This window comes from Girardinichthys multiradiatus, chromosome 3 (assembly GCF_021462225.1).
Source record: "Girardinichthys multiradiatus isolate DD_20200921_A chromosome 3, DD_fGirMul_XY1, whole genome shotgun sequence".
In the NCBI taxonomy this organism is placed as follows: domain Eukaryota; kingdom Metazoa; phylum Chordata; class Actinopteri; order Cyprinodontiformes; family Goodeidae; genus Girardinichthys; species Girardinichthys multiradiatus.
The window spans coordinates 1,691,835-1,834,819 of record NC_061796.1 but is presented as its reverse complement, the minus strand read 5'-3'; the positions used below and the strand labels follow the sequence as shown (position 1 = coordinate 1,834,819).

The following is a 142,985-nucleotide window of genomic DNA, read 5'->3' as shown; positions in this document are numbered from 1 at the left end:
CAAAACTCTCTCTTCCTGCAGTGGCAAACAGAAGACGCAGAATAAAGCTGATTCTGTAAATAGACAAGACCAGAAGCAGGACTGACAAACAGACTAGAAACAGAAGCATATTTTTCATATCCTCTGCCATTTGTGGTCCATTTTCTGATATAGTAGAAAATAAATAAATGGACAGATGAAGGAATAAACAGAATATATAACGGACAAAAAACGGGTGGTTAAATGCATGGATGGATGAATCCCAGGCTGCACATATCAATAAATGGAATGATAAACACTAACAAGCTGCCCCCTGCTCAGTATTTTGTGGACTTGAAGTCCCAGGGTTCCTCTTGTTAAAATGAACCTTTTAGAGGTGCCTTGGAGTAAAAGCCTCTGTAGCTTTTTCAGTATGGCAAGACAGCAGTCCCTAAATGGAAAACCTTTAGACCTGATGTGATGAATGAAAACCAGATGGATCCTCTTAATAAAAAATACAAAGCCTACCGTTTTGAGCAACCTACTTTTAGAAATTCAGATGTTTATCATCTAGACAATGGGATAAGGAATAAAGCCTGGAAGAAGTAATTTTCCAAACTCTGGATTTTATTTTTCCATCTTCTCCATAAATTTCAGATTGTGTAGGAACCCTGTGGTGAGGAATAATGATAAACGTTAGAAAGGATAGTATTACCTCAGAGCAGGATGGCTGTCTGGAGTGTAGAATTGGTTCTTCATACACTTTTCTATAAGCGGTTGTCGAACCAAGAATTCCTGGGTTAACAAACTCTATAATGGCGTAGAACTCCTGCAGGTCATTTTGGACTGGCGTCCCTTGAAAATCAAAAAGGGAAACTTCACTCAAATCGTTGCAAGAAGTTGTTCTTATCAGAAAGTCTTCATTCAGACTCAAACAAGTGCGCACCTGTAAGTATGATTCTGCGATTACAGCTGAGGCTGCTGAGGGCGGAGGATGTCTTGATGCTGCTGTTCTTCAGTCTGTGACCCTCATCGCAAATTATGAGACCAAACTCCACTTTCTGGATCTAAAAATAAAAAGATAAAGGGAATAAATGGAAATGAAATTGGGAAAAGGTGATTTAATGATGCTTGAATAGTATGGGCAGATTTGTTGGAACCAGAAAGGTAACTATTAACCCTTTACCTTATAGTCAAGTTTACAACTGAGCGTTTAATCTTAATTGCTGTGAGGCATCTTCAACTTTTCAGCAATTTAGCCTATTTAAAGTAAACAATGCTACTGGCTAGTTTGGTATTTTTTTTTTTTTACCGTGTCCTGTCCGGCAGAGTATCACTCAGAATTGTTGTCTGAGTGCCAAGAAATTCCCCAACAGATTTACTTTCACAAGCAGAGCATCACAGCTAATGCTTTAAAGCTCTGCTTGATATTTATAAAATAAACTTTATTATAAACTTCTTTGGGAATATTTCAATTGTTATGGACACGGAGACTGAAGTGAAAATGAAAAAAGAAGCTCAAAAAAGAGAGAGATGGGGGAAAAAGGGGAGAAAAGGAGGAAAGTGGAGGAGAGAAAGAAGGATGAAGAGAATAAAAGATTACACCCTGCTTGCTTATACACCTGCAGCTGTTTTTTTTTTTTAACAAAATAGTACATGGTAATTCTGAATGTAAAATGTACTTAGTGAGAAGTGCAGCCCAATATAGAACATCTGTGTATCTGTCAACACCTGAAGCTTAACACCTGTGAGTATGGGTGTGGACGCGCTTTTGTATACAAGGTTTCTCCACAAAAATATGCAATAGAGAGTGTGAGGACCCACAGGCCTGCCCCATGGTCCCTGGACGGACACTGAGGAGATCCGAGCCACAGACATCTAAAGGCCCCCCAAAGCAGAGGAACCCCAGGAGAACCACTGCCGGGACTACCACAACCTCCCCAGGGAAGAGCAGTGTAGAGTCCCAGGGGAACCACCCAGCAGCGACAGTGCAGAGGCCCCAGGGAGCCGCAGCAACGAGCCCACAGGCCCCGCCGGCAGCCGTCCACGTCCGAGCAGATCCAGCCATGGACCCAGAGGCCCAAGACCCCGGGACACACCACCCCCCAAGCAGAGGCCCGACAGAGCCCAGGGGGCCAGGCCCCGGCAAGCAGCCACCGGCAGTGAGCCAGCACACACCAAAGCACCCGGCCCTGGACACCGAGAACCACGAGTACACCAGCGGGCAGAGAGTCCAACCATCGGCAGGCGGTGTGGAAGCTGATCCAGGAGAGGGAGCAGTCCAAGACCCAACCTGTCGCAAAAAAAAAAACACAGGCACACAGTCACAATCACCCACTCCCACCCTCACGCATTCACATAAAATCACTCACACCCAACGTAAGGATAAACAACATTGGACGTCATACACTCATTCACACTCCCCATGCATACTCTATACTCCCAGGTCCAGGTGCCGGTACCCCCTAGGGGCAACCAGCCCCCAGACCCAGGAGGTGGTCCCCTTCCCTCCTGGGGCAGAGGCAGGCAGACAGCGCCCAGACCCGGTTGACCCCGGCCCGGCTCCCGCCTCCCCGCCCCAAACCCAGTCCCCAACAACCCCCATCCACCTCCGGAGAGGGGGCTATGTACAAAAGAGGGGTCCACATGGCCCAAAGCAACCCGCCAACCGGAGCCGCCCCAGAACAGAGCAGTCCCGACCCCCCAACGAGCTCCGATCCCAACCCCATGAGTCTCCCACCCCAAGTGAACCCCAACAAGAACCTCCCCTCAGGGCCACCCCCAACAAGGACACCTATATTGAACACATCCCCCCGAACCCATACGCCACGAATCCCCACCCCCACAAGGGCAAACACCCACAGGTGAACTCCGCGGCCAAGAAGCCGATGAAGCCACACCCACACAGCGCAAGCTCCACACACAGCCCCGCTCTAAGAACCCCCGCCGCACCCCGCTCCCCCACCACATGGGTTTCAGTGGAGCTACACGGGCTTTACCCATTACAAATGCACAATGCACTTGTCCATCAGCATTACACTGCAACAGGTAGCTCACTGTTTCATATCCATTCTTGCTTGCATCACTGAAATGATGAAGCTGCAAACTCGTGGCTTGTCCAAAGTCCTGTGGTTTCAGACATCTGTTAACTCCAAACCGTTCAAGCTGATGAAGTCCTTCCAGACAGTTTTTCCACTTCTGGACCATATCATGTGGCAAAGGATCATACCAGCCAACATGTCTTCTGCTTAGATCTTGTAGAATCCCCTTTGCGACCAAGACAACTGGTGCCAAAAATCCAAGAGGATCGTAGATGGAACTTATGATGGACAGGACTCCTCGTCTCGTCAAAGGTCTATCTTTGAGGATGATCTTAAATTTCAGCAGGTCTGATTGTACATACCACTGTACTCCCAACACACGTTCCACAGGTAGATCATCATTATATCCAGGTTCTTCACCTCAATGGATCTTTCATGCTGTGGTATTGCAGTAAGAACACTGCGTCGGTTACTTATCCATTTGAGAAGTTGAAATCCACCTTTTCTGCACAAAGCAAAAAGTCCTTGATATAATGACACAGCTTCCTCTTCTGTACTCACAGAGACCAAACAGTCATCCACATAAAAGTTGTGAAGCACATCATCTATGACATTTGGCGTAAATAGCTGTTGATTGTCCTCTGCACACCTACTCAGTGCAAAACATGCACAGTTTGGAGACGATGTAGCGCCAAAAAGGTGTGCAACCATTCGGTACTCCACCAGATGCTGCTCATACTCTCCATTTGGCCACCAGAGTAATCTCAACAGATCAGAGTCAATTGGTGGTACTCGGACCTGATGAAACAGCCTCAATGTCCGCTGTGATAACAACAGGTTCCTTTCTAAATCTGGTGATGACACCAACCAATGAACTGGTGAGGTTTGGACCTTGTAAGAGTTCATTCAGTGTTTAAAGATTTTCCTCCAAATGTTGCACCACAATCAAACACGACTTATCTTTTTCTTATGAGGATGATATACTCCATGGTGTGGTATATACCAAACCCTCCCATCACAACATTTTCAACTGAGACTCTCTCAGCATAGCCCTTGGAAATTATATCATTCATGAAGTTGGTATAGTCAGAAAGAAATTGATGATTTTTGGTAAACTTCCTTCTGAGATTCAAAACACGCTGTTCAGCCACTTTCCTATTGTTGGGCATTTTCAAATCTTTGTGTCTCAGAGGTAAAGCAATAGTGTAATGTCCATCTTTCAACTTAATTGATTCTGTAACCAGCTCCATGAACTGATTATCTTCTCTGGAACATCCAGGTTGTTCATCTTGAGAACATTCAGGAAAATCGAGTCACAAGTTCTCAAGTTTTGATACAGAAATCTTGTTAACAGTAACAGTGGATTGTAGCTCTCTTGTGTCGACATCACAGTTTCCTCTAAGAGGTCCATTCACTGTGCATCCAAGAATCAACTGCGTAGGGGCGTCCATTTTGACTTCGGATGACATCCCATGGCTCCAGCGCTTTAGGCACATTGGTCCCAATGAACAAATCAACTCCTGAATTGATTTGTTATCTTCAAATTTTTCAGATGTGGCAATCTTTCGAGGTCTTCTTGTTGGGGGATGTTGCTGTAATGAACAGGCATGCTTCTCTGTGTGAATAAGTCAGGTAATTCACAAAAGATGTCTTCATTCAGCCCAGCAATCTCCACATTTGACACAATGTTGCTTCCAACCACCATTTCTTGACCCATCGTCCGTAAAAGAATGCTTGTATGTCTCCCAGTGAAATATAATCTATTCATTAGTTCTTCAGTACAGAAAGATGCAGAGCTTCCAGGATCTAAAAAAGCATATGTTATTATTGTCTTCTGGCTCTTTGTAGACTTCACTCTGACTGGTAAAATAGAGAGAGTACAGCTCACCGGCCCCAGTTAGACCACTGGATTGAGCAGAAATGGAGGCACTTCCACCTGTTGACTCCACTCCCTTCTTCTTATGGACTGGACCAGTTTCCTTTTCTTTGGAGAAGACATGAAACATGGTGGGATGTCTAAAGTTACACACTTTACAGTAATGTTGCCTTTTACAATCTTTGCTGATGTGCCCAGTGCATAAACAGCCAAAACATAACCCATTTTCTTTCAGAAATGTCAATTTCTCCTCATGTGTCCTCTTTTCCAGTAGAGGGCATGTGTCCAAGGAATGTCCAGCTCCACAAAATAAACAACTCCTTATAATAGCTGTCTTCTGTCCTTTTTTTACTTCAAGGTCAGCTTTCTTCTGCGTATCTCCAACAATAGTAGCAAAACTACTTCCTTTTATCTTTAATCGCTGCTGTGATTTATAAATTCCAACATCCTTCTTTGGTCTAGATAAAGAGTCTTGAACATCACCAAAAAGTGGATCACTGGCGATCATCACTTGCCTTTCTACAAACCGAACAATGTCACTGAAAGTTACTCTTCTTTTGAACTTCTCTTGTAAATCACACACATCATTTCTCCATCTGTCCCGCAGTTTAAAAGGCAGTTTTTGATGATTGTTTGCATATTGGCAGAAACATCCATCTCATGCATACAGCCATTGTTTTCCATCACATTACAGCATTCCCTGAGCAAAAAGCTGAATGCTTGTAAAGCCTTTACGTCTTCTGCTTGCGCAAAGCAGGCCATGACAAGACTTTATTCATGTATGCAGCAATTATCTTCAATGAACAACTAAAATGTTCTTGAAGTAAAGATTTAGCTGTAGCATATCCAGAATCACTAGGCATATGAACACAACTTCTTACTCGGTCATGAGGCTGACCTCTAGTGTACTGCTCCAAGAAGTATAAGCAATCTTTGGCAATGTGCGCCTTTGTTTCAATGCTGTGTTCAATCGCTGTCATGAATGTCTTGAATTGGAGTGGATCACCATCAAATATTGGTATGTCCCATTTTGGCAGAAAAAATAAATATTGTTGATTTACAAGCAAGCTTGTAATTTCATTCTGCCTTTCCAACACACTTAACAGTTGTTTATTTTCATCAGCTGACAATGAATTTTTATGATGTGATGGTTGTGGCTGTATTTGATGAAACATTTGTTGAGTCAGAACTTCAACTTGTGTTGTTTTTATCTTCACCTGGTCAGTCAATGTGTCTGGATTTTGTTTAACTTTTGTATCTTTAGGTCGTGCACCCAAATAAGAATAGGACTGAAAAGTTGGAGCTTTGTTATGACAGTCAGTTCCAGCTGCTGTAGGTACAAATGTATCTTCATCAACATTCAACATTTGAGATCTTTTATTTCCATGCTCAAAATATGAATTCATGCCATCAGACCTAATCTGTTCAGCACTAATTACTTGAGAACAGACAGAGCTCTGGAACACTTTAACTTTAGCCATCGAGGCTGCAATTTCAATCTCCAAATCCAGTTCTTCTTTCTTTCTCCTTAGCTGTTCTTTCTGCTCCTCTAAAGCGTGTTTTTGTTTCAACAGCTTGTGTTGTGCCTTTAATGCAGCCGTATCTGCTTCTGCTTTAACACGAGCTGAAGATGTAGAAGACAGAGGACGTAATTCTTGATAAACGACTTCCTCTAGACCTTTTGCTGTCAACATTAGAAACACTGTCACTTGGCTTAACATCATCCTCAACATCACCATTTTCATCACACTCTAAATGCTGAAAAACTAAAGGTGCATTAATCTCTTTATTCACACAGGGTTCAAAACTGGTCAATTGAACCTGATTTAAATCAGCTTCTTCACCTGTTTAAGCTGCATTGTTGAGTTGTCCTGCACCTGAAAGCCATGTTTCAACTTCTTGTATAAATTCAGAATTATATTTAAACAGGCTTGAAAACCAAGTGTTTTGTTTTTCTTGTTCTTCAACAGGACACAGTGGAATAACAGACTCATACAGCTGTTTTGCATTCTCAAGCAATAATTTTAAATCATCACAATGAGACTGAACACTCTCAAGATTTCCTTCATTTTTCATAAGCTCTTTAATAATGTTTATTTCTCCTTTGATTTTATGAACCCTTGATTTGAGATCCTTTTGAAGCTTCTCAACTTTATTTTGTAATGCTTTAACAGTTAATTTTGATCGCCTTTTTCTATCTTTACCGCTTACAACGTAACTTGATTTAGATCCAGCTGACTCCATTTTCCGTTGTTTGTCTTTAACAATTACTCTTCAGACAACGCGACTCAGTGCGTGTGTATTTGTCCATACAAATTGAGCTGCAGTGAAGGAATCTCATTCAAATAACTGATGACGCTGCGCTGCGCTCCATGCGCCATTACCGTTTCCAAACTGTTCCAAGCAGAAGCGAAGAATCCAGACTTGCCTTTCCAATAAGCCGCTCATTCAAATTGTCAGTTTCTGTTGACGATAACTGTGCGGCAAACTAACGATGTTGTAGAGGACCGCACTGGGTTAACTCGGTGAATTTCGACTGTCAGACGAGTGCTTCAAATACTCTCCAGGCCGCTTCTTGTATGTTGCAACCATCAATTTATTCTACTTTAATTGCCATACTTCTCTTTACAGGACTGACACATACTGACCAGGCAAAACCATACAACGGTGCCAACAATACAACGAGGTCATGTCACGGTCAACAGAAATTACGACCACCACCAGCGCACCCACTTCCTCATACATACAAAACCAGCGCGCCAGTATGGCTCCCATTCATACCTTAGTGACAGTCACGTCCACCTCGACACACCCACCACCCAAGTGTCAAAGCCATGTGCTCCTGCCACATCAATAATTACTTATTTTAATCACATGGCTCTTACAGTACAGATGGTGAAAAAAGAGCCAAGGAAGCAATCCAAAACCATTCAAGCTGAGCTCCAAGGTCAAGGTATTCTGTTGTATTTTATTCTTTAGACAAACAGAATGGTGGGTCTGGTTCCCTTACAGTGCCTGGCAGATTTGCTTTACAAAGTGAACAACCAGAGAATCAAAGACCCAGCGAGGCAGTCCTCACCGCCCCAAAATCATTGCATTAACACAATGCAACAACCCTCACCGGCCACAGGCAATAAACAGCCCCACCCACAGACAGCAACTGCCAACAGCACTGGCACTGGGTGCAACGCATTGAGCGGATTGGCGGCCCCCCAGAGGCCCAAGAGCAGCCCCCACACCAACTCCACTGAGCCCAACCCCCACGCCCAGGTTACCACTGGGAACAGTTTACAGGACACAGCCATTCCACTAAGATAGCCATGCTACCCAGCCAGGGTAGGCCAAACTCCCCAAAATCCACAGGCAGGATGCAGATCCCACCCATCCAAGCCATGCATCCATTTTGCACAATTCCACAATTAAGACAGTTACATTATTTTGTTTATTATCTAAAGCTACCCCCTGTAAGTAAATTCATATGTTAATAAGCTGCATGTTTAGCTGTGTGGCATGAGATGAATGTACTGTACCTGCTCCAGACACCGTAGCAGCATTTCATAGCTGATCACAAGAACACTATGAAGAGGAGATGCCAAAAACTCCTCGAACCTGTGGTCCTAAACAGATTACAAGAACATTAAGCGTTAGTACACTCGAGCCAATAATTGATGTTTATTGAATAAATTGATTAAAGCAGCAATGCTAGGTTGAATAGAAATTTGTAATCCATGATCACTGCTTTCAGTGACTGTTTTTGTAAGCAGTTGGACTCTTTAGTAGCGCTGAGCAGTTTCTTAAACCATTCATACACCACTAAATATGGAAGAATGACCTCAAATGTAATAAAGCATGTGATTTGCACACAAAACTGGCTTGCCATTCGACCATCTCCACGTACAGATACTCATCGAGTGGAAATACCACCATCAGTGTCACTTCGCTGTCATGGTCTCTGAAGTCTGAAACTAAAGTCCACACACCTGATCCACAGTGAAGACACTGATTCGTTCTCGCCCGAGCCACTTGGTAAACTCTGCTCTCCAGTTCTGCACGAGGCTGCCTGGAGTAACCACAAGGACGCGCTTCGCAACTGCTTTCCCACCATAAGGTCCCTGCTTAAGCAACGTCCAGCACAGCGTCACACTCTGCAGGGTCTTTCCAAGCCCCATTTCATCAGCCAGGATGGCGCCGTGACGACCTACGGCTCTAAAGCACATGATCCTTTAAATTTCCTGATAAGGGCAATGATTAATTTCACGGATTTCAGGAGGAGATTTATTAGGTATTTACATAAGGAACATCATTCCTACCTCATACCCATTATGCACTCATAGAGGAAGAGGATGCCCTCCCTCTGGTGGGGTCGCAGGTGCGTGGTCAGGTATGGATCAATTACCACATCGACCACAGGAAGACCTGACTTGTTATGAAGCCACTGGTGGTTAGAAGGTGGGCGAGGCATCACTAGTGCACCTATGAAAACAGGTTTTTAAAATGACAATCCCAAACTTCAAAGACTAAATATCCCCATCATACTTTTACTCATCTGCCTTGCATTTCAGTAGTGTACACAGAAAAGGTTAACTAAATAATGCTCCAGTATTATTTGTCTATACATAATATACATTATTTATGTATTCTCCACCATTTTTTACAAGTCAAAAATGTACACGGCATGGGTGTCTTAACTTATAAATCCCAGATGAACCACAAATATCACTGCAAAGAAATTTCTGTAAGCGCTACATAAATACAGCAATGACCCCATAAAACATCCTTATTATGGGGTCATTGCTGCATTCATGTAGCAGCCTGTCCAGTAGAACTGGTAAATATTCGCTCCCCTCAGCATGATAAGTGCTTGCATGCAGAAGATTGGCCCTATTATCTGATTTGTTCAGTCTATAATTATTTGACCACTTTGGGGCACTCAGGCTGTGCGACATGATGTTTCGCAAAATCCAATTATTATCTTCATTAGACCAACAACAAAATCATTTGGATATGTCACCATGTGTGGCTGTATGAGGAACTGTGTGACAGCAGTTTAAAGTTAATAACTTAACCTACATACCTGGAGCTAATGGGTTATAACGAGGTTTGCTGGTTTGTTCTCCTTGAGTTTTATTTTCTGGATGTCCTGCTCTGCCAAGCATTGTTGGGGGGCAGAAAGGTTTGGAGTTAAAGCGCCGAGAGGGAGAAGCAGCCTTTGTGAGCAACTCCACTTGATCTGTGTGAACCTCTTGGAAACAACGGCCTTTGGCAAAGTCCTCTGCAGAAATAATGCCCATCACCTCTATCTCCTTCCCTCCAATCATCAGGGTCTCTCCCTCAGACAGTGAGGCCAGCTCTGACACCTTGTAGCCACTACCTGGTACACAAACATGCTGTGAAGATCATATAAAGTGTATTGCAAAAATCTTCTTACCTTTATATTACTTATTTATGGCTTTCAAATATATGTAAGGTGGGGCATGCAAATGTATTAAGCCCCTTTACTGATACCAGTGTTCTTAAGGCTCACCCTTTCCAATATCCTTCCCCTCCATGTCTTTGAGTATGACTGTTCGCCCTTTAGTAACCAGCACAGCGTCACCCTCCCAGCGCTTATGTTTCTTCTTACTGGCTTTGCACCACACCACACTGAAGTAACGTACAGCGTCCTGTCCAGAGGCAGAGTCAGAGCCTGCAGCTCCAAAAACACAGTCCGAATCTACAGAGGGTTGAGGGGTTTGAGGAGACCCATGAGTCCACCGGGGGCTTCCATTTACTCCTACAAGACAGAGACAAAAAAAAAAAAAAAAAGTGGCTGAAAAACCCAACTAAGACGCAAACAAGCAAGACACCAATAGAGGGCACTGTTGCACCAATTCTTGAACTTGAACGAAAGCCAAAACAGCAGCAGTGATGCCCTGCTCTTAGAAAATTAGTTAGACATTCATTAAAAAGATAGCTTGGATTATCACTTTGTAATTAAGATCTATGGAAACATTATTTATTTAACAATAAAATGAATGACCAGTACATGATCAATGTCCTTTAATAGAAATCAGGGAAGATGAGAACAAACTTTTATACAAACATTACAGGACAACCAACATCAAATTCACATATATATATCTATAGATATATATCTATCTATAAATAGATAGATATCTATAGATAGATATCTATAGATAGATATATATCTATCTCTCTATATATATATATATATATATATATATATATATATATCTCCATCTCAGCACCCGGAGAGATTCCCCAACTTTCACATTTTGTTTTACTTATTTTCACCTTAAACCACCTAATCAGAACATGTTTCTCAATTGTGACACAATTATGATTTAGAAAACATTTTTAGACATGTTCTTTTAGTGACCCATTTTTTTAAAGCTGATATACAAAACTGTTCAGTTTTCCAAGAACTTAAAAAATAAACTGCTTTTATGTTTATTACTCCCTAATTCTTAAAATACCAGACGAACAGGGCAATTTTATACATTTTAAACTAATATGATTTGTCCAAACTGTCCTACCACTTACACTTATATTGTAAGAGCAATCCTAATAATCTTGGCTAATAAAGACTATCCTGACAAACCCACAGCTACATACCAGTTGCAGAGGAAAAAAGTATTTCACTTTGCGCAATCACAGCATGACAGAAAAGTCTTAATGTTCATCAGCGACGAGCATAAACAGTAACTGAGGCAGGATATCCTGCAAGAACAAAAGGATAACCACATACAGTAGGTATGTATGAGGCACTACGTTTCCAAAAGTAATTCATTTTCTGGAAATGCCCTCAAGCATCCATCTGATGTCACTGTTCATCAGAAGCACTTTAATCTCCATAGTGTCACATCCACTGTCACACACATACAGTGTCATGCAAAAGTATTCAGACCCAATTACATTTTTCCTATTTAGTCATGTTACAGCTTCAAGTTTAAGTGTAGTTTACTAGGATTTTATGGGATAGGCCAATTAAAAATGGACTGGATTTTCTTGAAGGTTATCAAAGTAAAGAGGTCGTCATACTTTCTTTCCTTTTTTGTGCTGGTCTGTCGCATAGAGTCCCAATAAAATACATAGAAGATAATGGAACTAGAAGAAGTCAAAGGGGTGCGAATATATTTGCAAACCACAGTATGTGCATGATGCTTCTTGTTATAGAGGAACTGGTAGCCCATGTCTCAGTCGGGCAGCCTTTAGTTTCTCCACTTTAATTCTGGCTCTCAAAAGCTCCTCCTCCAGTTCCTGCTTCCTCTTCAGACCCTCTCTCTTCTCCTCCAGGTACAGCGCGACCTTCCTGTGATTGGCCAACACCAGCTCATGCTCCTCCTTGGCCAGGTGCAGAGGACGAAACCTATCCGTCTCGTGGCGGGGGTAGATGTCATTTTGGTAGACGTCATGGCTTAAAGGCAGCGGCGAGGCAGAGAGGGCGATGTTAACGGAGGAGGAAGTGGGAGACAAGGATCCCTCGTAATTATGGGCACTGGCCAAGTCCTGCTCTCCGTCTTGCTCCTGAAATCCATCCAGCACTGGACCTGCGCGCGAGGTGACGACAGGGAGGTCTGGCGGTGGTTTTACATCCTCGTCAGGGTCTAGCTGGACCACCTCGTGAATAATACTTGGTACAGCTGCCGAATAATCCTGGAGTCCAGCCAGAGAGGAGCTGCTGCCAGGATGCTCTATGGGGGAATTGTGCTTGTTGTATATTAACCTACAAACAGCAAAGAGATGCAGATGAGTATTAAAAGAGAGCTAAAAACACTAATTATGATGTTTTAATACAGGTTTGATCTTTACTTTCTTACATGTAAATGTGAGACTTTAAGGCTTTATGTGTATGAGTTTGTCAAAGAGTCACGGTTCATTTAAACCTGATGAACATGCTGACAACTCCAGGAAAGGTCCTCTTTATTTCTGTTGAAATGTTGTCACTTGATAAATCTATTTTTAAATATGTGTGTAACAAAAAAAAGGGATAAATATATTAAGTAATAAAAATCCGCCTGGTCCCAAATTTTATTTGTCACAAACTCAAACATGACGTCTGCCTATAAATGTTTCAGTGTTTGTTGTTTCTCAATATTCTAAAAACAAAAATGTTTTACAAGTAATGTCATTTACCCACATTTATTTTGCTGAGGATATTGATAAATAAGTGATTAAATGGAAGAAATCAAAAGGTCTGTTATCTCCTAAATCTTATTAGTGATTCGGTGTTTCTGCAAATTCTGGATGTTGAGCATTTTTCCAGGTCAAATGAGATCATAAAATATTGTTTAATGTCTTGCAAATGAAAACATTTCATGAGAAAAAAATAAAAACAGAAGTAAATTAATCTTAGTGTTTTAAAGTTTCTTTGTCTTTTAATAAGTTCTACGCCGTTGCGATAGATGGGAGGATATGGGTCTGATTCTATGAAAGTGTTGCAAGCCCTGAGGTGTAGGTTTGACTGTACCTGCGCAGTGCTTGGTCCTTTTCGTGGATGGGCACATGGTGAAACAAGTGAGGTATCATCTCCATAATCCTCCTGGTCGGCTCAGAGATGCTCCCTCTGTACTCTGGCTGGGCGTGTCTCCGTTGCATCACTTCCTGCTTAGCTGACTCCTTCAGCCTCTTGTAGAGGGTCCTGAGGCCCTGGGCGGTGCGGTGGGGTCTGTCCCCTCCAAGAGCGTTGTACTGTTCGGCCACAGTGTCCCAGCACTTGTTCTTGTCCACGATGACGGCGTGCTTGTTGGTGTGCTCCTCCAAGATGCGGATGTGAGGGCGGACCAGCTTCAAGAGGTCCAGCTTCTCGGAGAGGGTGAAGTTAGAAGAGCGAGCTTTACCCACCATGCTGGACATGAACACAGAGTTGGAGGCCATCTTACAGCATAGCACACTGAGATGGACCAAATCAGGCCTAAAACTGTTTTCGTCTTTCTGAAACCAATCTCAGAGTTGTAGCTCCCCACTCTGCTTTGCTGTCTTTTTTCTTGGTCCCCGGTCACACACTGGCCTAACAGTCATTCATGTCTCATTTCCCTTCTCTTCTCCTCCAGATAAACCCTTGGCTTTGACTAACAAGTGCATGGATTCACACTCTGGTCCTGTGTTCTCTCACAGCTACGTTGCACAATAAAAACTGGCTGTGCTGCACACAATAAGAATCAGGCTTAACTAGGCCAGCCTCGTTTAGGCCCCCGCCTACCAGCGGAGGGCTTTGGATGAATTCCTCTCAGCTTAGGCTGACGTAGTTAAGCCGCTTAAGCCCAGCCCGACCTACTTACAGCTCGGTCTGTGTAAACCCCAAACCAAGCACAGCAGCATCACAGTCACACTTTCTGATCTGCTTTAAATAAAAATGACAGCAGATGCGGGGCTGTGTTTTCCACAGAGAGAGGGGGACGTGTTTTTAAACGCAACATTAGAGGCTGCTGCGGGGTTAGAGGGTCTGTTTATCTATAGAGAGGGAAGATTTGGAATAGTGCTGGCTTAACTACAGGGAGGGGGGAGGGGTGTGGGCGGACTGCGCATGCCCGGACAAGCAGCGCTCCAGCCCACAGCAGGCGCGCTCAAATCCACCAAAATACACACCTGTTCCACAAATCAAAGCGCGTGCAAAAAAAGTGCCGAGCAGGCGGGACCGCGCGTGCGCGCCGCGTGTGTTCAGCAGCGGAGATGCTCAAAGTAGTCCTAAACTGACCGCACCAACCCCGCTGCCCCTCAGCCTCCACCCATCCACGTTGATAAGCGCTATTGTTGTGGCTGATGAAGGCATCCACGGTGAACAGAACCAAACAAGGCGAATCCCGCCCGCCCTTACAGTAATGGATAAGGACTGTATCATAAGAAATACAAATAAGGCAGGGCTTTGTGCTAAATTTGGCATTGTTGGTGCAGACAGATGCCTCTAACGCGACAAACACTTCGATGCATTAATGTTAAATGAGAGGAAACCAGATTTAACAGCCTATGTGACTGGTATGTGAATTGTAGATATGCAGCCAAACACTGTTACCTGTTCACCATTTATATAAATGGTGAACAGGTAACATTTACAGATATTTCTTATCTTATGGTTCAAATAAATGTAATATTAAATAGGTCAGTCAGTTGGGACAATGTTAAGATTGAAAAGCGCCACTCTGATGAAAGTTGAACACTGTACATCAGAACATCTATCTGGACCTAAAACATTAGTATCGTATAATTTGAATGGTAGTACTCTTAATGTCTCTTGCATTTGTTTTGCATTCATTGATGTCAAAATATTGTATAGATTACTGTCTTCACACTGCATTGTGAGGGTTGTCAGAAAAGACTAAGTCAGTGTGATACTGTCAACAGAATATTGCAAACTCTTTCATTAATATCTTACATGCCTTTATTTGGAATACGAGTCTTAAATCCTCATCTGTTGTTTGTCGGATCAGAACCAACAGTCTCATATAGAGTTTACAATTATTTCTTTCAGAAACGGTGAAAATGAGTTTATGGTCTAGGGTTCCTACACATTGCTTATTTCAAAACACTACAATTAGAAGATTTTTTAAAGTATCAATACATAAATATACTATGAATCTATGGCAGATGGATGAATGGATGTTTTAGAAAATAGTAAAAGGAATACAGCCTAGAACACAAATATTTTTCCACACGCCATTTTCCTTTCACATACTGATCTAGATCTGGAAAATACTTGTGCTGGCTGCAAAGGAATTTTATGATTTGGATTTCCTAAAAGGTAACATTAGCAAACAAATGTCCACACACAACCTAACGAGTAAAATTAGTGAACCTTCAACATCACAAGCCTTCAGGATTTATCATGTTCTTCTTTTTTGACTCTGTGGTGGCATCAGCCATCTTCTATGGCAGCAGCTTATCTACAGCTGAGAGGAGGCGGTTAGATAGCACTGTGTCCTATGCTCCCTGGACACAGTGCAGGTAGTGGGAGACAGAACAACTCCTGAAAAAAATAACATCGCTGTTGGACAATGCCTCTCACCCCATTCATTAAGCTGTTGCAGAACTGGAGAGCTCCTTCAGTGACAGACTGCTGCATCCTAGGTGCACACAGAATCGTTATCACAGGTCCTTCTTCCCTGCAGCTGTTAGACCTTTTAAGCATCACTGCTTCCAACAGACTCAATAAGTGTTCACATCCCTGCTGTTGTTTGCACAGTTTGTCTGTTTTTATACGTAAATATATGTGCACATGTTGTACATTTTATCCTAGTCAGTTGCACATTTCTTTCAATCTGAGTACTGAAGATTTGAATAACTGCTGGTGTACCTGAATTTCCCCACAGACGCACAATAAAAGGTTATTTCTATGCTATTCTATTCTCTATGCACAAGAAGATAAAAACTAACCAAGGAGAATCAATTTGGTTGTAAATATAAAGTTAAAGGCTATAGCATTTCTAAGCATAAATGAGGATTGCAATTTATCTTCTTTTTTTAAAGCTTTTTTGTAAAAGAACCTTCTTTTCATGTTTTTTCCCCTAAATGTACATTCGTTTGCTGTTCTGCTCTTTTAGGGAGCTCATACCCAAGTAGAAACCATAAAATGGACTTTCTTAACTTTCTGTCGTATACACTGATCACAGGGCTGTACTTAAAGCAAAGATTTCATACTCCAACTCTCTCGAATTACCTCCACCTGCTCCTCCGGGGGGATTCTGGGAAACCCCACAGGTTGGATATGAGATAATCTCTCCAGAAAATCTAATGTTGCCTCATTGCCTCCACCTGGTGGGACATGTCTAATACGCCTCTAGGGCTGAAACAATTAATCATGGTTAATCAATTATTGAAATAATTGTCAACTAATTTAGTAATTAAATAATCAGTATCTGGAGTATACAAACTCTAAAACAAGCCATTTGTTGAAAGAACAACACACTCAGAGCAGTAATTAATGTGTACAAGAATATATACATTTTCCATTTAAAATTAAAATCCTTCTTTGTCTCTAAATCGATTAATCAAAAACATTGTCAACAGATTAGTCGATTAGCACAATAATCGTTAGTTGCAGCTTGGGTGTTATCTGTGCTGTACTTTGTACGCTGAACTCCTTGTGCAATTAAACAAGGACTGTGTATTTCCAAGAAGTCCAGCGTCTGTCGTTTCACTTTTAGTAAAGTGAATAATAGAATTATCTTCACAATAGTTAAACATGCTGGTAACATGCTTGCAGAAACCAGTTATTTAACATTTTTTCATTTGCTTCCTGATACATCACATACTAACAGCAGCAGCAAAAATATAGCTCAAAAAAGGACGGAAAACAGAAAACAATAAAACTGTAAACGTTTTAGTTAAATGAGTCTTTCTGGCGGTGAAATTCACTTCAATTCCAAATCTTTTTACTCTACGCATAAACTATCCTCATGCATCCATCCAAAACCATCCATTCTTAAAACATGAACATAAGGAATATGGTCAATTCTTCAGAGACTACAAACTGACAACATAAACATTTAAGTAACAGCAGCTATAAATATAAAAAGCAAATTTATGTGATTGTAAATATTAACTTAGATTTTGGTTTGCATCAATGTCAAACACCTAACAGAAAACTTCACGGATGGTTAAACAGCTTTGCTGTAATAAAGGCTTAATTGGTTGGGTGTTAATTAATTAAGCTTCCACAGAGCATCTCGTTTTACTTTTATGGCAATAATTCCCTACAAATACCATCATATGGCAATTTCCAAGCTAAATACTTTTCATCTGTTTTCAACATGCAAACGATTAAAAATAAACAAAACCCAAACTACTGCTATCAGTAAGAGTTGCCTCACCAGATAGATTTATGTCCTCTGCACAGTCTCCTGTAGAGTCTTCATATTTTGTCTCTTCCTCATTTTCTTTACTCTCTGTTGCACTGAGAACACGGGCCAGCGCCTTGGACAAACCTGGAGCAGTCTGGCCCGTTTGAGCCTGAACGCTGCAGGCAGTTTTATTCACAACTGGTGCCGAAAGACTTCTCTGGACCTGCGAGACATCAATCAAAGAAAAAGAAAATATTTGAAAATGTATTTATTAAATTAGGCGAGCAGAGACCTTACCTCAGACAACCTGTTGAGATAAACTTACCTTATCCAGAGCATTCCCCAAACCAAGGTTAGGGGCTAAAGGCTTTGATTCAGCTGCAGGATGTAAGCCAGATGCTCCTGGTGGCACAAACCGAGGTTTTTTCACAGCATTACCCAAAAGTTGACTGGGAGCTCCTGAGCGTCGCATTCTTCATGGGCCGATAAAAGGAAATAAAATGTCAGCCTAATGGTTTTGCTGAGAACAAGATTTAACTCAGTATTACTGCAATTTAACTCAACAGGCTTAGTAACTCATCCAGATATTTTACAAACCTCTGACAGAATGACAAAAAATAAATACAACTTTTTTTTTTTAAGATATTTTTTCAGCACTAGTGGCCTTTATCTTGACAGTAGGCAGGCAGGAAAGAGGGGTAGAGAGAGGGGGAGACATTCGACAAATGTCGCCGGGTCCAGGACTCAAGCCCGGGACAGCCGCTTCGAGGACTGTAGCCTCCGTATGTGGTCACGCGCTTAACCCCTACACCATCAGCGCCGCGCCCAAAAAATACAACTTATTGTCCATGAATCATTACATACCGAAGGGGAATGAATTATTTGATCCTTTGCTGAAGTTGTAATTTAGCTCACTTATAAAAAAATAAACAGTCTCTTGTTTCTAATGGTAGTTTTTCATAAGAGAGATAAAACTAATTACATCAAAACAAAAAATGTTTTTCAAATGTATATTAGATACATTTGTATTTAACCTCCAATACAAAAAATGACCTGACCAGTGATATGTAGTTTCATGTCCATAACCGTAACGTGCTCCGTCTCTAGTCACTTCTTTGCTCCCTTGGTGGCATTTTTGGGGTCATCACAATGCTGGAAGACCCATCCACAACCCACCTTCAGTGTTGCAGCTGAGGGAAGAAGGTTCTCATCCAAGACTTAATGTTACATGCTATCTTCTAAGAATGATAGGTCATCCTGCATTGTTGAGACAAAAACAGCCCCAAAGCATAATACTGCCACTGTCGATTTTGATAGTGGGGGTAGTGTTATTCAGGTCATCTTCAGCATTTCTCTCCCTTCCAACATGCCGGGTCGGCCGTATGCCAAAAAGGTCAATTTTGGTGGCATCCGACTAGAGTACCTCTCCCATAGTTTTCTCTGAGGAAATTGACATGTTCACTGTCAAACCTGGGACAATGTGACCTTCTTAGCAGGATTACAATTACTTACAGTGTAATATGTAAATACTGGTAATTTTAGTTACTGTGGTCCCAACTGATTTCAAATTATTAATAGACTCCTCCAGTGTAGTTGTGGGTTGATTGCTCACTTTTCCTATGATCATCCTCAACTCATTAAGCAAGATCCTGTTTCGAGCTCCAGACAGAGAGTGAGTTATGGTAATTTTATACATTTTCCATTTTCAACTAATGGAACGACCAGTTACCTTCTCACCAAGTTTTATGCTGTTGGTCCTATAGTCCATTCAATCCATGTCCATTTCTACTACCTTCTCTTTGAAAGCCCTTAAGAGCTTTTTGGACATGCACATGATGCTGGAAAAGTTAGTGTATTAGAAATGTATTTAGTGGGTAGATTTGCACACATGTCAAGGTGAAATCAGGAGTATCAGTGGTATCTAGAGCTCTGTGTTTTAAGGGATCAAATTCTTATTTATCTCAATAACACACAAATTAATTTTTTACTTTTATGCATATCGTTTCCCTTCCAGACTTTTAGGTGATATTTTGTCTCCCCTAATTAAAGTAAACCTTTATATTATTATATTATAACTTTCACTATATGAGGGCAAAGTTACAAAATGCCTTGGGGATCAAATAATCATGTCACCTTCTGTACTAACTCATATGATAAACTAAAACAAGTCAACTTCTCTAATACTAATTGCAATTCAATTTATTTTTCAAGTGATAATTTAATTTCTCCTATGACAAATACCCACAATGCCGGATATAAACACAGACCTGGAAGCCATCTTAAACCTTGTTAGACTGTGTAACTGATAATCTGATAAAGGTGATTTTATCAAATTGTCACCACATTTACTATCCTGTTAGTACTCAACTTTTGCATGATAAACAGTCTGCTTATTTGTACATTTCATGTAACAAAGCTAACAAGTAAAAACAAACATGATCCTTCTAATGAATGTAAAGCATTTTCCCCTGATGATATCAGCTAATATTAGGGATTTTTTTTTCAAACATTTATTGTGTTGATCATCTAAACTAACAAGGCCCTTCTGCTCTTTTAATGCATGTATACATTTATCATGAGAAGCTAACTACCATCCTGCTACATGAACCTGCTTATTTGGTGCGACAGGTTAGCAAACTAGCCAAAACGTTACGGAACAAGTTGCTGAAAGTGTTTAACAACGGAAGAAATATTATGTTAGTCAAGGTCTTATACATACCTGGACAAGGTGAACGTCACATTAAAACATCTAAGAGCATAAAATCAACCAGATTCACGTTAAAACTTTGGACTAACGTTTCCGTTTCTCCCGCTGAACGGCGCAAAGAATCTGATTGGTTTAACGCTTCCGGGAGGCGTGGTCAAAATGAGAAGGGTATGTTTGGTTTCAACGTCAGCACCGTTGCAATAGCGACCAGAGAGGGGAGGGAGGTTCGGAACCCTAGTGATGGGATTTGAACTATTTATGTTTAAAGGGATTACAAAACTATTTCCAAACTACTACTAAAAATGACATATTATCTCTTGATGATGTTTACGTTGTCATCCTTTGCCCATTTAACTGACTGAGTTATATACTTAAGTTATAGGTGGAGCCACAAGCCTCTTCCTCTGTCTGTGAAGTGGAAACTGAAAAGTACTATAGGCCATTTTACTATAGTTAACTGAAAAGAGCTAACATAGCAAGTTTATTTAAATATAATTTAAATATACAGACTGCAGTTTGCATGTTTTCCCTATGCATGTGTGGATTTTATCCAGCTTTCTCCAACTGTTCAAATACATGGATGTTTGGTTTTTTTGGTCATCTGAACTGCCTTAATGTGCATGTGTGTGTGCACGGTGTGTATTTCTGTGGACTGGTAATCTAAACAGGAATCCCACCTTTTTATTTATTTATTGCTGGTTTATTTATTACTTGCTGGTTCTTTCTTAACTCTAGTTGCCTGAGTGAACAAAGATCCATTTATAACAGAATTTACATTCAAAACCCCAGAGACATTAATTTGAAAGGCTTATTGGCAACAAGTACTTCTATGGATTTTTTGTTTGTTTGTTTTTGCTTGCTTTTTTAAAACTTCATATTTTGGTGAAATCCTGCAGAAGTTTATAATTTTAAGTACCCTGATTTTTAAACAACAATTAACATATTTAATAAGGAAATGTGCCTCTGGTAATTTACTTTAAAAAGAAAATGGCCCCAAAATCAATTTTGCTTAAGGACCACTTCAACCTTAGGCCCGCTCTGCTGTTGTTGATTGTTTTCTATCATTGATAGAAGCAATGCTGGTGCATTTTGTGCTTTCTCGATACAGTTTGTTTTAAATTTCTGATATATTTCAGTGATAATTGTACACGTTTATGTTTTTACACAATAACTCCATCACTTTCACTGCTTCACTACTGAGTCTAACTTACAAGACTTAAGGGGATGGGTGATCTCTGATCCCTGTTCTAGTGTGTTTTGTGTCATCTGATGTTGTGTGCTCTTTAATCCAATCAGGGAGGGAGAGAGTATAATCCATGTTAATCCTACATCCAGAGACAGAAAGAAGGAGAAAAACCTCGGGACGTGGCGGGTCATTACACAGAGACAGGACCAGCAATGATCTCTAATGGCTACGTCCCAACACAGCTTTAGTGCTTAGGCAGTAAGAGAGACGTCCTGCAGCAGTTTCTCTGTTCTTGACTGAGTGTTTCTGTTGCTGTAATTCTGTCTCATCAGATCATCTGATCTCATCTAACAGCTGCCTGGCTGTTGTCAGGGATACCTCCCCACAGAGACGCTCTCTCAAAAGGCAGGGGAGGGCTTTGGAAGAAAGGAGACCCTCACCTGGATCTGGATGGAGCAAAGAGAGGGTATGAAGGACAAAAGAAAGCAGAGAAAAGAGAAGATGGAAGGTTATCTGTGGAGGTGCATGTGAAAGAAGGAAAGAAGAAGGAAGAGTTGGACGAAGTTAAGATTAACCTTTCAGGTTTTTTTTTTTTTTCAGGTTTTTCAGGTTTCTATCCCCCGCTGATTTTGTTGTGCATAACCTGCGCAACCTTTGAAGTCGCAGGATGGGCTATGATCTGGAGAGGTTTGTGGGCTATGTTAATGAGGGTCTGCTCTGCTGTGTGTGTCGAGACGTGCTGGAGCGCCCCCTCCAGGCGCCATGTGAACATGCCTACTGCAGTGCCTGCATCAGCAGCTGGCTGCTCCATCACCACTCCTGTCCTGAAGACAGGCAGTCACTGGATGTGAGCAGTCTCAGACCACTGTACAGGTGGATCCTTGCACCCCATCCATCATTCCAAATCACTCACTGAGTTAAGACTGTTTAAATGCATCCATCATAGATGTAGGGCACATGTCTGAGAGGTTCTGTTTGTTTAATGGCAGGTACATGCGTAATGACCTGAACCGCCTGCAGATCCGCTGTGTGAACGCAGGGCAGGGATGCGAGGTGGTCTGCTCCCTGGAGAGCCTCCACACACACGAGGATGACTGCGAGTTTGCCTTCATTACCTGCTCTAACACAGGTAACAAATCCATATCCTGGCTGAGGCCAGGCATGTTAGGTGTTTTGTATTTTGACTTATGAGGTTTACTGTAAGGTTAAGTCGTTACCTTCATGAAAGCGGATGAAACAAAGGTAACGTGAAACCATTGGCTGGACAACAGGTGGCTCATCTGTTGTCATGGCTACATGTGTCACTGAACCCCCGAGAGACCACATGCAAAGTTTTTCCAGGGTCCATTTTAATTTAGGGTTAGAGTTAATGCATATAAGATCTGTCCTTTTTAACCCATCATGTTGCTGTGACGTTTCATTGTTAGGTGGGGAGTACATTTGCTACCGCTGTGGTACGTACAGTGATAAAAGTATGAACATGCAGTGTGATTTGTTTTGTGGTGCTATTAAAACTGTATCTGCATTTCTCCTGCTGTCTGGTTGCTGTGATTTCTGGGATGTTTGTTGATTTTAAAATTATTTAGCACAAGCTCTCTACTACTTAGATAGTTGAAAAAATGTTTGAACCCAGTGTTTAATTTAGAACTACAAATACAAAAAAAAAAAAAAATAAGATGTTGAAATAAAAAGATGTGCATGAATCGTTTTTTCCTACGTCAAAATATTTCTCCTGGTCTTGTTTGTTGAAAGATTTCAGATGTTCCTCTATCTTGTGGTTGCAGTTGTATGTTTCGCTTCTCTATGCTCGCAGTGTTTCAGTAAATGACAGATCTTTCTTCAACATGATGTTGAAGTGCATATCTAAGAAATGAAACATGTTTTGGATGCTCTATTTTCTCTCATTCAAATGTTTCTCAACTTTGTGGATCAATCTAGTTTTGAGCTTTGAAACGGTTGTATAAAACATTTCAGTCACTTGTTCCTGGTTATTTGGAATGAGCAGGCTCAAACGTCACCATGAGGTTTTAGTTGTAACATTTGATAATGTTTTGTTATTTCAATTTACAATGTTTGTGAGCAAAAGAATGAAATTGCGGATACAGGCATTCTAAATGAGTTTTTTCAGCTGGGCAGCTGGGCTCTCCCTTCGAGGGTGAGAAGTTCGTCTGTCCGGGAGTAGAGCTGCTGCTCCTGCTCATCGAGAAGAGCCAGTTGAGATGGTTTGGGCATCTGGCAAGGATGCCCCCTTGATGCAACCCTAGAGAGGTGTTCGACGCAAGTCCAACTGGGAGGAGACACTGAGGAAGACCCAGGACACGCTAGAGAGACTTTGTCTCTTGGTTGGCCTGGGAACGCCTTGGGGTTCCTCCTAGGAGAGCTGGAAGCAGAAGATAATGGTTGGATGGAAAATATTCGCAGTTGTGGTCAGACGTTTGGGACCATTGTCCTGTTCGAACAGCTAATGTTGTTCAAGTTTCTGATCCAAACTGTCATCCCCTGACAGAGGGAAATTGGTTAGGATGTTTAGGAACAACCAACTGCACACCAACAGTCCGACTGAAACTTGAAGCTACCTGCATGAACAAACCATGTTTTCTGGAGAAACTTATTATGGTCAGATTATAAACAAGATTGATCTATTTGGCCAGAATGACAAGAAGTAGTGGAGGAATCAAGTTGAGGCTTCCAAACCTAAGAACCATGTTCCAGCTGTCAAGCATGGTGGAGCCAGGATACTGAGGGGCCATTTTACTACCTGTGGTACTAGGGGATTGAACAAACTGATGGAATAATTAAGGAGGAAGACTACCTCCAGAGTCTTTAGTTCAACTCAGATCAAAAACTAGATGGTTCAAATGTTTATCCAACTGGGTATTCACCTAGAAAACACATTTTTGACCTTTCTGTGAATATTCTAGACTTGCCATTAAGTAATGAAGTAAAGCAGAGACTGACAAAGAGATACATCAAGATGTGACAGATTTCTGCTTTTTGTTAACTACTAGCAAACTAAGTTTAACTTTTACTTTTAAAACTAAGGAAAGCTGCAGATACAGGGGTTGGACAATGAAACACCTGTCATTTTAGTGTGGGAGGTTTCATGGCTAAATTGGACCAGCCTGGTAGCCAGTCTTCATTGATTGCACATTGTACCAGTAAGAGCAGAGTGTGAAGGTTCAATTAGCAGGGTAAGAGCACAGTTTTGCTCAAAATATTGAAATGCACACAACATTATGGGTGACATACCAGAGTTCAAAAGAGGACAAATTGTTGGTGCACGTCTTGCTGGCGCATCTGTGACCAAGACAGCAAGTCTTTGTGATGTATCAAGAGCCACGGTATCCAGGGTAATGTCAGCAAACCACCAAGAAGGACGAACCATATCCAACAGGATTAACTGTGGACGCAAGAGGAAGCTGTTTGAAAGGGATGTTCAGGTGCTAACCCGGATTGTATCCAAAAAACATAAAGCCACAGCTGCCCAAATCACAGCAGAATTAAATGTGCACCTCAACTCTCCTGTTTCCACCAGAACTGTCCGTCAGGAGCTCCACAGGGTCAATATACACGGCCGGACTGCTATAGCCAAACCTTTGGTCACTCATACCAATGCCAAACGTCGGTTTCAATGGTGCAAGGAGCGCAAATCTTGGGCTGTGGACAATGTGAAACATGTATTGTTCTCTGATGAGTCCACCTTTACTGTTTTCCCCACATCTGGGAGAGTTACGGTGTGGAGAAGCCCCAAAGAAGCGTACCACCCAGACTGTTGCATGCCCAGAGTGAAGTATGGGGGTGGATCAGTGATGGTTTGGGCTGCCATATCATGGCATTCCCTTGGCCCAATACTTGTGCTAGATGGGCACGTCACTGCCAAGTACTACCAAACCATTCTTGAGGACCATGTGCATCCAATGGTTCAAACATTGTATCCTGAAGGTGGTGCCGTGTATCAGGATGACAATGCACCAATACACACAGCAAGACTGGTGAAAGATTGGTTTGATGAACATGAAAGTGAAGTTGAACATCTCCCATGGCCTGCACAGTCACCAGATCTAAATATTATTGAGCCACTTTGGGGTGTCTTGGAGGAGCGAGTCAGGAAACGTTTTCCTCCACCAGTATCACGTAGTGACCTGACCACTATCCTGCAAGAAGAATGGCTTAAAATCCCTCTGACCACTGTGCAGGACTTGTATATGTAATTCCCAAGACAAATTAACGCTGTACTGGCCGCAAAAGGAGGCCCTACACCATACTAATAAATTATTGTGGTCTAAAACCAGGTGTTTCAGTTTCATTGTCCAACTCCTGTATGTCTTCATGCCACTGTGGATTAAGTGCTTCATGTGAGATTTCTGTGACTATCTCCTCTCAGGTTGCCCTGTGCAGGTAGAGAGGCGGGGCCTGGAGGCTCACCTGTCAGAATGCAACTTTCGCAGCAGAGAGTGTCCCAACGGCTGTGGTCACACTGTCCACTCCATAGATCAATCACAGCACAATTGTGTAGCAGAGCTGCGCATGGAGGTGGAGATGATGAGGTTTGTTCACAGGCCCTGAAAAAGTGTCCTAGCCCCTGAACTTTTCCACATTTGATCACATTACAACCACAAACATCAATGGTTTTTAATTCTATTGGGGTTCAGGTGATAGACCAACACAAACTGTTTGCAATGAAAAACACAAAAAGTGGTGACTTGTGTTCTGCCCTCTGGGTCAATAAGTCATTTGGGGTAGCCCTCTACCATGTTTGCATATCTAGTTTTGTTTCTATTTTAGTTGCAAAACAGCTTAAGCTCAATCCGATTGGATGGAGAGTCTTTGAGCATCAAATTTTAAATCATGCCACAGATTCACAATTAGATTTTGGTATGAACCTTGACTAGGTTGATCTAAAACATGATTATGCTTGGATCTAAACAGTGTTTGTAAGTTCGGGGTCGTTGTCCTGCTAGGTGAATCTCCATCTTGGTCTTAGGTTTTGCATGTAGCCCAAAATGTAAAATTTATTTTCTCCTTTGACCAGAGCACCTTCTTCCTCTTTTGCTAGGTTCCCTACATGCTGTGGGGAAATACTGTTGGTGTGCACGACAAGTTCAACGTTTTGGCAGACTGTCAACTCTTTACTGTTTTAAACTTCTGAAGTTTCTCTCTGAGCTGTCTGGTGTGCTCCTTGGTCTTCATGAAGCTGTTCTTTCACTGACAAATCTCCCCAGCTTTAGCAGTCCTTCTGATCTTGTCACATTTGTTCTCCCACAGGGCAGAGATGCTGTGCAAGGTGGAGGAGGTGAGACGAGAGATGGAGTCTCGGCTGGACTCCCAAAGGAGACACATGGTGCAGAAAGAGTCGCAGCTGAAGAACGAGGTGGAGGAGCTCAAGGTGATCTTTCATTGCCTTACAAGTGCTAAAGCAAACAGTAATTAAACTACATAGGCAGGCATTTAAAACTCCACTAGATGAGCTTGTTTTATTCTGAAAAATGAAGCTGATCTCATTATTTCCCATGCCCGTTGAGGTGCTCCTTTTTGGAGTGGAGAGATTTATTCTCGATTGTCAAACAGAAAATCACCAGATGTGTCAGAGGATTGTTTTTTTCGCAGGGTCAGTTATCCCGTGTGATGTGCGACATGCGGGCCCTGTTAGGAGCAGAGCGTCTCAGGAGACAGGAGCTGGCAGAAGTAGAGCTGGAAAAGAGAGAGCTGTTGGAGCTCCTCAGAGACATACAGCCAACCAGGAGTCAGCCTCCCGCTGAGCAGGCAGCCAGGGATCAGCCTGCAGGAGACCAGCAGATATTCAGCTGGGAAGCTAGCAAAGATCCACCCCGACACCAGCAGAGAGAGGCTTCGTTGCATACCTCCTGCCTGTCTCTGCACTCAGCTCAGGCTCCTTGTGCTGCAGGCCCACCTGCTTCACCTCAGCTTGGGGAGGGAGTCCGTAAGGGCGGCACCCGGAGTCTGACCCTGGACTGCATCAAGAAGAGCCGCGAGGTCACAGTCATCTGAATACAGCTGAAGATTACTGCATCTATTACATATATATAGCAAGTTCAAGCAATGATTTAGAAATCAAAATACAATCTTTGTATATTCAACATACTAGTTTTGATGAATTGTTCAATAAAAAAAACTATTTACTTCTCTGTTGATCATATGGTTCCTTTGTGTCTGTACGTCATTGCCTGCAGGGACTGATTTAAAGCAAAACATCCATAATGGGACATTATGAACTTATTGAATAATATTGAAAAAGATGATGCAGTTGTATTGTTTCGTTTTTTAAATATATTTACATAGGGGTGGCCACTTGTCTTTCCTCTGCTGTAATATAAGAGGCATCTAATCAGGGAGGGAGACGGTGTAATCCATGTTAATCCAGCCTTCAGACACAGGCATTTGAATTTGTATTCAATACTTTTCTATGTATTTAAAGAGGAAATCGGTCCAATACAGCTGAATGAAATGCAACCTTGCATAAACAAACCTGTGTTTGTGTATGTCAAGATCTCTGGTATGAAATAGGCTAATGGAAGAATGAATTAAACAAATGGCAGAGGGAAAACAATTATTTTTCTCTTCCTGTATTCTCTTTTCATACTCATTACCCTCTACCGCACTGTCCCAGCATTCTGTTGTCCAGTTTTCCATTCATCTTCAAATATCACTTTCATCTAAGCACAGATCCGTGTCCGCTTCTTTTTAGCCCACTATAACCTTGTTTCCTTGTCTTTAGTAATTAATGCATTCTTTTCCCTTTTCAATTTGTTTGCCAAAGCAGAATGTTTGGGAACAAACTTCTTTCATCAAATCTTTTGTCGACCAACTATCAGGATTTTATAAAAAGTTATTTATTCTTGTTTATGTTAAACAAATTCTAAAACAATTGAAATAATTGTGTCTGATCTATACTTTTTGTACAAAATGAAACAGATGAATGAAACAGATGAACATTCATGAACAAGTTTTCTTTTCTCCAAGGATGGACTTCAACATAATCTTTTCACACAGTTCTTACTGATTACTAATGCTTCTCACTGTTCTTTACTTCACAAGCTTGAAAGGGAAGGTAAATAAGTGCTTCTAAACAGCTTAACTGTTTAATTTTCTTCGCTGTTTTCATCAGTTTATCTGTTTTTACCTTTATTAAAAACACTCACTCCATTACGGCCACCTTTATTCTGTAACAAAACAGACAAAAAAAATGTCTCAAATATGTCAGGGTGACGCCATACCAAGACGTGGATACGGCAAACAGGAGTCCCGATTGGTCCGTTTGTAGCCCATGAGAGGCTGAAGTCACTGCCCAGGTGGGTTTACCTGGTGAAAGAGCGCACATGTCTGCCCCTCCCACCTCCACTGCCTCCCCCACCACTGAACTTGCTCCCCTGAGATCCCCTTCCTCCCCCTCCTGCGGCGCCGGCGCCTCCACCTCCACCAAGCCATGACAGTCCCGTGCCTCCCCTGCCTCGCGTGGCTCGATCCCGAATGGCCAGCCGATAAGCACCTGTTGGAGGAAACATAAAAGAACCCAGTTTTTATTCTTAGATCAATGTGGAGCAAAATATGGACTCAAGAAATTTACGTGCATTAAATTTAATTAAGGTATCAAAAAGTTTGTTTTTGTCTCAGCCGTTCAATTCAAAACATGATGCTCGTGTTACATAGATTCATTACACAGAGTAATATATTAAAAGTGTATATTTGTTTTGCTACATGCATGCTCAGTATGAGGGATTGCTGCAAAGTTAACGCCACTGTCTCTACATGCTCATCCAGGAGGAGTGAATGCTGCAAGTCAATGACTGGATGCAATCTGCTGGGTTTCTTTAGATAGAAAAACTTTTTATCCAATTTGAATAAATAACTGAATCTGACTGCACTGTTCAATGGTTAGGATTAATTGGAATGTATGAACCTGACTTTTGTGAAGTGCCTTGAGACAACATGTGTTGTGAATTGGAGCTATATAAACAAAACTGAATTGAATTGATAAACTGGATGATTCTGGCATACAGATAATAACCCAAAATTCAAAGTCTCAGAAAATTTGAATATTACATGAGACCAATAAAGAAGGACGTTATAAATACAGAATTATCCTTCTATTGGAAAGTAATTCCTCAGCAAGTCTTTGCACTCAATACTTGGTATGGGTCCCTTTTCCGTGATGCATAACTTACAGCATCAATGAGGCGTGGCATGCAGGTAATCAGCCTGCGGCAACTCTGAGGTTTTAGATTAGGCCAATCAGGCAGAGTGATGATTAAATCAGGTACTGGTACTTTTGGCAGGCCTACTGGAAAATGAAATCAAAATCTCTACAAAGCTTTTTAGCAGAAGGAAGCAGGAAACATAGTGTACCAACACCAGCAGATGACATGACACCCCAAATCATCACTGACTATGGAAACTTCACAATGAACTTCAAGCAAAGTGGATTCTGTGCATCTCCACTCTTCTTCTAAACTCCAGGATCTTGACTACCAAATGAAATGCAAACCTCTACTTTAATCCGAAAAGAGGACTTTGGACCACTGAGCAACAGTATGGTGATTTTTTGTCCTTAGTCCAGGTAAGACGCTTCTGACGTTGTCTCAGGGTCAGCGGTGAATTGACACGAGGAATGCGGCATTTCTAGATAATCCCACTAGATACGTCTGTTGGACCGACTTTGCCTCTCTCAAGGCGGTAGTGATCCTTGGCTTTCAACCATACTGTTTATCTGCTAGTTAATTTCCCATTAATATGCTTGCTTTTTGTGTCAGCTGGACAGCTGTCAAATAATTCATTTTCCTCATGATAATGTAGGCTATAACATGGCCAGAACAATCCTGCTTTAAAAATCCTCTACTGATATGGGGCTTATGTGTTTTTTTTAGAGTAGCACAATGTAAACGGTAATCATATTATCACTGTGGGCAATATCACAATTGCAAAAGCAAAGGATGCAAAGTTTGGTAGACTTTAGTGATGCATTAATGCTCTACAAGCTAATCTTATATTTAGCGAGCAGGGTGGACTGTCACCACCTGTAATGCCCACAACCTGACAGATTTTACTGACTAAGATGCAAAAGATTACTGAGAATGGTGGGTCGTAGGGATGATGGTAAAGGAAAAAGTAAATAAAATGGCTTTATCGCAATATGCAGCAAGAATATCGTAATTGCATGTTTTCCTTATATTGTTCAGCCCGAGTAATGTTCTCATTTTCTGAGAAAATCATCTAGGTTTTCATTACCTGAAATAAATGCTTGAAATATATTAGTTAAATGTGTTTAAATCTACATAAAAAATGATGATTACTGTTGGAATTGAATGACTGAGACATACTAACTTTTAGATGATATTCTAATTAACTGAGAGGCTCTTGTATGAGTTTGCTGTGGCAGTGAACATACTTGCAGGCAACTGTCGGGAGGGCAGAGGCCCTCGGGCGAAGTTGCTCTGACCTCCGCGGGGTTCGCTGTAGGTTCCTCTGTGGGTTACAGCAGGAACTTGGCCACTCCACGATGACCCGCGTCCTCCATCTCGCCGAGCATAGTTACCTGCAGGGCCAAAAATGGTTGTTTGTTACCCTCTACTGGCCAGCAAAGGAAGCACAACTGTCAGTGTTAAAAGATAAATGTGTCACCTGACAGCAGAACACCTTTAGGCTGTGGTGGAGTGAAAAAGCGAGTTTGGTTGTGAAAGGTCGCTCTGCCTCTGTTACCAGTGAACAATCCTCTGGTGGGGAGTTTGGGGGTGCTTTTTGGCAGCCGTTTCGGAGGCAGAATTCCAAGTGGGTTACCAATGTCTTTAAACTCTGCTGCCACAAAATCATCCACATGCATGCTGGGAGGGCGGGAAGTGTTCTGTTTGCGCAGGCGGAAAATATCATGGGGCCGGGCAACGTTCTGTCCGAACCCTCCTCGATTCCCCCGGCCCCGGGGCGCCGGCAGGATGTGTGCTCTTTTAGCAGGTTCAGTGTAGTCGGACTTGCCGCTGCAGAGACGAGCACAAAAAGACACCGAAAGCGTTGGGTTAAGCCTCCATTAAAGATGTTGAATCTGTAACAAAAGTAGCTACATTGGGAACGCACCTGGATGTAATGAACGTCTCATGTTTGTGTTTTCCCAGTCGGAAACCTTTGGGAGCCTTGGTGTGACCAGGAGAAGAAGGCTCAGATAGGAAGGAGCGCTCCAACTCAGCTTTTAGGTCCAGGTCTGGACAGCACTCCTGAGCCAAGCCTACTAGATCCACCTTCACCTGTAAACAGAGATGAATGTAACAAGATGTGACACATGTTTATGGTATGTCTGTCCCTCAAGATTAAAGATAAGAAAGTCAACAGCTGCAAAACAAATATTAGATGTGCTGGATTCTTTATTGTTGCACTGAGAGAGTCCAGTCATCAAAGTGCTTGTGCAAAATTGTTTCTGGTCAATAAAGGAAGGAAGGAATATAACTAAATGTTAAGAAAAAAATAAAATAAAAATCATTTGAACCAATGGTGGAGCTTTTCAAATCCACACTCACCATGTCCAGGTCTGTTTCTATGTCATCGGTTTGGAAAGGAGAAAACCACAGAGCCTTAAGTTGCTCATCCAGAGCTTCTGACAGAATAAACACCGTCCTGCAGAGGAAATCAAATGTGAGTTTTTATTGTTAAAGAAACTCATTTTCATCATGTTGCTGAAGTTAAAACTAGTTGGAATTTTCAATGCAGATAAACACACAGGTGTTAAAAATGACAAAAAAATATATAATAATCGAAGTTTATAACATTTTTAATACTGCCTTAAAGACCAACCTGTGATTAAACTGAGCTGCCAGCGTTTCAGGTGCGGGCAGGATGGGCTCAGTTTCTACTGCAGGATGGGTTTCTGTGGCTGATTCCAGCATCTGCCTTAGAACAACCACATTCTCCATCATGGTTTCCAGGGAATCGTCTTCTTTAGATAATTTCTAAACATAAGCAAGCAAGCAAAGTTGTACACTAAGGCAACATCAACCTTTATAAAGAAATATTTGTACGGCTGTGCATCCTAAATACCATCATTTGCTTCTCCAACGCTGTTAGTGGATGTGACTCTGGGTCCTCCCACTGCAGCAGAGACTTCATCTCTGAGCCTGACAGCAAGCGTGGAGCAACACAGGCAGGTTCCTCGCTGGACCCCTGGGCATCCTCTGCACTCTGGAAACAAATTAAAGCTCATAGTTCAGACCTATTACCACCTGGGACCAGCTGCAAAAAAGACAAAACACTCAAAAGCTTTTCCCTTTTATAAGACCAACTGATTGCGCCACATTGGAACAGTTTATTTTCTTTATGCCGACACCAAAAAAGAAGGGACCTTCCGGAAATGCTTTAAATCTAATTTAGCGAAACTCAAGTATAATGGATATATTAAGGTATTAAATATTAGGTTATGCCAATTAAAGAAAGGACATCTGCTGGTTTTAGCTTCTGTACTGCTTAGAAAATTATATTTTGGGTTTCTACAGATTCTTCTTTGTGTGCTTAATATTTCTGTCTTTAGCTAGTTGAGATTCTCTTTCCCTTTACTTTGCAACAGGCTTTCATAATGGTAATCTCTGTAACCACAGTAAGATTTTTCCATGGCTGCACCAAACAGTCCAGCACACGGCAGAAATCGTCCTCTTTGGGCGTAATTTGGGACAGATGCAGACCGGCGATGGGTATGTAAATACTTTCCAAGAAGCTTGCACATCTAGAAGGCCACCAGAGAGCATCGATTTATGGCACCATGAGTGGAAAAACCATGTTGCAGGCAGTTACCAAAGCATCCAACAGTCAGTCAAAAACTGTGGTCACCAGATACAGAGGATGCCACGATGTACGAATGAGACAGCATTACAGGTATGACAGTATTAGACACCGGTTATATGAGTATGTTTGAGTCCTGGTGGTTGTGTTAAATTGCCCGCCATGTCTGGCTCAATGATATCACGGTTACCTGATCCTGAAACCGCTGCGTAATGTGGGTACCTACACCACGTCGTGTCACGTTGAGAAGTTCGATAAACACGTTTGACAACTGAACAATATAACCACTTAGTTACATGCATATGCAAAATGCACCAAGTCCTCTGATTGCTGGTCATTCTGGCTAGTGAGTCTATAGCCCCTTTCAGATGGCTATCAACACTCAACCATGAACCCCACTTTAGGTATAATTTTTTTCATTTTCATCATTCATGTCGATCCAGCAAGATCATGGGGCTGCATGTGCTTCCAGAGCAGGCAGACTGGAACCAAAATCTGCAGCACTCAATCTGCAAAACATGTCAACATCCGTGTCGCAATTCTCATACAGGTGTTCCAAATGCATTCAATGCTTTAAAAACAAGCAGAGCTGTTGTGCAGCATCCTCATGTTATCTGCATGGGGTTTCTGCCAAGTAGCACATCTCTTAAATTAGATGGAGACAGGAGGATCATCAAGTGGCTCTGCTGTTTCTGCACTTGCAGATTGTCGTATTTGCTTTGTTTTATATCAATGTGTCACACCCATTCCCACCTAAATCTTTCAGCTCATGGTCGCAACAGGTCTGTGACCCCCTTCTGAAGTCCAAAGGTAGGTCAACTTTGACCCCCCGCTTCTCATCAAGCCCTTTCAGTTGATTGGATCAAAAGGAGTACATGAAGACTGCCGATTGAAAGTATAGTCTGGTGACCAGATGTTTCATTTGATTGGCTTGATGCCACCACTTATATTCTTTAGTGCTCTTTCTAGAAATGCCAGCTCTTTGCACCTTGAATCAATATGTATCTATTACTGGTCTGCATGTGTACAAGATTATGCCCAAACTAGACCATTCTATGCTTAGTGCTTGTCAGGGAGTGTGTTTGATTTGGGTTTAATATAATTCTCATTCTGTTATCTAAGTTGAATTTACCGTTGCTTCCGTGTTGAGGATTTGCCTGAGAAAGTCAAGCAGAGCTGAAATCAGATCAGTCGAGTCCTTGTTGAAGGAAACCACCAGCCTTTTTAACAGCGAGCACACCTCTAAGCCATGTTTCCTCAAAGTGCTAAAAGAAAGAAATTATATGTGAGGTCTCAAAATTAAAACAATGCCAGAGAATAGGTATAAAGTAAAACCAGAGGCATTTACACTTTGAGGTGGTAGATTCCATAGTCGTGCTCGGTGAAAAATGTCAATGTCCTGATGCAGGTGAGGAGGAGAGGGATGCTGGCCTCTTTATTTCCTAAAACCTCCAAGAGTGAATTACACACTGAAGACATCATTTCTCGGCCTGGAAGTGCATTAGCCAGCTGTTCAGCCTCTGACACACAGCTCTCACCAGGTGGAGGCACCACGAGAGAAATGTCCTGACACAAACAAGCGATGGATATTTGAAGGAAGTTTAACTTGAAGAAAACTAAATTGCCTGAGGAACTCCCCAGATCTTACCTGGTCACACAGTGACTGCAATATTGTCCCCACTAACACACTGCACTGTTGTTGTTGTAAGGAGTGACCAGCCGGGGGCACCAACAGAGACAGAAGCAACGGGAACAGGTCTGCCACCTGTTCGTCTCCAGAAACGGAGCCGGACAGCAGGTGAAGGGTCGAGCTCTTGCAAGCCCTCTGCGACACCAGAGTATCCAGCAAAGAAAGCAGACGCAGGACTTGGCCCCAGCAAACACTTTTCCCTTCTGCCCTGTAGATCAAAAATAGCAGATTTTGAACAAAATTCACAACAAAAAAATATCTCTGGAGGTCCTACTATACCTTGTCAACATATTAATAAACTTAACATGTTGCTATGTTGCAGCCACAAACTTTAATGCATTTAATATCAAAATCGTGACATGTAAGGAAAAGGATGCAATGTTTTCAAATGTTTTTTCAAATAAAAATCTGAAAAGTGTGGCTTGCATTTGTACGCAGCTCTTCCCAAATCAGAACTTTGTAGAACCAAATTTGCTGCAATTACAGCAGCATGTATTTTGGGGTATTTGCACACCATTGTTCATTGTTGTTTGAAATAAATCTCAAGCTCAGCCAGATTTGATGGAAAGCGTCTGAACAGCAAAATTTCAACTCTTGCCACAGACTTTAAACAGGATTTGGGACTGGGATCTAACTGGGCCATTCCAACTCAAGAGTTTGCTTAGATTTAAACTGTTCCATTGCAACTGGTCCTGCTGGAAGGTGAACCTCACCCCATTGTCAAGGTTTTTGCATGATCTAACAGATTTTCCTCAAGGGTGGCTCTGCATTTAGGTCCATCCATATTCCAAACAACTTTGATCAGCTTTTTTGTCCTTGCTAAAGAAAAGCCAAGCACACAGCATGATGCTGCCGCACCGATGTTTTACAGTGGGAATGGTGTGTTCAGGGTTATGTGCAGTTAGTTTTCCACTACACACAGCGTACAATAAGGTGATTTATGAAGCCCCTGGTTAACTAGATTTTTTTTGGATGCATCAGAGCAAATGAGGCTGAATACAAATCCATGACACATGTTTCAGATTTAAATTTGTGAAGACATTTATAGTTGTAATAAGCCCAGCTGCAGGTGTATGCAAGGCGCTGTATGTATGTGTTTTACTCACAGGTGCAGCTCCTCAGACAGCAGCTCCAACACGGTCTTCATGACGAGTGTGGCCATGGGTGAGGACAGTTCAGCCAGCTGGACGCAGACCCTCCTCAGCATGGTCAAGAGAGGCGGGCAGCTGGTGGAGCAAACACACCTCAGCACCTCAGAAAGGACCTTCCACTGAACCCGTATGTGCATGCTCCACAGTTTCCTTGTGTTTAAGGCTATAGCAACATCCTGGACTGATAACACCTGTGGAAATAAATATTGGGACGTCAGTTTGCATGTGAAGAGTCGCTGAGAGAAATGGGTGATGAAGAGGCCAGAGTGAGTCACCTGAGTGCTCTGCATTGGCAGAGGAAGAGGCAGGAGCTCAGACAGCAGCGTCAGGCCAGAGAACAAACCTTCAGGAGCTTTTAAAAGTGAGTTCAAGACTTCTTTTAGCATCAGGGACCATGTGTTACTGGCCAGAGTCTCTTCTGTGTGAGTGACCTGCAGACACAAAGACTCGTCTCACCAAACTGACTGACTGGATCTTGTGTGTCACCATGTGTTCAGGGTGAGTCACGAACCTCTTCACTGACGCCCTGCGTGAAGGTGAGCAGCACATCTACGATGAGTGCCTGCACTCTTGTCTCCTCCCCGTCCAGACGCCCCGAAGCCGGAATGGAGCACACCATCATGTGGAGCGTCACCAAAACATTGGCCACGCGAGTGTCCCTGAACTGAAAGGCCCCCCCGCCGAGGAGCTCTGTCAGCATGGTGCGCAGCAACCTGAGCGTGCTGATGCATATGCTGAGGATCATGCAGCGCTGCGGAGTTGGGCCCATGTGCCCGTGCATGCGCCATGGCTGCAGCAGCACGCCGCACAGCTTCTGGAGGACACGCACGCATGTGTCCAGACCCTCCCCGGAGAACAGCTGGACACCTGCAAGACTCCACTTCAGATCCCTCTGCTGACCTGGAGAACGGAGGTGGAAACGACAAGTAAGTTCCCTCTGATGACAAAAGACGCCAACAAAACATAACTGTGAGTAAATAAAGAGTTTCTATCTTTTACCCTCAATGGCAGGAGGCGGACAGGCGATGTGATAGAGTACTCTCAGAGCAGTGACCAGTCCCATTCCCTCGGTGTTTAACACATTTTCCACATTCTGACACCAAACAAACAGTTCATTTGTTAGAAATGAAACGTTTCTAATTAACTAACTAAAAAAAACAAAAACAGATTCTGAATTATTTGTTCAATTAGTGCAAACAAAAGAGTCAAATATTCAGCAAACATTCAAACGAACATTAGTGATGGAGCTACTGAGCATCGCGCCATCTTAAGGTTGCACTGAATTTTATTTTGGGGCATCAGAGAAAAGACAGCTTTAGACTTTTATTTTTAAAACCATTTAAAAATCATGTTTTCCTTCGCCTTCAACTTCATAATTATGCTCTACTTAGTGTTGCTTAGTCACAAAAAATCCCAACAAAATACCCCAATTTATCGCTGCAATCTGAAAAGGGTAAAGCAGCCTGAATGCCTTTGCAAGGAACTGTATCCTACAGACGAACTGCCTGCTTTCTCTATTGTGTACGTTTTACATTTAGGGGTCACCTTGACAGTTGTTGTAAACACTGAGAAGGGTTTGTGGCATTAGTGGCCTTTATTCAAAGTTGTCCGACAGGAAAAAGGTAAAGAAGTAGAAAAGACATGCAGCACAGATCCTGAGGTCTGCCTGCACGTCACTATAAATTAAAACCAAAAAAACAAAATTTTTAACTAAGGTGAAAACCATTACCTGCTTGATGTAGTTGATGAGAGCAGGAATGCTGCTAATCTCAAAGCGAAGTTTCTCCAGAGGCTCCAACCATTTACTGAGCTCTGCAGAAAGAAAAGGCAGAAACACAGACAGTCAAATCATGATAACGTTCTCCAACAGTAGATCATTGTAACAGTGGCGGTATTTACCCTGCAGCTTGGCATTGGTGTCATCTGCCTTGGCTACAGTGAGCAGCGGAGCAGCATATTGTTCCATCATTCGCAGCTCGTTAGACGTCTGCACCACCATTAATACCAACATGCATGCATAGTTATACGTCACTGCTTTACGAGATTTGGCCTCACTGAAAGGAACAAAGAAAAAACAAACGACTGAAATGAAACCTAAAAGGATTCACGGACTGTTAGAAATAACAGCAGAGATGCACCAATCAGGTTCTTCCAAGCCAATACTGACCTCCATGTTTATTTCTTGTCTGACCTCATGATTTCAACTATAACCGATTCCGATCTTTGTGAGGACTGTAACACAAGAGTGTCTTTTTATAGACCTCTTAGTTTCGAATGCAGCAAAAAAAAACAAACAAACAAAAAAAAACGCTAAGGAATTACAAGATCATCCTGATTTACATCTTAACTTTTATCTGATTTATTAAACACAAAAAAGTGAATCAGCGCAGATGTTGTTGGCTGATGTGTTTAAAGATCAAAATTGGTGAGAGTTTTAAGTTTTGATGCATTTGACTGGAGTTATTTTTTTTAGCATTTGATCATCCGATCACTGAGCTCAATTGAGGAAAAACGATGAGATTCCGATGTCCGGACAATTGATTGGTGCATCTCTAAAACAGAGACAGCTGTACCTTTGTCCCTCCTTGCTGTGATGCTGGAGCAGGGTCACCAGGCAGGACAGGTTGTTCTCCAGGCTGAAAACGTGAGTCACAGCGTTGCGACCAGTCTGCGTGAAAGTCATCAGGTAAAGGGCATGGAGCATGCCCAGCACGTCAGAGTTGTCCCCTTCTTCCAGGCCCGTCCCTCCATCCCCACCAGCGGCCACGTGGCTCATGAGTTCGGACACACCCTGGAGAGCGTGGAGCGCCTGCATCAGCCACACGCAAAAACCCTCTTCGCCGAAGCCAGGCCCTGCGAGAGCCCCCTCCCCTGCTGTTAGGGGATTCTCTTCGCCCTCAGATTCTGCCACCGATGCCAGGAGACGCAGCAGGAGGTTGGTGGGTGTGGCATGGGCCAGAAGGTAGAGCAGACCAGGCTGTGTTAATGACAGGAAGCGGAGGAGCTCTTTGACGGCTTGAGTGACCCCGATATGTCCGGCTGCGGCGGCCGCTGACAGCACCACAATTGTGCTCTCTAAGAAATGGCATGCGTGCATGTACCTGACAGAGGATGCAAACAAATAACACGGGTTCAGTTAATTCAGAAATCATCCTGAAGTTAAGCACTGGAAGGCTTTAGGTTTCTTGTATCAGTGTGTACCTATAAAGAGTTGGGTATGGGTTGTCCCTCTCTGGCGGTCCAGTTATTCTGGCTGTAGTTGGGAAAGCTTTACCAGGGGGCTGCACCATGCAGTGAGGGGCAGTCTCCAGCAGGTGATGAAGCTCTTCCAAAACCCCAGCAAGCCTTTCAAGCTCTGCCTCGCTGACAGGGGAGGAGATCAGTGATGGTTCCTCCTCCATGGGACTCTCAGCATCCTCCAACTCCTCCTGGTTATGATCAGAGTCAGTCACTATTACAGTGGGGAGAACAAGTATTTGATATGCTGCCAATGTTCTTACTGGCAAAGCATGTAGAAGTCTTTAATTTTTATCATAGGTACTCTTCAACTGTGAGTCAAGGAACCTATCAATCAATCGATCGAGGTGAGATCTTGCATGGAGCCCCAGACTGAGGGAGATTGATCATCATCTTGAACTTCTTCCACTTTCTTATAGTTGCTCCAACAGTTGTAGCCTTCTCACCGAGCTGCTTGGCTGGTTACCTGTAGTTAATCCCAGCCTTGTGCAGGTCTACTATTTTATGGTCTTGGCCATTGTGGAGAGGTTGGAGTTTGTTTGGAGTTTGTGGACAGGTGTCTTTTATACAGATAACCAGTTCAAACAACTGCAGTTAATACAGGTAATGAGTGGAGAACAGGAGGGCTACGTAAAGAACTAACTGGTTGGTTCCTGGTTGTTAGGTGATCAAATACGTATGTCATGCAATAAACCGAAAATAAATTACTTAAAAATCGCACAACGTGATTTATTGGATTTTTGTTTTAGATTCCATCACTCACATTTGAAGAGTACCTATGATAAAAATGAAAGACTTCTACATGCTATGCAAGTGGGAAAACCTGCAAAATCTGTAGTGTATCAAATACTTGTTTTCCCCACTGTATATCAAATTAAAACAAAACATGACCCTCTAGGTCATCCACAGATGGGACAGGATGAACATACAGCAGCTGAAGCTGATCCATAAAAACATAGAATTGTACAAATCTGATGGTGAAAATGTAAAATAGCTAGAAAATAATTGCATTTCTTGTGTATAATGCAGTGTGAAGGCTTTAAGCTGAAGGGATGTGCTCAGATTAGCTAAAAAAGTTGAAGTGACGCAGAAATCCTTATGGGGCTTAATTGTAAAAATGAGCAAAAACATGAAATCCTTACTACACAGCTCAAAAAATAAAGGGAACACACAAATAACACATCCTAAATCTGAATGAATGAAATATTCTCATTGAATTCTTTGTTCTGTACAAAGTTGAATGTGCTGACAACAAAATCACGCAAAAATCATCAATGGAAATCAAATTTATTAACCAATGGAGACCTTAATTTGGAGTCACACACAAAATTAAAGTGGAAAAACACTAGAGGCTGATCCAACTTTGATGTAATGTCCTTAAAACAAGTCAAAATGAGGCTCAGTATTGTGTGTGACCTCCACGTGCCTGTATGACCTCCCTACAACACCTGGACATGCTCCTGATGAGACGGCGGATGGTCTCCTGAGGGATCTCCTCCCAGACCTGGACTAAAGCATCCGCCAACTCCTGGACAATCTGTGGTGCAACGTGATGTTGGTGGATGGAGCGAGACATGATGTCCCAGATGTGCTCAATCAGATTCAGGTCTGGGGAACGGGCGGGACAGTCCATAGCTTCAATGTCTACATCTTGCAGGAACTGCTGACACACTCCAGCCACATGAGGTCTAGCATTGTCCTGCATTAGGAGGAACCCAGGGCCAACCGGACCAGCATAAGGTCTCACAAGAGGTCTGAGGATCTCATCTCGGTACCTAATGGCAGTTAGGCTACCTCTGGCGAGCACATGGAGGGCCGTGCGGCCCTCCAAAGAAATGCCACCCCACCCCACACCATTACTGACCCACTGCCAAACCGGTCATGCTGAAGGATGTTGCAGGCAGCAGATCGCTCTCCACGGCGTCTCCAGACTCTGTCACGTCTGTCACATGTGCTCAATGTGAACCTGGTTTCATCTGTGAAGAGCACAGGGCACCAGTGGCGAATTTGCCAATCCTGGTGTTCTCTGGCAAATGCCAAGCGTCCTGCACGGTGTTGGGCTGTGAGCACAACCCCCATTTGTGGACCTCGGGCCCTCATACCATCCTCATGGAGTTGGTTTCTAACCGTTTGTGCAGACACATGCACATTTGTGGCCTGCTGGAGGTCATTTTGCAGGGCTCTGGCAGTGCTCCTCCTGTTCCTCCTTGCACAAAGGTGGAGGTAGGGGTCCTGCTGCTGGGTTGTTGCCCTCCTACGGCCTCCTCCACATCTCCTGGTGTACTGGCCTGTCTCCTGGTAGCGCCTCCAGGCTCTGGACACTACGCTGACAGACACAGCAAACCTTCTTGCCACAGCTCGCATTGATGTGCCATCCTGGATGAGCTGCACTACCTGAGCCACTTGTGTGGGTTGTAGAGTCCGTCTCATGCTACCACGAGTGTGAAAGCAACACCAACATTCAAAAGTGACTAAAACATCAGCCAGAAATCATAGGTACTGAGAAGTGGTCTGTGGTCCCCACCTGCAGAACCACTCCTTTATTCAGTGTGTCTTGATAATCACCAAAGATTTCCCCCTGTTGTCTATTTCATTTGAACAACAGCTGTGAAATTGATTGTCAATCAGTGTTGCTTCCTAAGTGGACAGTTTGATTTCACAGAAGTTTGATTTACTTGGAGTTATGTTGTGTTCAAGTGTTCCCTTTATTTTTTTGAGCAGTGTAGAAACCTGCCAAAGAAGTTTAAATCTCAACAAAAACAAATATTTAAACTGCTTTGTTAGATATCAAGAAAATCTGAGCATGGATGAAATAAAGAACAAACACCTGGTGAACTGTAAAAACTGAGAAACTGGCTGAAAAAAGTCTTAGCATAAAGAAAAGCAGAAACAGAAATGGTAGTTGAGTGGGAGACCTTTAGGGGAAACTGAAAAAAACCTCTTTCTTACATTAAAACAGATCAATTGCTGGCAAACTACTTTAATCCTCCTCAGCTACCATTGATGATTAAAAATTTTGAATACCACAGACATATGGATTTATTGTCCTACTGTAAAAAATCTGGACACAGCAGCAAGTTTAAGAGAATGACTGCCTAGAAAATGATTTCTACATTAGATGCAGCAGAATGTTAAAATGTTTTAAGTGAATCTTTAGCCTGGCATTGCCCATGCTGATCTTTTCAGTTTAAACGAGTTAAATATTTGAAAAAGCATAAAAGTTATAAACAGGAGCAGTCATTCTCTAAAAGAGCTGAACAGTTAAAGCATATAGTATCCTACCATCTGAATTTTACAGCTTTATTGACAAATGATTTGTCAATGTCCATTCAGCTGGAAGGTTAAAGCCACGTTTCAAGAACAAATTAATTTCTACATGTGCACAAACTTCAAATCTGTTTCCCACAGACTAGAAATGAGTGTGTAGTTACCTGCTGTGGTTCACTCCATGCTGCAGCTGCATGTTGGAGGCTGACGAGTACCTCATACGTGTGGCTCTTCTGTAAAATGGCGTTGCCTGCATTTATTACCCGGACCGTCTCTTCACGCAGGAACAGCTGCACCAGACACTGTGAAGCAAATCAACTTTGATTTCAAAGTACATCTGCCAAATGCCATCATTTCTAGTCAGTTTTAGGCAATTTTTAAATATATAAACAATTACTGTCAATTTATAGCAGCAATCTCTACAGTGCAAACACTGACTGGATGGGTGGATGACAAATAGATGATGGATGGATGGATGGCTGGCTGGATGGTGACAAATAGGTGAAAGATGTCTGGAAATACATTTATTTCCCCAAACTCCATATTTCCTTTCCATACTTCCTTTTTTAGGAAGTATGGGAACCCTGATTGTTGGCTTAAACTTTTGTTTATTTAAAATGTGAAAAAATAATAACAAAAATGTTGCTTTCTGCTTTACTCTTCAGTTTGTTCAGCGGTAATAAATAAAAATGTTTCAAAAGTTGACTGAAACTACTCCAAAGATCCTGCTAACCTGATAGCCACTCTTCTCTGAATTCCCTGCATGTAGGAAAGCCTCAACTCCTGCAGGAGCACTGATGAGAGCATCCAAAGCTCTGAGGATACTCAGCTTCAGCGTGGAGGAGACGTGGTCAGCATGGAGCAGCTCCAACAGCACGTTCAGGGCACCTTCACGCAGCAGCTTTGCGAGACCCTGCGGACATTCCGCCAAGCAGGATGCCAGCTTCGCACCAGCTTTTAATTGTCTGAGGTTGAGTGCAATCGGCTGCGTGAGAGCAATCTCCATACTCAAAGCTTGGAGAGTCCACTGGACTAAAATGCGAACGGGTTCCTCAGCTTCTCCCTGTCCCTGTTTAATTAGATAAGCTAAACTTTTGTTTAGGAGACCAGGAGCTTCCTCCAGTGCAGTGACCCAACGAGCATCTCTGTCTTCACCAGTACCAGCCAGTAGTTCTTTTAGCTGAGCGACAGCCTCGGCCTCCTCTCCGCATGCTGCTCCCTCTGTTTCACCAGCATCTCTGGGCTCTTCTATACTGGTCTTTTCCAACTGAGTGTCAAAGCGAGTCTTGTAAGGCGGAGTGAAATAAACGAGCGGTTTGAGCTCTCGTTCGTACGGATCATACTGGACAGGAGGGACAGAAGCGAGATCCTCAGGTGTGTAGTCTATGTCGAAGGTGGGCAGCTTGAAGGTACCATTATCCAGGTCGTCCTCATCACTGGAAATCTGCTCATAACCATCATCACCTAGCAGGAGAGGAGCAAAGAAGGGCATTAAGTTCGACCAATCTGAGCAAAAATGTATTAAACGTTTTTACAAAATGAGAGGAAAATGAGTGAGAATGAGGAGGCCAGCAAATACTACTTTGTTCCTTACTAAACCACAGCTGCATTCATTCACAAAGCTATGTTCTGACGGCAGCATCGCTCCAGCATGCAGGGTTAGTTTCAGCATGCATGGTGTGACTAAGGCACATGCTCATAATTGGCTGTGAGGAAGCATCAGGAAGACTTCCAAGTGACTGCAGTCAAAGGTTAAATAAAAGCTTGATGCACCATCCAGCAGTTGCAGATGGACGCAGCATGCCTGAGCAAACACTCAAGTTGTTACTCAGTCCCAAACAGAACTTGTCCCCGTAGCCCCGCCGCAACGTCCGACAAACGTTCCCAGAGCCCAAAGGCTGGCAAAGCGGGGTTCCGGGCTGAGTGTTCATTTGGGATTGTGGATTCTCCCACTCTTACGCAAGAACTCCCCTACCTTCCTCCATCTCCTCCTCCTCGTCGTCCTCACCCTCATCTTCCTCCTCCTCCTCCTGCACGCTGCCCTCAGTCCGTGCTTCTTCCTCCTCCTGCTCTTCCTCTTCCTCCTCTGGTTCGCCGTCGGTGAAAGTCTCCTCAGCGGGCAGTGACCTTTCAGGCGACACGGCTTCTAGGTAGTCGTCACGGCCCTGGCTTGGTTCGTCTTTGACCACGCCCACTGCAGAATTAGCAGCACAAACCATAGTTTAGCTAAAGCATATATAATTGAGGATTTATCAAGGAACAAAATATGTAAAGCTCAGTGTAAGCAGTGTGATGTATACTATTATATTAGACTCATGCAAAAGAATTCTTAAGTGCTTTGTTTTGCATGTGTCCATATTAGAACACTTTTAATCAACATTTATAAAACTGTCAGTCAGTCATTTTCTACCACTTATTCCATAGTGGGTTGCGGGGTTCTGGTGCCTATCTCCAGCAGTCTATGGGCGAGAGGCAGGGTACACCCTGGACAGGTCGCCAGTCCATCACAGAGCAACACACAAACAACCACGCACACACTCATTTATACACCTAAGGGCAATTTAGAGTTACCAATTAACCTAACAGGCATGTCTTTGGACTGTGGGAGGAAGCCGGAGTACCCGGTGAGAACCCACGCATGCACGGGGAGAACATGCAAACTCCATGCAAAAGAAAGACCCCAGGCCGGGAATCGAACCCAGGACCTTCTTGCTGCAAGGCAACAGTGCTACCAACTGGGCCACCGTGCAGCCCATTTATAAAACTGATCCAGTAAAACTAATCTAACCTGCCATCGGGACTTGCTCCTCTTCATCATCATCTGGGGGTGGAGGTCCAGGTGGAGTACGAGGCCCTCTGGGAGCTGGTCTGGGTGGGCTGCCATTATATTGTTCATCTTTTTCCCACTCTTAAAAAAAACCACAAACATAGATATCAGAACATTTAGCTTGCAAAACCAAAACAAGTCAAAGAGAACTGCCTGCTGGCTAACTGAATGGTTTTCTATCAGTAAGCAGGAGCAAAGATCAGAGTTGTTGGTGGGTTAGCGGTGCCACCTTGTTTGACAATCCTCTTGAGCCCACTTGGTTGTTGCGGGGGAGGCGGTGGGGGTGGAGGAGGCGAACCGTGCTCAGGTCCATGCGGACGCTCGGCGGTGCCGTAGACCGCCAAGGTCAGGCTGGTGTACCAACCGCGGAGCACCAGCCCATCTGTGTTAACCTGCACACACAGCGCCAAGTCGTTATTCACAGATCAACATGAGAGACCATAAATCATGTGGGTTTAAACTGATCTGTCACCTTTCCACTGGGCCGAAAAACGATGGACTTATTTTCATCGTATTCCAAACTGCGGATAAAAAGCAAAACAGGGAAGATTGAAACAAGAAAATATAACATGCAGTCTAAAGAAAAAAACTTTATTTGCCATGGCATTCCTTCTATAATGTTCATACTCTTAGCACAAATTAACCTAAAATAATTCTGAAACATTTATCTGATAAGAAGGGGAAAAACCATACTGATTGAACAGCCTTCATACAGTATGTTCAAGTAGTCAGCTGGCCTCATTCTATAGACCTGACCAGCTGAAGCAAACCCAGATCATAACACACCCCCCACGGACTCTTATACTCAACATTCACTGTTATATTAAACCCAATTGGACCGTCATTTTGATTAAACCTGGAACCACAGGATCTTACTGCTCTAAAATAATCCTAATGCTCCCAAGCAAACCAAAAACCTATAATTATTTAAATGATATGGTGTTTTCTTCAGGCTGCACCACTGTCCATAGCCCTCATCATTTTTTCCTCAAAAATGTCAGTTCCCCACGGCCCTTCCAAGATTTCACTGTTCAACAAGTAGCCACTGACGCTGCTTAAGGTAGTAGCAGTTCTCTGACTGGAATAAATAATCCATTAATATGAAATGCTTAAGAGGAAATATAATCCTCTCAATACGACAGACTGGAGCAGGGAAACATCTTTGACTGGCAATAAAGTGCCCCTCAAAGACCAGAGATGACGAGCTCTGCTTTAGAGGACAATTTTGTGCAAATCCCGTGAAAAACGGTGGTAATTTCAATCAAGGTTATCATACCATGACTCTCACTCCCTCGTCATTACTTAAAACCAGTTTTTGGTTGAAGTGATCACAAAAGAGCAGCATTCCTGGAAGAAAAATCTTGTATATAGTTCACAATAATGGGAAGCATGAGTAGTAATTTGGCTAACAGAGATCCAAACCAAGTCATTATCCAAGAAATGTTTATTCAAAAATATCCTGGTCACATCTGTTCAAGATACTGGGAGGATATTTTCACAGCAGTTGAAGAGGTTAAGCCAAACCTGTCCTGATGTTCCCAGAACAGATAATAACATGGGTGTGTCTCAGTAAGCCTTACAGAAAAGGCAACTCTACGTACAAGTTTATGCTCTGGTGCTGCTGTGTACACCCTGATTACTCCGAGGCTAGAATAAAACTGCTAGACAAAAACATTCCATTTCACCTCTCACTTCCATGAAATCTATACATTTTTTGTGTCACTTTCAGATACAGTGTGGGCAGGCTTGGGTTTCTGGATAGACCAGTTAGCCAGCGCAGGAAACAAAGAGAGGGGAATAAGGAGGGGCGCACAACAGTCCTAAGAAAACCAGTCTCACATGCTGCTGTGACTGGTTCCACAGGTAGGACAGACTCTTCCACCTCAAGCTACCGGCAAAATGCAAATAATGAGCTTGAGACAGTTTAAAATGACAAAATGAGAGAAAGGTGGGTGGAAATTATACTGACCTGCCCAGTCTGTGGAAGGTGGGGCTGTTGGGCTTGGTGACATTGTTGAAGAACAACTCCAACTGAAAGGCATGAGGAGACGTCTCCCTGCAAATACAGTAATGAGATGGAGGACATGTTAACTTATCCCATCAGCAGTTACCATTGATTAAACAGACACTATTTAGGTGCATATTTAAACATCATGACATTTGACTTAATGGATTAACTATTTGTGAGGAAATAATAGTAATAATAGTAATAATAACAACAGCAACAACAACAACAACAACAATAATAGGCAGCTTTAATATGTTTATAAATTACATAATGAATAAAATAAATAAAGTAAAAAATGATGGCGTACAATTTGTGGCAAAGATGCTAGCCAAAATAGGAATTCTCTAAAATTACTTTCTGAAAACATTTAGAAAAATAAGTAGTTCTAAATATCCATATTAGAGTATATTGTTGAAAATACCCAACTCCACGTGTTAATGTTTCCACATTTTTGAGAATTTAGTCATTGGATTTGGTTATATTACATGTCAAACAGCTCAAAATTCAGCACCCATTCCATGTAGTTCAGGTGTCAAAATGACCTCTTTTTACAGGCACATCACAAACGTTCATACATCAAATATCTTCAAACTTCTCCACAGGGAATATTTTATTAGCAACAACAGGAAGGGTTGTCTACACAGAGGACAAACCAGGCTAATTTTTAAAATGCTTGCAGGTGAATGAACCATATGAAGACCTAACAGAGAAACTACATCTGCAGTGGGCAAGCACCAATACCTATTTTGGGAGCCTTGCAATATAACAAAAGGTTACATTACAACCTTATCTTTAATATAAAGTTTTAATATTTTTATTTTACAAAGAGGCACATGTACATGTCCTTTTGCTACATGTCTTTTGAGGCATGTCTCCACCAACTTTGCCAGATCTGCTTTGCAAAGTCTGGACTTTGACTAGACCATTGGAACACACAAATATGCATTGATTTGAACCATTCCATTGTAGCTTGGACATTATGTTTTAAGTCGTCCTGCTGTAATGCAGCCTCTATTGGATTTCCTTTCAGGATTGTATTTTATGTAGTTCCATCCATCTTCCTACTAACTTTAACTAACGTCTCTGTCTCTGGTTGCTAAAAGCATCCCTGCAACATGATACTGCCAACTCTGAGTTCCTTCTTCAGGATGATTTATTTGGAGTGATGTGAAGTGTTAGTTAAACATCACATACAGAGGTTTACAAATTGGGCTCTTAAAACATGACATGACCATGTGACGTCCCCCACTTGTGATGTCACCACCAAATTCCGCAGGATTATGTGTTCCGGGTGTTTTCAACCACAGACGGTGCTTTACATGTAGAACAAAAAGTTACATTTTTATCCAATCTAAGCACAGCAACCTCTTTAATGTGTTTTCTGTGGATTACATGGCTTGAAGCAATCTGCAAACTGGACTTCTGGTGGTTTTCTATCAAAAATTCAACAATGATGCCACTCTTTCATGGAGGCCAGATCAGTGCATAGCTGACTGTTGTACTGTTGACAGATTCACCCATCAAAGCTGTGGATCTTGGTAGCAACTCTTTTATAACACAGCCTTGTTTTTGAGCTTCTCTCTAACTTTAAACCTGAACTGGCTGAAGTGCTCCTTGATCTTCAGGGTTCTTTTTGTTCACTAATGTTCTCGAATAAACCTCTAAGGCGTTCTCAGTACAGCTAGATTTATACTGAGATTAAATTACACAAAGGTGTGCTAGGTTTGTCATGGATGACTTCTACAGACAAATGGTTGCAATTGATTTCATTTATCAGAGTGAAGGAAACTGAATACAAATTAATGCTACACTTTAAATATTTTATTAGAAAGAGACCATTAAAAAACACATTTTATTCCCCTTCCATTCACAGTTGTGCACTGCCTTTGTATCCGTCTATCTCATACATTCCTAATAAAATACATTCAAGTTTTTGGTTGTAACCTGACAAACGGGAAAGCGTTAAAGGAATTTAGCACTGTATATCTGATTAGACCACACACATTTAAAATAGCCAACAAAAGCATGTTGTGCAGCATCTGTGAATGCACTGCAGCTCTTACCCAAATGCTCTGTTGTCAGGTAAGTTACTGTGAGCTTTGATCCCCGGAGGAATGACCCGAACCTCTGTGATCAAGACCCCGCAAGGAAACCGCACCACGTCCACGTTGGTTAGCTGCAAAACACAGGATTGCAGTCATCCGCTGCATGTCAAAAACCACCAGTCATGTTCCTATATCATCTAATATAAAGACTGGTAGCTTTTCTTTATACTGTAGCAGTAGCCAGCAAACAAACTAGAGGCTATTGAGAAAAAAGTAAAGCTGCTGCCTGAAGTAAAGAGACTATTTACCACATATCACAGATAAGGGAAGTGTTTGACGCAACAGTTCCTAAAATAACGTGTGAACCGCGACATAAAGGCAGCCATTGTGACCGTTATATGTGCAACAAAACAAAACTGCTAATGTTAGCTAAGTTAGCATCGTTAGCGTAAAAGTTGAGCACCATTCCGCAAAAACACGCAAATGAAATCTGAGTTTTGAATGCGGGATATTCGGGAAGAATACAGGCTACGCTGAGATGTAATTGTCAGAAATACCTCAGCACTCTGATGCTTAAATGTATCGAGAAAAAGAAGCTCCGTTGAGGTGTCCCCCGCCATAGCTTCCTCACTTTTGGGGACTGGAAACGAAAAACTTCCGTCACAGTAAATACATCCGGTGCAAATCCGGTGTCACTAAATTTAAAATATAAATAATAAAAAATTATAATATTATAATTTTATTGGTGGTAAGAGTAAAAACTTTATAGCAAAATAATTCAAATATATTATTCAAACAATAATAATAATATGAATAATAGACAGTCATTGTTTTTATTATTATCATATTGCATAGTAATGTTATTGTAAAAAAATAATAATTATCATTGTTGTTATATTTACTTTTATTATTATTATTATCATCAGTAGAAGTAGTAGACTTACAAATATATTCTTCTTGCTATTATTGTTATAATCATTATTATGATTAATAGCAGCTAGTAGAAGAATAAAGTTGTTCTTAATATTTAATATCTCATTTGACCGAGAAGGGACTTTATTTGGGGGAAAGGGAGCTGTGCAATGGCATAAGAAGCTCCGTTGAGGTGGCATAAGATGAGTTATCTCATCTTATGCCATTGTTAAATGTATTTATTCATTATGTAGTAGCTAATGTGTATTTGTGAACATTAATTGGTTGTGGATTTTATGTCATCTCTGTTTCTTGCCTATTGTCTGACTGTGGATGAGTTTCATAGTTAAAATACATTTATATGAAAATGCTTTGTTGTTTAAACTCTTTATTAGCATTGAACTACTTTACTCTTTAGGCCGTGAAAGCTGAAATAGCAGTACTGAAAAATATTGTAGAGAATGACAGGAACATATTTCAACCCTCTTCTCTCTGCCACGTCCTAATCTCCACGGCACCTGAAAGTAGGCGGGGACAGCAGGTATGCAGTCACGTGGTCAGACAGGTAAGAATCGCTACAAAACCGTTGAGCGTTCAGCCATTATTCCGCGATGGTGACTGCGGAAGGCTCAAAGTGGGATCAAACTTTCCGGATTTACAAAGCTCACCTTTGCGCTCAGGTGTAACAGTAAAAGTCGTTTCTATACCTCCTTCCTATTTTAACCTCGAACCTCTCTCCTTGCTGTCCTTCAGTTCAGTGTAGTATTACCTTAGATTTTTATTTTAGGCTCGTTTGCGTTCAGATGACGGCGCAGGTAGACTACCTGGTGGTGGTTTTCACCACCACATCTGGAGCAAGCGGAGAGCTGCTGGGTTCTGACGAGAAGGAGCTGGTCCAGTTGGTCTGGCAGCTTGTCAATGTGAACAACAAAACGGTAAAAAAGCATTTTTACTATTTAGGTATTACTGTGGTTTAAGCAGAAAATCTAGTGAGTAGGAGAATACAGATAAACTACAACCACATCACGTTAAGTGGTAACAACTATTGAATAAAATGTCTGTTTTAATAGTTTTCTTTAATCACGTGCTGGATTCAAATCTAAAGCAGCAAATCTATTGTGGAGTTAAAATGTAAGGAGGTTAAAAATCTGGTATGCTTAGATAGAAATTCTGTTAAAAATTAGCAGGCTCCTGCCCACAAGAGTGATAATATCTATCTTGTGATATATTTAATGTATACAGTCATTTAGATCTGTGCTATTATTCCATCCCATATAGGTTTCTCTGTAAACTACTTTCTCTGGACTGACTTGTTTTATCTCTGAACCAGTTGGGCAGGGTGAATGAGCTTCTCATTAGGCCTGACCTCTCAGACTCCACGGGGGAAAAAACAGACGAAGATGTGCTGGTTGAATGCAAGGAGGACGAGACTGCCTCCGGAGCAGACTGCGTCTACACAGTGACAAGTCTTGACAGTGGTATAAACATGGTAAATATGTCTCCTGAGTCTCTAGATTCTACGTCAGTGATTGTTTGGCGTGAAATCTGGTTGGGAATCCAGTTTTCTCCAGTAAAGCGTCTCGTGATTTTTTCTTTTTCTATTTCAGTTCAATCTGCAGCTGACAAATGAGGTGAACAGTGAGGGTGCGGGTACGTCTTTGTGTTTGTGTACAGACGGGCAGCTCCACATCCGTCAAGTGATTCACCCTGAGGCCGCCAACAAGGTGAGCGAGCTGGGTTGGGCTGAATGCCTCCCTACTGCAGGAACCTCCAGCATTGTTCTCCATCAAATTACTCTGACACTGTCCATGACATATGCCCCTTGAACATACCAAACTACACCTGTGCACAGGCAAGAGAGGCTGACCGCATTCTGCCACATCTGTTACTCAAACAACAGTTGTGTAGAAGGCAGTGTGTTCAATGCTGGCCTGAGCAAACATGAAGGCGGTAAATGTAATAAAACACCAGCTGCTGATGGGCTGCTTGTTCACGTCCTTTTACTGAATTTCTTCCTCTTTATAGAACATCCTGGTCCCAGACTGTTTCTACTCCTTCTTCGACTTGCGGAAGGAGTTCAAGAGCCACTTCCCCTCCTCTGACCTCAAGGCTTTGAATGCACACGTCATGGCAGAACGTATCCTTTGTTGACATGTTGGTACTGTTCAATATAGGGCCAAAAAATGTTTGTCCACTTACAGACTTCTGGTGTGGTTGATTTTCTGTTACACCTAAATTTTTTTAAACATAAAACACATTTTAATAGAAAAGATAAAAGGAGCTAATACAAATTGTAGTTTTCTAGTGACGATTTTATTTATTAAGGGAAAAAAACTATCCAAAACAACATGCCTCCATTTCTAAATCTTAAACTACCTGTGTTCAATTATACTTTTAAGGTTCAGTTTTATTAGCCACACCCAGGCCTGACTATTGCCAGGCTTGTAGAATTAGCAAAGCAATTGAGCAAGACCTGTCTGACAGCATAAAGTAGGCAAAAATATCTCAAAAACCAAGTAATCATGTCCTGCTCTAAAGAGATTTACAGTCTGGAGAGGGTTACAATGTTTCTAAGGCTTGTGGACTGAACCACAGTGAAAGCCATTATCCACAAATGGAGAAAACATGGAACAGTGTGGCCAGCCACACTACATCCATAGACTTATCCAGGAGGTCAAAAAAGAACCTGGAAAAAAGTGATATGCTGCAGACCTCACTTCCCTTAGTTAAGATCAGTGTTCATGATAAAGACCAAAAATCTGCATTGCGTTTTCCAAATGCTAACATCAACCTGATGTTCCCCAAGACTTTTGGCAAAAGACAAAAGTGGAACTTTTTTGAAGGCTTGAGGCCCATTAAATTTGGTGTAAAGGTAACACAGCATGTCAGAAATAGAACTTCTAACCAACAGTTAAACATGGTGGTGGTAGTGTGATGGTATCGGGCAGCTTCAGCACCTGGATGCCAAAATTGTTGAAGGAGAATGTCCGAGCACATTGGGATTATGCAGGAGGACAATTTTCCAAAGCTCACCATCAGGTCAAGCTTTGCTAAAAAAAAAAACAGAATAAAAGTTTTGGAGTAGCTTAGTCAAAGTCTGAACATAAATCTGATTGAAATGCCATGGCGTGACCTCAGGCCTTTCATGCTCTAACACCCTCCACTTTGAATGATTTAAAACAATTTGGCAGTGAACAGTGGGACAAAATTTTTCCACAACATAAAAGAGTTATTGCCACTTATCACAATCGCTTGGCAGCTGTCAAGTTAGGGAGTAAAGACTTTTCCACACAGGACCAGGTTAGTTTGGATAGTATTTTTTTTTTTTACTTAAGAAATAAGGTCATCATTTGCAAACTTGCATTTTGTATTTCCTCAGGTTCTCTTTGATATTAACATCTGTTAGGTCTGAAACATGTAGGAGTGACAAAAAAAGAAACAGGAGGAACCTATAAGAGGGCAAATACTTTTTCATTGCACTGGAAGTATGTTTTGGATTTTGTTTTCTCCTTCTACAGGGTTAAAGCCAGGGTGTTGGCTGCATCGTAAGAGGTTTTGAAATGCAAATAAGGAAAGAATGGCAGCACTTTGCTGAGCTCTAGGAGAACAAGTGTGTGTTTAGTCAACAGAGCTAACCTCACACACCCAGTGGTATAGATAACCTGACATATCATTGCATAGAGAAATACTTTCTTTAACTGGATCCTCTTCAGCTCTTAACATACCTGTCGATGTGCCCACCGTGTGGGATCCCTCAGCCAATCAGGATCCGCTGGCGGTTCTGCCTCCGGAAGTAGCCGTGCAGCAGGTCCGGCTTATGACCAGCATTATTCTCACTTTGCTCTCTGAGCCATATTGTAAGTACAGCATATGAGGTTAAGGGAAAAACTGTAATGTCAACAAAACACATTGAGCAATACTGTATTAGTAGAAGAGAACTCAACTGTTAATTATGAGAATTGAAGCTTGGGCAGGGACCAAGTCAGGGACGATTTTAATGATGATGTTTTATCTCGTACCATAGGCATATCCCTTGAACTATTTCATATTTTGTACATGGCAAGGACAAACTTCAACTTATTTGGATTATATGTGGCAGACCAACACAAAGTAGCATATAACTGTGATGTGAAAGATGATGCATGGTTTATAATGCACAAATTCCCTTCAAGCCACCTAATTACTAAATGAAAAATGATGCATCTTTTCAAAATATTTTACAAATGAAATATCTGAAAGTGTGTTGTGCATTTGAATTCATCCCCTGAGTCAATGCCACCGTTCACTGCAACTGTAGCTGCAAATACCAAATACCATCACCACGTGTCACAATGATAATAATAATAATTTTCTCTAACAACTCTCTGAGGCTTTCACAGAAAGATGGATTTATGGTGAAATTAAATTACAAACGGAGGACTGTATTTATTAATGAAGTGACTTTGGAATTGGTTAGTCTATCACATAAAATGCCAGTACATGACAGAATATGTAAAAGTTTAGGGGCTGTGAATACTTTTGTGAGGCACTGTATGCTCAAAGTGTGAAGGTACCGTCTGGTTGTCTTCTTTCTTCTTTTTCTTTCGGCTTTTCCATTTCAGGGGTCACAATAGCAAGTCATCTGTCTCCATCTAAGCCTATCTTCTGGATCTTCTTCTCTCACACCCATTTTCTTCATGTTCTCTTTCACTCCATCCATCAGTCTTCTCTTTGGTCTTCCTCCAGGGCTCCTACCTGGCAGGTTCAGCCTCAACATCCTTCTACCAATATACTCACTATGCCTTCTCTATACATGTCCAAACCATCTCAGTCTAACCTCTCTGGCTATCTCCAGCACATCTAACTTGAGCTGTTCCTCTGATTTACTAATTGCTGATCCTGTTCATCCTTGTCACTCACAAAGAGAATTTCAAAATCTTCTCTGCTGCCTTTAGTTCTGCCTCTTCCTCAGTGCCAGTGTCTCTAAACTAACATTGTTGGTCTCACCACCATTTTGTACATCTTTCCTTTCATTCTCACTGATATTATTTTATCACACAACAGTCCTGACACTTTTCTCCACCCATTCCAACCTGCTCGAACACGTTTCTAAACCTATTTTCCACACTCCCCGTTGCAGCTTCCAGTTGGATCAACTGGATATATCAATCCATGTTTAAATGTAAAAAAGCTGATTTGTTGAAAAATGATTGAGATGTGTTTTGTATATCCCGGAAGATAATTCCATTGAATATTGAAATGTGTATAAAGAATCTGTTTGTATATGGAGTGATTTAGGATAGGAAGCAAGAAATGCACAGGTTTTACAATTTTGCACAGTTACAATAGTATATATTGGCTGTATTTGATTATTTGTTGCTTTCCCATTCCAGGTCACAGCTTTTCTAACCCAGAGAAAGTTAATGAGAGATTTGAAAGTGGCACTTGGTGAGTCAGAAAGTCTTTTTTTTTTCTTTTTTGTTTTCTAACATTAAAATCAACCTAGGCTGTTTTCTGCCAGGTTTTTCCTGAGTCTGTTTTTGTACCTATGTGTGTGCAGTAGTAAGAGGGAGAAGGTGTGTGACAATACAGTGATCAGAGCCAGGGGGTTGCCATGGCAGTCTTCTGACCAGGACATGGCTCGATTCTTCAAAGGCCTCAACATTGCCAAGTATGTTATAGATCTGGAGCACATACGTACAAGCTTTTTTTTTTTTTTTAGGATGATCTTTCATCACTCGCAGTCATGCAGCTGAGCTGCTGTTGACCTTATGTATGTTTAACTATCCCCATATTGTATCTTACAGAGGAGGGGCTGCTCTGTGTCTCAATGCTCAGGGGAGGAGAAATGGAGAAGCCCTTGTTCGTTTTGTCAGTGAAGAACACAGAGATTTGGCTCTGCAGAGACACAAACACCACATGGGAAGCAGATACATTGAGGTAACTGGTCTATAGGCACAGCATGAGAACCATAACCCCTTATTCAGTCATTATACATCTTTTTCCCATCTTAACCTTTAGTTACAAGCACTAAACACCCAACTTGTTCCATTTTAACAGGTTTATAAAGCAACAGGAGAAGACTTCCTGAAGATAGCAGGAGGTGAGGCACTCATTTGTTCATGTAACGTTTTTGTTCATATTTCTCTAAAGGATCATACTAGGAAAAATGTAATAAATAAAGTTGCAAAATTTTTTTTTGGATGGGATAACTAAAATATTAACAAACATTAAATGCATATATTTAGTCATAACAATTTAAAGGTTTGGCACAATATAAAATAGAAAATTTGATTATAAAATGAGGACATTTTTAACTAAAATTCCCTATTTGCTTAAATTATATATAATATTTTAGTATTTATTTAATAGTCCTGGGTAGCAGCTCATTGGGAATTTATCTTTTCTTTCAGCCTTACCAAAGTCAGTCTGTGGGTTGTTGTACAGTTAAACCGCAGTACCTCTAATTTAACCAATCGGCTGTATGAATCTATTTGTAACAGTTAATTAACTAATGATACACTAAAGCACAAGAAATATAAAAAAAATTGAAGTCACTCTATATTATAGGTATTACTGTATATGATTTTAGTATTAATACAACTTTAATTTTTTTTATTTTGTTTTCATATATATATATATATATATATATATATATATATTTTATCTGACATAATTATTTAAACTTTTACATATATAAATATTTATTTGAAAAATTATGTCTTTGCAGGATAGAGGCACTTTTAGACCTTGATGCTACATGACCACAAAATAATTAAATCCACTGAGAAATAATTATATGTGCAGTTACTAGTTAAATTCTAGCAAATCTTTCTTTTGCTATGGATTTGTGGTACTTTTGAATCTCCATGCGTGTGAAACCACACTGCCCTAGATGTGCAAAACCTAGATTAAATCACGGTACCTAATTTGTTGAAGCAGGCTTTGCAAGCTTTTTGCTGGCAAAAAGGCAGTGGTGCCACCAGAAGGGTGGTAGGTATGGGGTCAAGGGAGGCAGTGACCACCCCTATAAATTTGCTTACCTTTCCTGGCCAAACAGTCCTCCATTGCATATGTTTTATGCAGATCAATTAAAAACACACGAGATTGAGTTTAAAAGTTGGAAAATCTTTTTTTTTCATTGTTAGGCACTTAAGATTATCTGTCTACTCCTTTTAAATATGACAATAAGCATAATAAAACTCATGAATTTCTTTTATGGTTTTTGGGTTGGGTGCCAGCTCAAATATTAGCACTGGTTCCTATGCGGCCACCCCTTTGAAAACTTTCTGACTGCACTACTGCAAAGGGAAAAGAGTTTGGGTGAAGAAAATGCTGCTTTTGCTTGCTATATTTAAATATGAAATTGCATTCCTGCATATTTTCCTTATGTTGTAATAAAAGACTGGATTAATTTAATTTATGAGAACATATGATGGTCCTGCAGCTCTGGCAGGGTCCTGCATGTAGTCATAACTCACATTTTAGACAAACAAAGTTGAAATTATGCCCACATTTTAAAATGCCCTTTGGTAAATAGTAAACCAATGATTAACATTTCCAGAGCCAATAGGTGTGTTTTTTCCAATTGTTATTTAAGGGAAAACTTGTAATTTATAGACTGAACTGTCAGTTATGACTCAGCAATAACATTTGGATTTTAATGTTAATAACAGCTTTTAATAGAGCATCAAGTTAGTCAACATGATAAAAATCTTTATGGCTTTATTTCATTTGCACTACGGAGATTTCACTAGTTGAAGTTAACCCTTATGATTACACACTAGAAGAAATTTAAAATCACAAAGATGGTAAAGTCAAGTTTAGGTTCATCATTGCATGTTTTCCGTAACACTGCAGTCTAAAGGCCCAAGTGGCTCAGTGGTAGAGCAGGCGCACCATTTATGGAGTCGACAGTTCTTCACCTGGCTGTCCCAGGTTGGGTCATTTACTGTACTTCATGTCTACCCTTTCTCTCTCAGCCCCTCCTCCTGTTCAGCTACTGATAAATAAAAGCCACTATTGCCACAAAACCTTAAACATATTGCAGTCTACAAAGGAGAACATAATGTGTTCTCAGTTTGGCTAAATCTTCATCTTTATGTGTCCTATTAGGTACCTCAAACGAGGTGGCAATGTTCCTGTCCCGTGAGGACCAAATCATAGTGAGGATGCGAGGGCTTCCCTTCAACGCCACCCACGACGACGTGCTCAGATTTTTCTCACCAGAGGACGGTTTGAAAGAGACTTGTCCCATCAGTGGAGGGAAGGAAGGGATCCTGTTTGTCCGCTACCCAGACGGCCGACCAACAGGAGACGCCTTCGTTTTGTTTGCCTGTGAGGAACACGCTCAGTGTGCTCTGAGGAAACACAAGGAACTCTTGGGGAAGAGATACATTGAGTTGTTTAAAAGCACGGCAGCAGAGGTGCAACAGGTATGTCAGGATGTGTTGTAGAAATTTGTTTTGGCTATCCTAGCAGTTTAGACAAACAATATGGTGGGTCTGGTTGCCTTGTGGCATCAGAGGAAGATTTGCTCTCCTACAGGGTCCAATAAGGAAAAAACAGGATATTCCACAGTTACATATTTTACTTTATCAAATTAAAGACATAACAGACCATATTTGGTGAAGGTAGCTAATTGGACAATTAGAAAGATATAAAGATGATAAAGCTCAGAGTAAAAAATAGTTGGAGATTTATTCTTTATTCTTTACCCTTTCTGTGACAAGGAGAGTGTCTTTTTTTATTTTTTTATTTGTGTTAATGGATGCGGTTATCAGATATTGTAGCAATGTAAGGGCATATCATTTTTGCTCCTCTTGCTTTTTCTCAACCTTATGGTTGCAGACCTGCATAACAAGATGTAGACTTTTCTGTATCCTGTACTGCTGCTTTCATGAGGTACTAATGTTCATTTTCCTATCTCTCATGGCTGGTCCGCCTACAGTACATTAGCATATCTATGCAGAGGGCTTTTCTCTTGCAGCTAAATATATATGCAAGGCTGTGGAGCCTTTATCTGTCTTTTTCAGAAATGCAAACATGCTGGTGTCCTGTTGGCTGCAGACCAGCTCCTGTTTGACACTGCTGCATACTTAAACACAGCATTGCGTCGGCTTTCTTTGCCTCTCACCTACTGCCATGTAGATGTTTCATTGTTGAGTTTAAACTAATAACAGTAAGTTTAAGTTATTGTTTGAGTGTTTTATCTCAAAGCATCTCAGCCAAATAAGGAAATCCTAATCCAGAATGCCTTTCTCAAGTTGAGTATTTAATTTCAAATCATTTGTGTGTTTTAGGTGTTGAACCGGTACTCATCTGCCCCCCTGATCCCTGTGGCCCCAGCCCCCCTGGTGTCAGTGTTGCCCACGGTGTCTCTCCTGCCACCTCCTGGTGGTGTGAGGGACTGCCTCAGGCTGAGGGGGCTACCGTATACGGCAAATATAGAGGACATCCTCACCTTCTTGGGCGAGTTTACACAAGACATCAGACAACATGGCGTGCACATGGTGCTAAACCAGCAGGTACATGCAGCAACCATGCTGACACACCCTTGGCTCACATACTTTCTGGTATAAATTTACTAAATGATAGACTTACAAATATATTCTTCTTGCTATTATTGTTATAATCATTATTATGATTAATAGCAGCTAGTAGAAGAATAAAGTTGTTCTTAATATTTAATATCTCATTTGACCGAGAAGGGACTTTATTTGGGGGAAAGGGAGCTGTGCAATGGCATAAGAAGCTCCGTTGAGGTGGCATAAGATGAGTTATCTCATCTTATGCCATTGTTAAATGTATTTATTCATTATGTAGTAGCTAATGTGTATTTGTGAACATTAATTGGTTGTGGATTTTATGTCATTTCTGTTTCTTGCCTATTGTCTGACTGTGGATGAGTTTCATAGTTAAAATACATTTATATGAAAATGCTTTGTTGTTTAAACTCTTTATTAGCATTGAACTACTTTACTCTTTAGGCCGTGAAAGCTGAAATAGCAGTACTGAAAAATATTGTAGAGAATGACAGAAACATATTTCAGCCCTCTTCTCTCTGCCACGTCCTAATCTCCACGGCACCTGAAAGTAGGCGGGGACAGCATCTGTGACCAAGACAGCAAGTCTTTGTGATGTATCAAGAGCCCCGGTATCCAGGGTAATGTCAACAAAACACCAAGAAGGACGAACCACATCCAACAGGATTAACTGTGGACGCAAGAGGAAGCTGTCTGAAAGGGATGTTCGGGTGCTAACCCGGATTGTATCCAAAAAACATAAAACCACGTCTGCCCAAATCACAGCAGAATTAAATGTGCACCTCAACTCTCCTGTTTCCACCAGAACTGTCCGTCGGGAGCTCCACAGGGTCAATATACACGGCCGGGCTGCTATAGCCAAACCTTTGGTCACTCTTGCCAATGCCAAACACCGTTTTTAATGGTGCAAGGAGCGCAAATCTTGGGCTGTGGACAATGTGGAACATGTATTGTTCTCTGATGAGTCCATCTTTACTGTTTTTCCCACATCCGGGAGAGTTACGGTGTGGAGAAGCCCCAAAGAAGCGTACCACCCAGACTGTTGCATGCCCAGAGTGAAGCATCAGTGATGGTTTGGGCTGCCATATCATGGCATTCCCTTGGCCCAATACTTGTGCTAGATGGGCGCATCACTGCCAAGGACTACCGAACCATTGCTGAGGACCATGTGCATCCAATGGTTCAAACATTGTATCCTGAAGGCGGTGCCGTGTATCAGGATGACAATGCACCATTACACACAGCAAGACTGGTGAAAGTTTAGTTTGATGAACATGAAAGTGAAGTTGAACATCTCCCATGGCCTGCACAGTCACCAGATCTAGGCGAGTCAGGAAACCTTTTCCTCCACCAGTATCACATAATGACCTGGCCACTATCCTGCAAGAAGAATGGCTTAAAATCCCTCTGACCACTGTGCAGGACTTGTATATGTCATTCCCAAGACGAATTGACGCTGTATTGGCCGCAAAAGGAGGCCCTACACCATACTAATAAATTACTGTGGTCTTAAACCAGATGTTTTAGTTTCATTGTCCAACCCCTGTACATTAAAGGTGTTCTCCATTGTCTAATGACACATCGTTTTGAAAAGCCATTTATGAAAGCTGTAACTTCTTGCTTTTAGCACCCCTTAGTATTCAGCCTGCACTGATCTTTGTAAATGGCCTAAAACTTACCTCCTAATGAAATATGTTACCTTTTAAGTTAATAGGACTCTCCAGTTAGGAGGACAGCCATAAAAATCCATTCCAACAGTACTATCAAAATGGACCCAAAGCTTTAGAAATTCTATTAAAATAACAAAGTAGTCATCAAGTTCTCAAAACACTCTCAGATTACCAATATTGTGGCTTTTACAGTTCCATCTATCACCCCTATCACACTATATAAAAAACTTCAGAGGAAAAATAGTGTTTCTCCATAGTCCCTAGTACCTAGCATTAAAATGTAGTTACAACACTTACACATAGCAAGCTATGATGAAGTGTGCATGGTTTCATTGCAATGGTCAAGAGATGTGGAGATACAATATAGCATCAATGACAACGTTTTGAAAAAGTAGCCTTAGGAACTTCAAGATAGGTTGTCGTATTTGAAGAATTTAATTTATTCAATAAATATATTCTGAAAATGTGAGCTTAATAAAAACCAACACCCACTTAGCTCATTCAACATCATATTGACGGTGTTAGCCTAATTCCATTACACTGAATATATGTAAAAGATTTTGTGGAAATACTTTCAGGTTTTGCAAAATAATTCCCTGACACTGTTGTTCTCCCTAGTATTAGCTGTCGGTAAATTGGGTCCACTACGTCCAGATCATGTTTTCAGTCTGGGACATGAGTGCCATCTAAATAACTTTTAGCCAGCTAGCAATAAACAATTTTTTATGCATAGTGTTCTGAGTTTTTGAGACTTCAAAAATCATCTTGCGTTTTTCTATTTAGCTTCATCTCTAGATAAGAGATGTAAATGTCTAGAGCATTCAGGCTTAATCCCTGCAGTGAGATTTCATTTGAAAGTTTTGCATTTGTAGCATGTAGCATACAAACATTGACAGTATTGGGTGTGGTTTATCCTATCTGATGCAATCCATTGATTCTAGACATAAAGGTTTTGAAATTGTTATTTATGGTTCAGAATGTTCTGTGCCTCTGCGGGCTTGGACCCGTAAAGGTTAAAACTAAATGAAATGTATCCTATTTTGCCATATTGAAAAGTGGTTGTTAAGTGAGTCTGAATGTGAGTAAGTTTTGTGGAATATTAAGTCCTGCCCATATGGAGTAGGTATGCCCCGGTTCTGAACAGTGCATGTGTACTGGGATCAAGGGTGTGGAATTCAGTGTTCTACTGCATCAGGACATGTACGTGACTGTTGCTCTGTTGCTTTTTTCATACTTCAGAAGCAACTGACTACCTGGAAAATAAATTTTAAATGCTCTATGAGTGCCTCCAAGTCATCAAATAATTATTAGCCAAAATAATCATAAAGTAGGTCGAGCCCTCAGTTTCACTTTCAGTTTCAAACTTCTGGCATGCCTAGGTGATTGAAGTATCATTACTGCAGACAGTATAGTGTCGCAGGAGGTCAAGTAGTATTATCAGGTCACAGCTGTAATATCTGTGTCGCAGTTGTGATGAACCTATAAAGTGTCACACATGTGCATGGTGCATTCTTTGTTTTCTTTGTGGGAGGCTGAGTAAGTATTGAGCGAACATATGACAGTTTGGGAAAAAGCTATGCTTTTTTCTATTTGTGCAAAACCTCTTGGATCTGTAATTTCTTCTTTATGATAGAAACTTGAATAAGTTATCTCCTGGCTGAGTGATGACTTTCCTTAAACACACTTTCTGATATAAATGTTCCAAAATATTACCCTGATCCACTGTGTTTGCAGGGTCGTCCGTCGGGCGACTGCTTCATCCAGCTGACATCGGGGGAGCGGGCGGTCCAGGCCGCGCAGCGGCTCCACAAGCACGTGATGTCCAGCGAGCGCGGGGTGAACAGCCGCTACGTGGAAGTGTTCCCTTGTAGCACTGACGAGATGGGCCTGGTGCTGATGGGAGGCTCGCTCTCTCACACACACACACACACCAGGAGCAGGAGTGGGACGGGGCTCAGCCCACCGCCATGTAAGTCCAGACGTAAGTGCTGCTGGGAGCTGGGGGTGCTTCGGGACTGCTGGGTAGGTGGGCTCCTGCCGTGGTGGCAGAGTTGCTGGTTTTTCCTCCAATCTAGATCTGCGGGAGGATGGGGTAAAGTATTCAAACTCTGTGTGTGTGTATCAATGTGAGACTGATTCTTCTTTTTTTAATTTAGTATGATTACTACACCCATTTGCATGTAATGATAATACTGTTAATAATATGTTCTTTCGCTTTTCACTCTGATTGGATACTGTAGTGTAATATTTCAGTGGCATGTTTGTTATTCATTTCCAATTCCTTTATCTTACCACTGCTGAAGTGATTCACAAAGATCTGGAAGGCCTCGGAAAAGTGTAAGCAAAGCAATTACCAACAAGCGCAGAATACGGCCACATTGCTTACAGTTTTCTGATCTCATCAGATCGGTAGTGGTGGTTGTGGGATTTAGCCTAAACAGACAAGCACACATTAGGTGTGTGTGCACCTCCTGTGCTTGTCCAATCAGGAGCTGTGCGAGAGGTGGGCAGAGCTGGTGTGTAGATGTGCTTTGGTCTCAGTGTCTGTTCACAATTAAAACTGATTTAACAGCTGATGACTGACTGATTTACAGTGCAGATGATTATATGAGTAAAACTACATGCTGTGGTTGGAATGAGTTCAACTTATCATGACATACATGTTATTGTTTTCGTGCTCTGTTCAAATACAGACAGGCAAGTTCTGTCCAGAAATGAAAAATGATATATTAGAAATATATTACATACGTTACACAAGTGATATATTCCAAATGTTTTTTCTGCTAATTTTGATGGTTATGACTTTTAGCTAATGAAAACACAAACACAGTTTACACAGAACATAGTTCTGAAAATTTGAATATTACATAAAACCATCCATCAATCCATCCATCCACTGTCTTTCGCTTGTCGGACATTGGGTCGCAAGGGCAATAGGGTCCAGGAGGGAACCCTAGACATCCCTGTCTTGAGCGACATCCACCTGCTCATTCTGGGGGATCCTAAGGCATGCCCAGGCCACACGGGATACATATAGTCCCTCCAGGGAACCTCCAAAGGGAGGCACCCAGGAGGCACCCAAATGCATAGACCACCTCAACCAACTCCCTTTGATGCAAAAAAGCAGCGGCTCCACTTTGAGCTCCCCCCAGATGATGGTACTCTTGACTGTATCTCTAAGGCTGAGTCCAGTTACCATCTACAAGAAGCAAATTTTGGCTGCTTGCATCCGGGATCATGTTTTATGGGTCACGATCCTTATCTCATGACCATAGGTAAGGGTCGGAATGTAGACAGACCGGTAAATCAAGAGCTTTGCTTTTTGACTCCGCTCTTTCTTCATCACAACTGACTGGAGCAGCACTTGCATTACTGCAGATGAAGCCCCAGTCTGTCTTGTCCATCACTTGTGAACAAGGCACCAAGTTACTTATGCCTGTTTTTCGCTAGTTCCTACTTAACGCGGTTCGGTACAGCTCTACTTGCTTTCTAGGCTTCAGCTTACCGTCACACATTCTCTAGCTTGTAACCTTCAGTTTGGTACCACTCCATGGCTTCCTTTTCACTCCTGTAGTTATTCTGAATGCTTCGTCTTGCCGCCTGCAGCCTTCTCTGGCTCTCTTCTTTCACTCTGTGTCTAACACCAGCCATAGACTATGGTCCTCCATTGTTTTTCTCGTGTCACATACAAATCAAATCACATTAAGGGTTACAGACTGTGGAACCGCCTTGCTATTGACAATCCTGTCCACATTGAGATGGTACCCGATTGTAATGGAGAACAAACCAAACCGTGTAGAGTAGAACTGACTCAAGATGATCCACGCTGAGTAGGTACTAATGGAAAAGGGGCATCAAACTCCTCCGCTTGAGCCAGAGACAGACCCCCAATGCAGATGGGGCTGTCCACATTTTTCTGGTTGATATCCATAACCTCAGACTTAGAGGAGCTGACTCTCATCCCAGCTGCATCACACTCAGTAGCAAACTTCTCCCATGCATGCTGGAGGTCATGGCCTGAGGGAACCAACAGAATCACATCATCTGCAAAAAAGCAAAGATGAGATCCTGCAGTTCCCAAACTAGACACCCTCTTTTAAACAACTACACCTTGAGATCTTGTCCATGAACACCATATAAAACCAATAAAATTTAAATACATAAATTTTATGTTGTAGTCTATAAAGTTATAGGTCATTGACCCTTTCCACAAGGAGGGTAAGCCACAAAAGATCTTTGCTATGAAAGCTGGCTGGTCACAGAGTGCTAAATATTAAAGAAAGTTAAGTAGAAAATGTGGTAGAAAAAGGTCTATAAGCAAAAGCGATAACTGTAGCCTTCAGAAGTTTGTAAAGCAAAACTCGTTCCAGAATCAAGGGGAGATTCATAAGACGTAGACTGCACCTGAGTCATTTCTTCAAGAGTCATCCCACACAACAAACCCAGGACATTAACTACATCTGTCACACTCCATGTGTTAGGCCACTCCTGAACTACAGACAACATTAAAATTGTCTTACCTGGGATAAAGAGAAGAATGACTGTTAAACAGGAGTCCAAAGTCTTCTTTTCAGATGAAAGTACATTTTTCCATATCATATAAAATAAAGTTTACAGAGCCTGAAAGAAGAGTGAAAAGGCATACTACTTGACACCTGTCCACACGGCTAAAGGTACCAATTGCTGGTTTAATGACCAAGGTATCACTGTGATGGATTGACCTACAAACGGGCCTGACCTTAACCTCATAGAGAATCTATAGATTGCTGTCTAGAGGAAGATGAAAGACACCAGATCCAATAATAAAGATAAGCTGAAGGCTGCTAAAAAAGCAACCCGGGCTTTCTTAACACCTCAGCAGTGTCAGAGACTGGTCTCCTCCATGCCATGCTGTTGACTCAGTAATTCACACAACAAGAAGGTCAGCCAAGTATCAGGTGCATATATTGTACAGCACATGGATATGTACTTTCTTTGGTCTAATGCAATATTCATTTTTTCTGAGATGTTTGGATTTTCATTAGCTGTAAAGCATAATAATCCAAATGAACAGAAATAAAGGGTTAAAATACACCGATCTGTGTGTAATTAGTATGTAGATGTGTACTGTGCAGGAATCTCCTTATGTTAGTACAGGGAATACAGATTGTTCTATAAAATTATTTTATGAGGAAGTAGGATGACAGCAAACCTGCAAAGACTTGCAGTTTTCAGTTTTAATCCAATCAATAATGTTTCTGAAGGTTTAAATCGTGATAAATTCCAATGCTTTACATTATACAAATAAAGCTTTTATTCTCATATAGATGCATACTTATAGGTCTCACATGAACAGTAAAGACATCAGTGGTTATTGTTTGCATGAGCTTCACTCTCAACAATGACCAGACCTTACCACCATGACTCTTCCTACTTCCAGTGTTTGAGAGTTTTTATGTTTCCGTTTTGCTCCCTGTTCTTCTTTCTGTTTAGGTTTATCTCCTCCATCGTATTCCTTCACTCCGGTTCAACCTATCCTCCCTACGGAAGCTGCTGCAGCTGCTCTTTACCCTCCTATCGGGCAGATGTTGCTGGCTCCACGCCCCCTGCATCCAGGGCATCCTTACTACCCTGCATCGGCTCAGTTATACATGAACTACAGTGCCTACTACCCCAGGTAAAAAAAGAAGCAATGGTAAAGTAGACCGAAACATGTAGCATTCAGTGAAGCTAATTAGGATAATTTCCTAAATCTTGGAAACTTTTAGCCATAATTCTTCAAAATGCTTTCAGCTTTAAAGTTTATTAAAAAAAATTAGGACCCCCCCCCCCCCCCCCCCCCCCCCCCTTAAATATTCAGTTATTTCAAAAGAAATATTGCACATTTATGTCCAATCTTTTTCAATGCTTTAAAAGAAAGTAATTTAAATACAGATAAATCCAAAAAATTTCCCTTGTTTTACTTATTAAACAAAAAAACCAAATAAAAAACAAAACATGTGTTCTAACTAGGCAACCGTAAGTGTTACCCCTTTGACTGAAAAATCTTCAGAGCGGAGCTTCTTGTACCTATCTACCTATCTCTGAGGAAATCTCTTTACTTCATTTCTCACTTTCAGCTGACAGATGTTTGAGGGGTGTCTTACAAGTACAGTCCATTTTAAGTCACTCTACAGTGTCTCAGTGAGATGAAGATCTGGCCTGGTTTCTGTCCTCTTTTCTGGTGCTTAAAAATATTTATTTAATCCCACCGCTCCAGACAACATTGTTCCAGAGGTCCTGGTTTTTATTAACATTCTTACTGGCAAACTTCAGCCAGGCCTTCCTGTTTTTCTTGTGAAACTTGTGAAGTATCTTTCTGATTGTAGAGGCATGCACTGTCATATCAAAAGCTGCGAGATCCTGCTGTAGGGCCCTTGTAGGGCTTTATGAGACTTTATTTAGCATCTTGCTTTCAGTGTGAACTCGGTTGGAGCTCAGCATGTCTGCAGTTGTTTTCAATTTCCTTCATTTATAGACTATTTCTTACATTGTGGAGGCAGTCAGGAGCCCAGCAAGCTAAATATCTGAGGTTCCGCAGGACAAACCTCTATCAGCATGCTGAGTATTAATGTTCTCATCATTTGTGTACCTGATGAGATATGCTTAAGTGTGATTGTTCAGCAGGGACAGAAAACCTGGTCAGAGTTGATTTGGAGGAAGGATGAAACTAAATACAGAGCGATCCCTGAGGAAGACAAAACCTGTTAGAGGCTGCAAAGGACTTGAAACTGGAGTGAATGTTCAGATTATTAGATTTGCTTTAGTCACCAGAAATAAAGATGTTAATTGAATAAAAAACTGTTTGTATGGTTGAAATGTGTCTGGCCAAGGAGAATGACTGGGACAAGGGTGGTTAATAACTGAAGGATGTGTTATCAGGGAGCTTGGTAAACATAAAGTGACCTCTGTTTCTCCCTGGTCAGTCATAGAGAAAGCACTTAAAGATAACACCCAAGGTCCCTCCCAGTTTTATGCTTTTCTTCCTGTTGCGTACTGTGTGTGCCATATTTTCTAAGAATAAGCCAGATTATTTTGGAACATCTGCATGAAAGAGTATTAATTTCACATTTTTATTTCCCCAGTCCACCTGGCTCACCTACAACTTTGGGTTTCTTCCCGGCCCATTCCTCCATGTCCTCCCCCGGAGGGTTGTTGCGAATGCCAGGCCTGCCCTATAACGGCAGCGGAGTTAAAGACCTCATCAACACTGTGCAAGGATACCAGGTAAGTTCAGTTCTCTGAAAGCCTTACGCTTATGTTGCACATATGTATGCACACACGCTGCAGCTTCTGTTTTCACACACCTCTCTGCAGACACCAAGGGTTTTATTCAAATCTCCTGCTATTATGGGTGTGGACTGTTATGCATCCACTGCGGTTTGCCTAGAGGGTATCAAACTAGTTTATCCTGTCTACTCTCCCTCTTCGGTCACACATGCACTGCGGCTTGCTTTGACTTGAACTGGAGCGAGTCAAGTTGTGTTATGAACAATGTGCAGAATCTCCTGTATATTATTAAAAAAGTATGTGATTTCAGACCCTTATTCCTATTAGGCTAGGATCTATGGCTAAATGTGTCTATGTTATACCCCCCCTCCCTTTTATCACAACACAGTATGATCCAGAGGATGCTCTCATCCACGCTCATGGGGCCGTGCACGCTCACGACCCAGCTAGGATGTTGTTTACGCAGCCCAAAGAGTGGGTGTGTATTTAAGGTGTCTGAGGCAGGTGGCAGGTAAGGATTGGCTGAGGGCTTAGTTAGTGGGATTTACTTTAGACTCAGTCTTTAGAGACCGCTCGACTGGTCACTAAGGGTTTTTCTGGGCTCAGTATGCCAGTGATGTTTTCTCTACCAAAATTGAAGGGTTATAAGATATTTCTTGGATTTTATTTTCCCTTTAGATTTTGATGTGTCTTCCTTATTAAATAGTGTGCGGTGTCTTTCTGTCCTATTAAAAGTTCTTTATTCCATGCAGAGATGGTAAAAAGAGAGAACTGACTGTTCACTTATACCTCCTCTCCTCACTGGACCATCAAGCTCTGAATTCTTTTTATGCAACAAAACCAAAAGAGTCCAAGGATGAAGTGTGTTTGTCAGGAAAAAAGCTATTATCTCATTTTAATGCTGCTACAATTTCACACAGAGGAGTTCAAACAAATATTTCTCAACCAGTATGGTGTGTATTGGCTGTTGTGAATTACCATTGTGTGAATGGTTGAGTCAGGAGCTTTTAGCAGCTCAGCTCTGATTCACACTGTCCTACAGTCATATTAAAAACACATTGAAGGCCTCAAAATCAAAACCTGATCTCCCAGTGGCAAATAATAGCGTGCTGAGCTATTAGCATAATGGATGGGGCATTTTCGTACTGAAATGATTCATATCATTGACTTACAGCAGAAAACAAGTACTTCTGAGCTCCAGCAAGGCTTAGAGCTGTGATAATATTTGCAAAATGTGAGCTTTTTACATTATGAGCAGAGCTGGATCAAGATTAGATGGGGCCCTAAGATGAATTTGGTTTTCCATTTTCACACAGTTGTTGTCTTTGTTTTTTTTAGGTAGGTTGAGCGATTAAATACCATAGAGTGGCCCCTTAGAAATGACACGCCAGCACATCCGTCTTATTTCCAAGCTCATCTTGGAAAGCAATTCAAGTAAGAGTAAGGTTTGCGTACAGCTAATCATGATAAATTGTTTTTATGTCCCAAAAAATATGTTCAATTTATTATTAGTTTTGGTAATTACAGAGACAAAAAATGACCAATATCTGCAAACGAAAATAACCAATATGAAACACAAAGCCCTTAAAATGCACTTTAAACTAACCTCAGTTTATCTTGGTAAAAAACAAACAATTTAATTTCGATTTTTGTTTTATTGATTAAGTTTTTTTTAAATACGTTTTATATAATTTTATTAATTTACTATATAATATGAAACAAGAGCCTGTTCCTGCTAAGGCGCACAGTATTACAACAGACCACACAGCCCCACAGCTTGGCCTAAAACAATACAACTGTTCTGCAGCTTTTTGCATGTATTTCAACCAAAATGCACCTCAGCAATATGCAGTGTTGGCAAACAGCTGGATCTTCTTTGCCTGTGTTTTACACCTGCATTTTACTTGTGAGCCAACAATTAAGTTAACATCATATCACCAGATACATTTGACTTAACCCTCAGATGAGCCACCTTACATTATTTATTAAACAAATACCAGTACATAAAATGTGGACCTAAGTTTATTACTCTGACTTTCTCATTTAGTCTTGCAGTGATTCACTCACAGGTGTGCAGCAATTAAACACAAACTCTTTAGAGTCAAGAAGTAGGAGCTGATTTTAAATGTTTGTTTTTATATGAACCCAAAGAACACCATCACTTATTTAGATTAATTTGCAGGAATGATTAAATAGAGGCATTAATTTATAGCTGTCACCAAACTATGAAGATTTTCCTTTGTGTGAACCCAGTTAGCATTTGGTTTTTTGAATTAATTAATTAATTCAAATGCGTTTATGTTTATTATTTTAAATTTCATATTCAGAAACCCGGAGAACTCATTCTTAAGTAGCCTCAGTAAACATAAGTTGGGGGTTTGTGCCCCTGGTTGCCCTAAGCAGCAGCTTAGTTTGCTTATGCCTTGAACTGACTGTGATTAGAGGTGAAAATGAACTGTATTAAGTCTAGTAAATGATTTCCAAATCTATTGCGCTTTAAAGTTTGACCTGCATATTAACTATGAGGAAAGGGTTTAATGAACAGTCAGTTGATGGTGTGGTAGTGTACTAGTCTAGGTCTGGGTCACAAAAAGTGTAGCCCTCAGGCAGTTGAGGAGGTGGTGGGAAACATCTCGCACTGGTGGAAGGGCTCCTTTTTGTAGTTTGTTACTTACTCTAACTATAATTTATCTTTCTGTCTATTTCACACCTCTCCTCCTCTCCTTCCAGGGTCCTGTGGAGTCCGTTTCTCTGCTGAACAACAGTCTCATGGGTCAGACCAGCGGAGGGGAAACTCCTCTTATGACCCTTCCTCTCATTACAAAGCCTGGGGGCCAGTACCTGGATCTGACCCTGCTGTAGCATCGCACAAAAACAAAAGGCATGCGTATGTGACAAAGAGTTGTTAGTTTGTGATTTTTAAATAGTCTTTTAGAAATCTTATTTATATTGTTAGGTACAAAAATGTACGTATTTTATACCAAATTTACAGCAGTTTAGCCAAAAATAGCATTTGTTTTTATATTGCACATTATCTGTATGTTAAAAAGCTTTATAGAGATTTTTAACCTAAGTTAGTGTAATCATTTTATTTGCCAAACTAGAGAAGTATAATCTAGTAGCACCTGAGCTCAATCTTTTCTTCAAGCTTTTCTGTGAAGAGTGAAAGTGACTGTGTGAAAGAGATGTGAATGTGAATATTATGCATGAATATTGTAAATGTTTATAAGCATATTGAGACAGGTACACAGTGATTGTATTGGAAGCTGTAGTGCATGAAGAAGTTCTGTAGTAAAATGTAAGATGTTTACATAATGCTAAATACCAATGCACTGCTAACAAGTAGAAATTTAAAGAGAAATAAAGAAGCAGTATCTGCTGATGGCAACATTCGTTACAGTTTGTTCCGATCCAGAAAGTAACAAAGGCACAAGATTAAATGACAGCGTCGGGATTTTCATATAATGTTTGAAGTGAAACCTGCAAAACAATATCAAATGAACCTGGATGTCTCTCTGTATGCAGCATTCAGAAGATAGGTCACTGTGATGTATACATTATGTTCACATCAATAAATGCAAGACACATGTACATAAAGGTACATCTCAATAAATTAGAATATTATTTAAAAGGTAATTTAAATCAGTAATTTGGTTCATTGTATATTATATAGATTCATAACACACAGACTGATATATTTCAATTGTTTATTTCTGATCATTTTGAGTATTATGATTTACAGATAATGGAAACCTGAAATCTGGTTTCTCAGAAATCTTCAGTTTTGCCAAAAAGCAATAAGAAAACACAGAAATATTATGTTGCGTTATGATCTACACATGACAGTTTTCAAACTGTAATTTAGACTTTCCAAAAGGCAGGTAAGCCACAAAATATCATTGTTAAACAAGGTGGCAGAGTCTTGTATCAAGGCATCTTAATGTAATGCCGAGTGGAAGGAAAAACTGGTAGAAAGGGGTACACAACCAACAACTACAGCCTTAAAAAGATTGTGAAACAAAACCATTCAAGAGTTTGGGGCGGTATTCATAAGGTGTGTACTGTAGTTGGAGTCAGTGCTTCAAGAGCCACCACACACAGACGTATCAAGGACATGAGCTACAACTGTCATATTTGTGGTTTTTAAGCCACTCTTTTACCTGATTTACCAGAAAGATCTTACCTGGGCTATAGAAAAAAAGGACAGGACTGTTCCACAGTGGTCTAAATCCTCTTCTCAAATGAAAGTTAAAGAATTTGGCTATTCACAGAGCGCTGTGTCCAAGCATAATAAAGGAAAGCTTAGTGGAAGAAAAAACTGTGCAAAACGCTGCACAAGCAACAGAAAAGTGCAGCCTTGAGAGAACTGAGATGCAAACGATGCCCGCTGCATATACTGTACATGAACATTGTTTTCAAAGCTGACATTCTCAATTTAAAACGTTTTTCATATTTGATCTTACCCAATATGACGATGGATTTTGGGTTCTCAATAAGCCCATTAACATCAAATGATCAGTAAAAGACGGTTGAAATATGTCACTCTTGTATATGAGTTTCACCATTTGACTGAAATTACCGAAAAACATTTTTCCGATGGTATTCTGTTATATTGAGAGACACCTGTGTTATTCTTGTACACTTTGACAGAGTGCAATCTTCTGGATAACACATGCCATCTTGTTTCTAAACACTGTAGCTAAACTATGGTTGATTTTGTTCATAGAAATCTGATGCGCATTGAATCTTTAGTTTATGCAACAATAATTCAGTCCCAAAACCAAACATTAGTGACCTTATCAATATTGCCTTAGTGACCTACATACTGCAGTTGTTTTACCCACTACATATCCCCCTATGAGGGATCTCAACCAACAATGTCTCTCCTCCTTCACTGCATAGCATTCCATGGTTTTATTTTTGTAGGTTAAGCCTTTGTTTAGCCTCTTGGTTTCTGCTCCTTCAAAACAAGATTCTTGATACCTTAAACCCCAAAGTTTGCATTCCTCCAGATAATTGACTCAAAATAATGAATCTCAGGAGTTCATGGAGGTCCTTGTCCAATTTCATTACACCATGATCTTATTATCCAGTGTATTTTGTCTTTATTCCACCATATACTGTGACACTGTGGAATATGATTGAACAAAGAGCAGAAATCTGTTCACCATTATCTCTTTTAAGATGGTCATTTGTACAGTTTTTAGAAACATTGCTAACTGAAGGACATGTTTGACATGTGTCTTATACGTTTTGTCATTTGTGCCATGCAGAGTTGATGTTCAGAATCAATGTTTCTGTTTATGTGTCCAAAAGCAGGATGTCCTGCTTCAGACATGCTGAAAAAAACAAACAATAAACATAACATGGTAAATTTTCTGGCCTACATCTGCTTGATTTCAGCTTTTTTGGAGGGATTTGAAGTGGAGGAGCATAAACAGATTGTTACTCAAGGCGAAAGTGTGGGAACTCCCTTACAATGTCCTGAGTGATTATCTTTGAGTTTCTCCGCACATACATGCTGCAGCCAAAAAAAGCCATTGTCACTTAGACACACTGAACACATTGTTGTGAGAGGATGGTCTTTCTTCCTCTGGGTGGAAAGGTGGAGAATGAGAAGATCAGGAAGTGAGAAGAGACAAGGAAGGCAGAGGAAAAAAAGATCTCAGACCCCCTCAGGGCAGATTTGGTGTTGTGTAATTTAATCCTGGGTTCTCCACCCTGACTGATCCCTTTAAAAACACTCACTCATTCTGCCACTGAAAGAAAAGCACCATGCCAAAACCACCTTTTCATTATTATCTCTGCATCAAACTTCAAACTATCTACTTCTAAAATGATCACATCATTTTTATCAACAGACAGTTGGACTGAGAAACACTTTAACTGCACAAGTTTTCACACAATTAAATTGCTGTTAGGTCAAAGTCCAATTTTCTTTAAACAAAAGTCATCAGTGAGGATTAATAGTTATTGTATGTTCATTTCTTTTTAGTTTCTATTGAACATAAGCACCATCATAGCTAAAGTTTCAGAGCAATATCTGCAAAATGTGACTTAAGATGGCCTAAGAAATTTATTTTGAATTTGGTGCATCTTAAAAAAGTAATTTTTCAAAGAAAATATATTTAAAAAATTTGCTAGTTGCTTTTACATCCTGTTTAATATTTTTGGAAACATTAAAAGATTTTGGCCATAGCAGCCACTTTCACTCTGGTATATCTGTGGTGTGCAGTTGTATTCAGTATCCTTTTAATTTGTAAACCCAGTGCAACCAATTGCCTTTAGAAGCAACCTGATTAGTAAATAGACTCCACCTGTGTGTAATTGCATCTCAGCATAAATCCAGCTGTTCTGGGAAGGCCTCAGAAGTTGCTCCTTACCGGTTGGTGGCTGGCAATGCATCTTATTGTTGTTTGCCAACCGCCATTAATAACGAAGAAGAAGGCCTCACATTAGTGAACTAACAGCATCTTGAAGACCAGGGAACACAGCAGACAAGTCAGGGAGGAAGTTGTGGAGTCGTTTAAAGCAGAGTTTGGATATAAAACAACATCCTAAGTCTTGAAGATCACCAAGAATGCTAAATTTCCTATCACAAAATGGAAAGATTATTGTGTAACTGGAAACTTGCCAAGACGCGGCTGTATACCTAAACTGACTGGCTAGGCAAGAAGAGCATTATTTAGAGAAGCTGCCTAACTACCTGACTGAATTTGAATATGCTTTTGACTAACTTTGGAGGAGCTGCAGAGATCCACACCTCAGGTGACTGGACTTAAATCTTCAGTTTTTGTTAGATATTCAGATGTGACCTGGCTGATGGTATTTAGGCCATTATCCTGTTGCATAACCCAACTGTGCTTGGGGTTTAAGCTGTGCACTAGTCCATTCCTCAAGAGCTCCTTAGATGGTGTTCTGAGCTATTCTATGACCTCTTGGGTGAGCATTTTTGGAGAAATATTGGTAGGCCAGCCACCTCTAGGAAGGTTCACCACAGTTCTGTTTTCTCCAACATTGGGAAAGGATGTGCTGCTTTTTGAGATCTTTTCATCTACTTCATGTTGTCACAGTTTCTATTTAAGTTATTTCTTCATTCTATACATTAGAAAGGGTGTGGATAGCGAAACTGAACCAATAAATGTGGTTAGTGAAAATTAATTCATGATTTAATTAGTGTTTAAAGGAATTTTCCCTTAGGACAAAGATGTCTTTGTTTATTAATATTAGTTTGATCTGAAGCATTAAGGGGTGACAAAAAAACAGGAAATCTGTAAGAGAGTGAATGCAAGTTTTCACAGCGGTGTAAGTAGTTCACTTAAAAACCAAACACAGGTACAATTAACAGGATGACTCATCCTACCTCAACCTGAACACCATAGCGGCAGATGAATCAGTTTTCTTTAACACAACATTCCCTCACAGGGAGGGTGAGAACTAAAGAAAAACTAAGGCACAGGCATGCAGGGTGAGGCTGACCTGAATTCCCATGTCAGAGCAGAGGCCGAAGATGTTGAATAAAAATTGTCAAACGAATTAACCTGTATTAGGATCCAGCCGATGGCACAAGCAGCTCTATCAGAAAATCCACTGAATCACTTTGACAAATCAGACCAGAAATAAAGCAGTGGAGCAACAAGATTATCTTTATTTCCAAGAACATGCTCTCTTAGATCAGATTTGCATTTGTGCTGTGATGAAAATTGCATGTAGAAAAATAGCAGTGATTCATCTTCCTTAGGATAACCTGAAAAACAGGAGCAAAGCTGCAACGACATATTTGATTTGTCTCCTTCTAGTGGTCAGGCTGGAACAGTTGCACAGCTCTTGTCTGTTTAAACACATTCTGTTCAATATTTTTGAAGCGCAAATATTGCAAATGTTTTGGCATGTAAAAATGATTATATCACATAATAATTACAATGCAGAATTAAGCTTTTACAGAGCCTCCTTCATGAGCACAGTAATTACAATGTATTTACACTGGGCATAAATTGATTTGAAAGTAGCTTCATTGTAACAGTACATTTGAGTGCTTTAGTGCTTTAATAATTGTAAGTCTAGCATGGGTGCAATGATGGTTAAATAAACATAAAACCTAGATATAACCCCAAAACAAACAATATTATCACGTAGAGAAGAAAAACGAATGTATCATGCAGGCAGCACCAGCAGATTTGTATAGTTCATGATGAGGGAGTCCACATAACTCCTTTAATAGCTCAATAAATATAATCAAAACATTATTCTAAAACAGATAAGCAAATATAACAATTTACAGTTATTCAAATATATTTATATCTATATCTGTTAAATTTGCTTGCAAATATACAGATGCCAACTGAGACACTTTGGAACTTCGTTGAGTTTCTGTGTGTATATTTCTCGTCACAGGGTTCATTGGTAAAAATCTCAAAGTTCTGTCATCAGTAGGGCTCTTAGGATCTTCTCTCTGTCAAGCTTAATTTCCTCTCCACTACAGATACACAAACACAAGAAATTTGCATTAGAAGATAAGATAAACCGTGTAGGAAATATGCCTGTTTTGATTTATTGTGTTAATAATTTTTACCAAGCAAATATACTTTTACAATAGCGAGTGCCCAAGGTAAGGACCAAGCAATAAAATATATGCATCGTTTCAAATTAAATTTAGCTGAAGAGCATAAAAGCAAGTGTGATAGTGGGAGGATATTTAGTGAGGAGTACAGGATTCAGCAAATTTCACATGCACCAGCATATTTTCACAATATGGTTAAAGCATAGTTGCAACTTGAAAGCATATAGGAGGGAAAATGATTATATGGAGCTGTGTAAGTGGAAAACATGCTGAGAGTGGATACTCATGTTTATGATTGAACTACAAAAATTAAAGAATAATATTTTAAGATAGATTTTATTCAAGGGGTTTCCCTTGAAATAAACAAACTACCTATATGATGTTGTGATAGATAGATAGATAGATAGATAGATAGATAGATAGATAGATAGATAGATAGATAGATAGATAGATAGATAGATAGATAGATAGATAGATAGATAGATAGATAGATAGATAGATAGATAGATAGATAGATAGATAGATAGATAGATAGATAGATAGATAGATAGATAGATAGATAGATAGATAGATAGATAGATAGATAGATAGATAGATAGATAGATAGATAGATAGATAGATAGATATTATTTTTAATCTATTGGGGTTCCTTGCAAAAATTACCTTTGTGGTTATGAAACATTTTGCATTTTGTTTTACTTCTATTTTTTAAAACCAAACACTGATGGGGCAGTCTACTTTAGTTTTATTATTTGACCAAATTGCAATTTCTATTTGATGATTTCTTTATCACATTCCAGGGATAAAATCACACAAGTTACGATTTGTAATGACACAACAAAAGAAGATAAAAAAAACATATTTATTTTAATTTTAATAATGTTTTGAGTTAATTATTTCACTTCAAAGTCCTGTTGAGATAGGGAGGCCTGGAAAGTTGTCCTCCTCCAAAGGGAACATGGATAATAATGGTACTATTTAATGGTTTATTAGACAAACAGGTCTGCTAAATATTTTAATGTTAAACAGTGGTTTAATTTGTTTGGTTTTTAACTTAAACATTCTCTGGATGTAACGCATTACCGAACAATTTGACATTTTATTTAATTGCAAATGTCTGAAAACATACTATATGCTCAAATTAACTTTATAATAAGGTTTTAATGTGACAAAATGTGAAGGGGTAGCACTGTATCTGAGCTTTTTTTGCTACTTGGCTGTGGAGATCTCACATAACTTAATCCAAATGTTTAAAGTAATTTTCAAACTCATAATTACAATGTTAACAGTTGAAGTTACCATTATAGCTAAGATAGCATTAGAAAGGCATTCGATATTTTTTTATCCACAATATTATCAAAGCCAGTTAGTCTTTAATTTTCAGCATCAGATATGAATTTAGTAATCATATTAATATTTAATATATGTGTTGGTTCCAAACAACAGGAAGTCAAACTGTATCTTAGCAACTAGCTGCAATTAGCAACAGTTAGCTTGCTAAAGTGTTGAAAGGTTTTGTACTTCTACACACACGTATAGGCTATTTACTTTAATCAAATCTTTATTTTAGGAATAAAAATAGATTACAGAAAAGTAATTACTTCATATTATATATTCAGACCTAATATGTAGCTCAAGTTTAGAACATGCTACAAGCTAAAAGACAGAACATCTTAAACTAGTTGTCGAAGCAGAACCAATTGGGCACGAAACATTTTAACAGGGCTTTTATTTGAATTAAAACAGTTGAAATGTTTATGTGGACTGTACTTCATACAGAGCTGTAAAAAACATCTACAACTATATGTATTTATAACTTTTGTGTTTTTGCTTTTTTTTGTCATGCTTACATGTAGGTGACCAAACAAAAATCAAAAACATACATTTCACATCATCAAACTAATTTTAATACCAGACAAATATAGCCTGAGTAAATACAAAAAGCAGTTTTTAAACGATGATTTTATTTATTAAAGGAAAAAGGTTACCCAAACCAACCTGGCCCTGAAACTTGTGCGACCCTGGCACAAATGACTTCCATCAAGCGCTGTGCAATAACCGGCAATGAGTTGCTGTAGAAGAATTTTGGTCCGCATTTCATTACATGAATGGCCAGTTTATTTCCATTTATTTGACAAAGCCTGTTCAAAACCTTGTTTTTTTTCTTTTCAACCATTCAGAGGGGGACTTGCTGAAGTGCTTTGGATCATTATCCTACTGCATCACCCAAGTGCTTTTCGCCTTCAGGATTTTCTGACAGAAAGCAGAATTTAAGGTTCCATTTATAGCAGAACGTCTTCCAAGTATGAAAGAAGCAAAGTTACCCCAGACCATTACACCATCACCACCATGTTTATTTGTCCGTATGATGTTCTTTTTCTGGCATAGTGTGTTAATTCAGATGAAACAGAAAGCACATCTTTGAAAAAGTTTCACTTTGTCTCGTCAGTACAGAGAATATTTTCCCAAAAAATATTTTCTTGTGTATAATCAAGATGCTGAGACTGGGCTTTTTGTTCCTATTGGCGATTTCACATTGGAACTCAGTGGATTCATTTCAGGGTTTTTTTCTTATTGTTGAATCATGAACCTGAACTGAGGCAAGTGATACCTGCAGTACTTTAGATGTTGTTCTGCACTTTCTGAACAATTTTTGGAGACCGACCACTCCTGGGAAGGTTCACCCCTGTTCCATGTTTTTTTCATTTTGTGGCTCTCACTGTGGTTCACTGGAGTACTAAAGCCTCGGTAATGGTTTTGTAACACTCTCTACTGACTGACAGATGCCTGCGACCTTTAAGCCTACTTTATGCTGTCAAACAGGTTCTATTTAAGTCATTACTTGATTCTTCAGGTTTCGTTGTAGCTAATAGAATTGATTGGAGCTTTCCATAAATTTGGCCAACTTACTACAGGTCCTTCTCAAAAAATTAGCATATTGTGATAAAGTTCATTATTTTCCATAATGTCATGATGAAAATTTGACATTCATATATTTTAGATTCATTGCACACTAACTGAAATATTTCAGGTCTTTTATTGTCTTAATACAGATGATTTTGGCATACAGCTCATGAAAACCCAAAATTCCTATCTCACAAAATTAGCATATTATTAAAAGGGTCTCTAAACGAGCTATTAACCTAATCATCTGAATCAACGGGTTAACTCTAAACACCTGCAAAAGATTCCTGAGGCCTTTAAAACTCCCAGCCTGGTTTATCACTCAAAACCCCAATCATGGGTAAGACTGCCGACCTGACTGCTGTCCAGAAGGCCACTATTGACACCCTCAAGCAAGAGGGTAAGACACAGAAAGAAATTTCTGAACGAATAGGCTGTTCCCAGAGTGCTGTATCAAGGCACCTCAGTGGGAAGTCTGTGGGAAGGAAAAAGTGTGGCAGAAAACGCTGCACAACGAGAAGAGGTGACCGGACCCTGAGGAAGATTGTGGAGAAGGGCCGATTCCAGACCTTGGGGGACCTGCGGAAGCAGTGGACTGAGTCTGGAGTAGAAACATCCAGAGCCACCGTGCACAGGCGTGTGCAGGAAATGGGCTACAGGTGCCGCATTCCCCAGACCTGGGCTACAGAGAAGCAGCACTGGACTGTTGCTCAGTGGTCCAAAGTACTTTTTTCGGATGAAAGCAAATTCTGCATGTCATTCGGAAATCAAGGTGCCAGAGTCTGGAGGAAGACTGGGGAGAAGGAAATGCCAAAATGCCAGAAGTCCAGTGTCAAGTACCCACAGTCAGTGATGGTCTGGGGTGCCGTGTCAGCTGCTGGTGTTGGTCCACTGTGTTTTATCAAGGGCAGGGTCAATGCAGCTAGCTATCAGGAGATTTTGGAGCACTTCATGCTTCCATCTGCTGAAAAGCTTTATGGAGATGAAGATTTCATTTTTCAGCACGACCTGGCACCTGCTCACAGTGCCAACACCACTGGTAAATGGTTTACTGACCATGGTATCACTGTGCTCAATTGGCCTGCCAACTCTCCTGACCTGAACCCCATAGAGAATCTGTGGGATATTGTGAAGAGAACGTTGAGAGACTCAAGACCTGGATGAGCTAAAGGCCGCTATCGAAGCATCCTGGGCCTCCATAAGACCTCAGCAGTGCCACAGGCTGATTGCCTCCATGCCACGCTGCATTGAAGCAGTCATTTCTGCCAAAGGATTCCCGACCAAGTATTGAGTGCATAACTGTACATGATTATTTGAAGGTTGACGTTGTTTGTATTAAAAACACTTTTCTTTTATTGGTCGGATGAAATATGCTAATTTTGTGAGATAGGAATTTTGGGTTTTCATGAGCTGTATGCCAAAATCATCCGTATTAAGACAATAAAAGACCTGAAATATTTCAGTTAGTGTGCAATGAATCTAAAATTTTCATCATTACATTATAGAAAATAATGAACTTTGTCACAATATGCTAATTTTTTGAGAAGGACCTGTAAGTTTGGTCAACTCATGATTTAGCATAAGATCATCATCTTTTTAACATAAGACGACTCTTGTTTAGATTGCCTATATTGCCTATCTTGTATTTACTCAGGTTATTTTTGACTGATGTTAATGTTTCCGATGATCTGAAAGATTTCAGTGTGAAAAAGAACATGAACAGAAGAAATCTGAAAGGGGGTACTTTTTCACAACATTGCACATTAAAAATGCATGAATATGGCTGAAAATGTTACTTGTATACAGTACTGGTTTAAACATACTGAGGTGTGGATGTGTTACCTGTTGTTATGGGCAGTGAGGTAAGGGGCCAGGTGAGGCATGGAGCTACGGTAGTAAGAAGGGGAGGGGTGAGGGGAAGGCGAAGGAGAGCTACAACACGGACTACCCAGCTCCAGTGCTGGCATATTTTCCACCTAGAATACACATCAATGTATGCACAAGTACAAACACTCATCTGTTCACTCAAATACAATCAGAGACAGATGACTAACTCCCATAGGTGGACAGCAGGGAAGTGAAAGGATGTAATGATTCTTCTTAGGTTTTTAAGGGATACAATTGCAACTGGAAGCAGGGTTACCTGTGGGTAAATAGATGGTTGTATCTGTTTGTCCAAGGAACTGCTTGACCCTGACTTTCCTGTGCTCTGAGAGGAGATGGCTGCAAGTGCTTCTGGCAGATTATCTTCGTCTTCATGGTTGCTGTTGATGAACACATTGAGAGACGATGATGATTTACATGACTTACAGACTGTTCTCAACAAACTATTAGAGCCAGAAGGGTGTTTGCTTTACATAATATTTGAATGAGAAAATGATGCTAGCTGGTGATCAGTGGTGAGGTTTACTCACAAGCTGAACTGTCGGACCAGGCGTTTTCTCCGGTTGGAGCTCGGGTTGCCTTTAGTCTGCAGCTTCTCTGGTGTTAAACTGCGATTCTGCCTGCGGGGTGTCTTTTCAGCTGTCAAACTGGACGCTGCTGAGTCTTGGGATGAACTCTGATACCTGGAGAGCAGAGCGATGGCACAAGAACTTAAATTGTAGCCTTAAAAACGATGTACAAACATAGGAAGCATCGGGCGAGATACTAACCTGTCACTGCTGGTCTCATTTGAGCTTTTAGCTCTGGGTGTAAAGAGGGGGTCCTTTTTTATTGTGCATGAGAGAAGAAATAATAATGTGGGTTAAACTGCTAAGTGCACAATGTTGAGGCTAGATGTTTAAAAAGATGTTAGATCTGTTACCTTGAAGGCTGCCTCCATCTGGGCTTTGAGGATATTACATTTGAGGTGATCAGGGAGCGTCACGGGAGAAGCAGGAGGGTGAAGAGACTTTTCAGAAAGTTGCTTCTCTTCTCCCTGCCAGTAGAAGGAGAAACATGATGAGACCATAGAGATGTCAAACGCTGGAGTACATTATGTTGAAATACTGTATGTCTGTCCCACCTTGTTGTCGATGTTTATGTGGAGCGAAGGCCAGGGAAGACACTCGCTGTCCGTCTCCAGAGCCTTGAGCAGGGACTGAGAGATGTCCATACCATCTGCGGGGCAAGGAGGAGCTCGACCTTCTGACACACAAAACGTTTAATCAGTAAAACACACCAGAACAGATTGAGTTACTTCCGACTTATGCACTACTTTGTCTTGGTTGTATCACATAAAATCCCAATAAAACATATATAAAATTGCTGTTGTAATGTGACAAAATGTGAAAACGTTCAAGAGGTGTAAATAATTTAGCAGTACACTGTAGTAGGTTGTCTCCAAAACATGAAAGTTAGCAACTCCTACACGGCAAAAGCTCAAGAATCACACGTGTTCTTTTTATTGCATTATATGAACTAAAACATGTATTTAACTGGCTTACATGTAGAGTAACATGTTTAAAAGCAGCACCATAAAAAAAAAAAAAAAGGGAACGCCAAGCCGAGTCACTTGAAAGATTTGTCTCTACAGACGGAGGGTACTCACTGTTCTTGGTATGTGTGTGGCAGAGCATGGCTTGGCTGTGCGTGTGGCGGCGGTGACGATGGTGGGTCTTGCCAGAATATGAATTTTCATTCTCTGATGAGCTGTACTGATGGTCTGAAGCAGAACTGCTCAGCGGGAAGCTGAGGATGACACATGCAATCACAACAACACCCTGAACAACATGCCTCCTAAAAAGTTTGAACTGGAAAAGTGGAAATATATCTTTATCATGTTAACTGTAATCATCCTCCGTTCATTATTCAGTAGCTTTAGAGCACAACATTTCAAAACTGATTAAAAAATAAAAACAAAAAGATTACAAAATGTTATATGATTGCAGAGTGATACAGTCATTAGCACTGATGCCTCCAACAGTCCAAAAATATGCATGTTAGGTTATTTAGAGATGCTAAATTGCCCCAAGATGTGAGCCACCATAACCCTGCACCGTGGGTATGAAAAACAGATGGATACACATTTATTAAACCAATGATGTATGACGTCATTACAGTTTTGAGGCTGTGCAAAATGTTTTATATCAGCCCAAATTTCTCTATTATTTGCCTCCAAGGATCCAGACTTTCGTGGGATCTACTAAACGCCTGCCGTTCAATATTTGTTCAGACTCTGTTTGGACTTTGAAGATTTGCAACTTGTGCTTCAGAATAAGGAAGGTTGATAAATTATGGGCAAAATCAGAAGTGTCACGCTTTCAGAAAATAGTTCTTTGGTAATCACTTTATTATCTATTTGAACTGAACCAAAAATGAGAGCTGAGGGTTAAAATCTGATCGGAATGACCTGGCTAAGTTTACACATGACAAAATATGAAAGGTCATTTATTCATTTATACATACAAAAAGATTGTAATTATATGTATATAACTTCAGTAATAATCAAAAATATCAGTCAGTACATTTACTTTCAAGATATTTAACATTTTATGTTATTAAAATGTTTTAAAATTCACTAACTGAGATAGGTTTCTTTAAATTAAGCTGATTTCACAAATTATTACCATACACCAATCACCCCCAACCTTCAGACCCCCTGCCTGAACTAAGGATCTCAGAGGAAGATGTAAATAGGATCTTTCAGCACCTGAAAACAAGGAAGGCCTCAGGACCTGATAATGTTTCCCCATTGTGGCAGAGAGCCTGCGCTGACAAACTGGCACCCATCTTCACTGAGATCTTCAACAAGTCACTGGAGCTGTCTGAGGTTCCCTCCTGCTTCAAACGGTCCACCATTATCCCAGTATCCAAGAAACTCACCACCACAGGATTAAATGACTACAGGCCTGTCGCTCTGACGTCTGTGGTCATGAAATCCTTTGAGTGACTGGTGTTGAAGCACCCGAAGGACATCACAGGACCTCCTGCAATTTGCCTACCGGCAAACAGGTCCAAGATGATGCAGTCAACTTGAGACTACACTGCGACCACCCAGGAATGTACGTCAGGATCCTGTTTGGGGACTTCAGCTCAGCCTTCAATGCCATCAACCAAGACATCCTCCACCAGAAGCTCATCCAGCTCAAAGTCCCGGCCTCCACCTGTCAGTGGATCACCAGCTTCCTGAAGGACCGGCAGCAGCAGGTGAGGCTGGGAAGCATCTTCTCCCATACAATAACCATCAGCACCGATGCCCCCCAGGGGTGTGTTCTCTCCCCATTCCTCTTCTCCCTGTACACAAATGACTGCCCCTCTGCGGACCCATCTGTGAAATTCCTAGAAGTTGAACTGATCCAGGACAGAGATAAGTCTGAATGCAGACAGGAGGTAGATTGGCTGGGTACACTGGTGATGTCAGAACCACCTGGAACTTAACCCACTCAAGACTGTGGAGATGATGGTGGACTTTGGGAGAACACCAACTCCACATACCCCCCCTCACCATCCTCAACAACACTGTGTCTGCTGTGGACCACTTCTGGTTCCTAGGAACCACCATTTCCCCTCACACATAGTCAATGTTCGGAAGGCCCAGCAGAGACTGTACTCCTGAGGCAACTCAAGAAGTACAACCTTCCACAGGAGCTGCTGGTTATCTTCTATACACAGGCGCCACTGAGCCCTCTGACCATCATCAGTGGTTAGAGGGCTCGGTGGCTCAGAGGGCTATAAAATGCAATAAGCTGGTTGCCTAAGTGTGCTCACCTTTTAACTAATGCTTTGTAAAGGGACATTTTGATTACATTTTCACCTTTTAATCTTTGTTGGTAGAAGTCTATCAGCATGCCACATCTTTACTTGACAATATTTGTCCAATCTAAAGAGCCAACTTCGGGTGACCCCCAACAAATTTCCTGTTTTTGGCATCCCAAAGTTTCATTTCCTCCTGGTGAAGCCATCCTTTTGGTGATTTGGACTCACACCAATGCTGAAAAAACATTTCTTTTTTTTTTTAAAGATATCTTTTGGCACTAGTGGCCTTTATTTATTTATTTTTTGACAGTAGGCAGATAGGAAAGAGGGGTAGAGAGAGGGGGAGACATTCGGCAAATGTCGTCGGGTCCGGGACTCGAACTTGGGAGAGCCACTACGAGGACTGTAGCCTCCGTACATGGTCACGCGCTTAACCCCTACACCATCAGCGCCATGCCTGACAAAACATTTCTCCTCAACATTATTTTTTTGGTTGATTGCCATTTAGAATTTCCTCCACCTAGAAAGAAAAACCCAAATCCATCTCAAGAACAGTAACCCCAGAGCATGACACTGTCGCCACCATGTTTCAAAGTAAGTATGGTGTTCTGTTGTGTGATCCACAGTGCTGTTTCTGGGCCAGACACCATTTGGATTTGTATCAGAATACACATTGATTTTGCAAGGCCAGGATGTAAATGTTTCTGTCTTGAAACCCAACTTTTAGTCAAATCATGAGATTGTTGTAGAACTTCTAGGAAACTCTTGCCGCTCCTTCAGTGTTACCATCTTTTTTGTACACTCCTCCTGACTGATACCTCTGCACAGTCCCTTTGATCACTTGTAACATCTCTGCAAACAGTGGTGTAAGCTAAACGACACAAATAGCCTATTGTTTTTGGCAGGTGTGAACTTGAGACTGAATGCTGAAGTCAAATCAGAACATGTCTCAACAGTATTTGTTTAAGAGTGTGCACAATTATGCAACCAGGTTGCATTGTCACGTTGCAACTTCTTTCATTCTTTCTTGCATCATTTTCTCCAGTTTAGATTGACAACTTTCACCATATTTGTTATTTGAATGAATATTGTGCATTTGTGTACATTTTTGGAGAATGTAGCATTTCCAATCTGAAGGGAGAAGGCCAAGAAAGATACACCAATAATTTGATCTTCACACAGATCAAGCAACCCGAGAACTCAGCATGCAATGGTGGGTCAGCATTTTTAAAAGTTGTTATGGACCTGGTATGGTATTTTTAATAGACACATATATTCTAACAGGAACCAATTGTTTTTCTGCCAGATCGCTATTAGACAGTGCTTAAAAGATCCTAATTAGAATTATTTCAAGACACAAAACACAAAATTTGAAGACAACTTTTCAGAAATCCTCATGATATAGTGATAAAGGTCTTTGTAAAAGTTTGGGAAAATGTCTGGCTCCTTGGAAGCTAAATATAAAGAAACGAAGGATGGCTCTAGACAGTATTGTATATAACATTATACATTATTAGTATATGTTCAACTTTGTTTCAATAAAACGTTTCTGATCAATTTAGAGGCCATTTTTCCCTGCTTTTTTATTAAAAGATTATCCTGTTCATTTATTCACATTGTGTGGATGCTATTCCTAAATAAAAATTTTTTTTATATTCAATTCAGCTCAAAAACACTTAATTAATCACAAAGGGAATTAAAAAATGTATATATGAAAATATTTAATAAAATATATATATAATAAAATAAATTATAAATTGTCTTTGTAGTTTTTTACTACTTTTAATCTGAATCAGAATATAAGGACCAAAGAAAGGGTCTTTGCCGTGTTTGTTGTCAGAACTTGTTTATTTACCTAAGAAACAATATGGCATCATTCCTAAAGGCCAAATGTGATTCAAGTAAACATGAAGGAAAAAAAACAAAGAAACAAACACACTATAACAGCACAACACTTTTTGTAAACATTTGGCTGATTTAACAAATCCATGACCTGAAGTAACATTAATATAATGTTTACTTTTAAAAAAAGAAGAACTCACCCTGAATGCAAAACACCGCATATGCAGAAGCCTACTTCTATTTCACTCTGAACTTCACACTATAAATACAGCAGCTTAATGTCTAAAGCAGCAGACTATAATGTGCAGGACTGGCCCCCTTTCACCTGCTATAAATTACCTTGAGTCAGCTCTTACATCACTTAATTTCTGATTAATTTAGGTGATTATAAATAGCTGTCACAACGTTTTGAAGACTAAGAAAGAAAAGACCAACATTACAGCATACTTAGGATTCTGAAGTAAAAATGCTACAGATTAAAACCTTGATTAGGAATAAAGCATTTACACACAATGCAAGATAAATATCTTCTTTATCTTAACTGTGTTTAAGTGGAAAATCTGTTCTCTACTGTATCTTTTAATATATGGATAGACACACGTTGAAAGGTTATCTTGAATAGACTTTCAAAATGCATGATGCTTGAAACGCTTGACATCACTTGGATGCACCTATTTGGCTCTCTTATAAATATTGTTAAATGTGCTTTTATTTAGCTAAACGGTTACCATTTAATGGATGTACCAGGTACCAAACCTGCAGGTTTTGACTTTATTTCCCATATTTGGTTTTGCTGCACACATCAAAGATGATCTGAGTGTAAATCACATAAATCAAGGATGCAGCTCCAGCAAGAAGTTCACATAAACTCATCAGCATAAATTAATGTTAGATTTTTTATGATTTATTTGAACCGTTATTTTTTCAGGGTGGAATAATTTTGCAACATATAATTTATTATGGATTTTCTTTCCTAATCCACACAAGGCCAAGGTTTGTTAACATTTGGTTGGTGATCATGACTGACGACAGCTACAGTTAAAAATTATTTTCGTTCAACCAATAAGTTTGTTTCTGATTACAAATTAAACAGGAATCTCCTAAAAGGTAATAAAACAATGTAAAAGGAGTACCAAAAATAATTATTATATTATATTATATTATTATATGAGAAATTATTTACACCCTTTTAAAAATCAATACATCTTTTAATTGAGTTTACAGCAATCAAACCCTCCTTATAATTGCTGACCAGCTTTTTGTGTGTTCCCGCTAGTATTATGATGATTTATCTTTGCTGATGAGCTCCAGGTCTTTGAGATTGGAAGCCCCCCCTTGCCATCACCATAATCATTAGCTCGCTCTATAAATTCCCTATTAGATTCAACTAAGGGCTCTGTCTGGACCACTTCAAAATGTTAATATCACTTCCAGTCGGAAGAAACGTTTTGGTAAAATTAAAAGCCTGCCAGGTGCATGGATAATTTTGAGCTTAACTGCAGTAGTTTTTTTAGTTTGGCAGCATTTGTTGAATTGACCAATCTTCAGATCCAAGGATTTCAGTGATCCTTTGATCTGAGAAGCAGATTTACACAAGTCTCTCAGAGCCATTTCTAAAAAACAAAAAATCCTCACAGATTCCAACTATAGGTGAGTACAAGCAATCTGGATGTGTCGTTACCGGCAAAGTCTGGAAGAACATGCATTTGGTCACCTTCAGAGAAGAGAAATATGGTTGCGATGTGCAAGTACTACCTCGGCTCAAGCCTGCAATGAACTGGAAACTGCTGGAACACCAGTGTCACAGTCCCCGAGTTTTATATTGCCATGGACTAAGAGCCTGCCAATCAAGAGAGAAGCTCCTGCATTGAGCTCAAATGAATTGTGTAGCTGCCCGCACAGACAAACAAAATGCCTTCTCGAGAACAGCTTTATGGGAGGACAAACGAAATAATGATTATATTAGCCAAAGTGTCAAGAATTATGTTCAGAGAAGTCGAGGGGAGGCTTTAAAACCTAGGAATGCTACACCAACTCAAGCATGTTTGTGGCAGCATCATGCTGTGGGGCTGTTGTAATGCCAGTGCTACTGGAGAATTGAAAAACTAAGTAGGAGGACTACCTCCAAATTCAAAAACATCACTTAAAGTCAACAGCATAAACCATGAAACACACAACAAAATTTGTTTTGGATTGGATAGAGCTGGCTTAAGCCTGAGAACTAGGTTTAAAGGCCTCACCTGTTCCAGAAAAAAAGTTAAATGTTAAACTACCTGAGAACTAGCTGAGGTGTAAGATGCCAGCAGACATTTAACCAAATATTAGTGGGTTTGTATGTATATATTTGAGCCTATGTTTATAAATTTGACCGTATGTGGGTAAGAGAAAATCCACAAAAAATTAGAAACTTTGCATCCAGCTCTTATTCTTAAATGATTGAAGTTGTATGTAAGCATCCCACTCTGGAAAAACAAGCTATCAAGTAAATTAATAAAAAGTTGAAAGGTCCTACTACATTCATAGCCATGATGAGTGTATGTAAACTTCTGACAGAAGCTGCATCTAAAATTTCTTCAACGAGTTCATGTTTATGATGCATTATGAGCCTCAAACCAATCAAATAAAGGTGCTGCATTTCTCAGGTTCTTTAAAGCCGCATCCATTAATGAACAGCAAATGGAGTAATACAATCAGAAATATCTGCAGGCCAGACTACAAGAACTAAGTTCCCAGAACATGCACTGGCCCATTTCAACTTGTATGATACTTTGGTCACAATTCTGCCCTCCTTGTATGTTTAAAACCCAATAGTCAGTGTAATATGGATATTTGCTGTTTTTAGGCTCATTGTGGAAAGGCTGACAATGATAGTGGAGTTGGTGTGATGAATGGATGAAGACAGAACTGGTGATGTAAATGTTGATGGAAACAAGGTCACCAGCAGAACTTCCTTCCTTTGGGGCAAAGTTCTATGTCGGTCTCGGAGGTCTGTAACCGATTCCTGGTTTAAGAAAGGTCAAAGGGCAGTCATGACCTTGTCCCTGTGAACCAAACTGAAGGATCCTTTGGTGGTGGTGTCGGTTTGTTCAGGGACAGGAGGATGACTGTGCAATGGACTCACAGCCTTAAAGGAAGGCCTGAGCACAGCAGATGGTGATGACCACGATCATGGAGGTAGACAAGACACAAGTAGAGACGTATGACTAATGGGAAAAACAAATAAAATGGAGCAATGGTACATGCAGTTTGACGCGTGGACTTACCTGTGTGGCGGTGTGTGACCGGATGGCTGCAGGTAAACCGGGGGGGTAAGAGCAAGGTGGGGCGGATGCCAGGGCTCGTGACCAATGGGAATGTTGTGTTGGTACTGGAAAGGGTCATGGAGAAGCTGACATTAAATTTCTCTATAAACCAGAGTGGTTGCTGCTACATCTGTGCGTGTGTGAATGAGGGTTTTCTACAGTCACTCACCGCATGTAGACTGGGATCAGGGCTGGCATGCAAGCTGGAAAGAATGTCAACAATCAGTAAACTCAGAGTGGCCTAAATATTACATTTAAAGTGAGCATAAAAACACTATTGAGAATCAAAGGTGTCTCCACACCTTTCTTCTTCTTTTATACAAATATATCTTTGGTGTTTCCGTTGAGATTGTTCAGGCAGTAAGAGTAAGCGATACAACAGTGATGGGATTTATACATTGCATATTTGTGTTTGTCTGAGAGTTTTACCTGATATGTAGAGGCTTTCCAGGGGAAATAGCAACTGAAAGGGAAATATAACATGAGATGGTGTAAAATATTCAGAATTACAGATTTTTCTATTTATTCTTTAACTTCATGTTTTTAATTTTGAGTCAGTCCAGCCTCTTTAGACATGTCAGTACCCTCCTCCAATACTCCAAATACCCTTCCATGTTACTCTTATCTGAATAAAGCATCTTCTTCCACATTTTCTGTGTCCCCTACATGGCTTGTTACAAACTTTAAATGCTACTTTGTTTCATAATTTGCTTTCTTCTTGCCAATCACCCAGAAAGACCTGATTTTCAGAGTGTATGACTCAAAGCTACCATTTCAACAAATTCTCCCAACTGAGCCGTAAATCTCTGCAGCTCCTCCAAAGTTAACTGAAGTCTATTTTAATTTTCAAATAAAGGATTGAACAGTGCTCTTTGAGATATTCAAACATGGGATATTGTTTTAGTGAAATAATCCAACACAGATGACCACTAATAGGTGTCTTTTGATTGTACAGAATGTTTTAGGGGGGTTTTGAGTAGAGGGGCTGAATACAAATGTACACCACACTTTTCAGATTTTTATCTAAAAACCGTGTACCATTTTCCTTATGCAGTATTTTGTGTTGGTTTAACATAAAATCTATCTAAAAAATATCTTAACAAATTACACTGAAGTTTGTGGTTGCAGCATAACAGTTTGTTTTCCAGTTATGACTAGTACATTTATATATTTCAGATGTTTGGTTGCTGATACATTTAGTGATGAATGAGTTCAGTCATACAAGTGATTAATATTGTAGACCTTTGGGCTTGTTAGGCCACCACAGCTCACAGAAGGTGAGAATTATGGAGGAGTGAGGAATACAGAGAAGAAAGGTGATGATTACAACCTATAGCCTTGAATTTTAAAGCACTTTAAAGCACCATATATGAAAATGGACCAGAGCTGTTTTTAAACCTGTTGAACTTGTCATGCTAAAGCGCAATATTAGTCATTTTTAAAGAGAAAGGTTTGAAGAGACCCCGCTGCCTGAGAGGCTGAAGCTTTTTTCTTTTCTCCCAGGGCTCTCTATGCCACAGATTTCAGCCATCGCGGTAAAATGGTGGGTGACCTTTATGATAACGCATGAGGGCGCGCAGAGGACAAAACAGGTGCTGTTAGTCATCCATGTTTCCTATGTGTTGATAAGACTCACCTTTGCCCAGCGACTGCGTGCGGGAGGGGTATCGCTTGCTTGGCCGTCTCTCGAATGTGCTGGCTCTCCTCAGTCTGCCTCGATGGGTGGCCTGATACTCCGTCTTCCCACTAAGACAAGCACAAAGAGGGGTTTGAAGAGTGCAAATGATTATTATTAATCAGTACCCAGAATGTTCAGCTGAAACCAAGCTGCAGGTTTACCGATTTTTGCAGCGTTTTAAGCAAGTAGGTTTAAAAACATGTGTTTAAAGTTTAGCAACAGAATCCTAAAAGCATTAGCCTAGGAACTGCGAAGACTAGAAATTTCTAGTAATGGCTGATGCGTATAGCTACATTTATTTTCGTAAGAGCAGATGCCAACGAAAACAGTCTTGACTGTAACACAGAAGAGGGCAGAAATTAAAACGTGCTTCCTGTTTAGGCGCAAGGTAGCATTAGCAGTGCAGCACAGTTAAATGTCACAGGAAATTAGAAAAAAAACAAGCTTAAAACACCACTAAACAATTACTTCAGAGTTTGTGGGACTGTTAAGTTACCTTTTACCATGTGGCACCTTTAAGCAGATAAATATTTTGGAGTGTGTTTAGTAGTTAGTTATAGTTAGCTACTGAGGGCTTTGCTTTAATATTAGCAATAAATAGCCACCTGAATACAAAAACCTCCAGACTGGGCTGCAGGGGTTACAGCCTCTTCTTGTGATGGAGAGAAATCAGCAACAAACCCATATAAAATCTACACAAGAAGCAGCAAAGAACATTGTTTCTTTATTTTAGAAATGAGGATGCTAACAAAATTCTTTGCTCTGCTACTGCAGATTTGCACTCATTGCTTCTGTTTATGCACAAGCTAGCATTAGCACACCTAGCTTGCTACAGAGTTAGAAAAGTAGCAGATCACATCTCTAGAGAGCCATTATTCAAAAGCTGTGAGATCTTTTTGAATGTTTATTAAATTTTGTGGCAACCATTTAATCAGATAAATATGGTAGTGTATAGTTGTAGAATTTTTAGTTCACTGCTGAGGGCTATATTTCCAAATCTATAGCCACTATGACAATGTTTTTCCAGAAATTTGTTATGTTAAGGAAGTAGGTTGAAAAACATGTTTGCAGCACAACAATATTATAAAGATAAGAACCATAGCTAAACAAAAACAAAATGAAGATTCTAACAAAATGTTGTTTGCTGAAGCACTTTTACAAAAGGACAGAAATACAACTAACACATCAGAAACTGAATCTGCAACTATTGTTTTTTATGTGCAAGCTAGCACTAGCACTTCAGCACAGCTAAATGTTACCTACTGTTTGCCATTAGATAACCAATTATGCAGATGACTATGACAGCGGATGCCTTAAATTGTTATTTATAGTAAATTGAAGAGATTTTTGCTTTAATACTGACAATCATTATACACCATGATAAAAAGTTATTCGAGAAATTAGAGATACGCAGCCAGTATGTGTGTACGCTTGTGGAAACCTAACAGAATAGAAACTTGCTATGAAAACACAATGTTCTATGCTAGTGTTTGTGGAATGTAGTAATAATGCAGAGGTTGCCCAAAGGTAACCCCTGGTAAAGTGATTATGCTGCATGCCTGCATAAATATGAGTACTTCTTTAGCTTTGTGGTTTAAAGATGAATCATGTCAAAGTTCAGAAGGCAGTATAAGTAATACAAACATAACTGCAATGTGAAAGAGAAAAAAGCAAAACAAATAAAGAAGGTATTTCCTATCAGACAAGCTTAGCAAGAAAACGAGTTAGAAGGTGACCCAGTAGTGCAAATTAAATTACACTGCAGAGTATTCAAGTGTTGGTTTGCACTTCCACCATCTGTAACATGAGTGTTTGTGCACAAACCACAACAGAGCTTTGATCTGGCTGCCTCAACAAATGACAGGAAGGGCCCTTCAAATCTGAGAACTAGTAATAATCACAAGAAAACCAACAATGTGAGGGGAATGTCTCAGTTGCCATAGGAACAGATGCATGTAACCATAGCTACTCAGTAACCATAGATACAAAGGATCTGTTTAATGTGACACATAATTTTCCCCATATGCCAGTAACAAGTGTTGGCCACAACAACCTCAGTGAGCCTGGTTGTATCATCCCTCTCCAGCCACGGTGCCTGCAGGATGGATGCAACTAAGAGGAAACACCAGGTGTGAGTGTTTCTCTGTCCTCTACCTGAATCTGAAGCGGGAGCTGAGCCGCGTAAAGTCGTTCCGGCTCGCGTTGCCGGTGGTCGGCTGACGCAGGCGAAAGAAGGCGTGGCTCTCCACGGCACACTTCCACAGGTGTTTGCAGCTCTTGGCGCTGGCCAGCTGGAACATGAAGGTGTGCTCCTGCTCACGACCCTTCACGGAAAAGAATACTTTACTCTAAGCCTACAACTGGTTTGTGTATTTTTAGGAGTATTAAAGGAGACAAACCTGATCATCGTCCTCCACCACCATCAATGTCAGACGACTCTTTTTGAAGTCCAGCCTAGTGATTTTGGGCCTATGTACCGGAAAAAGCAAAGGTGAACACTCCTCTAAATCCACAGCTAGCCTGTATAATGTCTTACCGTTTTTTATAGGAACAATAAAAAGTTGACACATCTGACTTCCATTGTATGTGCTTACCAAAAGAAAAGCCCAATTTTGTTGGAGCCTTCAAAAACTAAGATGCCGGTGGGGGTGAGACCCAGTGCATATTCACCTCCATCTCTGCCCTGAAGAAACAACACTGAAAACATTTAGTCCCTTAACTCCACCATAACATGAAGAAAATCAGTTGGTTCCAGTCAGAAGTTTACATACTCTCCCTATTTTTATTATGGGCTTTTATTCATTAATTTGAACCATCCTTGAACATCCTCACCAATTTCTAAAAACAAGAACTGGATGCACAACTTTGAATGTATTATGGATTATCTCACAATTAAGAATACAGGTCCTTCTCAAAAAATTAGCATATTGTGATAAAGTTCATTATTTTCCCTAATGTCATGATGAAAAATTAACATTCATATATTTTAGATTCATTGCACACTAACTGAAATATTTCAGGTCTTTCATTGTCTTAATACGGATGATTTTGGCATACAGCTCATGAAAACCCAAAATTCCTATCTCACAAAATTAGCATATCATTAAAAGGGTCTCTAAACGAGCTATGAACCTAATCATCTGAATCAACGAGTTAACTCTAAACACCTGCAAAAGATTCCTGAGGCCTTTAAAACTCCCAGCCTGGTTCATCACTCAAAACCCCAATCATGGGTAAGACTGCCGACCTGACTGCTGTCCAGAAGGCCACTATTGACACCCTCAAGCAAGAGGGTAAGACACAGAAAGAAATTTCTGAACGAATAGGCTGTTCCCAGAGTGCTGTATCAAGGCACCTCAGTGGGAAGTCTGTGGGAAGGAAAAAGTGTGGCAGAAAACGCTGCACAACGAGAAGAGGTGACCGGACCCTGAGAAAGATAGTGGAGAAGGGCCGATTCCAGACCTTGGGGGACCTGCGGAAGCAGTGGACTGAGTCTGGAGTAGAAACATCCAGAGCCACCGTGCACAGGCGTGTGCAGGAAATGGGCTACAGGTGCCACATTCCCCAGACCTGGGCTACAGAGAAGCAGCACTGGACTGTTGCTCAGTGGTCCAAAGTACTTTTTTCGGATGAAAGCAAATTCTGCATGTCATTCGGAAATCAAGGTGCCAGAGTCTGGAGGAAGACTGGGGAGAAGGAAATGCCAAAATGACAGAAGTCCAGTGTCAAGTACCCACAGTCAGTGATGGTCTGGGGTGCCGTGTCAGCTGCTGGTGTTGGTCCACTGTGTTTTATCAAGGGCAGGGTCAATGCAGCTAGCTATCAGGAGATTTTGGAGCACTTCATGCTTCCATCTGCTGAAAAGCTTTATGGAGATGAAGATTTCATTTTTCAGCACGACCTGGCACCTGCTCACAGTGCCAAAACCACTGGTAAATGGTTTACTGACCATGGTATCACTGTGCTCAATTGGCCTGCCAACTCTCCTGACCTGAACCCCATAGAGAATCTGTGGGATATTGTGAAGAGAACGTTGAGAGACTCAAGACCCAACACTCTGGATGAGCTAAAGGCCGCTATCGAAGCATCCTGGGCCTCCATAAGACCTCAGCAGTGCCACAGGCTGATTGCCTCCATGCCACGCCGCATTGAAGCAGTCATTTCTGCAAAAGGATTCCCGACCAAGTATTGAGTGCATAACTGTACATGATTATTTGAAGGTTGACGTTTTTTGTATTAAAAACACTTTTCTTTTATTGGTCGGATGAAATATGCTAATTTTGTGAGATAGGAATTTTGGGTTTTCATGAGCTGTATGCCAAAATCATCCGTATTAAGACAATAAAAGACCTGAAATATTTCAGTTAGTGTGCAATGAATCTAAAATATATGAATGTTAAAGTTTCATCATTACATTATGGAAAATAATGAACTTTATCACAATATGCTAATATTTTGAGAAGGACCTGTACATGCTCAAATATTTACATATACTCCCACTAATATGTGCAAACATGTCCTTTGGCAAGTTGCAGAAAAACAAAAACCTTTTTACAAGCATCAACAAGTTTCTAGCTGGATATTTTACATTTCTTGGGTTTCCCAGCACACACCAGGCCTTACTGCACATTCAACATTGAACGGGGTTGAGGTCTGTTTCTCAACTGTTACTATGGTGTTTCAAGCACCTTTAGTTTCATTGGCACCTTCATGTGGTTCAGGTGTGAACATCTACTGCAGCAAGACTCCATGCAACAACCACAATACATAATCAGCAGGGAAAGTGTGAATTCTCATCACTTAGAATTTAGTAGCCAGCAAATATTAGATTTCAAATTCTCCTTTGGGTATCCTAATATTCCACACACTGATACTGCAACATTTGCAATATATTGTGCAGCCCTGCCACTGACAGTGAAACAGACCCTCAGCATGATGCCATCATGCTTTATAGTTTATTACAGGGTTCTAAAGCCTACCCTTGACCCATCTAAACATTCTTCTTGTCACTGTGGCCAAAAAAGCTCAAACTTTGTCTCTTTTGATCATAAAAACTTTTTCCAAAAGGCTTTTTGCTTTGCCTGCACCTTTTTAGTGAACTGGGATATAAAACACGCTTGACGTGAACATCCTTTCCTTTATCTTCTTATCTTAGGGTGACAGTTTGGGTCAAATGGTTGAAACTCAAGCCATGTATGGATGTTCCAACAGGTCAATGATCCCAAACACACAGCAAATCTGGTTTTGGAATGGATAGAGCTGAAGTTAAACCCATGGAAATGTCTTTCCAAAGCCCCAACTTCAATCCTTTTAAAAAAGTAGTGATTAGTGAAATACACGTTTCCAATTCTGCCTAGAGGAGTGGTGAAATATGCAGCAAGGACTCTGCCAGAAGCTTGTTGATAGATGCAACTTGCTAAGGGATCAATCCAAATATTAGTGTGGGTGTATGTATTTGTGGCTTTAAGCGTAATTTTAGTCCTGCTTGGATTGAGAACGCCACAATAATAAAAGAAAAACAAATTGTGCACCTAATTCTTGTTTTTATAATTTTTTTGTTGTTGTTGTATGATACTCCTCTATGGAAAAAGAACAGATGAGATAAGCCCCAAATTAATGACATTTATTGTCCACAATGAGTGTATGTAAACTTTTGAATGGAACTGTACCTGTGGAGGTGAAGCATACTCACACACCTTGACAAAGTGCATATCTACGCCATAAAGTTCCAGCCACTTGCATTTGTTGAGAAAAGAAATCTCCGCTTGTGACGGGCTCTGTCCCCTGAAGAAAAGACATAAGATTAGCTTTTGCAGTAAAAAGAATACAGCAGCTATATATATATATATATATATATATATATGCAATCTAATCTGAGAGGGGAGCAATCAGAGCACAGCTGGGTTAAACAGCCTAGAATCAATCAAAACCCTTCAGGGATTAATCCCATAATCCTTTACACAGACTAGTGATAGGGAGGCCAAGGCAGAGGGCGCAAGCACAGAGGGACGATGAAATTGGAAACGCTCTGCAGTGAAACAAAAAAGAAAAGCCAGTGTAGACAGGTGGCAGCAGAATGACTTCCTTTTCTGTTCTGTGCTCTAAATTCTGCCCCACTTGTTTGACCCACACAGGAGAGAAGCAATGCTGGGTCAAGTTGACGGGCAGCAGTAAGCTGCTTCGACACAGCACAAGTACTTGGCTTGTACCAGTGTACAGTAGATGCATGCTCAAAAATGTTTCCGTATGCACTCGAGGGTCCTGTTTTAGGATGGGGTAAACATGTTAGCCGCTTTGTTTCTTCTTCCCCACCTGAGCTCCAGCCACCTGCTGAAGATGTCCGCCTCCATGGCCTCGCTCTGTTTGGGTGTGAAACGAAACTCTGACACCAGCTCGGGAGAGTGCTCCAAGGGGTCGCAGTCGCCCATCTCACCTGTGGGTGAATGAACGGAAAAATAAGCACCTTCCAAAGATCTGATCATTTGAAGTTAAATCTTTCACTTTTTATAAACAGGAACATTAGTTAAAAAGAAATAACACTGCTGCCTTTCTTCTACCTTTTGCCATTTTTTATTAACTGCAAAAGTTACATTGCAGCAACGTCCTGAAGCTGCATCATAGTAAATTAGATTGTCTTTGTAAACAAAATAATTACTTTTTAAATAGGCTAAACTGCTATGAAGTTATCACTCTTGATGCTCCTTGTCAGTAAATCAGAGGAAATCTTTGTAAAACAAGATTAGAGGAAATGTGTGGAAGGATGACATCAATAATGCAAGAAACTGCTTGAAAATCATAAATGGAGGCTTTTTTGGTAGCAGTGATTACTCTAGATATTACTTGATACCATGGGAAGGATTTTTCAATATCACCAAAAATAAATGAAGACAGTGAAATAAACTTATATAAATGAGTGTTGGAATAAATTTATCATTGATGTCAATTTTAAATATTGGGAGTGGCCATTTGGGATGAAGCTAAATCTGTAGATTTGCTAAAGCCTTACAACAAACAACTTTACTTACTTTGTAAACAATATGCTGCCAGCTCCACCGACACATCATACGGACATTTTAATCTGAAATGAGAGGAAAATACACAAATTAAAATCAATGTCTTGCCCCTGTTGCTGTCACAGTTGTTGACATGGACAATATGGCTCACTGCCCTGGGTGGCAAAGCCTTAGAGTATGGCAGAAGTGCACAACAGCATGGGTCACACCGAGGCACACCACATACACAGGGCGAGGATCCAATGAGGAAAGTCTGTGCCCTGAGGGATAGACTTAGGGTTAGCTATTGGAGCGTTGGTGTTAGAAGCCTTAGCATAGCATAGCTTCACAAGCATTTTATTTCTTAGCTAGTGCTGTAAAGTGCTTTTCTTTTGCTCAAGTACTGTTACCTGCTGAGTAAGAGTGAAAGTATTGCAACTTTTCACCAGTACTAGCAGTGAAAAGTACTGCTACTTTATGCAGGCCACCAGATATTTATATTGCAGGGAAACAAGTTGTACACACGGTCGGTGGACAGTTTAGCTTAGCTCCAATTAGTACAGTTGTGGAAAGGCTTCAGAGAGAAGTGGGAAAGGGCTTTTGAATACTGACAGAAGTTAGGTCGGTCTCCTTTATAGAGTAAGGTTCTGAATCCATCCTTACATTGACATCACCATTCAGGGTTCGGGTAATGACATTTAAGATTCTGATGAGTCCTTCCCCATAGTGAGACACTTAATCATGCTAATGAGAGATACAGGATTATATTCAGAACCTTAAGTTTTCCTGTGTTTATTTGTATGTCCAATCAATGGAGAGGGCAAAGCACCGTAAACATAAAGAACATATGAACATACATTGTACCTAACGGTGCTAAAGCTGGTTTGTGATTCGCAGCTGGATTTAATTCTTAGAAGATTCTCCTTAAAACAGAGCCTGTGATTTGAGAAACTCTGTCTGAAAACAAGAAAAGTTGTGAGGACAATTTCTTCTGTATGTATTGGTGGTTGTTGGGGGCCCAGAAGGAGGGGTCTAGGGCACCCTGGAGTGATGTCATGTGCTAGAGAGACATAAAGTGGCTGGATGTCCTACACTGTGTGTGAGTGTGTCAAGGAGGAGAGGAGCAACCCTTTTCCTAAAATAAGCAGCCCTCTGCTGTTCTTGATCTTTCATAATGGAGCTGGACTCTGGGGACAAGTGGCCCAGATAGCAGCACTAGCACACTGAAGTGAGTGTGTGTTTGCACAGTCAGGTTGTACTTGTGTGTGTGTGTGTGTGTGTATAACAGATGTTAGTGTACTGACTCCACCATCCCATAAAAAAACTGTAGAGGAGGTGACCTGTGTGCTAGGCGTGGTAGGGGTGGGACTCCCTCGCGGTGGGGATGTGGGGGTGGGGTGGGGGGGGGGATTTAGCTCAAAGTGACTAATGAGGACGTTGGTTTTCACTGTTTTGAATTTAGGTAAGTTTAATAATTGATCAAAATCATCAAAACAAAGCAGCAAATCCCAGAATATGCAAAAAAATACACAGCGCAAAATTGTAATTTTATGAGTTACACCAACACAAACCAGTGCATAATTGTGAAGTGGAAAGTAAATGTTGCATGTTTTTTTTTAGAAGTAAAAATCTTAAAAGTGTGGCATGTATTTGTATTCCAACACCCCATCCTCCTACTCTGATACCCCTAAAATAAGTTTCCATGCAACCATCTGTCTCAAGTAGTGAATAAGTATGGAGGATCAGGAGAGTCACTGAAAAAAAATACAGCCACTTCAAATTTAACATTTTAATGACACAATTAGAAATCTAATTTAAAAAGCATTTTGTAATTGCACATTTTACATTTACTTATTAATTGTAAATTGTATTTATTCATCCACTATTAAATACTGCAATTGGAAAATGTATTTTCAAATCCTATTTCGCAATAGAGATTTAAAAAACAAAATTCATAAATCTGATTATAAATACCTTTCCTTATCAAAGATTTAAAAAGGTAAATCCATTTTCACCTTATATTCATACAAAATCCTTTTTGCAATTGCATTTTCTTTTCACTTTGCCCTCTTCATTTAGCATTTCCGTGACCCTTCTGGTCCCTGAGCACACTGAAAACCAAATTAAACCAATCACAGCTGCTCCTCAGATGTTACCGTCTCTCTCATTGATTAGACAGCAAACAGTTGGATCACAACACTGTTGGCTGTTGGTTTTCAGTGTGCTCTGGGATCAGAAGGGTCATGGAACTGCTAAATGGAGAGGGCAAAGTGAAAAGAACTGCAAAAAGGATTTGAAAATGCAAGGTGAAAAAGAAAACGGAAATGGAAAAAGGAATTACCTTTTTAAATGTTTAATAAGGAAAGGTATTTATAATCAAATTTTTTGAATTGTGTTTTTTAAACCTCCATTTAGAAAGAGGATTTGAAAATACATTTTCAAATTGCAGTATTTAATAATGGATTAATAAATACAACTTATCATTCCTCTTTAGTAATTTAATTTAAAATGTTGAATTAGATAACTCTTTTCAAATTGGATTTCCAAATGTATCATTTAAATGTTAAATTTGAAATGGTTGTATTTTTCAGTGACTCTCCTGGTCCTCCATAAATAAGGTCCACCTGTGTGTAAAGTATTCACAATAAAAATACAACTGTTCTGTCACGGCTTTAGAGGTTTCTTCATCATGAAGACCAAGTTTAAAGCAGAGTTACGTTATAAAACTATCCAAGGCTTCAACATCTCACAGACCACTGTTAAATCTATTATCTGGTAATGGAAAGAGTTTGGTGCAACTATAGACCTACCAAGCAACAGCCGTACACCTAAACTGGTCAGATGAGACCAAAATTAAGACTTTTTGGCCTACATGAAAAATCACATGTAACAGAAATCTAGCATGAATCATCCCTTTAAACACACCACCCCTGGAGTAAAACATGGTGGTGGCAGCATCATGCTTTTCTTCAGCAGGGACAGGGCAGCCATAGTTTGATTAACAATGACAGCTTTTAGAAAGATATACATATGGGGCGATAACATTCCGCCTGCAATATAAATTTAATCCAGTAAAGTTTGATTTAAACATGGGTTTCCAGCAGGGGACCCCATCTGTGATATCCAGGAACTTGCATCTTCAAACAAATATTGGGTTGCCTAACTATGGAAACTTTACTTTCATTTTGCAAATGCTGGTGTGATTTCTAGAACATTAGGCGATCAACTGGGATATGATTATTTGTAAGGTAGGTAAATAGAAATTGCTCTGTTATATCTTTATTACCATATAGGTTCATAAGATCGATGATTATGGCTCACAGCCAATGAAAACCCAGAATTTAGTTAGTAAGAAAGTTTTAATATTGTATAAAACCAATAAAAAAGGATTTCAATATTGGCCTACTGAAAATGTATTTCCATGTATAGTGCAGCATATGCGCTTTTTAGTAGGTCTGTGCTCCTTTGTGCATGAATTACTGCATTAATACAAAGTGGCGTGGAGGCGATCAGGCTGTGGCTCTCCTTGGGTGTTGAGGAAGGCCAGGTTGCTTTAATGGTGTCTCTCGTGCTCTTCCTGACAATATACCATTGATTCTCTGTGGAGTTTAGGTAAAGCTAATCAAGCACGGTGGTACCATGGTCATTAAAGCAGGCATTGGTAGTTTTGGCACTGTGGGCGGGTTGCCAGTTTCTGCTGGAGAAACAAAATCAGCAACTCCTAAAAGCTTTTCAGCAGAGGAAAATCTCTTCATTCTTCCTCCAGATTCTGGGACCTTGATTTCTAAATAAAATACAAACTTTACTTTCATCTGAAAAAAGAGCATTGGACCACATAGCAGCAGTCCAGTTTTGTTTTTATTTTCAGCCCAGGTAAAACACTTTCGACGCTGTCGCTGGTTCAGGAGTGGCTTGACATGAGGAATGCGACAGTTATGGGTAGGGCTGCACAATATATCACAAAGGTACCGTCATCTCACCGCAGTATCAGTGTGTGGAATATTCATGTTGCAAAGAATGGTTTGGAAATACTGTTGGCTAATACATTTCAGGTGACATGAATTCACATTTTACATGTCATTAAGATATACAGACTGTCTGATGGAGCCTTCAAACGTGACACAGACAACAGGTTCACAGAGAGTGATGGAAGCACTCACGAGGAAGGCAGAAGTCAGGAAAATGTGGATTTATCATAACAGATATTGTTAGTGCAATTTCATTATGGCATAGTTTTTCAAAATTGTAGGCCTAGTTGACTCCTAGTTGACATGAGTAGTCCATGCCTACTGAATCTCCCACAAACTCTGCTTCACAATCCTCTCAAGGCTGCGGTTATCCCTATTGCTTGTGCACCTTCTTCTTCCCTCCTTTTTCCTTCCACTACACTTTCTATGGATATGCCTGGATGTAGCACTGTGAACAGCCAGTATCTTTAGCAATGATGTTTGTGGCTTACCCTCCTTGTGGAGGGTGTCGGTGACTGTCCTCTGAACAACAAGTCAGCCGTCGTCACCATGACCGTGTCAGCAATAATACAACATTTCTGTATCAAAAATCCTTTTTTATGTGTTGTATGTAATATTCTAGTTTACTGAGAAGCTACATTTGGTGTTTTTATTAGCTGTAAGCTAAAATAAGCAAAAATAACAGCAATAAACACTAGATAAATGTTAAATGCATCGTTATTATACATGGGAATAAATTTTTGACTTTTTCCTTATATTCTAATGTACTTAGATGGACCTGTGATGTATTTCTGGCATAAAAACATTCTGCTGCAACTGATGAATTTCAGACAGTAATATTCACCTGAATGAAAGAACTTATTGGGATTTTCTTAACTTGTCAGTGCTATAAAAATCAAAGCTTTCCGGTTTAAATAATATCATCTGTGTACCGTGGAGTCTTGTTCTTCTTCTCTGTATTGGAAAAAGAAACTTACTTGCCGGACAAAATGTCTTGTCGAAGCTGCAGCACAAAAAGATACCTGTTGGTACAAGAAAAAAACAAAGGCAGCCGAGTGAAAACACAAGAAGATGAATCAATCGAGGCTTTTTCCTCCTCTCTGACAGATAATTTGCTTTAACAAGTCTCTGTTCATTTGGCCCCGATTTGTATCTGCCCACAGCAGCAAACTAATTAGCCCTACATCCCCTTTGGACCTTTATGATGGGGTATAGAGAGCTCCATCAGTGTGTGTGAGTGTGTGTATGTGTGGATTTGTACCGTGTGAACTCCTCGCGCAGGTTATTTGGCTCTGAAGAGTAAAATTTCACTCTGAAGAAGAGTCGGTAAGGCGGGCCTTCTAGGAGAAATATAGAGAGATGGGTAAAGTTGGAGGATGATGAAGCAGTGATTCATGGAACATTCATTTAATCAAATAAAACCCTTCTTGTACTTTATCTCATCTATTTAATCTCATCCTTCCTCTGAAGTCTTATCATCTAGTCTATCCATCACTGTTCCAAGGCCAGATCTCTTTATTCCCTCACTTTTCTCAGCAGCCTTACTTTTATTCCTGTCTCCATTTTCAATTTAGCAACCATCAGATTCTTTACGGGTGCAGGACTACCACACAGTTCACCTCCAACTCCACCTCCACCCCCTCCCACCAAACCACTTATTCCCCCGATAGGAGCCGGAGAGCAAACAAGGGTACAGCTTCCAAATGCATGCGCTAATCACCGAGTCAACATTAGATAATGCTCCACCTGCTCCCCACACAACACGCTGCACATTTTCCTGCACAAACATTAATTAAAAAGAGAGTCAGAGCACAGAGAACTTACCATGGATCTGTTTCTTCAGAAGCTTGGACATATCTAGCCAGTGCTGGGGGAAACAAAATGGAAGAAGAAAGAAGTTGAGAATGAGTTTCATCAGCATGTGATCCACACTAATAGAGAGAAGAGCTCGTTACTCACTGAAACTTGATCTGCGTCCATGAACTGTAGTCCGAAATAATCCGTCTCCACCAGATCTATGTGATACATGATCTGATCGAAAAGGTCCTGGCCTTTGGATTTGCTCTGCAACAGAAGAATAAAGGAACAAAATTGTTGTCTTTGTATGTTGCTTTGAAGAAGCCAGATTTTGATCAATAGTTCTCCAGCTTTTCTGAAGGACTTTGACTAATTTCCTACTCAGCATCTGTTCAGTACCAGACCATTTCCAAATCAGATGAATGTTTTCTTGTGTTTTTGTCTATACATAACAGATAACTTAGCAAATAACCCATTTAAACTGAATCTTAAGGGACTTCATAGCCAGCATCTGGACATGAAAGAAACATTATTTTCGTGTTTAGGTAAATTAATGGAAAGTACCAAAGATAACAATGTTTAACCGCCAAGAGTTGCACTTTGGTACGAACAGGTGGTAAAGCCCGACTCTCAGTTGATGATCAACTGATGGGTGATCCATCTTTCAGGATCCCATGTCAGGGCTTGGATTTCTTTTACTAGTTCTCAGGTTTGCTGCATTTTTTTCATGTCGATAATTACATATTTTACTGACTCAAATTTATTTGTCTATTTTTGGATCAGTTTTAAGGCAATGTAAAAGAAATGTATGGAACTAGGAAGGTATGGCGGATATTTCTACCTTGGTCTGACTTTAAATAGGGAATCTTGCTACCTACCTACTGGTAGGTAGCAAGGAAGGAAGCAAGGATTGATGTATGCATTGACAGACTATAGCCAGATGGATGGATGGATGGATGGATGGAGTCACCTTTTAGACAAAGGAAGACTAAATATAGTGTGAAATGTTTTTCCTCACTATATTTCTTCTCCCATACTTCCATGTTTCAGCCTGAAAAATTCCACACTTTTCCAGAAAGTGAAGAAATGGATGAAAAAAGAAACTCCAGACAAAGTACTGATCAACACTACTCTAAAGATTACACAAAACATCTGGCATCTTGGAGGCAGAGTATGAAGAAATTAAGATTGGCCCAAAACTTTTGCACAGGGCACCTGATCTTCTCTGATGAATGAACTCAGTCTTTCATGAAACTGAGTGCAAACATCCAGCTTTCAGAAGGTAACAGCAGCAATAACCAATAAATCCTCCTTTTGTCTGTTTGAGTGGGAAAGCCGACGTGAAGGTGTGCTCTGACGGGCAACTCTCCCTGAGGGAGTGGCCCGTATTCCGGCTTTTGTCATAAAATACAACCAAAAACACAGATCAGCCGTGCTGAAGTACAAACGGCAGCAGTTTGTCCTGGACTTTATGGTAGCAGAATACAGGCAGATGAGCCACACCGCCCATAATAAGGCATGACCTGAGACTGGTCCATATAAAACTCTAAAACTCCCAGGGTGTGTAAAAAGGTGACAGCCTTGTACTTTGGATGTTGATAACGACTCCAAAGTTCCTGGCAGAAGCATATGAACTAGCAGGGCTAGGTTACAAAGCAATATCCCAAACATTTAACATCTCACAGAGCTGTTCAACCCATCATCTGAAAATGAACAGATGACGGAACCACTGCAAACCTATCAAGACATGAACGTCCACCTAAACTCTCCAAAGTTGCTCTTAGTTACTTTTTATTAAAAAATTAAATAGAATTAAACAGTTCTTTTAAAATATGGAGGTTAATTTAGTAGGTTTTTTAATGTATTTTATTGCATTATCTGTATAGAAATCCCAGCAGAGAATGTTATGAGGCCATTAACCACATGCTTTGCTCCCCATCTTTTTTCATACAAATGGAATGTACAATAAAATTACTTTTTTTGTCTCTTTGTAAAAGTCAGATATTTTTCTTTGTTGTAAAACCTAAACATAGTAATAAAATATGGTCCACCATAAAAAAAATGAGTACTACATTCCGTGTCTGCACCATCATTCGTCCCAAACTGTGCCCTGAGGCAATTCACACCGGATACGTTTTAGGACCTGTTCATACATCCGACACCAGCCGAGGCAACTGGACTCGCGAGATCACGAGTTCACGGGAGAGTTGTAAGTTCAAACGGGAAGTCTAGAGTTCATACGGTAACAGCCATGAAGATAAAGAGCTGCACATAAACAAAAGACATCGTTTCACTGGTCCTGACGTAATGTTTACATTGAGATGTGATTGAAGGTCTCTTATTTTGAAATTTACCGGGTGCGCATTACTTTGTGTCTGACTTCCTGTCTCGCTCGATCTGGTCTTTGGAACATTATGCGTTTGTGCTCCATCCATCAAAAATAGACTTTAACCATATTTCTGACCAATGATGGCTCTGCGACATGGCCCAGTGCTACGGAGCCAGTGCGAAATACCGCATTGACTAAAATGGACAAAATGCACAAATGACGAAGTCTGAATGAATGTGGAGTAAATTATGTTTTTCAAAAGGATTCTTTTTTTTGGGCTCTGGAAAATGTTTATTTATTAGAAGTAAGGGCAAAAATGTAGCTTTAAGCAGAAAAACAGCCAACAGGATTATAATAACTCTGGAGGAGCTGAAGAGAGCCACAACTCAGGTGGGAGAACCTGTGGACAGGACAATTATTAAATCATGCATCCCACAAATCTGCCTTTTATGGAAGAGCGACAAGGAGAAACTATTACTGAAAGAAGGCCATATGAAGTCACTGTTAATGTTTGCCACACTGCAAATGTATAATGCCATGCTATGCATGGCAGAAAACTAAGACCGCAAATCACTATGAACACACCATCCCCATGTTCAAACAAAGAGGTGGTTGTATCATGCTGTGGGGGGGTCAGCTTTTCTTTGTAAGGGACAGGCAAGGTGCTTAGAGATGATAGGAAGATAGTTGGAGCTTAATACAGAGTAATCCTAGAACAAAACCTGCAAGAGGCTGCAGAAGACTTGACACTGGGGCAGACGTTCGCTTTCCAGCAGAACAACGATCCTGAACAGCTGGACATCCAGTGGAGTGATTTAAATCAGACCTTTCTTCCACCTTGTAATATGCACTACTTTGTGTTGGTGCTGGACATAAAGTCCAAATTAAATACAATGGATTTGTGGTTGAAACATGACAACATGTTTAGGTGGTGTGAAAACTTTTACAAGGCACTGTAGTTAAGAGAAGCTGAATGACATCAAAGCATTTTTCCTGTTTCTTATTCACACAGGTCATCTTGAAAAGGTGCGCTTCAGCTGAGTAAGGCACACTTGCATCTGTTCACCCCAGGAAAACAGGAACACGTGAACAAACCTGTTCTAAAACACCTGTGACTAAGCCTCCACCTCGATGAGCCATGTGTCACTTTGATTGGCTCTACCTGGCTTTGTTTTGTCACCATAACCTTGCTGCAGCGGGACAAGAGGAAGAAAAACTCCTCACAACGCACCGGCTGAGTGCTTCACAGGTGACGCACGCAACAGCTTCGGTGACACACGCGCACAACCTTTAAAATAAAAACATCTTATGAGGAGTCACTTTCGCACAGATGCCCACACACACTTTGCTCATCGTCCTACCTACCCACCATCTCTGTACTCTCACACACGCTCGTATCGCTCATTTGTGGCACAGAGTCCCCAACGGTGGTAAATCAGATCAGGGAGTCAGGGAATACAGACAGACTGAGGAGGGAGACGGGAAGGAGAGGGAGGGGAAAACATGTAGGGGAAAGAGGATGGGGAGGAGGATGCAGGGAGCGAAGGGATATGGGCCACAGAGGGAGTGTAAAAGGAGATTATGAGAGGACAAAGCGGAGATTGCTCGAGGAAGATCAGATGCAGGGATATGGAAGATGGAAAAAAAAAAAGGTGGAAGGAGAAGCTGCAAAGGAGCAAAGCGGGGAAGACACTTCTATCTTAGTTAGACTTCCCTGCTGTCAGACAGAAAGATAAGTGTTAAAGTGCCTCATCAGAGCACTGCCTGTGGCTCTAACCGCTCACTGTACAAGAAGAGACACCATAAAGTGTGCTGTTCTGTACAAGCATTAAAACCTTGAGCAACAACGGACAGATTTCAGTGAACAACAACAGAAGATCCAGAAATGGAGTCTGAATTGGCTAATCTGTTTGATCTATAGTCCAAATAAATTAAGAAAAGCTGAACACAGAAAGTTTGCTATGCATATGCACCAATCAGAATTTTGTGGCTAATTTCTAATCTCTGTTTTTTGTAAAGCTTTACCAGATTTATATCAATTATGGTCAATTCCCATTTCTCTGTAAGAGCAAAATATAAGATGTAAAGAAACAGCACCTAAAATATTTTTTCTAGCCTTCCTGTCATTGGCAATCATTAATTATTTATACTAGGAGCAGAGGTGACATCCCCGTATGTACAGCAGTCGTACAGCCAAAGATCAGGGATTTAGTATTTTAAAACAAAATGACCTTTTTGGTGTCTTAAATTAGCAATAAGTAAATTTCGAGTGGGTAGCATTACAAAAATAGCCTTCTGTGAAGACTATTCTTATCTGTGGGATTTCTATCATGTTCCATGACAGACTGAAATTGAAGGCTTAAAAGGATAAAATGGAGCATACTTTTATATACTTTTTCAGCCTTTTTGCTATCTGCTGAAGTCTTGCTCTCTCTCACTCTGTTGCAGCCTTTATTAACCACAGACATCTCTGTATATGTCTGGGCAGGTTGAAGATCATGGTTTTCAAAGCGGTGGCCATTTGAGGGCCGTGATAATCTTGGAGTGGAGTCAAACCATAACAGCACAGACTCTAGACTAAATTAAACTCACACTTCATTGCAGGAGACCATCAAGAAGACCTTCAAGGACCCTAAAGTGTCCCCAGGCCCCACCTTGACACACACTGACATAGCTTTGCCTCTCCACACGACCAGGGTAAACACTCACAGGTAAATCCACGCTGACATCCGTGCCGTCCAGCAGCAGGACGCGGCAGGTGATGGTGGTCCTCGCCGTCCCGCCCGCCGGGATGTGGACCGACGTCCCCCCGGTGACCACGGCCGGCGCGTGGACAACCTGCTGCTGATGGGGCAGCAGCAGGGGGTTCCCTGTCACCCCTACTCCTCCTTTGTCGTCCAGCTCGTCCCTCTCTCTCGTCTGGAAGCGGGAGCGGCGGCTGAACGTCCGGCGCAGAAAGCCCATCATCTTCCTGATCCAGAGGACGACCAGGTCCGCGGTGTGTCCGTTAAATCTGCACCGCCCAACGTCCGCTGCAGTCCGGCTCCTGCGTCTGCTACCCCCGCCGCCTCCTTCCCCACGTCCTCCTCGGGGCGAGGAGTCACTCAGCAGGCTCGGAGGAGACTTCAGGGCTGCCGATCAGCAGCAGGTGGAGTCCAGCCGCATACCAATGAAACTGGACCAGATCAAAGCAACCAGTTGATTTCCACTCAACGGGTCCGGAGTGAACGGCAGGACTCCTCTTCCACACACACACACACACACCCCCCCCCCCCCCCCTCCCCCCTCCGTCCTGTCCTGTCCTGTCCTGTCCTGTCCGTCCACCTGTCTCCTCGGTGTTGCGCACAGACTCCAAAATCCCGGAGAAATCCCGTCCGAACCTCCACAGCGAGGACCCTGCGAGGAAAGGAGGAGGAAAAGGGGGCCTCTTCCACACTTCTGGACCGAACAGAACCGGTAGCTGCTGAGTCCCTTTCCCACTGCTAAACCGAAACTACCAGCTTACCTCACAGGTAAAAGTCAACCAGCGAAACTGGACAAACAGCATGATCTGCGCCTGCGTACAAACCGAGCACAGAACAAACTTATTTTCCTGCCGACGGACCGACCCAAGAGAACCAAGGAACCAGCGCCACCTGTCTGTCTGCCAGGGACCCCGCCTGGAGCACCGCAGGGGGCCCTCTAAGAGGTCCCCAACCTCTTTCAATTTTTTGTTTATTATTCCATGTGAGACTTTTACAAAGAAAAGGAGAAAAAATAAGCTTATTCTTATATGTGGGTTTGAAAAGAAAACGGGAAAATAAAAGAGAAAGAATACACAAATTATATGCAAAAGCAAAATAAAAATTTAATTTACATAATTTTTGGTTTGGTTTCATATGAATATGAAAGCATAAACAAACTAACAAACAGGAAGGACTAGTGATGAAGCTCATTAAGTCTTGAGAAAGTTAGTCTTCAGGGTATGGAAGTCAAAAAGTGCCATGATTAATAAAAACGTACATAAATTATTACTAAAGTGTCAGATTTTAACTAAGAATGGAAGCACATGAACAGATAATGAATCAAATAAGTCATTAATAAATCTATTTAATGGAAAAGTTTCTAAATATATGCTAAATATTCCTCTGTGTATCCAGGAAATAAAACAATAACAAGGCATCAAGTGAAAATAAGATAAAACGTTTTATTTGATTTGATTGTAATGTAAAGTCCAGTGAAATATATTAATTTAAAATTTTTTACTATTTAGCTCCTTTGACATTTGGATAATATTCAAGTAACATTAATTTTCTACTATAATGTTTCAAAAACTCTGTTTCAGTTTTAAAAGATCTTTATGTATAAGCAGTATATTAAAATATGATGAATACTTTAAAAGAATAAGTAAGATTGTGGTTGGAATTATCTAAAGATAAAGGCCATCTTCATAATTTGTGCCTAAATATATCATTAATAAGACATGCCTGTTAGGTTAATTGGTAACTCTAAATTGCCCTTAGGTGTATGAATGAGTGTGTGTGTGGTTGTTTGTGTGTTGCCCTGTGATGGACTGGCGACCTGTCCAGGGTGTACCCTGCCTCTCGCCCATAGACTGCTGGAGATAGGCACCAGCTCCCCCGTGACCCACTATGGAATAAGCGGTAGAAAATGACTGACTGACTATATCGTTAATAACAAAACTTAAATGTATAAAATATCCTTAATAATAAAAATGTCAATAGATGTGATGTTTTGTTTACAGGCTTCTACCTAAACTTTAATTAAATAAAAAAAATAAATCAAGAGCTAAAACCTGTACTACATACCCTAAAAGCCTACATACAGCTGCTTTTCCAGACTTTGTTATCTTGTTGTGGTTTTTCCAGGCATCTTACATTACCCTTTATTTACAAGCCAGCCATTTATTTACTCCTGGGTCAAAATCATTAATTAATTTTACTTGAGGACTAAAATTATGACTTTAGCAAGATTATCTCTTAAATGTGGATAATTAAGCCAACCTAGTATGATTATTATGCAGCTACACAGATGCTACAATTCTCTAACCCTTATTTCATCTTGTTATAATAACAGCCTTCTTTAATCAAATATCTTATAATAGCCAGACAATTTGAGCTGATTTGTGATGCTTCCAGACACTATGCCAACCTTGGAGGCAATCGGATGAAGGCTAAATAAGGACACCACACTTCAGTTAGCAATGCATCTTGGTTTTGCAGGGAAAAAAGCTTGTAAACATGCTTATTTATAGAGCTACAATAGAGGTACTAGGGGAAATGATGAAGCAGAAACATCTGTACAAATCAGTGAGTTTATTTAGAGTTTGAATAATTTAAAAAGTGATGAACAGTGAATCTGGTGTTCCTCTGGCAGACAGGAAACAGCTCTGCACCTTCTTTGACCTGATAACCTGCTGCAGCCATCTAAAGTCAGTTTTGCTACTCATCTCAGGAGTCAGAGACAAACTACAGATTACAGCAGTCTGATTTGCCTCTGCTGTCCTTGATGGGTTTGACTGGGAAGCTTCAGTCTAAGGCACATGTAGCTTTACAAGTAGAAGCGTCATTCCTGAGAGACCTCTTGAACACAAATTAGCAGCTCACGTCAGTCCTACATCAGTCTCTATGGAGACCACAGTTTCTATAAGCTTCATGTACCTTTTAGCATAAAAGTAAGGCCAACTAGGTTTAATATTCGTACCCTCTCTCTCCTTGCCCAGACAGCTGTGCTCGGCAGCTTGAACTCTCATTATCCAGTGCGTGTTCCAGTGCCATAAGCCTGGCAGAGTTTAATCTGTTGCAGCTCTGCAGAAGTCCCGTCCTGTTAATAGAGGCGAGGCAGAGCAAAGCGTCTGGTCTTGTCCCGTCGTCGATTCGGGCTACGGTGCTTTGGATTTCTCTCGTTTTTCATTGTAGACTCGGAGAATGGCCTCACACACAAACTGGAACTGACACTAAACAGAATAAAATAAAATAATATTAGCAGTTAAAAGAGTTTTCTACAAGAATAACGTCAACATGGTCAGTAGACTTCTTGAAAGGCCATATGACCTTTGAGTTTTGCTCCAAACAAGTCTAAAAGCTTGGTGTACTGGCAGACCTCCACAAAAAACCTGTTTTTTCATGTTGAATACTCAGATGGCATGAAAAAATAGCAAAACAAGTCTACAATAAAATTAATGTCAGCTTATCCAACAGTTAAAATACTGGATCTGAAAAGTAATCAAGGTTTATCCTCTTGGAAAGAAACACACGTGTCTCTAAATATTTATATCCATCCATCCATCCTGAGGATGCTCGGATATTCAAGATGGCACCAGGTCAGGGAATCAACAAACAACTGGGATGTACCATGCATGGAATAACTCCTCTATAAATAGGTTAAAAAAAAAACTGACTTGAGAACGTTATCAGCTGGAGAAGAGAAAGTGATACAGTTGAAAATTTCTAAATAAAAAGTTGCAAATTTTTTTTTACCCATTTTTGAAAGTACCTAATCAGCAGGAACCGTTTGGGTGCAGATTTGCAGTGCTGTGATAATATTATTGCCACCTTGTGAAATCATTAAGTAATTGTGATTAAACCACATTTTCTTGGACTAGAATCATTAGCTACACCTGATTATTGCCTTATCTGTATAATTTAATCCCTTAAATAGAACCTGTCAGACCACATGAAGAAGGCTAAAAGATTTTAAAAGCCACACGTCATGCTTTGATCTTAAGATATCCATAAACGGATTAGAAACAAAATCACTGACATTTCTCCATCTGGAAAGGGTTATAAAGCCATTTCTAAGGCTGTGGGAGTCCAGAGAACTTCAGTGGGAAACATCATCCACAAATTGGCAAAGAGGGGGGCTGAATTGATGCCAACTGAAGAAAAGCTTAGTAAATTGGTTTCTATATCTACTTTTACAGGATGGGACTAAGATTAAGAAACACTCTGAATGGGTTTAGAGTGAAACAAAGGATGAAAATGCAGACATGCAACTCATGCCCACGGTCAAATATGGTGGAGGCTCTGTGATGCTGCGGGCCTGTTTGTCATCCAAATACCCTGGGCATTTTGTAACAGGGCATGAAACCATGAGCTCTTTGAAATACCATGACATTTTAAACAGGAACCTGGTAAACTCTTACAGTAAACAAGGCAGGAAGAGGACCTAAGTTTATTTTGCCACCACGGACTGTACAGAGGATGATAATTGAGGTTAGAAAAAACAAAAAAACATTTTCAAACGTCACTGTTAGAGAACAGCAGCATTATTTCAGTGGGATTTTATGCGACAAAAAGGGATTTTGATTTTTGATTTTTTTTTATAACACATTTTTACCAAGGCTTCCAATAGTTGTGGAGAGCACATTATCCCTCTTATTTTTAATACAAAAACAGACAAATGTCCTCTGACTGCGCATGTTGTTATTACGGATACAGAAAGACGTGAGGGAGAACCTGAGGAAGTCTTTATCAGCACATCAGAGGGCGAAGCCCCATGGGCCTCGTTCAAAATACGGGTGATGGTGGTAGCCGTCAAGCCAAAAGGAACAAGCTGCAATTTTCTCAGTACGAGTAATGCTCTGCTGTCCCTCACTGAGGCACTACATAGCCTGGCTTCCTGCCTCAAATGCACGACTGGAGTCTCTCATCTTCACTATAATACCTGAGCAGTCTATGAATTAATGAGAGTCAGCGACAAGGAGGATTTTTCCTCCCTGTCTTTGAAAAGTGCTGAAGGTGTTTTATAGAAAATCCTTGAGCTTGCAACTCAATTTTCACTCTTGCAGGAGTTCTTTATTAAACCACAAAGATGAATTTTTTAAAAGAAGTCAAGATCTCAGCAGAAGTAGAAAGAAAATATGATGAAATACATTCTTACTCTCACTATTCCTGATTTATGGATGTTTTAACGGACTCGAAAGTTTGCGATTATTTTATAACTCATAATTAACTGAAACCGAAGAAAGAAAAAAAGTTTTGCCCAACTTATTGATATTCCCCAAATACCAGTGTCTTGCAAAAGTATTCATACCCCTTGACCTTTCATTTATCTTAATTTTGAACCCACCAACTTCCATATATTTTAGGTTTTTTGTGATAGACCAACACAAAGCAGTTCAGAATTATGGAGTAAAATAAGGATAAATGGTTTAAATGTGTTTTTACAAATATTAATTTGAAAAGTGTGGCATGCATTTGTTAAGACAAAGCTATGGTAAGTCTTGTTTGCCATGAGACATGTAGGGAAAACATCAGTAGACATCTGGAAGAAAGTTGTTAAAAGAGGCTGAAAGTAAAATTTATGGCTTAAATGCAAAAGGCTGTGTTGGGGATACTAACGAATGGTTTAGATCAAATCATTTTAATGTGTTACTATGGCCCAATCAAAGTCCAGGAAAATACAGTCAAGAATCTGAGGCAAGACTTGAAAACTGGTGTTTAGGGATGCTATCTAACCAATGAGCTTGGGCTAGTTAGCATAAAATAATGGGAAAAAGGTTTATGCCTCTATATTGTGTCTGCAAAGCTGGTTGAGACAGTCTAGGAGCTGCAGGATTTAGAAGTAGTGCATATTTGTGAAGTGGAAGGAAAATTATTCATGGATTCAAAGATTTTCACTAGTAAATGCCTGGCCTGCATTTCTATTCAGCCCTCCTGATTCATTACATTTCATTAGTAGAACCACCGTTAGATACAAGACACTGTATCAAAACAAAACCTGCATTACTGTGAGGGCATTTGTAATGTGAGAGAATGACTCCTTATAATTAAAAATGCTGCCTTAAAATTAAGCAGGACACATAACACAGCTGGGGGTGATCATCATGCAGCATAATAAAGAAATTAATGAGCCAGAGAGTAACAGAGTCATCGAACAAGCAAGACTTTTGTTTTGTCTCTCAGTACCGTGGTCTGAACCATCATGGCTCGCTGGTCTCTTAGCGTTTTAACAATGTCCAGCGGGAACACCGGCCGACTCTCGTCCATCAGACTCAGTGCCGTCTCCATGGTGATCAGGACACCTGTCCGCCCAATCCCAGCACTAAGAACATAATTAAAAACAAAAAACTGGGTTAAATTTACAGGACATGCTGGAAAAAGTATGAGCCAGCGGTGTTCAATTAAACGTCCTCCTCATATGTTACCTGCAGTGAACCATCAGCGGTGGCTCTTTGCCTTTCCTCCTCTCCCTTACTGAGATGATGAAGAGCAGGAAGTCCGAGGGGTCGTCGGGTACGCCGTGGTCTGGCCACGCAACATACTGCAGGTGTGTGATTGCACGCTCCTCATCTAACTGAATGTTACAAAAGACAATTATACAAACATGGAGTTGTTTTAAAATGCAAGAGTACTGTGCAATAATAATCTAACATGATAAATGTGTAACCTTTGGAAAATATCACCCCTGTAAGACTGAAACAGTCCAGGTAAACATCCACAGGAACACTAAATGAGATTAGGAAGCAATGAGATGTAAACAGAGGATAGAGGGAAAGACTGGAGCTAAAAAAAACAAAGGAAGGCTGGGGAGGAAAACAGCTGACTTTGGAGTTTCTAATAGGCATGTGGCCTGCAATTCCATGCAGGGATTAATTTGCTCTGCCAGAGGAGCAGATGGGCCCACACAGCGGTATCTGTGTATGCATGTGTGCACACGTTCATATTTCACGCCTCCTTGGGTGTAATCTGTTTATTTACCTGTTCACCATGGAGGCTGATGCGGAAGGTAGCACCTTTAATCTGATCATCTATCCTGATACAACCAAACAGATAGCATTCCCACAAAATGCCTCCATAGACCAGCTCATTTGCTCCCACAAGCAGCCAGAGGGGTGGAAAATTAGGAGAACACACCGATACACAGGCTCACCCACACACAGACAAAAGCGCCCACACGGAAGTGACAGCATGCCAGGCCTGGCCTGCAGTGAGCTCTGTTATGTGACATATGGCGTGAACATGCTACACAGCGCTGCAACGTACAAAGAGAAATGCTCCTTGTTTGACTATGCTCATAATACACAGGGACATGAAAGCAGGTGTGCAGCCAGGGCAGCAGCTGACAACCGTTTCATTGATTATTTATCCAGGAAAGTCTCAAAGGAAGGAAAAAACACCTCCAAACTGCTCTCACTCAGCACCGGAACTTCATTGATAATTTGTCAGAAATATTTCTGTTCATAATTCGACCTATAAGCTCAAAAGTCATTGCTGTACATCATAATTTCCCTACAGGCAAACAGACTTCAATATTTTCGATTTGGAGCATACCAGACGTTTACATACACTGTAAAAAATATACTTTTGTTTCCTCTCACTGTCTGACATTAAATCAGAATAAATTCCTGTTTCATGTGAGCGAGGGTTTCCTAAATGCCTTCTATTTGCTAAATGCCAGAATAATTAATAGATTATTTTAAACTTTCCATAAATTAGTATTTCTTAGAGTCGCCTTTGACCTGTAAGACTTGGGTGAAATCTTTTGGGTAGCCGTCCACAAGCTTCTCACAATAAGTTGCTGGAGTTTGGGTCCATAGATGCTGTCTCGCTCACACACACCTTTTCATCCCAGTCCACAAATGTTCATTTCTAGTGGTTTAGGGGAACACGTTTTATATTGGTGTTTTACAGCGCTTTACCTCTGTATCAGACAGTCATTCTTACAGGAAACGCTTTCTTTGCTCTCTGTACGGGTCTCACATGGTAAGATGATTTGTGATGCACAGTACCCAAACTCCACTTCCTGGGTAAATATCAGTTTGTGTGTAGATAAACTCCAAATGCAAAGGTGATGAAAGTGTTTCAAAAATAGCATCAACATAAGCCGCTTCTGAGATTGGAACCGTTTTATAACGATATAAGCCCTCTTGGACAAGGTTGAGCTTCAGCCTTTGGGACAAACTAGTTTACATTTACACTAAACAAAAACTTCAAAATTCTCAACTGTCCATTTAAGGGCTCTATTAGCAGAACTGTCTACTTTCTCATATCTACAAACTAGATTTTCGCCCTTTAATGCATTTAAATTATTCTAAACTCAACAGAAGAACCAGTGTTGTGTCTACTGGGTAAAACAAAATACATTTTAAATTGGAACATTTTATGTCTCTAAGGTTCTGTGTCAGATATTTGCTCAGTTTCTTTCTTATTTCTTGAAGACATGACTGTTCACTTGCTGTAGATACCACTTAGGGCCTATAACAATTGTTTTGTCATTCATTGTTCTCATTTTCTTTAAAACACACACTTTCAATTATGCTGTCACGATCGGATCAAGGGATTGGGCATAAAAAGAGTGAAAAGGCAGCCAAAGTTCAAAAACCTTAGAAGGTCCTCAGAAAGCCTGAGGATATATGGGTCAAGATTAATTTAAAAGATTAAATGAAAGGCAATAACAAAGACATAAGGAGTGGTTTGTATTTGGAAATAATCTACAGTTTAGCGTGCAATCATCCAAATACAGTACCTGGCAAAACTTTTCATAACCCTTGAACTTTTTTATATTTGTGAAATCACAACAGCAACCTGCATTGTATTTTATTTATTGAAGCTAAATAGAGCCTGCACCAGACTTGGGAATGGGGTGGAGGTTCACCTTCCAGCAACACCACAGCCCTGGAATGGCTTAGATAAAAATACATTTGTGGCTTAGAATGGCCTAGTCAAAGCCCACAAATAAATGCTACTGCATTTAAAATCTGCAACAAGATTTGCTCTCCATCTAATCTCACAGAGCTTGGACTATTTTGCAAAGAAGAATGTACAGAGGTTGGACAATGAAACTGAAACACCTGGTTTTAGACCACAATAATTTATTAGTATGGTGTAGGGCCTCCTTTTGCGGCCATTACAGCGTTAATTTGTCTTGGGAATGACATATACAAGTCCTGCACAGTGGTCAGAGGGATTTTAAGCCATTCTTCTTGCAGGATAGTGGCCAGGTCACTACGTGATACTGGTGGAGGAAAACGTTTCCTGACTCGCTCCTCCAAAACACCCCAAAGTGGCTCAATAATATTTAGATCTGGTGACTGTGCAGGCCATGGGAGACGTTCAGCTTCACTTGCATGTTCATCAAACCAATCTTTCACCAGTCTTGCTGTGTGTATTGGTGCATTGTCATCCTGATACACGGCACTGCCTTCAGGATACAATGTTTGAACCATTGGAAGCACATGGTCCTCAAGAATGGTTCGGTAGTCCTTGGCAGTGACGCGCCCATCTAGCACAAGTATTGGGCCAAGGGAATGCCATGATATGGCAGCCCAAACCATCACTGATCCACCCCCATGCTTCACTCTGGGCATGTAACAGTCTGGGTGGTACGCTTCTTTGGGGCTTCTCCACACCGTAACTCTCTCAGATGTGGGGAAAATAGTAAAGGTGGACTCATCAGAGAACAATACATGTTTCACATTGTCCACAGCTCAAGATTTGCGCTCCTTGCACCATTGAAACTGACGTTTGGCATTGGCATGAGTGACCAAAGGTTTGTCTATAGCAGCCCGGCCGTGTATATTGACCCTGTGGAGCTCCCGACGGACAGTTCTGGTGAAAACAGGAGAGTTGAGGTGCACATTTAATTCTGCCGTGATTTGGGCAGCCGTGGTTTTATGTTTTTTGGATACTATCCGGGTTAGCACCCGAACATCCCTTTCAGACAGCTTCCTCTTGCGACCACAGTTAGTCCTGTTGGATGTGGTTCGTCCTTCTTGGTGGTATGCTGACATTACCCTGGATATCGTGGCTCTTGATACATCACAAAGACTTGCTGTCTTGGTCACAGATGCGCCAGCAAGACGTGCACCAACAATTTGTCCTCTTTTGAACTCTGGTATGTCACCCATAATGTTGTGTGCATTTCAATATTTTGAGCAAAACTGTGCTCTTACCCTGCTAATTGAACCTTCACACTCTGCTCTCACTGGTGCAATGTGCAATCAATGAAGACTGGCTACCAGGGTGGTCCAATTTAGCCATGAAACCTCCCACACTAAAATGACAGGTGTTTCAGTTTCATTGTCCAACCCCTGTAGGTGTCAGTAGATGTTCGGATTTTGGTTCTTTAGATGTACAGCTTGGTGTTGGTCTTTAAAATCCCAATAAAACACGTAATTTGCCTGGTTGCACTAACTGAAAACTTCAAGGGGTGTAAAGACCTATGTAAAGACTGCTTATGGCAATTGTATTAGCAGTTTTACCTTGTTGTGCCTCAGAGTGAACTGCCTCGTCACGTACGCCAGGTTGCACTCCTCAGAGTGACACTTCACAGACAAGTGGCCGTAGTTCTTCACCTCCGGCGGATGTGGCCAGTACTGGTGGCACTTAGTCTGCAATACGTGTGACATCATCAACATACGGCGCTAGTTCTCACATGAGTCATGGCTCAGGAAAAAGTTTATCGCTGCTGCGCTCCCGCTCTCATGAAATCAAACTCATATTCAAAAAGCCTGTTCTGATCCACAGGGTGGCCTGGTGGACAAAAGCAATTCATCAGCGGCAACAGGATGAGAGCTGAGAGTCAATGCGTGTACGCATGTCTGTGCACAGGGAGGGAAAACTCTGGACACTTGATGAGATTCAAACACGATCGATTAATGAGAACATCTGGTTTCTAAGCAACAAGCAAGCTGAGACAGAGGCACGCTCAGGTTCTCCCTCTACTTCAGATTATTTATCTCATCGGCATCTGGCTCACGATTGTGTTCAGCTATTCTTTACACCATGAAACCCTGTAATCACTCACAGCTGTGCCATCTGATCATTGTTGTGTGCAAACATCTCCAGTGAACCCCCTGTTTAATCACTGTAATCAAAATTAAACTTGACACAGCATGTAATAATTTGCCAGTAGTGCTGCACTAATTGCTATGATAATGTATTGCTGATATTGGGTTGCATAATTTTAGGAGGTTTCTCCAAAACTGTGGCTGTTCACTGCTTGTAAAAACAAATAAAGCATGGTATACCCGTCCCCTCTCTGTTAGAGTTGTAAGCATGATGATGGTGTGTGTCTGTTGCTCCCATACAGTTTGCCAAAAGTGAGTGCAGGTCTGTGGAAGTGGACCCTGAGCTGCAATGTAACGTAAGCACACATCAGACTCAGGAGGCGCCACCTATGAGACATACACACACACAAACACAAGATGAACAGGATGAGTTTACACTAAAAGTGAGACAGGGACAGGAGACGGTTTTGAGGTGAGTGATGTTCACCGTGACATGGCTGGCATTGATGTAGTCTTCCTTCCCCTGCAGCACCACCCTGGTGTCATTGTCTGCAAGCAAAGCAGGACAGCAGCAGGTGAGGGTCAGAACATTCGAAATTCAATTTCACGAAGAAGCAGAGAAGTGGATGCGCAAAAGCAAACTGGCATGCAGACACAGCAAGGAGCACTTACAAGGCAAAACGTCTCTGTAGCGGTTCTTTTCCTGGTTCTCGGGCTGCCTTGCACAGCACAGGGACAAACCAGGCTTCCTCTTGTATAAATTCTAGGAATTACAAGCAGGCCAACACACACAAACATGCATGTAAATGCACACAGAATCATACACACATAGGAATTAGAAGAATTCAAGGTCACCTCTGCTTTTATGAACATCATCCAGCTAAAGATTAGGGGCAACATCTGTCCTAACAGCAGCACTTAAAAGGAGAGGTGCACCGAGAAATCAGCTGATTTTTAGCTTGATCAGCCCTGACTTGCGACTGCCCGGTCAGAAATTCAAAAATCCAATATTTTTCAGATCAGTGAATGCATCATTCTAAGTGGGCTCTTCATTGTGGAAGCTGTGAGTGCAGAAGGCTCAAAGCTAGGTGTTAGGTGTTTTCAGCATCAGCGAGATGTTTAAAATAAAGTCAGATGAAGCACAGAGATGTAAGACTGGAAGGAGTAACATGAAGTTGCATTGTTTACTCCTTTTAAGCTTCAACCTGTCTGTCTTCGAACATATGCTGGATCTGGAAATGCTGACAGCCTTTTCGTAAACCCCAGAGCGAAGGTAAGAATATACGTTCTCTAGGGAATACATACAGAGGTTTTAGTGATGCTAGTCACTAATATGACATGCTGGAGTCAGTTTGAAATGTCAACTCCTAAATCCTTTTGTTTAATCTAAATAATCAATGTCCGCTCACAGCAGATGGGACCGAATTTTGTTTTTAAAGTATTGCTTTTAAAGAGAAATCAGACTGAGATAAATCTGGTATCAGTAGGTCAAAGTTTCATAACACATGGAAATTAACATCTCTACTTAAAATGCTTAGTATGGTTCTACACAACTAAGTGGGACAAAATTAATCCAAACACACTCGCTTTTGTGTTGTTTTGTTGCCGTGTTAAAAATCTAATTTCTTTTGAGTCTAAATTTAAATACCTCAAAATGGAAGGATAGTGTGCCTGACTGTATTCCTCTCTCTAGCTGTTTCATTGACTCCCCCAGCGTGGTGACCCGCTCCAGCTGACCTGGTGACTGAGGCTTGTTTTCCTGTGCAGGGATGGTGAGCGAAAGGGCAGCGAAAGACAGCTGCAGCTGAGGCATGACTCGGCCCGGCCCTGGATCACAAGGACAGTTCAGCGCTGTGATTAGCATTCATTTGCATCTCTTTCCTTCCATCTCAGCACTTTTCTCCCAGGACCTACACACCTTTACGTCTGATGAGCAGAGCCAGCTGTCTGGAGTGCGACTCTCGGCTGGCTCGTATGAACATGACGACCTGGTCGTGCGTGTGCTCGGAAATGTCCCGACCGTTGATGAGTACCACCAGGTCTCCCTCCTGCAGTCTGGGTTCAGATCGACCTGCCTAGAAAAAACAACACAGAAGAAACAACACAGAAGCTCAAAATCCAATTTCACAAACAAAACATTTATAATCAACTACTTTAGAGTCACAGTTTGTCTTCAAAAGAACGAATAGGGTTTTTTTAAGTTAACTGTCTTAATTCTTATTTAACAGAATCTCAGGTTAAGATGAAGTCAGCAGTCACCAATACTGGCACCACAAACAATTCCAATTACATAAATTTAATTGAAGAATTTATAATTCATAGTTTATTATTTTATAAAGTCGGTCAAAGTTCTTAGGAGTTTAGTGAGTAACTTTCTGTTTACCTGGGTTGTAATTATGATATGACAGAGGTCATCAAAACATCTCTGTCCAATCAACACAAATGTAAATGTGGAGTTTGCTGAACTCGACCGGGACTTAAACTTGAACCATGTGCTTTTGTCAGATGCGAGTCGATGGTGATGGACAGATGCGATTTGATGGCGATGGAGTTCGACTGCTAACTGCCAAGTACTGCAGAGGATCTGTCATGCTCTGGGCCTGTTTCTCTTCAAAAGGCCCCAGGAACTTTGTTGAAGTGCATAGCATCATAAAATCTTTGAAATACTGGAAGATCTTTATGAAATCCCCCCCGACAGTAATCCTTCAGGATCTGATGGCATTCATCATGCTCAGTCATTGTTCAGTGTTCTCCTGATTATGGACCCAAACACCAACATTACCGAATGTTTCTTAAAAGTAATCCTGGATTGTTCTTTGACCTTGCAGCAAATTACACTGCCATGATCTTTGCTGGCCAAAGACTGCTGAGGAGACAAACAATGGCTTTAAATTTCCTCCAGTTGGACACAGTCTGTCTGAGTGAGATGTGGTTCGACTCTGAACTCTTTGAGAGCGGTTTTGTAACCTTTTCCAGCCTGATAATTGTAATCCACAAATAGAAGAAAAAATCTCATTTGTGTCACTGTAAAACTAGCATGCATTCTTAAAAGATCCATGCAAAATAATTCCCTTCAAAACATCAATTTATCTAAATAAAACTGGGTTCTTTTCTATCTGCTTTAAAGACTTTCACAAAGTCTTTTGATGTTTTGTAGTATTTTGTGCAAAAGCATATACAATACAATCTAAAGAAAATACAACATGCTATCGATCTACTACAGCTTCCTGATCCAGCATACAATGAAGAAACTACAGTCTGTTCTTACCGGGGAGTCCGGTTTAACATGTGATATGGCCAGAGGCATCTTTTGATCCACTCCACCCTGGAAAGAGTCCAAAAACTTAATCAATTAGAGGACCAGTTAATAATAAAATGTGTATATGCGACGTGTAAGGAACACAGAGACGTACCTTTACATTGAAGCCAAATTTGCCATCGTGGTCTGGAGTGATGCATATCAGCATCAGGTCACCGTCACCGAGTGCATCCTGCGGGAAGAACGTGATGAATATGCAGACGGAATGGGCGCGCAGTAAAGAAAAAGTGTTACGGTGAAAAAGAAATACTTTATTGTAGTGGGGCGGGCTGTCGTCTTCTCCTATGCTGTCGTCAGGTTGCAACAAACCCTCGCCAGGTCCTTGATTCTTAGAACCAGCAAAGCTGAAAGATATAAACTATATAAGATTACTCTGAGGCTACATGGTTCATTACAGGGCAGCTGCTTTTTTTCTACAGCTTTTTTTCTGCCACATTTTTACATCTTCTTACGTTACAATCACAATACTTTTTTTTTTCTTTAGGTTTTGTTGCGGCACTACTGGCCATTAGTTTCTTATTTTTGAAAGTGAGCTGACAGAAAATGGAGTGGAGAGAGAATGGAAGGACACATAGCAAAGGTCAATGGGCCAGGATTCGAATCCGCGACGGGCTCAATCGAGGACTAAAGCTTCCATATATAGGTTGTGCGTTCCACACCCGAGCCTCAATTTTATTGTTGCTTTATGTGATAGACCGGCACTAAGTAGAGTGTCAATATGAAGGGGAAGGAAAATGACGTATGGCTCCTAAAATATTTCACCATTACAAATCTGACAAGCGTGGTGAGCAATTACAGCTGCTTGTCTTTAGGCGTATGTTTCTACAAAGTTTAAAGATCTAGAAACTTTTATCCAGTCTTTACTAAATAACTCAAGATAAGTCAGACTGGATGGGGAGCATTTGTGAATGCCAAATTTCAAGTCTTTCTACAGATAGTCGATTGAATTTAGTCTTTGACTGGACCATTCTTACATGATTCTGCTATGATTTTAACTCAGATTTGTAGCTTTGGCTGCATGTTTAGGGTCGTTTTCCAGCTGGAAGGTGAACCTCTGCCCCAGTCCTTTGCGGCCTCTAAGAGGACTGTCCTGTATTCATCTCCATCCATCTTCACATTAGTTCTAACCGGTTTCTTTGCTAAAGTAAAGCCTCCCCACAGCATGATGCTGCCAGCGCCATGTTTTACAGTGGGGATGCTGTGTTCAGGGTGACGTGTAGGGTTAGTTTTCCATCACACAGCATTTTTGCATGTCGGTCAAAAACTTCAGCTTTGAGCACCTTCTTGATGGTGCTAATGTTCTCTGACAGAGCTCTGAGGTCTTTACAAAGAAGCTGTATAATATCTATACGGAAATTACATTACATACAGGTGAACCTCTATTTACTAATTAGGTGAATTCTGAAGGTGATTGGCTGCTTAGGATTTTATTTAGGGGTATTGGAGTACAGGGTGTTAATGCAATGTACGTCACCCTTTTCAGATTTTTATTTGCTAAGAAAACTTGAAAGCTTTTTTTTTTAACATTATGCAGTAATTTGTGCAGCCTATGACATAAAACCCCAATAAAAAAAACACTGATATTTGCAAGGCACTCTGTGTAGGAATGGTTTCTGCAATACTGACTAATGAGGTGAAGTGTCTCCTTCACTCTCCTTGCTGCTGGCCACAGAGGTCCTGTATGTGTAGAAGACATCCTCTCCCTCTGACATGTCTTTCAGGTCCGTGCTGAGCTCCACCGATGATGGGCGAGGCTTTCTGATCTCATGGCGAACGCGGGGACTCCTCCTGCCATACCAACATATGACGTGTAGTTTAAGCTTTTTTTTTGAGAACATTTTTGCTGCAGTTAATAGCAGCGGTTTTACCAGTTGGGGGTTGATGGCGGTGATCTGGAGGGAAGACTCTTGGTCTCGAGATGCTCTGATGAAAGAGACCTACGCAGAACTGGGTTCCACACCATTCCTCCAACAACCCTCTGGCACACCGGACCACTGCCATGAAGGAGTCAAATGTTTAGAGAGCAGCAGCTTTTAAGTGAAAATCAAGCAAATATATGAGATAAATTGAAGGCTCACTCCTCAGTTTTACTGTTGCTCAGGCCCAGGTGCTGTGTTATCAGCTTTGTGTACCCCTTAACTGTGCTGTTGTTGTATTTGGGGCTCCTGCCACTCCGGCTGGAGGAGAAGAAGGAGTGGTGATCGACACAGGACCGCCATAAGTTCTTACAAGACTTGGGGCAGGGCAGGATAAGAGACACCTCACAGTCTTGGGTCTCCCCCTGAAACACAGAGTTAGGAGTCTTTAATGTAGCACCACCATTCTGGGTCACATTATCGCTGTATTTCAACAGAACATAAGCTTGCTCCATTTGTAGCTGCAAATAAAACTGTGCAGGGTTCTCAATGTTTTTCATGTCAAGATTCAATGCTTTTGCAGAATCAGGCTCCCAATCCTTATGAGCCATTTTCTCAGATATAAACACAAAAGGTTACAATGAATCTAGAGAGTGATCAGGCTTTAATGAAGAATGGAACCTGTGATGGATAGACGGACGAACGGATGGACAGACGGAAAACAGAAGAATGGATGGGCAATGGACAGATGGACAAATGAATGGATGATGGACAGACAGACCGAGACGGATCCTTAAGACCACATGCAAATATTTTTACATTTTGTCCTTTTCCATAATTATCCAGACCTGGAAAATGAAATTAATCAAATTCAGAACTTTTTCCTGATGTTTTTAGACTCTGTAGGAACCGTGGGCAGCATTTTATTCTATTTTCTACACATGAATAATCAGTTTTCACACACAGAAACAATGCCATATGGAAGGCAATAATAAATTGTGCATCTCATTGATGAAACTACATTTATTCAGAGCCCATCTTTGAACGAGCAGGAACATATAAGTGAAGTCAGAGACTCACGTGTTTACGTTTTAGGTGTACAACGATGCGTCTCCTCCTATAAGATATCTTGATGATATTCCCCCTGTATGGAAGAGTCACATTTGCTCAAAAGAAATGCATAAACAAGGTGACAGATGAGCGGCGGCGCTACTCACCAGGGGAAGAAACTGGAGCAAATCATATTACAAAACATTGCGACACCACTCGAAGCCAAACCCACCATTAGAGGTGTATCGTTGGTGTCCTGACAGACAGAAAGATGGGTAAAATTAAGAAAACATATTAGCAATTAGTGCAGATTTTCACACTAATGCTGCTTAAATTTGGATCAACATTTCAGTTTGCATTGACAATGACTCATTCAAGGATTTTTTATTTACAGTGCCAAAGTTCTTGAATGAAAAACCAAAGGCTTTTGCTCACAAGGGGAGTTTTGGTGAGAAATCCTAACTAACCAAGAAAACTTTCCTCTAATTTATTGTTCAGAAAAAGCGCAAAATGTTCTTACCAAATTAAATCATAATTAAAGTAAAATTACCGTTGCAGCATGTAACTCCACTCCATACAGCTCCAGCGTCCGTGCAGTGTTGAGAAAACACAGCTCCGCCTCGCTCTGTTTAAGCCCCCTAAGAACACACTCACACAGTCACATTCCACAATAGGAATTGCGCAACAAACCTGCTGTTTTTTCCATTAGAGGTACCAAACTTACTTGTGTTGCGGATGAAGATCTTCCACTTTAGAAAGGAAGTCTTCGTCCTGTTCGGGGATGAAGTGGCACTTCGAGAGGTACCCAGGCTGTCTGGACGGACAATGATCCCCCATCTCCGCTGCAGGTGGTGGAAAGAGACACTGAGCATCCAGAGGGAGACATAAAACCCCACCAGCACACACCTGGGTATCCCAATGTCTGGTTACTGTAAGACAGCTGCTAAATGAAGGCACTGAGAGCAGCCTCCCAGGTGTAATTACGCAGACAGCTATCAATGAGTCATTATTCATCCGTTTTTATTTTTTAGAGAGATGGGACTCACACTGCACATCGTAAGAAGCCAGCACTACAGCTGCACTCAGCGGGCACTGCAACCTGCAATCAGATGCTGTGATTACACATAGCACGCTCCACACCTAAACAAATACTGAGCGCAAGGGGACAAGGAGACGCTCATTATGAAGCAGGACAACTGACCGTCCTTCCCTGATGTCACTCCTGATCTGGAGGAAGTACAGGTGCCTACAGGAACAACAAAAGAGGAACTTTATCAGCCCTGTTTTCCATAACATGAAAAAATAAAAGAAATCGCTCTTTGACATGCTGATGGTTGCTGAGCACAACAGCAGCTCAGCCATCCGAGGATACAACTACACTGAAATGTTTCCACAAATATTGACAGAAAATGTAGTTTGTGTCTCCAGTAAAATATCTCAATTACAACAACAATTTCAGCGTGAACAGTGTGTACCAATATGTCTAAAATATTCAGTGTTTTCTGAAAGAAATAAGTTAATTTCATTTCACAGCTTTTAGTCATTGTATATGTGCACAACAAAATCAATGCATTCACTTTAGTGCTCAATAAAAAATTAAACACACTACAAAAATAAAATACTGGGAAGTTTAAAATGTTTAGAAATAGTATAAGAGCAGAAATCTAACCTAAATTATAGCTTCTCAATGAAATAAAAACATAGAAAGTGACAAAGAATCTGAGTACTCCATATCAAATATCTGGTACTAAAAGGTGTTTTTTTCATCTCCACTACCCCAAACCTTCATCCTCTGGCTCTCAATTACCCTGAACCCTTAATCTCCTGTTTGTTTGTTTTCCCATAGCTGTTTATGCAACACAGAGCAGGCTACTCCTCGAACTGCCTGCAGTAATTGCTCTGCTTCGGACATTGCCACTACCTCTATAACCTGGTAACTGGTTAACTTCCAATTGCACAACTGGAATAGCCAGCTTGTTCATGTTTGCAAACAAAATTTAAACTTACTCATTTTCTTTTTATTCAGCTGAAGAGACAACGATGCCTCCAGCAAGAACAGAGGCAGGAAAGTCATTAATTTCTGACTAAATAACAGCAGTAATAATCTAAAACATGAGCAAAATCACTCAACATTTGAGGAATTCTGTAACTATGTATACATATTTTCCTGATATGGTGCAGCACTACTAGTGCAGCAAATACTACAGCACTACTATTTCCTAAGGTAAATGTCTATCTGAGTTTTACCATGATAGTTCCAGTAAAAAGCCCTCAGAAAACTACCCTTATTCCTGTAAAAGATTCCTGAATTGGAAATGTGCCACAAGAAGTTAAATGGCACAATATGACCTCACTGATAATTAATTTCTTATGTTTTAGTGTCGCTTTATTTTATGGCAATACCTTCAGGATCCAAGAATTTTATTAACATTCATCAAACACCCTGATCACCTTCTCAGGGGTGTAGTAGGGGCTTTTTCCAACAAACCCTTTGAACAAATGGAATAAAACCTTAACTAGAAATATTATCTAGCTAAGATGGCTGAACTAAATAAATGCACAAATCCCTAGTAATCAGAGGAGTTATTCTGTAATGCTTCGGGCAGGTTTAACAGCCAGAACCAAAGCAAATACTTCATTAAAATTGGTATGAGTGAGTTCAACAAAAAATGAAAACAGCAGATTTAGGAGGAAAACGTCACACATGGAAAAACACCAAACTGAGAATGGATGATGATCCTAAACATCTGATTTGACAGTTGTTTCTGGAAGAATGGACAAAAATCCAGAAGACCAACAAAACTGGAATGCTTTTAGCCAGCTGTCATACCAGTTTGCACCCTTATTTTACCATTTAAATACTGAAGAAATGTTTCTTTTTAAAAAAAAGAGATTTTTAAGAAACTACTACTTATGTGGCAAATTATAGTACCAAACCTTGAACAGGCATCATCTAAGCTTAGTCACGGTAAGGTTTACTTGTTAAATAATCAAGTTTCAGCAACGTCAAAGGGAGCATTTTAATGCCGCCAACAGCTATTCAATCAATTATATTTATGAGCAGCTTGAAAGTATCAAATCAATATGTGAACCAAGCCTTTTAACTGTTAACAATAATCCATTTACTGTGACATATTACTGCTATATTCTGACAAAGGTGTACCAACCTGGTCTGCTCGTGCTGCAGAGAGTTGGGATCAGAAATGAAGAATCGTACTCTGAAGTTCAGATAAAAGGGGGGCACGAGACCTGCAGAGATTATCACACTGTGAAAAACAGATCTATATCTATATTTAACCAGAACTACAACTCTCTTTTCTGCTACACTCCCTCTCGTTTTTGCATTTAAATGTAGATAGCACAGATGAGATACCTTTTATCTGCTTCTTCAAGGGCTTCTCTGGCTCCAACCATCTCTACAAAAAGGAAAATATTCATTAGCCATAATAGCTATTCCAGGCTGTAACAAATAACATTTATTTATGCACACCCCGTTATTATCATCAACAGCAATCAGTCAGAGAAACAATCTTAGCCCAAATATACAGCAGATGAGGAGTGAGCTCACAGGAGAGAGCGTGTTGGCTGTGATGGAGGCGATGGCAGTGCTCGACTCTCTGATCTGCAGACTGAAGAGCTGCTTCTCCTGCAGGCCCAGGTGGTTGAATACCAGGTCCAACAGAACCACGCCTTCATCCTGCTTCTGAAAGATGGCAACAGCAAACTGGAATCACAGCCAGCCAAACCGTCCTGGTTCAGCTAACGCATCCTCCGGAATCACACTGTTTATGATAAAATGCTGTTTTCTGTTTGTCTAATTGTTCTTTTTGGTGTTCGTCAAAGATTGAGCTGAGGTAATGTGGAAATATCGTGGCTTTGTGATCGCCTCCTGTTAAAGTGCCAAAGAATCCAATTTAGGGTGCAGGTCATTTCGCCCTTTGTCATTTGACAGCTTTTGATTGTTTCATACCCAAATCTATTGTCGACACAACACTGGCATATTTCTGAAGTTTAGGAGATTTTTTTAAGTGACTTAGCTGAGAAAAAGAAATCTGGAGATAGTGAGACACTGGCATTAAAAACTGAGTAAATCAAGCGGTCCCAAGAAAAAACATTTGAAGACCTTCGGAAAGCAAGAAAGTCTGGCATCTGGTGTCAAAATCTGGGGTCAAAATGAGGAATGACTCAAAATGCTTACACAATGGTGTATATTACACGCTTGCTGACCAGTAATATATATCTGTACATCCTACCACCTCCCCACAGCCTGAAAACCCTTCTGGTTGAAGGATGACGTTCTTTCCATAGAAAACCAAGTTCTCAGATTTATGACAGAATACAGGATTTATACAATTTAACAATTTATCAATACAGCTTACGTTTAAGATTAAGACCTGAGAATGACACCTGCAGCAGGAACATTATTTTTCCTGTTGGTAATTGTGGGCTTTTTTGTCTTTTTATTTCTAAAGAACTCCATCTGTGTTTGTCAGTGTTTAAGATAAGCAACCTTCAGTATTTATAGAGCTATTTTCCACCTGCAGTACTGCTAAATTAAAACAAAAACTGTAACCAAATATAAACTCTAGAAAATGTATTTGGGGCGCGGCGCTGATGGTGTAGGGGTTAAGTGCGCGACCATATACGGAGGCTAGAGTCCTTGAAGCGGCCGTCCCGGGTTTGAGTCCCGGACCCGGCGACATTTGCCGAATGTCTCCCCCTCTCTTTACCCCTCTTTCCTGTCTGCCTACTGTCAAAAAATTTAAAAAATAAAGCCACTAGTGCCAAAAAAAAATCTTTAGAAAATGTGTTTGCTTGGTGGATAAGATAAAAGAACTTCAATTTTATTTCAGTTATGTTTTTAGAAAAAAAAAGAAAGTAACACTTGAAAAAAAATCATGGATTCCACATTTATGGAAAATGAAGGAAAACAATAGCCCTTAGCTTACCACCTAATTACAAAGTAAAAAATATAAATATTGCCTGTACCATTGGTGTCATTCTGTTGTGGAAATGTGTTCTTAAGGGCCACTGTGGAGGGCTCTGAAGAGCTGTATGTGGTCCTGGATCCGCAGGCTGCAGACCCCTGGGCTATGTCCTCTCAAGCCCCCCCAGTCTGGGTCTGTTTTCCCCTCCACTGTCACCCACATGCTCACATTGTAATGCTAATGAACTAAAAAAAGGTTGTGTTATTTATTTTTACTGAATTTATTTAGAATTATTTATCCGAACTTGTGGACTTCCTCTTTGTACAGCACCTTGTAGAAAGATTCACTGGGACTAAATGCTACACAAACAGATGGAGCTGAATTAAAACTGAACTGATATGAACTGACACAATTCTTACATTTTGAGAATTAAAGCAAGTAAGTAGATGATACACATCCAGGCTGAAATTTAATTTCCAAATGGTCATAAGGAGCAAATTGCTTTACTGAGATAGCTGTTTTATTTATCGCTCTTAGAGATAACCCACAACTCATCTACATCCTCCTCTTGTCTTTCCTCAGACTCTGTTACAGGAAGAAGACTCAGATCTCAGGGTGACCTTGTTCAATGGAAAATACAGAAAACACAATGTTCTTGCTGCAGACAACGCAGCAGTCCTCTATGTATGCGGTAACAGAACCCTCTGCATCCTGTCTTCCTTATTAAACAGTACAGAATGCTTAGATTTAGATCCTTCCCACACATTATAACCATATTATTAGTATGCAACATCCTAATTGCAAACATCTGCTTGGATATAATGATTGGTGGGCAGCTATATATCTTGTGTGAGGCGTTTACTCTGTGTGTGCTGCAATTGTGTGGAGGAAAATGCTTTCAGAGGTCAGAGGAGAAGATGGCAGAAAGGCAACAGAAATTCAGTTTATCACTTGTTACAACCAAGGTATGAAGAACAACGTCTCCTGAAGTCAAACCTTGATGCAGATGGGCTACAGCAGCAGTGGACCAGTCCTGTTAGCTAATAACTGGAAACTGAGGCTACAATTCACACATGATCACCACAATTAGCTAACAATAGATTGGAATAACGCTGGGTCTCAATAACAGCTGCAACATTCAGATGGTAAGGTCATAATATGGTGCGAGCAACATGAAAGCATAGCTCCATCCTGCCATCAAGAATTCAGGCTAGCGGTGGAGATATAATGGTGTGGGGGATATTTTCCTAGCACCCATTGGAGCCTTTATTCCCCCACTGCACATCATTGCTGCTAACCACATCAGTCCCTTTATGATCACAGAGTACACATCTTCCGATGGCTACTTTCAGCGCAAAAAAGCTCAAAACATCTCAAACGGGTCTCTACAGCAAGACACTGAGCTCTCTGGGGCAAAACAGTCTCTAGTAAGATGCACCTAATAAAATGGCCAATAAGTGCATACAAAGATGTTGAAAAGAGCTTGTCCTAAAGAGGCAATGTTGTGAAGACCTTTTTTGTGTACCAGTATGTGCAACACATGTCATATGATAAGCATCTACAAGCTGCAGGAGGAGAGTGTGTCCTTTAAACTAGGTGGGAAGTGGATCATTGGGGGAAAAAAAGGAGAGAAGACTGGCAGAGAGATGGATCAGAGCACCATATAACCTGAGATCCACAGAGGAATCAGTGCGTGTTTCCACATGTTACGTACACTGACTCTGAAGGTCTCAATGGTGCCGTCCAACAGCTGAACAAGGCAGAGCAGGTCCGGCTTTGGCATGTCTGTTACCACGGTAACCCCTGCCTCCCTCTCAAGTCAAGATAAACACGCCGCCCTCGCCTCGCCACCAAGAGGGGACCTGGACACACACACACAAATTACCACAAAAGACTGTCAGATGTTTCCAAGCTGCGGTCCTTCCAGTGAATGTGCCTCCCTTGGGATGACACTGCGCTGTGAGTAATACATGCTGCTGGCTGCAGCATCAGCCTGAAGTGAGTAATGCGCTGTGAATGCAAAGGAGTGACTGACTGTGTGTAATCTCTTATTATTTGGCCTGGGTCTGAACATGTCTCTTCTCTCTCTCTTGCTCTCTCGCTGCGTCTCTCCGCCTTTCGAAAGCAACTGAATGATAAGAATGTTAAACATTTTCAGATTTGAACACGCCCCATCACCAGCAGCAGCAGTTTTGCTGGGAGCAAGGCAAGTACATAATAAATACATTCACTACAGACGCCTGCCCTGAAAGTCTGAGGTTATCCATGAATGCATATGTGTGTGTGTCCGTACATCTGTCCTGTCTTGAATTTCCAGGTGGGTTGATCTGGCTCCAAGCACACTTTCTGGAAAAGACACAAGGTCTGAGTTAATGTTTGAACACAGTGACACACTCTGAATATATTAAAACTGAGCATGTCCCAGTTGCGTGGCTTTTTTTCCACAATAAACCTCTCACAGGCACAAATAGGCCTACATTATAAAGTTGGTTATTATGTGGACATTGTGATCTCACAGGCTGCTTTGCATCCAATCATGAGGACGTGTTTGTCTAAATTTAACAAACATATATTCTAGCTTTAGTTTATAAAAAATATGAAATTTCCATCTGAACGAGAGAAACGTGTTAAAATCACCCTGTTAGAGTAAAACCTTTAGTCTGGGCTGCTTTATTTTACATGTCAGCAAGTAAACAGGGCCGATCTGAGTGTTCCGGGCCCACATTTGAGTTTCCAGGCTTTCGGTAATGAACTCTGCTGTAACCTCACTGTACTTTGAACCACAACGCGAACATAGAACCTGTGAACAGCCCGGACTCCCCTACAGCTACACCCAGGCAGGCAGGAACACTCCGCGGACAAACTTTCCTCCAACCACGGCGGGGCTCGCTACAACAGCTCCGGCCAAGTTCAAGCTTCTTCTGGGAACAGAAAGAAAACGTTATAAAACAGTAAAATTAAGCGGTACTACCTCGGTGGTGTAGCGGCAGACCGAGGTTATATCCTTCAGAGTGTCCGCTGTGAGGAACTCGGGACGGGGCGCGTCGGATAGGCCAGGTAGAGTTAGGTAAATATCCGGGACAAGTTTCACATCCCTGGCTGCGGTGACTCCGCGCGGACCCGCCCCTGCGCCGGGCGCGCTCCCGGTACGGGAGGCCTCCAGAGCGCGCAGGAGAGGAACACAACAGAAGAACAACCCTGGTCCTCATGGCATGCTGTCCCTACATGTTTTACATGTTTCTCTGCATTAACACATCTGATTCTAATTGATGGCTGATTAACAGGCTTTTGCTGAGCTGCAATCATGTGAATGAGGGGGTATTAAAGCAGGGAAACATCTAAAACATGCAGGGCAGTGATCCTTGAGGGCCAGGGTTGAAAAACACGGCTGTTGAGACATATGAGGGGACATCCAAGACATATTGCATACTGCCACTGTCACAAACATGTAATTTTCCTTTCACATACATCTGTTTGGCCTAACACATACATACCTCTTACTTGGATGTACTTTACGTCTTGCATATATTTACTTTACCTCAATTAATTGTTATTAGCTGCTTGGTTTTGTTAGTATGATTGCTAGTACTATTAGGTATTAGAGCCAGCCTAAGAGAATTTTTTCTTTTTTTTTTTACGAGAATAAAGTAGTCATTTTATGAGAACTCTGACAAGAAAGCACAGTCTTCACCTTGGGTTAAAATGAGGAATGTTGAGCATTTTGTGAAGTTATACTTTTGTATCGGTTTCACCAATAGGAAAATCTTTTAGGACATCCGCATCAAATTATTATCCGGACTTTGAAACAATTCTGCAAATGACTGTGTCTTTTTCCAAGAAAGAACCACACAGACTTGGAAGAAATTGCTTCTTTAATAGAAGAGGAGCTGTGTCATTACGACTTTATTCTCATATTATTACAACTTTATTCTCACAATGCTATGACTTTATTCCCATAGACCTAATATTATAACTTTAATATCGTAATGTTTATTAATATTAATATTAATGTTTATTTAATATTATTAATAATGCTTTATTCTCATAACCTCCAAAAAATCTTATTTGTCTTAGTCTGGGTCTAATACTCTGTCGTATATTAAGGTACGCAATCAAAGCTCAAAGGCTGTTTTTCTTCTGAAGAGGTTAAACAGTGTTGCTTTTCAGGCATAGGCTTGACAGACACTGATATTATACTCTGTAGTTGAGTTGGTTAATTACATCCTTTGAGTTATACTTTAATCCAGCATCTGGACTGATTCCTTGTTGTGAGCATTAATACATTTTTCTGTCCATTGTTTTTGGGATATTTAAGTCGTTATTGATACCGAGTTAAGTCTTGGCTAACAAGACAAACGCTGAACTATTGCGCAAGCCCATAAAAATCCACACTTTTTTGACCAAGACATGTTCATACACTACTCTCACAGAAGACTTGTTGCTTTCAGCACACACAAGCCATCATAAATTAATGCAGCGTTAAAAGCTATTTGTTTGTATTCCTGTGGGATAGGACTAAAACTGAAACACTCTTAGTCTATTGCCTAATTGTTCATTTCTCATTTTGTCAGGTTGCAACCACAAACCTCAGTGTATTTTATTGGGATATTGTGTAGACCAAAATAAGGTATTGTCTTGTGAAAAAAGTATACATAATTTTAAAACAAAAATAATTGTATTGTATTCACCCACCTCGTACTCGTACTCGTACTCGTCGTCTTCCGCTTATCCGGGACCGGGTCGCGGGGGCAGCAGACTCAGCAGAGACGCCCAGACGTCCCTCTCCCCAGACACCTCCTCCAGCTCCTCCGGGTGGAGCCCAAGGTGTTCCCAGGCCAGCCGAGAGACATAGTCCCTCCAGCGTGTCCTGGGCCGTGTCCTGGGCCTCCTCCCGGTGGGACGTGCCTGGAACACCTCCCGAGGAAGGCATCCAGGAGGCATCCGGTATAGATGCCCGAGCCACCTCAACTGGCTCCTCTCGATGTGGAGGAGCAACGGCTCTCTACTCCGAGCCCCTCGCGAGCCACCTTTACTGCAAAATAAATAGAGTTGACCAGAAGTCACCTAATCAATGGACTCCACTTGTATGTAATCTATTGTCAGTACAGGTCCAGCTGTTCTGTGAAGACCTCAGAAGTTTGTTGGAGAACATTAGTGAACAGACAGCATCATGATGACCAAGGAACACAACAAGCAGATCGGGATGAAGATGTGGAGAGGTTTAAAGCAGTGTTAGGTTATAAAACAATATCCAAAACTTTAAACATCTCACAGAGCACAGTTCAATCCTGAAAACCAACCAAGACATGGCTGTCCACCTAAACTGACAGGTTGGGTAGGAAGAGAATTGTTCAGAGAAGAAGCGGAGATTCACAGTTCAGCTGGGAGGAAAATCCTGTGAAAGAAAATTATAAGAAAATTATAAGAAGTCCTGTTTGCAGATAGCCACAGCCTACAGTATGTAGATGACACATCAAACATGTAGATGAAGGTGCTTGATTTATATATATATATAAATCAGTTAACACTGCACGTGACCACAGTTAAACATGGTAGTGGCAGCATAATGCTGTGGAGATGCTTTTTTGTAGCAGGAACATGGAAGTTGGTCAGAACTGCAGGAAAGATGTATAGGACAATACTGGAGGAGAACCTGTTAAGGTCTGCAAAAGACTTGAGACTGGTCCACCTTCCAGCAGGTCAACAACTGTAAACATACAATTGGAGCTGCATTTGAATGGTTTAGATCAAAGCACACTCATATGTTAGAATGACTCAGACCCCATACTTCAAACTTGATGTTCACATGCGCTCTATCCACCCTTCTGATGGGGTTTGAACTATTTTACAACAAAGAATGAGCAGAAAATTCACTTTCTAGATATAAAAATCTGATACACACATAACCCCAAAAAGACTTGAAATGACGTAATGTGGTTCTACGGAATATTGACACAGAGGTAATGAATACAAATGGATGCCACGCTTTGCATATATTTTTTAGACTATTATAAGTGCAGGTCCTGTTATGAATGTTATACCTGTGTGCAAACCACGGCAACTATTAAAATGTGAATTCATTGGAACTATTATGTAATTAAACTTTCACACAAATCTATTATTTTTTAATTTTGTGCATTAAACCATATTTTTCTGTCTTAATGGGAACATTCTGGGAAAAAAAATCAGATTACCTTTCAGTTAGATACCTAAGTAAAACCAAAGTTTATTATATTGCCATATTTTATTAAGTAAATGGTAAATGCCCTTGTGAGTGGAAAAATAAATCATGCTTATAAATAATAAATCTTATCTGTCCCTGGACAGGTCGCCAGATATACATAAATGTCTATTGGATAATACATTAGCAGTCCAAGACAATAAAAAATGTTTTACTAAAAAGCTGAGCAATTGTTCTTTTTGTTCATCCAAAGTTTAAATCTTTGGGTGAACAAAAATGTATTTAGTTGATTTCCATGATTTTAAAATGAGAACCTCTACTCACTTAAACACCTGGAATATTTATTGCTCAGAAACTGACTTAAATTAGTCCATCAGGCTACCATTTAATCTTCTTGGAAATGTTAAACAATGTACAAAACAGTGTTTTGTTTTGTTTTTTGCTAAATACGAATAAATTAAATTGATAAAGACCGCCGCTCAATTTACTGTGTGCAAGTTGTTGTCGCCATCTACAGGATACACGAAGTATTACTGATATGCATGTGTAAAATCAATGCTAAATTTTTATTTACTGTCTGAAAATCCAATGAATCAAATTCTTAAATGCTACCATAAAACACTACAACTCATTGTTTTATTAAATGACTTGTAACATGATATAATAACAACAACAGCAATAAATAATAATACGTGTTGTTTATTATGCACTTTAGATTAAAAAGAATCTCAAAGTGCTACAGATTAAAAGCAAAACATTAAGTGGGAGTAAATGAATTAAAAGTTGATGAAAAAAAGTTGATGAAAGGGAATCAAAAGTAGTACTACATCTGTGGATTATTTAAAAAAAAAGAAAAAAGTTCTGCTACAAAGACAATGCAGCTTGGAAACATCTGGCAGCTCAATCTCCATAGTGCTGAGCTTTTTCCCAGGGATGAAAGGTTGATTTTAATGAGTGGAGTTATCTAATCTGTCTTCAAACCTACCAAAACCAATTTGAGAAGTTATTACTCCAAAAGTCAAACCTGATAATAATCAAATGTTCCTCCTTGTTTCTTAATAACCTATTATCATCAAAACCTATTATTGATGTTTTTATTGGTTTTTGTTAATATCAAAAACTTACGATCATAAGTAAAACACTTGCAGCACATGACAAACTCAGTGTTCAAATAGACCTCATAAATGCATGGGGAAAAAGAAAGCTGAGGCCCCAACTTTTTCTCTATTTTAGTTGCACTAATAGAATTGTATGCTTTGACCTCCTAACCATTCAAATTTTAAGATTTTAAAAGTGAGACTGCAACCTGCAAAGGTTAGAGATGTCTAAAAACTACTCCTGATTCAGCTATATAATGCTGGGAAATGGACATAGAATCTTGTTTGCATTAAAAGTGGCAAATGTGCAGGGATATTAAAAAAATAAAATTTCCTTTTTCTACACCTAATTTACTTAATGTTTTCCACTTGTGCATAATCTTTTTAGCTTCAGGAATTCAGAATTCAGATCATTTGAAAATGGCCTTATACCTCTTCCCACATTGATGGGCAGCAAAATTGATATATTGCACTGATATTACCTTTATTGCCCAAGTCTTTCCACATTGTATTAACAGCCATTTGTCTGACCAGCAAACTGCAAAAAGTCCTGCTTAAATTGTTAATGAATAATTAATCAAGTGTATTTAATTAGCATTAGCATTGTCTTTTTAAATCCTCTTGACGTAGCATGATTCTAATGACAGCCATGGAAACGTCCTTTTACATTATAGCTATACATCTAAAGCTAGTGCAACACATTATAAATTCAGTTTACAGAAGTGAGAACACTTTCCTGCAATCTTAAATGTCAGATAACTCAAGACTGCATCATCTTAAAGAAACTGCCCCTCTTTAAAGCTCAAATGTATTTTCTACTGTGCAACTCAAAAAAAAAAAAAGAAAAAAAGAATTATATCATAAAACATGTTTTTGTTTAGATTTATGTCTTTGTGTTAAGGTTAGCATTTTTTAATGACAGGATGAAAGTATTCTTGCTCAGACTGAGCCAGTTTAAAAGCAGGAGCCAGTTAATGTGGTTTATAGAAAACATATTTTGGGTAATCTTACTTTTGTTTGAAAAACTATTGTTTTGAAACACAAAATTACACAAAAGCTGAGTTTAACCCTTTTAATCATCTGGTGAAGCAATCAAAACAAATCCATGAGCAATAAAATAAATTCAAATTTAAAGCGCACAGAAAAAAGTATAACATTTTCCTCTAAGGTGAGAGACTGGTGATTGGTGTGTGTGTGTGTGTGTGTGTGTGTGTGTGTGTGTGTGCGCGCAGGTCTGGTTCAGCTGTTACACGTACGCAAGCAGTATCTCTGGGTACCCATTACTGAGGCTGAGCAGGTGAACTAAATTTAGAACTGGTTCTTGTTAAGGTTGATCTGGCAAAACACTTGTTCATGATTATGTGAAATGTATTATGTATATTTGTGTTTGCTGTGAATCAGAAAAAGGCGGACCCAAGATTCAGCCAGACACAGTACTGAAAGTATAAAAGGTTTATTCAGCCACAGGAAAACGTCACACAGGTAACACTCCTCACAACTTCCAGGAATCACTGAGGCAGAAAGAGGGATTAGTGACTTGTAGTCTCTCCAGATTTTGCAAGGATCAGAAAAGCCACTAACCTGCTTTTGTCTTGAGTGGAACTTGAAACCCAGAGGGGAAACCTCAGTGGGCGGCAGGCGGTGATCTCCACAGCACAGGTAAGAAGTGACTCCAGGCTGAATAATCCGAGGGCTAGGCTGGCTCAATAATCCAAGGACAGAAACAGGGTCAACGATCGGAACAAGAGGCATCAGGCAAGGGGCTGGCAGAGGCATAAACCAGATGCAGGAAACAAGGTCGACAACCAAAATCCAAATAGTCCAACAGGGAGCAGGCAGAGGTGTCAAGAACAATGATCAGGCAGGAAGGAAAGCTGGATATCTACTCACACAATGGCTTTCAAAAATCTGGCACCGTCTGCTTGTCAGAGTCGGTATATATCAGGGAAGACACAGGTGTATGGCATTCCGCAGATTGCACTACACTGCAGCAGCCACCAGGTGCATCTAATCTGCTGATTGCAGCCAGGGAGACAGGGTAGAGCAGACGTGCCAGAATCATAACAGTGTTTTGCATTATTTTTTATTATATATTAATTTCAGTTTAATCAGGGTCTAGATATGCTAATTAGAAGTCTCATATACGCTCTCACAGATATACAGTATGTCTACATATAATAATGTTTTTATGTATCATCTTCATCAAATAAACTTAAAGTAGGAACATTAAGAATGGTGACATGAGTTTTTTTGTAGTGGCTGTGATCCTTAATACAATTCTCATAAAAACCATCTTTGAGTTGTTTTGGTTATTCAAGTCCAGCAACATACTTGCTCACATTGCAGTTTTCTTGTTTTCGATCTTTATAGCTCCTTGTTAGACCTTTGCAGTGTTCTTGTACATTTTTATGGAGCATTCCTTCTCTGCTATATAACTAGGTCATCTTGCCAGCCAGTATTTTGTTGAATTGATCTCAAATGATCTAAAATGTAGTTAGTGACAAAACACAATCATATTAAAACATTTAAGTGCAAACATGGATTTTTTTTCTTTCAGTATTAACCTGTAAAATTGTTATTATGGTGCAGAACATGTGGTGAAACTTTCAGAGTCTGCCTTGCCTGCATACAAGGGTTGCCTGTGCAAAGGGGTTAGTTTGGACCTTTCCTTCCAACACACAACAGTTATTAATGAACAACCCAATTCATCTCCTTTCACAGCATTGTGAATGTTGGGACTCCAAAAACAAGGAAAGTAAAGTTTTTAAAAACCTGTGGCTGTTTTTCCTGCTATTTTCTGTAGCTATCAAACCAGCCTTTAGCTGTAACACTGCAAGCAAGCAAGTATTCTTGTCAAACAACACATAAAAAAACCA

General features: G+C 40.7%; 7 protein-coding genes across 11 annotated transcripts in view; 2 read left to right on the top strand and 5 right to left on the bottom strand.

Moving 5' to 3' along the window:
• Window positions 1-20,500, bottom strand: part of rad54b (RAD54 homolog B) — a 23,046-nt gene extending 2,546 nt beyond the window's left edge. Inside the window, exons 1-11 of the mRNA XM_047361515.1 lie at window positions 20,371-20,500; window positions 17,977-18,124; window positions 17,682-17,874; window positions 10,400-10,648; window positions 9,950-10,246; window positions 9,186-9,348; window positions 8,856-9,081; window positions 8,406-8,492; window positions 905-1,025; window positions 674-813; window positions 1-15 (exon numbers count right to left, since the gene is read on the bottom strand). The exon at window positions 1-15 is cut by the window's left edge and continues 276 nt beyond it. Of these exons, the coding sequence (XP_047217471.1) occupies window positions 1-15; window positions 674-813; window positions 905-1,025; window positions 8,406-8,492; window positions 8,856-9,081; window positions 9,186-9,348; window positions 9,950-10,246; window positions 10,400-10,648; window positions 17,682-17,874; window positions 17,977-18,123 (1,638 nt within the window). The 5' untranslated portion in view covers window position 18,124; window positions 20,371-20,500. The remainder of the gene's footprint in view (window positions 16-673; window positions 814-904; window positions 1,026-8,405; window positions 8,493-8,855; window positions 9,082-9,185; window positions 9,349-9,949; window positions 10,247-10,399; window positions 10,649-17,681; window positions 17,875-17,976; window positions 18,125-20,370) is intronic.
• Window positions 11,080-15,751, bottom strand: LOC124865972 (fibrinogen silencer-binding protein). The gene is made up of 2 exons (XM_047361516.1): window positions 13,346-15,751; window positions 11,080-12,601 (listed from the first exon to the last, which is right to left on the bottom strand). The coding sequence occupies exons 1-2, from the start codon at window positions 13,750-13,752 to the stop codon at window positions 12,046-12,048; spliced, it is 963 nt and encodes a 320-aa protein (XP_047217472.1). The 5' UTR covers window positions 13,753-15,751; the 3' UTR covers window positions 11,080-12,045.
• Window positions 20,501-21,871: 1,371 nt separating the features above from the next.
• On the top strand, window positions 21,872-23,253 carry LOC124865973 (E3 ubiquitin-protein ligase NRDP1-like). Of its 2 annotated transcripts, XM_047361517.1 has the most exons (3): window positions 21,872-22,010; window positions 22,145-22,391; window positions 22,534-23,253. In XM_047361517.1, exons 1-3 carry the CDS (start codon window positions 21,995-21,997, stop codon window positions 22,733-22,735), a joined length of 465 nt encoding a protein of 154 aa, XP_047217473.1. In that variant the 5' UTR covers window positions 21,872-21,994; the 3' UTR covers window positions 22,736-23,253. The 2 variants fall into 2 exon arrangements, with proteins under 2 accessions (XP_047217473.1, XP_047217475.1); XM_047361519.1 differs by lacking the exon at window positions 21,872-22,010 and having other exon boundaries at window positions 22,212-22,417.
• Window positions 23,254-28,373: 5,120 nt separating this feature from the next.
• virma (vir like m6A methyltransferase associated) lies at window positions 28,374-50,216 on the bottom strand. Of its 2 annotated transcripts, none has more exons than XM_047361681.1 (27): window positions 50,099-50,216; window positions 49,560-49,672; window positions 47,458-47,544; window positions 45,961-46,009; window positions 45,718-45,880; window positions 45,450-45,569; window positions 44,637-44,855; window positions 43,395-44,125; window positions 42,826-42,963; window positions 39,359-39,585; window positions 38,731-39,258; window positions 38,057-38,211; window positions 37,887-37,969; window positions 37,157-37,250; window positions 36,669-37,057; window positions 36,433-36,588; window positions 36,113-36,348; window positions 34,965-35,214; window positions 34,665-34,882; window positions 34,449-34,581; window positions 32,582-32,722; window positions 32,339-32,493; window positions 32,065-32,161; window positions 31,628-31,794; window positions 31,181-31,530; window positions 30,948-31,094; window positions 28,374-29,051 (listed from the first exon to the last, which is right to left on the bottom strand). In XM_047361681.1, exons 1-27 carry the CDS (start codon window positions 50,159-50,161, stop codon window positions 28,861-28,863), a joined length of 5,400 nt encoding a protein of 1,799 aa, XP_047217637.1. In that variant the 5' UTR covers window positions 50,162-50,216; the 3' UTR covers window positions 28,374-28,860. The 2 variants fall into 2 exon arrangements, with proteins under 2 accessions (XP_047217637.1, XP_047217639.1); XM_047361683.1 differs by having other exon boundaries at window positions 44,670-44,855.
• An 828-nt stretch (window positions 50,217-51,044) lies between these two features.
• Window positions 51,045-74,272, top strand: esrp1 (epithelial splicing regulatory protein 1). Its single transcript, XM_047361801.1, has 16 exons — window positions 51,045-51,388; window positions 51,784-51,942; window positions 52,061-52,177; window positions 52,479-52,590; window positions 54,167-54,310; window positions 55,826-55,880; window positions 55,993-56,103; window positions 56,240-56,372; window positions 56,493-56,535; window positions 58,548-58,867; window positions 59,735-59,959; window positions 63,382-63,628; window positions 67,120-67,303; window positions 68,751-68,892; window positions 69,284-69,373; window positions 71,626-74,272. The coding sequence occupies exons 1-16, from the start codon at window positions 51,257-51,259 to the stop codon at window positions 71,755-71,757; spliced, it is 2,346 nt and encodes a 781-aa protein (XP_047217757.1). The 5' UTR covers window positions 51,045-51,256; the 3' UTR covers window positions 71,758-74,272.
• Window positions 74,273-76,515: 2,243 nt separating this feature from the next.
• epb41l4b (erythrocyte membrane protein band 4.1 like 4B) lies at window positions 76,516-111,768 on the bottom strand. Its single transcript, XM_047361227.1, has 23 exons — window positions 110,656-111,768; window positions 105,780-105,884; window positions 105,645-105,687; window positions 105,082-105,160; window positions 104,798-104,842; window positions 99,886-99,938; window positions 99,173-99,293; window positions 98,557-98,644; window positions 95,455-95,543; window positions 95,260-95,329; window positions 95,015-95,184; window positions 92,819-92,928; window positions 91,612-91,645; window positions 91,352-91,385; window positions 91,144-91,247; window positions 83,892-84,031; window positions 83,367-83,488; window positions 83,166-83,279; window positions 83,014-83,066; window positions 82,774-82,926; window positions 82,503-82,623; window positions 82,202-82,335; window positions 76,516-77,371 (listed from the first exon to the last, which is right to left on the bottom strand). The coding sequence occupies exons 1-23, from the start codon at window positions 110,911-110,913 to the stop codon at window positions 77,308-77,310; spliced, it is 2,304 nt and encodes a 767-aa protein (XP_047217183.1). The 5' UTR covers window positions 110,914-111,768; the 3' UTR covers window positions 76,516-77,307.
• Window positions 111,769-113,246: 1,478 nt separating this feature from the next.
• Window positions 113,247-136,812, bottom strand: ptpn3 (protein tyrosine phosphatase non-receptor type 3). Of its 3 annotated transcripts, XM_047360603.1 has the most exons (27): window positions 135,803-135,891; window positions 135,125-135,177; window positions 134,546-134,693; window positions 131,472-131,606; window positions 131,277-131,319; window positions 131,071-131,152; window positions 129,105-129,149; window positions 128,950-129,002; window positions 128,628-128,745; window positions 128,454-128,541; window positions 128,071-128,159; window positions 127,934-127,997; window positions 127,076-127,278; window positions 126,866-126,991; window positions 126,624-126,785; window positions 125,248-125,341; window positions 125,092-125,169; window positions 124,947-125,003; window positions 123,597-123,753; window positions 123,327-123,505; window positions 122,351-122,441; window positions 122,166-122,227; window positions 121,919-122,065; window positions 121,151-121,279; window positions 117,095-117,243; window positions 116,856-116,991; window positions 113,247-113,902 (listed from the first exon to the last, which is right to left on the bottom strand). In XM_047360603.1, the coding sequence occupies exons 3-27, from the start codon at window positions 134,612-134,614 to the stop codon at window positions 113,828-113,830; spliced, it is 2,631 nt and encodes an 876-aa protein (XP_047216559.1). In that variant the 5' UTR covers window positions 134,615-134,693; window positions 135,125-135,177; window positions 135,803-135,891; the 3' UTR covers window positions 113,247-113,827. The 3 variants fall into 3 exon arrangements, with proteins under 3 accessions (XP_047216559.1, XP_047216557.1, XP_047216560.1); XM_047360601.1 differs by lacking the exon at window positions 134,546-134,693 and having other exon boundaries at window positions 135,803-136,812; XM_047360604.1 differs by lacking the exon at window positions 135,125-135,177 and having other exon boundaries at window positions 135,803-135,936.
• Between the last annotated feature and the right edge of the window lie 6,173 nt (window positions 136,813-142,985).

What these genes read in the sequence shown, in the direction of transcription:
- LOC124865972 (XM_047361516.1), bottom strand. Translation starts at nt 13,752, where the DNA reads ATGGCCTCCAACTCTGTGTTCATGTCCAGCATGGTGGGTAAAGCTCGC. An exon ending in AAGGACCAAGCACTGCGCAG is followed by an intron (nt 12,602 to 13,345) that starts GTACAGTCAAAC and finishes TGCTGTTTGTAG; the next exon opens with GTTAATATACAACAAGCACA.
- LOC124865973 (XM_047361517.1), top strand. An exon ending in AAGACAGGCAGTCACTGGAT is followed by an intron (nt 22,392 to 22,533) that starts GTGAGCAGTCTC and finishes GTTTAATGGCAG; the next exon opens with GTACATGCGTAATGACCTGA.
- virma (XM_047361681.1), bottom strand. Translation starts at nt 50,161, where the DNA reads ATGGCGGGGGACACCTCAACGGAGCTTCTTTTTCTCGATACATTTAAG. An exon ending in TTTTTCGGCCCAGTGGAAAG is followed by an intron (nt 45,881 to 45,960) that starts GTGACAGATCAG and finishes CTGTGTGTGCAG; the next exon opens with GTTAACACAGATGGGCTGGT. An exon ending in TCCTCAACACGGAAGCAACG is followed by an intron (nt 32,723 to 34,448) that starts GTAAATTCAACT and finishes ATTTGTTTCCAG; the next exon opens with AGTGCAGAGGATGCCCAGGG.
- esrp1 (XM_047361801.1), top strand. Translation starts at nt 51,257, where the DNA reads ATGACGGCGCAGGTAGACTACCTGGTGGTGGTTTTCACCACCACATCT. An exon ending in CTTCCTGAAGATAGCAGGAG is followed by an intron (nt 56,536 to 58,547) that starts GTGAGGCACTCA and finishes GTGTCCTATTAG; the next exon opens with GTACCTCAAACGAGGTGGCA. An exon ending in TTACGCAGCCCAAAGAGTGG is followed by an intron (nt 69,374 to 71,625) that starts GTGTGTATTTAA and finishes CTCTCCTTCCAG; the next exon opens with GGTCCTGTGGAGTCCGTTTC.
- epb41l4b (XM_047361227.1), bottom strand. Translation starts at nt 110,913, where the DNA reads ATGATGGGCTTTCTGCGCCGGACGTTCAGCCGCCGCTCCCGCTTCCAG. An exon ending in TCTGAAGAAACAGATCCATG is followed by an intron (nt 105,161 to 105,644) that starts GTAAGTTCTCTG and finishes TATTTCTCCTAG; the next exon opens with AAGGCCCGCCTTACCGACTC. An exon ending in GGAAAGCCTCTACATATCAG is followed by an intron (nt 91,386 to 91,611) that starts GTAAAACTCTCA and finishes CATTCTTTCCAG; the next exon opens with CTTGCATGCCAGCCCTGATC.
- ptpn3 (XM_047360601.1), bottom strand. Translation starts at nt 136,040, where the DNA reads ATGAGGACCAGGGTTGTTCTTCTGTTGTGTTCCTCTCCTGCGCGCTCT. An exon ending in CCGCCATCAACCCCCAACTG is followed by an intron (nt 126,786 to 126,865) that starts GTAAAACCGCTG and finishes TTGGTATGGCAG; the next exon opens with GAGGAGTCCCCGCGTTCGCC. An exon ending in CCATGATGGTTCAGACCACG is followed by an intron (nt 113,903 to 116,855) that starts GTACTGAGAGAC and finishes TATTCTGTTTAG; the next exon opens with TGTCAGTTCCAGTTTGTGTG.